The sequence below is a fragment of the Cricetulus griseus genome, chromosome 2, assembly GCF_003668045.3.
Source record: "Cricetulus griseus strain 17A/GY chromosome 2, alternate assembly CriGri-PICRH-1.0, whole genome shotgun sequence".
NCBI classification, from domain to species: domain Eukaryota; kingdom Metazoa; phylum Chordata; class Mammalia; order Rodentia; family Cricetidae; genus Cricetulus; species Cricetulus griseus.
Genome location: NC_048595.1, coordinates 412772076 through 412913983, shown reverse-complemented (window position 1 = coordinate 412913983; position 141908 = coordinate 412772076). Strand labels below are relative to the sequence as shown.

The 141908-nt window shown below is 41.4% G+C and overlaps 7 protein-coding genes across 20 annotated transcripts in view; 4 read left to right on the top strand and 3 right to left on the bottom strand.

The window, feature by feature from the left end:
• Fam126b (family with sequence similarity 126 member B) overlaps window positions 1–7101 on the top strand; it is a 62358-nt gene extending 55257 nt beyond the window's left edge. For all 6 annotated transcript variants that reach the window (XM_035440960.1, XM_027396955.2, XM_027396951.2 and 3 more), the window contains one exon: window positions 2762–7101. In XM_035440960.1, coding sequence (XP_035296851.1) covers window positions 2762–3360 — 599 coding nt within the window. In that variant the 3' untranslated portion in view covers window positions 3361–7101. The remainder of the gene's footprint in view (window positions 1–2761) is intronic.
• A 16098-nt stretch (window positions 7102–23199) lies between these two features.
• On the top strand, window positions 23200–61698 carry Orc2 (origin recognition complex subunit 2). Its single transcript, NM_001246766.1, has 17 exons — window positions 23200–23237; window positions 23898–24001; window positions 25010–25153; window positions 30427–30516; window positions 36175–36264; window positions 37121–37152; window positions 41127–41187; window positions 43255–43448; window positions 44245–44343; window positions 47224–47333; window positions 51211–51343; window positions 53425–53521; window positions 54589–54735; window positions 56011–56182; window positions 57725–57786; window positions 59062–59180; window positions 60600–61698. Exons 2-17 carry the CDS (start codon window positions 23908–23910, stop codon window positions 60684–60686), a joined length of 1731 nt encoding a protein of 576 aa, NP_001233695.1. The 5' UTR covers window positions 23200–23237; window positions 23898–23907; the 3' UTR covers window positions 60687–61698.
• A 2766-nt stretch (window positions 61699–64464) lies between these two features.
• Window positions 64465–78784, bottom strand: Nif3l1 (NGG1 interacting factor 3 like 1). Of its 3 annotated transcripts, XM_027396945.2 has the most exons (7): window positions 78745–78784; window positions 77989–78444; window positions 74578–74740; window positions 73965–74091; window positions 70977–71115; window positions 69458–69541; window positions 64465–64887 (listed from the first exon to the last, which is right to left on the bottom strand). In XM_027396945.2, the coding sequence occupies exons 2-7, from the start codon at window positions 78419–78421 to the stop codon at window positions 64703–64705; spliced, it is 1131 nt and encodes a 376-aa protein (XP_027252746.1). In that variant the 5' UTR covers window positions 78422–78444; window positions 78745–78784; the 3' UTR covers window positions 64465–64702. The 3 variants fall into 3 exon arrangements, with proteins under 3 accessions (XP_027252746.1, XP_027252745.1, XP_027252747.1); XM_027396944.2 differs by lacking the exon at window positions 78745–78784 and having other exon boundaries at window positions 77989–78729; XM_027396946.2 differs by lacking the exons at window positions 70977–71115; window positions 78745–78784 and having other exon boundaries at window positions 64840–64887; window positions 77989–78735.
• An 8-nt stretch (window positions 78785–78792) lies between these two features.
• On the top strand, window positions 78793–93461 carry Ppil3 (peptidylprolyl isomerase like 3). Of its 5 annotated transcripts, XR_003481495.2 has the most exons (8): window positions 78793–78886; window positions 79693–79721; window positions 81494–81568; window positions 83339–83432; window positions 85889–85956; window positions 90707–90825; window positions 91377–91511; window positions 93100–93231. XR_003481495.2 is itself a non-coding variant. In XM_027396947.1 (7 exons), exons 1-7 carry the CDS (start codon window positions 78808–78810, stop codon window positions 93224–93226), a joined length of 591 nt encoding a protein of 196 aa, XP_027252748.1. In that variant the 5' UTR covers window positions 78793–78807; the 3' UTR covers window positions 93227–93461. The 5 variants fall into 5 exon arrangements, 4 of the variants coding, with proteins under 4 accessions (XP_027252748.1, XP_027252750.1, XP_027252749.1 ...); XM_027396947.1 differs by lacking the exon at window positions 91377–91511 and having other exon boundaries at window positions 93100–93461; XM_027396949.1 differs by lacking the exon at window positions 91377–91511 and having other exon boundaries at window positions 78795–78886; window positions 79659–79721; window positions 93100–93461.
• Window positions 93462–96360: 2899 nt separating this feature from the next.
• LOC118238203 lies at window positions 96361–98952 on the bottom strand. The gene is made up of 3 exons (XM_035438833.1): window positions 98910–98952; window positions 98097–98789; window positions 96361–97153 (listed from the first exon to the last, which is right to left on the bottom strand). Exons 1-2 carry the CDS (start codon window positions 98950–98952, stop codon window positions 98221–98223), a joined length of 612 nt encoding a protein of 203 aa, XP_035294724.1. The 3' UTR covers window positions 96361–97153; window positions 98097–98220.
• Window positions 98314–109094, top strand: Clk1 (CDC like kinase 1). Of its 2 annotated transcripts, XM_027396942.2 has the most exons (13): window positions 98314–98442; window positions 100165–100326; window positions 100927–101155; window positions 102089–102179; window positions 102565–102631; window positions 104304–104420; window positions 104505–104671; window positions 106656–106750; window positions 106836–106965; window positions 107573–107655; window positions 107986–108065; window positions 108323–108413; window positions 108802–109094. In XM_027396942.2, the coding sequence occupies exons 2-13, from the start codon at window positions 100166–100168 to the stop codon at window positions 108946–108948; spliced, it is 1458 nt and encodes a 485-aa protein (XP_027252743.1). In that variant the 5' UTR covers window positions 98314–98442; window position 100165; the 3' UTR covers window positions 108949–109094. The 2 variants fall into 2 exon arrangements, with proteins under 2 accessions (XP_027252743.1, XP_027252744.1); XM_027396943.2 differs by lacking the exons at window positions 98314–98442; window positions 100165–100326; window positions 102089–102179 and having other exon boundaries at window positions 101016–101155.
• A 4756-nt stretch (window positions 109095–113850) lies between these two features.
• Window positions 113851–128792, bottom strand: Bzw1 (basic leucine zipper and W2 domains 1). 2 transcript variants are annotated; one of them, XM_027396940.2, is made up of 12 exons: window positions 128642–128792; window positions 127534–127607; window positions 124148–124324; window positions 122853–122947; window positions 121427–121492; window positions 120662–120797; window positions 119502–119611; window positions 119205–119375; window positions 118052–118198; window positions 117295–117433; window positions 116758–116880; window positions 113851–116127 (listed from the first exon to the last, which is right to left on the bottom strand). In XM_027396940.2, the coding sequence occupies exons 2-12, from the start codon at window positions 127595–127597 to the stop codon at window positions 116096–116098; spliced, it is 1260 nt and encodes a 419-aa protein (XP_027252741.1). In that variant the 5' UTR covers window positions 127598–127607; window positions 128642–128792; the 3' UTR covers window positions 113851–116095. The 2 variants fall into 2 exon arrangements, with proteins under 2 accessions (XP_027252741.1, XP_035296848.1); XM_035440957.1 differs by lacking the exons at window positions 122853–122947; window positions 127534–127607; window positions 128642–128792 and having other exon boundaries at window positions 124148–124225.
• Window positions 128793–141908: the final 13116 nt, after the last annotated feature.

Sequence of the window (141908 nt, the reverse complement as noted above, 5' to 3'; positions counted from 1 at the left end):
ATGATGTGATCATACCACTCGGGAGATCTCCTGTCAGTTTTTGTGAGCTCAAAGCCAGCCTGCTCTACATAGTGCATTCCAGACCAGCCAGAGAGACCTGTCTCAAAAAAAAGAGAAAGATAATCTTATCTCTTAACCTAGATTAATGTGGTTTTAAATAAGTATTGGTAGATAACATTTTTGGGAAACTTGCTATGAACAAAAAGGTCAGTGAAATACTTTTCAGTTGTGTATTCTTGGAGTCTTGGATGTTGTTACCTACAGAAAGACTACAAAGGGAAATTTGTTTTGAGACAATTGCATTTTTATTTCGTTAGGGTTTTCTGTTGTTGGTAGATTTTGGTTTTTTGAGACAGGACTTCACTATGTAGCTCTGGCTGTCCTGGGAACTCACTCTCTAGACCAGGCTGGCCTCCTCAGAGATCTACCTGCCACCACCTCCCGAGTGCTGGGATCAATGGTGTGTGCTACCACACCTGGCGTCCTTTGAGGGTTTTTAAGACAGAGAAAAGAAAATTGATTAAAATTTATGAGAAGTTTGGTAATTCCCTAGAACAATGAAGCTTTTATATCACATATATAATGTACTTTAAAATAAAACCTGTTTGTAGTAATAATGTTGTTACAATAAAAATGTGTTTATTAGGGCAGGCAAAACTGTTCAGGTGTTAAAGGTATTTGCTCTACAAGCCTAACAATCTGAGTGCTTTGTAGAATTCATGTAAAGGTGAATAGGGAAAACCAGCTCCACAGTTGTTCTCTGACCTACACACACACACACACACACACTCTCTCTCTCTCTCTCTCTCTCTCCCTCATACACAGCAGACACTGATATACACATAATACTAATATATTTTTTAAATTGGTTTATTATATGCTTAAACTTTAAGCTTTTAAGCTTGTGATTTATGTATAATCAACTTTCTATTAAATTGAAATAACAGTTCAGTATATAAATAGCAGTAGATTCTCTTGCATGGTGGCTTTTTATGTTATCATCTCTCTTATAGACATACTGCTTGGGCATCAGACCTGCATGTAGCAAGATTCAGAGCCAACACTAAGTCTCTCAGTCTCCTAACTGGTTAGATAAACCCAGTCCAGTTTTATATTAATATTTTTGATTTGGACTTCTTTATACTACTTATAAATCAATTACTAAAAGAGGTAATTGAATCTGATCTAAAATTTTCATTTTTGAGGTACAAGATGCTCAGTTCTTTTGAAGGGATTGAGAGAAGAAGTGTCAGTTGCTTTTTTTTTTTTTTTTAACCAAATGTATTTCCACATGGCTTTGCATGGTGATTAAACATGAAATTGCTATAGAAATTTATATTTGTACTTATATTTATACTTATACATATATGTAACAAATTGCCTTTTGCCTAATTTGATTCTTTTTTTAGAAGTAAAATTACTAATCCATGTGAAGAAATGTAGCTAAAAAATATTTTTATTTTTCCAGGTACTATGTTAAGTAAAATATTATTTGAATATGTACATTTTGCTTAGGTAACCTGTATGTGAAATTAGTATTTAGATTGTTCCCTAACATTTACCTTAACTATCATGTTAATATCTGTTTTATAGATTCATACTTTCTTTCAGTCTGGAAAAAATATTTTCAATTTTTGAAAGAAGAAAACATTAATTTTGAGACTGTTTGATCATACTTTTCAGTAAGAGAATTGGGCTGTCTGGAAACTACAACCTCATTATAGTATATATGATTATCATCTCACAAAACCTCAAGATGAAGATTCTTTTACTAAATGCAGTGACTGTGTGAGGTGTACTGCAGCATTGCAGTGCTCTGTGAGCACCGTGACAGCACTCAGTCTCCTGTCAAGAATGTAAACTGTGCCAGGCGTTGGTGGCGCACGCCTTTAATCCCAGCACTTGGGAGGCAGAGGCAGGCGGATCTCTGTGAGTGCAAGGTTAGCCTGGGCTACAGAACTAGTTCCAGGACATCCAAGGCTGTTTACAGTGAAACCCTGTCTCGAAAAACCAAAAAAAAAAAAAAAAAAAAAAAAAAACCAAAAAAGTAAACTGTTAGGAAATACGTAATATAGACAGTAGAAATAATCCTGCTAGTTCCCTTCGATACCTCACAATCAGTATATTCTTTATACTGATTAACCAAGGAAATTTGGAAATCAATGTACAGGGTGTGTCCATAAGACAAAAATGAGGTTGTGAAGTTACTACAGCAATGTAATTTTTTTGTTGGCAAATTTAGTAGATAATAAAAAGAAATCTATTAAAAAGCTACACAAATGCAATTAGCTGCCAAATAGATAATGTATTTTTATTATAATTTAAAAGGTTTGGCCTCTAGGCCTGACTAACTTGGTACAATTCTGGGTAACTGAAATTAGAAGAGAATTCCTTTTGTACAGCATGTGTTATATGGTGGGTTAAAGAAAAAATAAGGAAGAGTTTTGTTTAAAATGTGTAGGGACAGTGACTTCAAATGGATGGCAGTGTGTTTTGAAAGTGTTGTTTTAGTTTTCTATGCCTATATGTTAATAGTTTACTAGATAATGTTTGTGTATAATTTCACAAAATCAGGACAAATAAAGCCATGTGTGAACAATGAAGAGCGTGTTAAAATTCTGTGCAGAGGTTTGTTCCCTAAATTAAAATGCTAAGGTCATTACAAACCTATAGCAAACATTCATGAGATTAGGTCAGTGTTACTCACAGCTGCTTTTTACTTAATTTAGCTATTGCTGAATCTGTCTGATTTATTTTTTAGGTGCAGAGGGTCTAAATGGAGGAGAGGAGTCTCTAAACATGAATGATGCAGATGAAGGATTTTCATCAGGGGCTTCTCTCAGCAGCCAGCCACATGGGACCAAACCATCCTCCTCTTCTCAGAGGGGAAGCTTACGGAAAGTAGCAACTGGGCGTTCCGCCAAAGATAAAGAAACAGCATCTGCCATCAAATCCAGTGAGAGCCCTCGAGATTCAGTAGTTCGAAAGCAGTTTGTACAACCAGCTGATCTTAGCATAGATTCTGTTGAGCTGACACCGATGAAGAAACACCTGAGCCTGCCTGCTGGCCAGGTGGTGCCAAAAACCAATAGTTTAAGTCTAATTCGGACAGCCAGTGCTTCCTCAAGTAAATCATTTGACTATGTAAATGGCAGTCAAGCAAGTACCAGCATTGGGGTTGGCACTGAGGGAGTTACTAATCTAGCAGCTACAAATGCTAATCGATACTCAACTATCAGTCTACAAGAAGACCGGCTAGGTCATGCTGGTGAAGGAAAAGAGCTCCTCAGCCCAGGAGCCCCCTTAACCAAGCAGTCTCGATCCCCAAGTTTCAATATGCAGCTAATATCCCAGGTGTAGTTTTGATGTCCCCTTATTCTGCTTACCTTTTAAACTGAACATTTCATTGTGCAAGACAATTCATCCCACATTGTGAAAAAAAAAAAAGGTGTCGTTGTAATCAGATCTGATTTAGCTTAGGTATCTTCATACTGTATTTTGTATGGAAACAGCAATAAGGTTTTCTTTTCCCTTTAATCCCTCTCCACCTATTCCTTGTAATTGTGTTTGTGAAGCAGTGTAAAATGTTTGCCTTTTCCATGCCTTCCTTTTTCCTTGGGTAATGTGCAATCCATCGTAGGCTGATCGGTCCCATTTCAACACTGTGAGACTGAGGAGATGTTAGAGGAAATGGTGTGATCCCTATGAAGTGATTCTTTGGCTTTTGTTTAAAAACAAAACGGGTTTGTTCACATAATCTATGGAACTATGAAGATAACTGGATCATTTTTTTTTTTTTTCTTTCTTAACCAGGAGTGCCTCAGAGATTCTGCTATGACTTTGGACTTCTCTGAGTCTGTGCAATTTTATATTCTTGAGACGCATGGGGGAAGGTGGTAGACTCCTGCAATTGTTTATTAAAATGAGGCTAGCTGCCCCCTCCTTTATCCCAAGGACATAAATGTTTAATTATTGAGGCATTTAAATCAACTTGTGACCACTTCCATTGGAGGGTGGGGCTCAAGTTGATTGTGTAATTGATAATGCACTTTCTCAATGGCTCTCTAGTCATTAACAATATGTCTTCCCTCTTCCCACAAGGACTTAAGGACGTTTCTGCACTTAAAGTTTGAACTAACAAATCAGAAACTCCAAGGGGCATGTTCTATTTCCTAGGAATGATTGACACTTTGGTGCTGGGGTTTTGTGGGGGAAGGGTTTTCTTTGTTTAGTTTGTGTGAGATTGTATGTGAGGTGAAGTTGTAATTGTTTTCCTTTTTTTTCCTTTGTGAGTTGATGATGACTGAAGTAGAAACTGTACGTCTTCAGGTAAAGAGAGGGATTTCTCAATCCACTTTCTGTGATGTCAGACTATTGGAGAAACCCTTTCAGCTGCTTCCTAGATGTACCTAAATTCAGTCAGATATTGGATAAAGAAACCTAAGTCCTGAGGTCATATACTCCAAGGAAATACATCAGGGACAGATAATTGGTTGAAAACACTGATGCTTCAATGTGACACATTTTTATAGAACATTTCTACCAGAGGGTACTGACTTGATTTCTCCACAAGGACCACACTGCCTTTGTGTTTAATGCAATTTGTGTATCTTCTGATTATCTGCAAAGTTTCTCGTTTTTTATAAAACTTTGAAATCATGCCAGTAAGCTAGATGTTGAATGTATGTAAGTAGCATTTGGTAACTGCTAAGAGGCTACAAAAAATACGTTATTGGTTTAATTTTTTTTATTGTGATTTGATTGGATAAGACTTTCTTAAAATCTCTTCTGGGTCTCAGGCCTTGTTTGAAAAATAAGGGAATATATTAGGATTTTGAAAATCAGTATTGTGAGTGACTTCAACTGCTATCCATCTCAAAAACATCAGTTACCCGTGCCCTTGTACATGTAAACATTTATGTATTATTGTGAAAGAAAAATATACTGCCTTTATTGAAAGCAAGTAAGCAAGTGTTCTCTTAATTGACAAAGTTGTTTTATCTCTATTTACAGTAGAGTTTGATAAATTAACCAGGAAAATGCCTCTCATTTTTTTCACACATAAACCACCACCACTTTTGGAAGAGTTGTTTGTCTGTGTGTCTGTTTGCTTAGGGGGCTTTGTGTTAGACTTGTCATTGATTGGATTTGATGCTCTATAAAATTTTTTAGCTCACAGCAAAATGGAAAACTAGAACCTCAGCTATTATTCACATCATTGCCAAAATTTGGAGTAAAACTAAAAGCTGATTCATGATTTGATTTTTATAATATGTATATGCAATTATCACAGATACATTTTCGTCCTACTTCTTTCTATTAATTTAACTAAGTGATATAAAGTAAACAAAAATGTAAAACAGTGAAAACTAGTGAGGCAAAATGTTTTTCTCATATGCTAAACAGAACAGGTTTCTAGTGCATGAGGATGGTGTCAGTCACTGTGCAGCAGCAGATACACACCTATTAATGTAAGAGGCTAATGTGCTCAAGTTCACATAGATTGGCATCTAGATCAAGCATTTTAGTTAAAGCACAAAAGAATACCAAATAATTTGAAATTATAGCATAAACTGTAGTAAATACAGGAAAATGTCCCATAATTAAAAATGTTATAACTGTAAAGTTGGTTTTAAGCTATTTTTCAGAGTCAGGTATGGTGGCAAATACCTTTGATTCCAGCACTCTGGAAGGCAGAGGCAGGCAGATCTCTGAGTTCACAGTCAGCCTGGTCTACAGAGCAAGTTCCAGACAGCCAGGGCTACACAAAGAAACCCTGTCTTGAAAACTCAATCGGAAAAAAAAAAGTTATTTTCATCTTAAGAGGCTTTCATTTTTGGTACGTATAGATTTTATATATACATCCCAATTAATATTTCACAGCCCTGTAACATTTGAATCCTATTCTTCGGCCCGTGATTCAGTCTCAATAAAGAAATCCTTCATTTTACACTTTATAGCCATGGTGTTGGAAAAGTTTCCTTTATAAGACAGTAGTTCAAATGAAATGAGTTAAACTGTCCAGTTTTCTAAGGATCATTTTAACCACTGTGTTAAATGGTTTAAAATGTTTTTTGTTCAGTTATACAGCACCTGCTACAAATGCAAGCCCCAAATGTCCATTAATTATCCTTTAGTAACTTCCCTTTAACACTTCTCAGCTTTCATAAAACTTGATCCCGCTAGTAGAAAAAGACATTTACGGAAGAATATTTGTTTTATATAATTTTAAAAAATGATTGGTGCCAGCCGGGCGTTGGTGGTTCATGCCTTTAATCCCAGCACTGGGAAGGCAGATGCAGGTGGGTCTCTGTGAGTTTAAGACCAGCCTGCTCTACAAGAGCTAGTTCCAGGACAACCTCCAAAGCCACACAGAAACTCTGTCTCGAAAAACCAAAAAAAAAAGATTGATGCCATCATTGCCAGGTCCAATTAAGGAATAGAACATCTGAAGGTTTAGGAGTTCTTCTGGCTGACGTTGGATTTATGTTAGTAATAAGAAAGCTAGAATATAAAGTAAAAAGTCAAATTGCAAATATATTAAGAAGCCAGGGAGGTAATGGTTGTCTATTAAAATCTTGTTCCTTTACTAACAGCCTCACTTTTCCAAAACATTGTTGTGTGCCTGTCTATTGCAGATCAGAATTTCTGTGCTAGGAGAGACCTGAAAGATAATCTAGCTTCTCTTTCTGCCATACACACACATTCATCCTCAGGAAACTGAGGCTCAAAGAGGTTGTGAAATAAGGTCCATAATTAAAGCACAGCCATAATCAAACCTTGTCCCTAGTCAGATGCATAGCCATGCCCACTGCCTCTTGTTACTCATACTTTAGTAAATATGTATGTAACACTTCCATTTCTGCATTTTCTTTATGTTTCTGGTTTACTAGTTGGGTGAACACATAAAGTATTAATTCCAGAAAAATGTAAAATAATAAATAGAGATGGGGATGTGTCAAATGTAGGTATCTGTGTAGCACATTATTCTTTTCTAGTTTATGCCTTATGAATTCTCTGCCACATAACAGTTATATGCTGCCATGTTATTTGTATTTGTGGGGATTTAAATGTAAAATAAACCCAGTGAAATGACTTTGATCAGTGTTTCTAACTATTTGAAAGTGATTTTGAGTCAGCCAGTTTTCAATCACCAAAGGTACATTGTTAAGGATTGCCCAGTAAAAATAAATTCAGTTCCTTTCAGTTTTAAGCTAAAGGGAGACTGTTCCTTACTGTGCTTAGAGAAGATAAAAGCAATATTTTTATGTGTGATTGAAAAGGGTTTATAGTGAATATGAAGATTGTGAGTCCATGAACAGTAACCTCCCTCGTGTATAACATATGTACTGTATGAAAGCAGCTTAAAGTGGTAGTGTCAGCTATGCTCACTGTCTCCAACCTGTAGACTAAATTCCACTTAGGGCCTTTAAATTTGTTAGAATTATTTATAGACACCAGGATACTGAGAAGAACTTGTTCAAATTACTTTGTTTGCACTATTTGTGTGAGTACTTTAATGCAGTGGTGTTTTCCCCACCTCATTTTCTGGTGTTCTTGGTGTCCATTTTTGAGTATTTCGGTTGTTGACAATCGGCTGTCTCATTTAATTCACTGCATGTTTGCTTATAAATAAAAATACTATTTTCTGTCTTTATGGTAGGGTAGCATACTGTAAAACACTGGGAAAGAGGATCACTCCATTTGTGATCTTGGATTACATTATAAAGGTGGTTTTTTAAACCAAAAAAGCTTAGTATTTCAATTATATATTGTTTTTCAATTTAAAGAGAATATGTCATGTTGATGACCAGATAATCCTACTGGACTCTGAAAGCAGCTTTTCTGTGCTGTGACTGTATGATGCAGTTGGAGCAAGAGGCTTTCCTCTTTGAAGCAGAATGACTGTCATTGTTTCACCACCAAGTTGGGTGAGACTCATGCTGATTTGAAAACTAGCTTTTGACAGTTTAACCCCTTAAAGTAGAGTAATTGTCAAATTATATAAACATGAAATACAATGTAAAATAATACTAATAAAAACATGAGTTGTCAGATTGGTACAATTTTCCATGCTAATTCAGTGAGACAAATTTTGGTATTGTTTGTACTGTGTGAATCTAATGGATATATCACCCTGGTACTGAACTACACAACCCTGCCTCCTTGTCCATGTTGATGCATTTTCTCTAATCCTGACCATATAACCATAAAATTTTGCTTTTTTCTCCAGTATTTTTGTGATATTAAACATTCATCCCATTACAAATATATACAAGACCAAATAAATCAGTATACTGTTTCACAGAAATCTAGGGATGATGTGAAATAACTGGCAGCATAGTACAGAAATAAAGTTTCTGTGTTTTTCTTCTGAAGTTTCAGAAGATGGGTTCTTAATGTTTACAGAATAAGGCATATTCATATGTCTGATATTATACTACATTTAATATGGTTTTACCAAAAAAAAGTAGAATTAAGTGTATCTTAAGGTATGAGTCTTTTTATAAATTGTGTATCTGGAGGTAGGTCTATTAGCTCTTTTTATTTACAAAGAGAAATGAACCTGATTGGATGATCTGTCCCCATCTACAGAATTGGTGTGTGGCTTGCTGTATTTGAGTGTAACAGTTCAGTGTTAATCATATCAGGAGATAGTCTTACATCTTCATCAATTATAAAAATTACCAAAGAAAATGTTACTGACCAAATCATTTTTAAAGCATCTATTAAGGAATGTAGCCCCTTTAATGTAATGATTGCTTTCTAACCTAAGGGAAACAAATAATAAGACATTAATAAGACATTATTTGATCTGGAAAACACAAATACAGTAAATAGATATACAAGATTCTATTTTTTCTTGCATCAATAAGATGTCAATATTTTAATAAAAATACCAATTAAAGAATAAGTCTAAATTTTATTCCTTATGACATGTTTTCACTAAAATTAAGGATTTGGATTATCAGTGTTGAATGTAAAGGGGGAAAACTCCTTAAATTGGTATGTTATATATAATGGGTTGTTTAGACAAAATTACAGGGAAAATTATTGAAAAATACTCCAATGGGTAGTAGCATTTATTTCTAGTATAATATTAGCTAAACTGGTGTGGTTAGTTTACACTAATTTACTGCTTTTTGTCTTTGCATTAATAACATGATTGAGCTAAAGGAAGCTAAAATATGTACTTCTAAAATATGTAGGCCAAAAAGTTCTAAAGGGTTTAATCTGTTTAATGATTTCATAAATCATGACACATAGTTTTTTTTAACTGCTATTCCAAACAAGTACTTTTATTTTATTTAATATCACATTATAGTTAATAAATATTGGACTGGGAATGCTGGCACACACCTTTAATCTCAGCACTTGGGCAGGCAGATCTCTGTGGGTGCAAGACCAACCTGGTCTATATAATGAGTTCCAAAATATCCAGAACTACATAATGAGACCCTATCTTGAAAAACAAACAAGAATGTATTGCTTTTCACAAGAAAAGATTTGTTTTCAAATAGTGACTGGTAATGGTTTGGATTTTTTAAAGTTATATTATCGAAATAAAATGCAAAGATATGCTCCATGTGATGTTAAAAATATTTGTTTGGGGCTGGAGAGATGGCTCAGCGGCTAAGAGCACTGACTATTCGTCCAGAGGTCCTGAGTTCAATTCCCAGCAGCCACATGGTGGCTCATAACCACCTTGAATGAGATCTGGTGCCCTCTGCTGGCATGCAGGCAGAAGACTGTATAGACTGTATGCATAATAAATAAATTAAAAACAAAACAAAACAAAATATTTGTTTGAAGTCTATCCTGTGTTTAAAATTGGATCTTTTCGGTTGTTCTAAGAATTAGACAGACTTTATTAAATTCAGTTTAAAATTGGTTCAAAGAAACTGTTTTAGCAGTGCAAGAATTTTACTACCTTTGTTTTATGTAATGTGACTTCTGTAACAGGCAAATAGAATATCCCACTTTCATTATTTGTTTCATAAAAGGATGATCATCTTGTTGTTGTTTTTAACCAACATCAATTTATAGCTTGATATAAAATTCCCAGGTATTGAGGGGATTCTGTTGGTGAAAATTCTGGGCAGGCATGTAAAAAGTATGATCTTTATTGACAAAGATCCTTTCAACTTAGGACTAGTGAAAGAAAAAAATCTTTATTTTTTCCAGAGCTGAAAAAAAAAATAAACGCACATTTAAGATCATATGTATTGGTGCATGTGAGCCATTATCCTGTCTTATTGAATGGATTAATGCTGTTGATTGTTGAAATGTGAAATGTAGTCACTGTTGAACTTGTAAATATCTGCCAGAGATGAAAAATATTTTAAGTTATTGTAAATAAAGATGTATAAAATTCAGTATCCGTCTGCAATGCAGAAATATAACATCTCAGATGTTAAATATTGTGTCTCTTGAGGGATTTGTCATTTCTCCCTTGATGTATCTAGCTACATTAATAATGTAAATTTTCTTTTGTACAGTATAAAAATACAGCTTTATTTGGATTTTAACTGGATTTCCCCGAGTTGATTTTATCTTACTTTAGTTTTATAATTTGCCACAGTTCTTTCATTGTATTTAAAATGCCATTTTACTTATGTGTTTCTGAATTTGTTTTGTTTTATTTGAGACAGGGTTTCACTGTGTAGCCCTGGCTGGCCTATAACTCGATATGTGGACGAGGTTGGCATGTAACTCAGAGACCCTCCTGCCTCTGCCTCCCAAGTGCTGGGATTAAAGCCATACACCATCATACCTGCCTAGGTATATCTGAATTTTTATTATATATCTTGTTAAAGTAAGGCAATACATTAAATTATATGACACCAGGACAAAGACAAATATAACACAAAGACAAAAAAATTGTGGTGTAGTGGCACACACCTATAATCACACCACTTGTAGGCTAAGGCAGAAGGACTATGGTCAGGGTAGCCTGGGCTACAGAATGACAAAGTTTGTTTCTTGTATTTGGTAAAGATGTTTGCCCCTATGCCTGGTGACCTGAGTATAATAACCACTGGATTTGCATGGTGGCAGGTATTACTCTGACCTCCACACACATGCACACTATGAGTACCTGTAAATTTTTTTGTTTTTCAGGACTGGAGTTCTCTGTGTAACAGCCCTGGCTGTCCTTGAACTCATTCTGTAGACCAGGCTGGCCTCGAACTCACAGAGATCCACCTGCCTCTGCCTCCTAAATGCTGGGATTAAAGGCACAAGTAATTTTTTAATTGTAAAAGCAGAAATGAAATTAGTTCATAAAATATATAGGATAGCTATACATTTCTGTATGCCAATTAAGGACACAAATTTAATGCCAAAACAGCCAAATGTAAAGAGAACAGAGCTTTAAGATTGAACAAATTAGCTAGGCAGTGGTGGTGTACTCCCTTAATCCCAGCAGAGGCAGGTAAGATCTCTGAGAATTGGAGGCCAGCCTGGTCTACAGAGAAAGTTCCAGGACAGCCAGGGTGGTTATACAGAGGAACCCTGTCTCGAACAAACAAAAAAGATTAAACAAATTAGTTTCTTATTTAGAGTAGGAGCCAGCTGTATCAATGGCTCAGAATTCTCATGATATTTTCGAGGGCAAACATTGAGTTTCCCAAATTTAAGTACCAGTATGAATGTATCTTGTCCATAAGACCTACTTAATACTTGAAACACACAAACTGGTAATATTCTTGAATGTGATGTTTTTATGTCAGTTTTGCATAGTTTGGTGTATAACTTCTTCCAGGTTGTAAGTAGTACACTTGGTCCTGCTGTGTCTTTTTCAGAGCAACACTTTATTCAAAAGTTTGGTGATGACATGAATATAACTCAGTTTACAGAGTGCTTGTGATTTTCCTCTGTGTTTTGGTTTCTCAACCAAGTAGTACAGGAGCCTCTCAGGGCCTACCTGTTTCACATGTTAACTTATCTCCCAGTTCTCAAACTCATGTGACACTAGAGTAGTGGTTCTCAACCTGTGGGCCACAAACCCTTGGAAGGTTGAATATACCGCATATCATATGTTCACGTTACATTTACATCATAGTAGCAAAATTACAATTATGAAGTACCGATGAAGTAACTTTATGGTTGAGATCATCACAGCATGAGGAACTGTATTAAAGAGGTGCAGAATTAGGAAGGTTGAGAACCAGTGCTCTAGAGATTCCTGAGACTACTTGGAAGTCTGTAACAGATTTTCAGAAAAGTTTAATTTTATGTGGCAAATTTTTGCCATCAGGCATGTCTGTGTACCATGTGTGTGTGCGTGGAAATTGAAAGAAGGCATTGCAGCAGGTCCTCAGGAACTATAGTTACAGGTGGTTGTGAGCTATTATGTGGGTACTGGGAATGGAACCTGGGTCCTATAGAAGAGCAGCTAGTGCTCTTAACTCCTGAGCCATCTCTCCAGCCCCAGAAATAAGTTTTGTATTGCTTCTTCCTTTCAATCTTTTAAAATTTTGTCATCTCATGCCCTTTTATACGTTCATATACTTTTAAAAATATTTAGTGTGTATTGGGGTGGAGTATCCTTACAAATGTATCCTTGAGCATGACATAGTTCCTTTGTAGAGGTCAGAGGACAACTTGGTTCTATCCTTCTACCCTATGAGACCCAGAAATCAAACTAAGGTCATCAAGTTTGTGGCAGGTACTTTTACCTGCTTGAGTCAGTTTGCCTGCCCTCCTTACATACTTTTTGAAAAGTCTGGTAATTTAGAGACATTTCAAGAGGGCTCAATTTACCATTTTAAATCTGATTACATTGGAGATTTTTAAGGCAGCTTTTAAATTTCAAACTATAATTGAGTTAGCATTCCTGTCTTAAAATCTTTTAAGATACATGTGTCAAGGTCAGTGAAGCACTTGCTTAGCATACATGAAGTCTTGGTTGAGAACCACATACAAAATGACACTTAATTTGATCTTCCATTTTTCCCTTAGAACAATATAATGTCCTATCCAGAATTTCTGTGACAACAGGAGAGTTGCCATTTTATTGTCCCTTCTAACTTCAACTTCCTGCCACTCTTGGATCCTGTATTTCCATTCAGAATAGTATAGTATTGTTTCTATCTACCCTAGTATCAAACTAAATGTTAAATTAGTGTCTCCACTCTGTTTTCTACTACACACAGACACACACACACACCCTACAACAGCAATGCCTTGGTGTTTCAGATTTTACTGAAGATGAAGTATGTGAGAATAGTTTACATACAGAATACAACCCATTATTTGAGCTCATCTCTTCAATATTCCTGGATGTCCAAATTTTAAGCACCCTTCAGACATTCATGGTAACTGTTGGCCTGTGGTGCCTTTCCTTTATTCTCTGCTTACCACTCAAATTATTAGTCACAGAAAATTACTCTTTCTACATTGGGGATATAACTCGGGGCTTTGCACATGCCTAACATACATACTGTATGATGGAGCTGCATCCCCAGGCTAATTTTCTTCTTATTGTTGCATTCATGACCTGTGGATTGCCACCCCTTTGGCAAACCTCTATCTCCAAAAATATGTACGTTATAATCCGTAACTGTAGCAGAATTTATTTTTTTTCCCGAGACAGGGTTTGGTCTCGAACTCACAGAGATCCGCATGTCTCCCGAGTGGTGGGACTAAAGGCATGCACCATCACCGCCCCGCAACAGTAGCAGAATTAGTTACAAAGTAACAAAAGTATTTTACTGCTGGGCGTCACCACCATGTGAGGAAAGGTATTAAAGAGTCGCAGTGTAAGGAGGTTGAAAACCACTGTTCTAAACAACTTCCATATAGTCTGACTGAAGTAATTTTGTAAAGGTTTAAAAATTAGAAAAATAAAGCCACGAGATGGGGCCGGCGCTGGTGCCACAGAACATGAACAGTGGAGGGTACATTAAACAAAGTTTATTACAGGTGGGAGAAGAGACAAGCACAGAGAAGAGAGGAGAGAGGAAAGAGGAGTGAGTAGTCACCACCGGAAACAGAGATTGGGGAGATGTGGTCTCAGTAAAAGGGGGAGCTTGAGTATGGGCAGAGTAGCCCTGTAACGATTAATGCAGCCATGACCTGGCCACGCAACACAGGACCCACAAGGCCCTTTGAGCTGCCTAGGTATCTGCCTGAACCTTTCACTGACTCTGTTTGTTCCCTCCAAGTATTATATTCCATGGATAATCTTTCAATACAAATGTGACCAAATCGGGGCTGGAGAGACGGCTCAGAGGTTAAGAGCACTGACTGCTCTTCCAGAGGTCCTGAGTTCAATTCCCAGCAACCACATGGTGACTCACAACCATCCGTTATGAGAGCTGGTGCCCTCTTCTGATGTGCAGATATACATGGAAGCAGAATGTTGTATACATAATTGAAGGGACCAGCTCCCCATTTCGGCAGCCATGACAGTAACATGTGCTTGCCATGACCTTGTCCTAGTCACTTGCCTGCCTCGTGGTAAGGAACCAATCAGAAGTTAGCTGGTGGCGCTATGCTTTATGGACAAGTGCACAGCAATGACACACAAAGCATAGCAACCACCCTGGGAGGGCCTATGGGCCATAACAACCAATTGGCCAATCAACACAGGGCAAGCCCTCCAAACCTGGAGACACACCAATCCTGAGCCTGTGCGTACCCCTAGACACTCCCCTTACGCTGCCCTACAAGATCTCTCGGCAGCTGGTTTGAGCTGTCTTTGCTAGCCATCCGCCATGGCAGGTGGGTGAAAGACCCAAGCTAACATGGGGTTAGCTCGTCAAAAAAAAAAAAAAAAAAAAAAAAAAAAAAATGCAGTTTTGCCTCAAGTTTTCAAATCTGCTTGGTGATTGGGGTGACCTCGGTCCTGGGCTGGGACCCTGGAGGCCTGAGTTTTCCTGGGGTCTAACATAATAAATAAATAAAATCTTTAAAAAAAAAAAGTGGCCAAATCCCTAATTACCAACTTGTAATTCTTAATAACAGAGCCATTTTTTTTTTTTTTTTTTTTTTTTGAGACAGGGTTTCTCTGTATAGCTTTGGCACCTGTCCTGGAACTTGCTCTGTAGACCAGGCTAGCCATGAACTCACAGAGATCCTCCTGCCTCTGCCTCCCGAGTGCTGGGATCAAAGGTGTGTGGTGTGCACCACCACCTTGCTTAAATATTTTATGTATATGAGTGTTCTATCTGCATGTACGAATTTGTGCCAGAAGACGGCATCAGATCCCATGACCATGTGGTTGCTGGAAATTGAACTCAGGACCTCTGGAAGAGAAGCCAAAGCTCTTCACCACCAAGCCATTTCTCCAGTCCCCAGAGCCAAGTTTTGACACTGAATGAAAAAAGAAATAAAAAAGAGAGGACATGACTGCTCCTGGGTGTCCTGAAGGGGAAAGTTTATTGTAGATAGGAGGGAGAGCATAAGAAGAGACAGGGACATTTGGGAGAGTCCAGAGTGACCTTGACTAAGCTGGGCCATGTGGGGAAAAGGGAAAGGAGAGAGGAGAGAGGGGGACCAGGTACAGCAACCAAGAGAGCAAAGTTACAAAAGGGATGGGTAACCAAAATGACTGGATTTTATAGGGAAGAGCAGCCCAGCCACCTGGGCTAGAGAGTTCAGGGTAGGGGGTTGGAGTGTTCTGTGTTGCTTGAATTGATCAAAGAAAGAGATCCAAGATGAAATTTTAAGTCCTGTGTGGCAGCAGGAAGGTCCAGCCTCTGAACTGAACCCCAAACAGCTGTACAAAGGCGTATTTATTGATTGTTACACAGAGTTGTTTTTTGGGTAAAGTATTTCCTCATGCCAAGGTCCTATCTACTCTACATGTCTCTCTAAAGGAGAGTATCACATGCCTTCAAGACTTTAGTCCTTTACTGTGTATCTGCAATAATCCAAGAGCCTCAGGTGTGCCAGAGGTGTCTAGTGACCAACTGTCTAGACCAGATGTCTAGTGAAGGGCTGCAACTCCCCTTGAATAAAACAAATCTACAAATCACGGAAAACGTTCAGTATTTTCCACAAAGATTCTTTACTGTTTCCACAATTATTCAACAAGGTCAGAGCACCTCTAGAAAACAACTATTCACTCTAATGTTTACCCATTCTAACATTAATCCTAGATACAGTGACTGCTAAATTCCTGCAACAGTAGGGGGCAGGAGAACCCGGTAAAAGGTGGGGACTGAGGGATGCTCAGAGAACCTGACTTCCAGCCTCCACTTTGTTATGTTAAATAGGCACCTCAGCCGTTTGTCCCAGTGTTTGAGACTTAATGAACACTTTACTCTCCTATTTTCATTTGCCTTTCTTCCTGGAAAACGGCACCTCTCTCGTTTGACTTAAATCACTTCAGTCCCCCAGGTTTAAAGATGTTTTCTTTTATGCTGGGCTATGGTGGCACATGCTTTTAATCCCAGCACTCAGGAGGTAGAGGGAGGCAAGTCACTGAGTTCAAAGCCAGCCAGGTGGTCTACAGAGCGAGTTCCAGTACAACCAGGGATTCAGAGAGAAACCCTATCTAAGGGAGGGGGTTGTCTTCCTTTATGGAAAATTTCCTGATTCCTTTTGGTCTTTGTTGTTGTTTGTTGTTGTTGTTGTTGTTTGTTTGTTTGTTTTTCCACACAGGGTTTCTCTGTATTGCTTTGGAGCCTGTCCTGGAACTTGCTCTGTAGACTAGGCTGACCTTGAACTCACAGAGATCCATCTGCCTCTGCTGGAACTAAAGGCGTGTGCCACCAATGCCCGGCTCCTATTGGTCTTTTTGTTTTGTTTTTTCAAGACAAGGTTTGTCTGTATAACAGTCCTGGCTGTCCTAAAACTTACTTAGTAGACCAGGCTGGCCTGTAACTAGAGATCTGCCTATCTCTGCCTCCAGACTGCTGGGATTAAAGGTGAGCATCACCACCACCCAGCTTCTCTTGGTCTTATAATTACTCCTGTGCTCAAGTGTTAGACACACAAGTTAAATTTTATTCTGTGTAACTTAGAAACCATTTTGTGTGACTTGGAATAATGTAATGCATGTGAGTTGAAGTTTGCCACCTGGTTGCTCTGATAAGAGCTAGAAGCAGACCACCTGGCAGCCCAGCTACCAACCTAGCCAAGGACAGGCCTTAATATGCAAAAAACAAAACAAAACAAAGCAAAAACTAACCCTAAGGTGGTATTGATATGATAGGAGGGGGTCATCACGAGTTGTGGGCCCTGATGTCACAAAGCCCAGTAAAATGATACAAAAATTGAAACTTTGTAAACATTCGTTAGGACTGTGCTTCCATACTCCCTCGACTCAAGAGTTTCTAGCCTGTGTGTTGATGCCCATTGGAAAGAGGACTTGAGACTGTGTGTTCTGGCCTCAGAGATGGTTGAACTTATGGCACAATCTCTAGGTCCACACAGGCTTTCCTGTCAATGCTAGCCCTTGCCCTCTGCTCTCAAGGACCTCCTGAACTTCCACCAGTGTCATCTTCCCAGCCTGTAAGCATTCAGGACGTCCTTAACGAAGAAAATTTCCCAGTGGGAAGCCGGGCGGCGGTGGTGCACTCCTTTAATCCCAGCACTAGGGAGGCAGAGGCAAGCAGATCTCTGTGAGTTCGAGACTAGCCTGGTCTACAAGAGCTAGTTCCAGGACAGCCTCCAAAGCCACAGAGAAACCATGTCTCGAAAAAAACAAACAAAAAAAAAAAAAAAAAAAAAAGAAAGAAAATTTCCCAGGGGAACCTGTATCAGCATTTTTGTCCAAACTGTTCCCGACCTGGTGAGATGGCTAACTTTTACATTAGCATGATATTATAAGAAAGGCTTGCCGGGTGGTGGTGGCACACGCCTTTAGCCCCAGCACTTGGGAGGCAGATCTCTCTGAGTTAGAAACCAGCCTGGTCTACAAGAGCTAGTTCCAGGACAGCCTCAAAGACATAGAAACCCTGTCTCGAAAAACTAAAAAGAAAAAAAAAAAAAAAGAAATGCTTGTTTGGGTGGGCAGTGGTGGTACATGACTTTAATCTCAGCATAGGCCAGCAAAGGCACATGGATCTCTGAGTTCGAGGCCAGTCTGGTCTACAGAGTTCTGGGACAGCCAGGGCTATACTGTGAAGCTTTGTCTTGAACCCCCCTCCGCCTCCCCCCAAAAAGTTTGTGTGAATAAACCGAACATATTTGGCAGACATCCTGCTTACAGAAGCCAAAATAAGCAGTTAGCTAGTCATTTTGCAAAAGTTAAAACAGTCCCAGCAAAGGGGCTTTAGTGGTCAGCATTACCTGGACTCATTTAACAGGCTCAACTTCCTGGACTGTCTTAACAAACTCAAGTTGGTGACAGCCATGGTTGCTTTGGTCAAAATGGAGTCACTTTAGTTTCTACGATCCTAATTTAGTTGTTACTTCTAATAGCAATCTTACAGCTCATAGACCCGGTGCTCTCAGTAAGTACTCCAGCTGCCTTATTGTAGTACTCTTCTCAATATTGTCTGGTCAGTATCTATCTTATTGAATTATCTGATGACAAAGGGATCTTTTATCTACCTGATATTGTATCCTTACTGCTGTATACTAAGTGCGCTGCTTTGTTTGAAATGAATCCGAATGACGTAATCCTGTTAGTGAACAAATACTGTTATGTATCCCAGCTAGGTTGACTCCTTTTCCTCACTTTCTCTGTATAACGCCCCTTTCCACCTCGTCTCTTCATTTCATTATAAGTATGATCCTATCTTCATATTCATGCTCTGGCTCCTCCATCCCGCAAACCCTTGAGATTCCTTTGCATCAAATAAGAAAAAGTGTGTGTTCTTTAAGCGAATCCATTTTCATTATCTTCTCCCTCAGGGTGGCTGGGCTAACAACATTAAGATTGCCATAAAACAACAATGACACCCGGAACGTTGCCCTAAGCTACCAGAGATCTAGCACACACCTCTCTGGGGCAGCACGAGAGACTCGCGTTCTTTCCCAGGAAACGGAAACGGAAGAGAAGAGGAAAGGCCCGGAACCCAGTATTTGGGGCTCTGTTTTCCGGGTGAGCGAGGACCTCTGGCTCGCGTCAACGGGCCTGCGGGGCCGTCGCTCTTGCCGACTCGGCTCCTGATTGGTCTCCTAGGGCACCGCCCCCAGGCGGGGCTAGAGCTTCAGTGCGCTGCGCGCACCTCCCACCCCCTGCTGGGCTCCGGGTCCGGGTCCGGCTCGCGCCGCTCCGAGCTTTCCGGACAAGTCTTCCTCCCTCGGGGTTCGCGCGGCGGTCTCAGGCGGCAGGAGCCTTGACTGGCCGAGTGTGCGCTTCGCGGCCGTTCTCCTTCCCGCAGGCTTTGGACCGGTGAGGTGAGTCCCGGTGCATCTCCGCTGCAGCCTCGGCTCTCTGTGCGCTTCCCGGTCACCGGGCAGGGCCGCCGGCCTCGCTGCTCGCCCACCGGCGGCGGGACAACGTGAGGCTGCGGAGCGCAGGCTGGGCACAGCCCCTCGGGTGCCTCACCCCTAAGAGGCACTATCTGCGACAGGCGCGCGTCAGTCTGTCTGGTGGCGAGAGATCTGCACGCAGTGCGCCTGCTTCCCGGCTAACCCGCGGGGCTCTGTATTTGGAAGGAGAATTATCAGAACCTCTAACCAAAGTAGCAAAGCGCTCTGCCAGAGGAGAGGGAACTGTGAGGAATGTGGCCCCAAGGAGTCGTGGGATAGAACGACTGATTGCTGAAGTCTGTTCTGTCATCGCTGCCGGGTGCCCTACTGCCACAGTCGCCTTGGGACAGTGCTTAGCTTGTAAAATGTGTTTACTCCCAGAGGGAAGCGCGTTGCTACTAACTCTAGGTGCTGCTGCATTGCCTTGTTGACTATGGAGAGAGAACTGACCCTTTCACAACATAGATGCTCACTGTGGATATCGGTATTCATTGGTTGGTTGTGGGTGTGTGGTGTGTGCATGCGTGTGGATGTGGATGTTGGTGCGTATGTGCCGGCAGTAGGTGGAGGGAAGAGGTTAATTTTAGATGTCTTTTCCGATTCCCCTTTACGTAGTTTACTGAAGCTGGGTCTCTCACTGAAAACCAGCCTTGCTGGTTTGGCTAGCCCAGCTAGGTAGTTTGCCTCAGTGATCTCCTTTCCTCGCCTCCCCAGTTCTGAGCGCCCCTGAACTTTTAAATGACCACAAGGTCCTCAGTTCCCATTCTGACACTTGTGGGACAAGTGTTTATCTACTGAGCCATCTTCTCATACCCATATTCATAGTTTGTGTATTTGTTAATGTTTTTCTCAGGAATCGTTGGAAAGAGTTTTCTTATGAGAACTTGCTAGAAATTTCAGTTGGGGTGATTTTGCTTGTACTGCATAAAATATCTTAAAAACGAATATGTTATATAAATAAATGCATTTGGATGCAAACAAGTCAGGCCATTTAATGGCAGGCATATCCAGTCTTTTTGACATTTCGATACAATGTTGCTGTCATCCACAAAGTTACCCCCCAAAATTGCAGCTTTAATCCCAGTACTTGTACTTGGGAGGCAGAGGCTAGTGGATCTGTGTGAGTTCTAAGCCAGTCTTGTCTATAGAAGGAGTGCTAGGACAGGCTCCAAAGCTGCACAGAGAAACCCTCTGGGGGACAGGGACAAATTGACAAACTGAGTCATGTCACATTTATTTTTCAAAAATTACAAAAATGGGGGCTGGAGAGATGACTCTTCTTCCGGAGGTCCTGAGTTCAATTCCCAGCAACCACATGGTGCCTCACAACCATATGTAGTGAAATCTGGTGCCCTCTTCTGGCATGCACTGTATACATGATAAATAAATCTTTTAAAAAATTGCAAAAATGTTCAAATTTTCAATTTTGTGTTGGGCTGCATTCATGATTATCCTTGACTACATGGGGCAGCTCACCTAGTAGGTGATTAGAATACTAGCTCTGGGTTTGGGGGCTGTGATCCCACTATTTTTTTAAAAGATTTATTTATTATCTACACAGTGTTCTGTTTGCATGTATGACTGCAGGCCAGAAGAGGGCACCAGATTTCACTAGATGGTTGTGAGCCACCATGTGGTTGCTGGGAATTAAACTCAGGACCTTTGGAAGAGCAGGCAGTGCTCTTAACCACTGAGCCATCTTTCCAGCCCCAGATCCCACTACTTTTTGCTGAGACAGTCGAATCATGAGTTCAAAGCCAGCTTGTATTATAAAATGAGACCATCACAATAAGTAAATTAAGAGACTAGGGATGTAGCATGACTGATGGAGCCCCTAGCACTTGGGTGGTGGAAGGAGAATCAGAAGTTCAAGGTTCTCTTTGGTTGGAGGCCAGTCTGGAATTCATAAGATCCTCTCTCTCTCTCTCTCTCTCTCTCTCTCTCTCTCTCTCTCTCTCTCTCTCTCTCTCTCTCTCTCTCTCTCTCACACACACACACACACACACACACAATAAAAATAAAATGAAATAGGTATTAAAGATGCCTCAGTTGGTAAAGTGCTTGCCTTGTAAGCATGAGGATCTGAGTTCAATCCCTAGAACCTACAGTAACTGCAGCAACTAGAAAAAACCCAAAAGATTTGGTGGCCTGGAAGCTTGCAATCCTAGCAGTTGGGGAGGCAGAGACAGGTGGATTCCTGGGGCTTGCTGGTCAACCAGCCTACTTTACCAGCTCTAGGTTAGTGAGATCCTGTCTCAAAAAATAAGATGACTCCTGAGAAATATGACATCAGAAGTTGTCCTCTGGCCTCCACACTTATACATATACAATAAACTACCATAGAGAAAATTGCCTGTGATAATATTTAGTTACCTAAAATATTTTTATAAAAGTTTTTGAAAATTCACTCTCAAAAATTATTTAGCTTTGCTAATGAAAATTATGTACAAGTCTTCTTCTGTCATGTCCCCCTCCCCTTTCTCTCCTCTTCTTGCCCTGAAGTTCAGAGCCAAATGTTTTGTTTTATGACGACATGCTATAAATAGTTTTCAGAGAGCAGAACAAGCAATTAGGGCAGGATTTTTATTCAGTGGCATGAAATGTTTTGCAAGGTAGCAAGGTAAAGAGAAAGGAACAAGCTATATAATCAAGTGATCAGGAATTTAGCAATCAGTTAAAACTGATTTTTTTTTTTTTTTTTTTTTTTCGGGACAAGGTTTCTCTGTGGCTTTGGAGGCTGTCCTGGAACTAGCTCTTGTAGACCAGGATGGTCTTGAACTCACAGAGATCCACCTGCCTCTGCCTCCCGAGTGCTGGGATTAAAAGTGTGCGCCACCAACGCCCGGCTAAAACTGATTTCTAATTGTGTGAATTTTAATGATTCATTTAATATTTAGCTGACAGCTTATTTATAGAGTAATTACACACATACACAAATATGTTCTTGAGTCTTATTAATTTCTGGTGTATCTAAAGGTACCTGATACAGTATCTTACATATAGTTCCTACCAAAAATAAAACCCTTTTCTTTTTTTTTTTTTTTCTTTTCGAGACAGGGTTTCTCTGTGTAGCTTTGGAGCCTATCCTGGCATTCGCTCTGGAGACCAGGCTGGCCTCAAACTCACAGAGATCCGCCTGCCTCTATTTCCCTAGTGTTGGGATTAAAAGTGTGTGCCACCAATGCCCGGCTCAAAAATCCCTTTTCATTCAAGTATAAATTATTAGTTTCTTCATACAGGTCTATGTAGATGCATTACACATTTTCTTTAATGTACTTGGATTCTCCGGAACAGAAAGCATCGATATGGCTATAAAATGACCCAAGAAGGACATGCTTTACTGGATGTGGTTGTGACTCTGTGGATGACATATTTGTTTTTTTTGCTACAAAGTGTAACTTCTTGAAGCTCTGAAGGGTAAATTGGAATAATGTAAAGAGGTGGGCTTGGTGGCAATTGCTTATGTTTCTAGCACTTGAGAGGCAGAGCAGGAGAATTTTGAGTTCAAGGCTTGCCTTGGCTACATAACAAGACTATTTCACTACAACAGAACACAAAGTACTGAAAACTATATGTAGCTTATAGTAAGTGCTTAGCTTTCTCCTCTGGCCTACCTCTTGCCAGTCTAAATGCTTTTCTCAGTCTTGGTTTCTTTAGCCTGTTACTATTTTGTCCTCTTTGTGCCATCATAGTAGCTTTAGTTTCTTGGAGGACAGTTATCTACACATCATGTTGTTAAAATGCTTGACTTTGTGGGTGGGGTTACCCTGGTTGCTTTCCCATTACCTATTAGCTGATCTTGACTGACTTCTAGTTACAGGTGACTGAATTTGCAAGCTGCAGAATGCATAGCACCTTACAAGGTAAATGAAAAAGGCCACTTAATTGTACTGTTTTTTTTTTTTTAATTTTCCTTTATTTCAGCAGTTTTTCAGGTTTTTTTTTTTTTTAAAGATATTTATTTATTATGTATACAGTCTTCTGCCTGCATGCCAGCGGAGGACACCAGATGTCATCCAAAGTGGTTGTTAGCCACCATGTGGTTGCTGGGAATTGAACTCAGGACCTCTGGAAGAACATTCAGTGCTCTTAGCCTCTGAGCCATCTCTCCAGCCCCAATTGTACTGGTTATTAAACAAAAATTTGCAACATTTGTTATCTATAATTTTAACATTTGTTAGCTATCTGTAATAAGTAAGATAGTGAGAGATAGTCATTAGGTTTTTTTGTTGTTGTTGTTGCTAATTTGTTTTTTTTGCTAGAAGAAAAGGCAAAAATGGGATTTATGAATGCATGTCCTAGCTTGATTTCCTGTTGCTGTGGTAAAGAATGTGACCAAAAGCAATTTGAGAAGGAAAGAACTTGGCTTCCATGTCCCAGTTAGAAGCCATCATTGAAGGATATACTAATACATAGTGCATAGTATGATTCTACCTTTAAAAATATTAAGTAAATATCTGTATTTATTTCACAAATGTTTATTTGGTATGAATTCTTCATCACATTGACTTACTACTTTTTAGGTTGGCCATAATGAGCACACTGCAGTTAAAGGAAGCTAAGGTGCTGGATGTTCAATTTGTGGGAGATGATAATGTTCTCAATCACATTTTTGATAGAGAAGGAGGTATGTATGATTGTACAGTTGAAGAGATGCTTATGATCACATCTTTGTTGTTGTTGTTGTTTTCCCGAACCAGGGTTTCTCTGTGTGGCCCTGGCTGTCCTGGAACTCGCTCTGTAGACCAGACTGGCCACAAACTCACAGAGACCCACCTGCCTCTGCCTGTGAGTGCTGGGATGAAATGATTTGTGGTGGTAGAAAATGATTGCCCACTAACCCCAAAACCACAAATTAACACTTTCAAGGGGGTGTGTGTTTAACTTAATTGTTTATTTCTTCTTCTTCTTCCTCCTCTTCCTCCTCCTCCTCCTCCTCTTCCTCACCCCCCCCCCCCCCCCCGTATGTCTGTATACCACATATGTGCTTGGTGCCCAGAACAACACATTGGATACCCTACAGCTAGAATTACATACAGTTGTGAGCCACCATATGGGTGCTAGGGACTGAACCCAGATCCTCTATTAGAGCATCAAGTGCTCTTAGAGCACACCTTAGAGATGTTGAGTCATCTCTCCAGCCTCTGACTTAGTATCTTTAATGAAAGGAAAAACATTGGCTTCTCTCAGTTTTACGTACTAATCATGCATTTAGTGAGGTTTGTCTACTGACATATGTAACATGCACATGGTGGTCAGAGGAGAACTCTCTGGAAATGGTTCTCTTCTTCCCCTTGTATTCCGTCAGGCTGGTATGGCCCACAGTTTATCTGCCGAACCATCTGGATGGCTCTAATGAAATGTTTAGAAAGATTTCACAACAGTCAATGGTAGCGCATGCCTTTAATCCCAGCTTTCAAGAGGCAGAGGCAGATGGCTCTCTCTGTGAGTTCTAGACCATCCTGGTCTACAGAAAGAGTTTCAGGACAACCAGAACTGTGAACTCCTGCCTCAAAAAAAATATGTGTGTGTGTGTGTGTGTGTGTGTGTGTGTGTGTGTGTGTGTGTGTAGGTGTGTAATTAATAAAAAGATATTCATACCTTTAATTTTCATACCTTTTGTGTATTTTTATAGGAACTAAATTAAAGAAGGAGAAAGCTCAGCTTTTGGTTAATCCCCAGAAAATAATAAAGAAGCCAGAATGTGAATTGGAGAAGAGTGACCAAGAAGTCTTAAAGGATCAGAACTATGTGGAAGTTTTGGGAAGAAATATTCAAGGTATTCAATGAGGGTAACATACACTAAGCTTTTGGCTAGTAGCATGAACTGCTTGCTTTTCAGGATGTACAAAAATAACTTGGTAGCCTAGAAAGTGGTATACTATAATTGTGTGTCGAATCTAAAAGCATTCCCTTTGTTTGCTATTGTTGCATTTTTTAAAGTTTAGTTTTTTCATTTTGTTTGTATATGAGTGCAAGTGCCCTTGGAGCCAGAAGAGGGCATTAGCTGGGGTTACAAGTTCCCAAAGCAGCACTGGGAACTGAACTCAGGCTTCTATTGAACCATCTCTCCAGCCCCCAGCAGGTTTTTTTGTTTTTGTTTTTGTTTTGTTTTTTTTTTTTTAATAAAAGAGAAGTAACCAGTGCTTGAGTCCTTGGTCTGTGACCCAATGCAGCCTCCTGAATAGTTGGGATTATAGGCATGTCTCATCATGCCACATATAGGCATGTAATTGTATTTAGAGGAGAAAAGGTGTTAAGTTCCCTGATTCAGAGGCTTCAGTCCATGGTTGCTGGTCTGGTGTTCTTGGGCAGAACATCATGTGGGTTGGTAGCCTGTGCAGGAGAGCTGTTCATGGAGACAGGGAGCCGAGGATAGTCACATTACAGATTAGGTCTCTTTACTGTTACTTTGATCCTCTTTTTAAAATAGAAGGAAAATTCAAGGAGGTAGTGTTGCTCTCACCTAGGCATGCTCACAGTGTTGTTTTGGTTTGGTATGGTTGTTTTTTTTTGTTTGTTTGTTTTTGTTTTTGTTTTTTTGAGATGGGAGCCTTTTGACATAGCCCTACTGTCCTGGAACTCTCTCTGTAGACCAGGCTAGCCTCTAACTCACTGAGATCCTCCTGCCTCTGCCTCCTGAGTGCTGGGATCAATTTTAGCTTTTTGTTTGTTTGTTTTTTGGGACAGGGTTTCTCTCTGTAGCCCTGGCTGTCTTTGAAGCCAATGATACTCTGTAGACCAGACTGGCCTTGAACTCACAGAGATCCGCCTGCCTCTGCCTCCCAAGTGCTGGGACTAGAGGCGTGTGCCACCACCGTCCGGCTTGAAATGATAATGCTTATAGTGTTGTACCCAGTGTTAAATGACCTGGTGTTTTAGTTTCCCTAGTGTGAATTCTCTGTAGCCCAGGCAGTCCTTGAACTTGGAATCTCCCTGTCTCAGTCTTCTGAGTAGCTGGATTATAGGCCTGGAATACCAACTCTATTCTGGATTTTCAAAAATAAATCCAAATTTAGTTCAGCTCAACGAGACCCTGTCCCTCAGTGGGGTTAGTGAGGTGTCCTGTTCCCCCCCCCCCCCAGACAGGGTTTCTCTGGCTTTAGAGGCTGTCCTGGAACTAGCTCTTGTAGACCAGGATGGTCTCGAACTCACAGAGATCCGCCTGCCTCTGCCTCCGGAGTGCTGGGATTAAAGGTGTGCACCACCAACGCCCGGCTTAGTGAGTATTTTTAAAGACTCCTAAGTATTCCTGGTTAGGCACTGACACTTTCAGGATGTATTCTGTTAGCCTAAGAGGCTGAAAACAACACTCAGGGATGGAGAACAAGAACAAGGTATAATGAAATATATAGATATAATGACCCCATTATTTTATATGTGAACTCAAAAAAGAAGACAACACAACAAACTTGTTTTCTTTGTTTAATTAAAATTTTTTTCCTGTCAGAGTACTTCCAGCAGATAATGATATTGGTACATGTCTGATGATGTTTCAGACCAAGGGCAAGGCTTAGCCATGGGACCCTAATTTTCCCTGTCCTACACAGTCCGTGACTAGACTGGAGGATCAATACCCAGTATACATGTGACCCTGAATGTCATTTCTCTGTATTTTGGAGAAGCTTTTTCTTATTCTTTGGTCATTATCTCCTATATTTTTGTTTTTTTTTATTATCCACTATTGCCCTTTTTTTTTGTTTTCTCACAATTATCCATGAAAATTTTGCATTACATGTATACTATATATCTCGTTTTGTAATGTGATTCTTTCAAGGGCCATAGACTTTTGTAATCCCAGGTTTTTTTTTTTTTTTTTTTTTCCTCTTCCCTTGTTAAAACCTGCTTAGCTTGACAGGTGGCACAGAATTTTAATCCTAGCCACTGAGGAGCCTGAGCCAGGAGGACCACAAGGCCTGGCTTACACTGCATAGTGAGTTCAGGGCCAACCTGGATCAAGTAGGGAGACCTGTCTCAAAAAAGTAAAAAAGATTTGAGAGTCTAGACCAGTAATAGAGCACTTGTATGCTTGAGGTTCTAGGTTTAGTCTCTAGTACAAAAATAAAAATAAAATGCTCATTTCAGAGAATATGGAACTATTTCAGTGTGTGCCTTCTATTTGTCATGTGTACATATAAATTTACATTATTTTGTGTTTTGAATTTTTTTAAAGATTTAGTTTTTTGTTTTAATTTAGTGCTTGTATATGTACATGCACCTATGTGAGTGTAGGTGCCCATAGAAGCCAGAACCGTTGGTTCCCTCTGGAAACTGGAGTTATAGTATGTTGTAAGCAGCCCTACTTGGGTCCTTTGCAGAAGCAGTAATAACCATTGAGCTTCCTAATTTTTTAGTTATATCTATTCGTGTGTGTGTGTGTGTGTGTGTGTGTGTGTGTGTGTGTGTGTGTGTTGGGGTGCATGTGTGAAGGTCAGAGGACAGTGTTGGATATTTTCCACAACTACTGCCCATCAGATTTATTCATTTGTTCATTCATTCATTCATTTTTTGAGCCAGGGTGTCTTCTAGCCCATGGTGGCTTTGAATTCACTTCATAGCTGAAGATGACCTTGAACTTCTGATCCATTTTCCATCTGTGTTGCTACCATGCCTGGTTGTATGCAGTCCTCAGGACAAAACCCAGGGCTTTGTGCAGTCCAGGTAAATGGTCTATTAACTGAGCTGCATTCAAGCCATCCTCACTTTTCTTTTTTTAAGGCAAGGTCTCTCACTAAACCAGGAGCTTACTGACCATATGGCTATATGGCTAGAATGACTGACCAGCAAAGTTCCAGGGATCCCCCCTATAACCACCCCCCCCAGCACTGGGATTACAGGTGTGCATTTCAATAGCTGACTTTTGATATATGTGCTGGGAACCTGAATTCAGGTCCCACTCTTGCATAGCAGACACTTTACTGGCTGCACCATCTCACCAGCCCTTATTAACATTCTTTTTCTGACTACAGAGACTATGTCATCATCTGTCTTCAATAATTAACCCATTCCCTACTGTTGGACAAGTGGATATTCCAGTCTTTTGCTAAACATTTAGATACGTTGTTTCTTTAGGAAACTTGACTAAACAGGATAGTTTTCTAACAGACCCAGGTGGAATCAATATGTTTTTAAAATTTTGACATTGGTCTTGTATATGCCAGAGAGGTGCTTTTCCATTGACCCTAGCCACCTATTTTATCTTACTCTCTTCCTTGCACCCCGTACCAGACAGGGCCTCACTATATAGCCTCCTGGAACTGACCTGGAACTCAGAAAGATCCCCCTGCCTCTGGCTCCCAAGTTCTGAGATTAAAGGAGAGCACAACCACACCTGGCATGGCTGTTATCATCCTCCCCCTCTTCCTTTCCTTCTCTCTCTTCTCCTCTTCTCCCTTCTCCCCCATCTTTCTCGTTCTTTCTTCCCCCTCTTTCCCCTCCCTCCCTTCCTCCCTCCCTCCTCCTCCCCCACCAACACAGTTTAGAGGTAGGGAATAGTGTTCCAGGTAAGATGTAAGAGTTTTCTGACTTTGTCTTAGTCTTTTTGAAGTTTTGTTTTTTATGTGTGAACATGTGAGTGTGTGCACTCAGGTATGCCCATGCACAAGTGCAGGTAATAAATAGCTGGCTGCTTCTTGGTGATTGTGAGGGTCTGTGTGGCCTTGGCTGTCTTAGAATTTACTCTGGAGACCAGGCTGGCCTCAAACTCACAAAGATCCACCAGTCTCTGCCTCCCGAGTGCTGGGATTAAAGGTGTGCCCCACAATGACCCAGCTGACACCTGGCTTCTTACAAGATTGCTGGGATCTGAATTTCGATCCTCATGATTACATAGCAAGCATTCTTAACTATGGAACTTTTTCTCCAGCCCTCTTTTGTAATGACAGAAAACAATCTAGTGTTTTGAGCTTGGGTTTTTTTTGGGGGTGGGGTCTTTTGGGTTTTTATTTTTTTAGACAGGATTTCTCTGTTATAGCTCCAGCTGTCCTGGAACTCAAACTCACAGAGATCTACCTGTCTTGACCTCCCAAGTGCTGGCATTAAAGGCATTCACTACCACTGCCCAGGAAAACAGACAAACAAACAAACCTTTTTTTTTTTTTTTAAGATTTATTTATTGTGAATACAGTGTTCTGCTGGCATGTATCCTTGCAGGCCACAAGAGGGCACCAGACCTTATTACAGATGGTTGTGAGCCACCATGTGGTTGCTGGGAATTGAACTCAGGACCTCTGGAAGAGCAGCCAGTGCTCTTAACTGATGAGCCATCTCTCCAGCCCCACAAACAAACCTTTTAAAGTTACATTTTATGTAACATTTGTGTGTGTTCAGATGTGAAGGTCAGAGAACAAGTCGGAGGAATTGATTCTCTCCTTCCCACATGTGTGTTCCAGTGATAAAAGTCAGGATGTCATACTTTGAAGTAGATTGCCTTTGCCCACTGAACCATCTCACTGGCTTAAGTTTTAGAACAAGGGGCATTCATTCAAGGATCTTTTCTTATCTTCCATTGGCATTTTGAGATGTGGTATTATGTAGTATAGGCTGGCTTTGAACTACTGACCATCCTGTCTACTCCCAAGTGCTACAATTGCTGGCATATACTACCACATCTGGCTCTAACACCAAATCTTTAAGAAGAGTAGAAAAGAAAAAAGCCTGTCCAATACGAACATTTGCTGTGGTTTGTCCCCAGGGATTCATGCATTAGAAGTGTGATACCCAGTGCGGTGATGTGGGGAATAGGAGTTAAACCAGCTGAGTCATGCTACCTCAGGAAATGCACCGTTTTACCTATTGGTTTGATTTTCATGGTCTATTAATCTCTCCAGTCTGGAGAAAAATCATTGTATCTATAAATAGCATGTTTCTTGTGTTAATGTTTAACCATTTTTCCCTGTGTGTATGAAAATATTTGTATGTAAATATCTGCTGGTAAATTTTTATGACAGATAGTGAGGGGTGTAACTTTTACATTTTAGCTATTTAAAGTTTTAATCTTTCTTCTTAACCTTCTTGCTTTTCCTTCAATGTGTGTTACATTTTCTTTTTCAGATTCCTTGAATAATGGCTCTGCTGTAGATGGTGGGAATAAAGTTTATTCTTTTCAACATAGAAAACACTCTGAAGAGATGGCTAAATTAGGTATGGTATTTTTCTGTTTCCTATAGTCACTGTAGATTAACACCACATCCTCATGATTATTATATTCCCCAAAAGAATGATGAGATAAGCCTGGCAGTGGTGGCTCATGCTTTAATCCCAGCACTTAGGAGGCAGAGACAGGTGGATTTCTGTGAGTTTGAGGCCTGCCTGGTCTACAGAGTGAGCTCCAGGACAGGCTCCGAAGCTACAGAGAAACTCTGTCTTGAAAAAAACAAACAAACAAAAAACAAACAAAAGAATCAACTCTAACAGGTTGCCCCCTAACTTACACATACATGCTGTGGTACTCATGTGCCCCTATATGCACAGCCATAAACACACAAATAAATTAAGCCATTAAGAAGAAAAACCACCCATGCTTGCCCCAAGCACATCCTGACAGGGTTTCTTTGGAAGAACCTGTCTGGACTAGACTGAGCAGAGCTATGATGAAGGATTTAGAGCAAAAGATGAAACAGAGTTTGCTTACAAGAGACAGAGAAGAGAAAAAAGCGAGTTTTTTTCTCCAAACTCAATTTATGGGGACTGTAGGGTTGACTCACTTAGCCAAAGCAATTGTTGCTTTTGCAGAGGACCAGTTCTTGAATTCAGCTCTCTGCATGCCTGGGTGACTTCTCAAACATCTGTAACTGGAGACCCAGAGGATTGAAGTTCTCCTCTTGTGTCTATGGGTGTGTCCATCTCTATTAACCAAAGGCAATATAAAGTGACTAAAAATTTTACAATAAGAAGAAGAAGAAGAAGAAGAAGAAAAAGAAGAAGAAGAAGAAGAAGAAGAAGAAGAAGAAGAAGAAGAAGAAGAAGAAGAAGAAGAAGCAGCCAATGATTTTTCAGCTTATTCAAGAATGAAATATGTGCACCCATGTTTGATATACAGGCCCCTCCCCCTCCCCTAAGACATCTTCATAGATGCCATTCTCCAATTCATTTTTCTATCCATACTTGGTGATTTGCAGAAATGTGAATGGATCATTTTTAAATTCAGTGTCCTGTATCCTGGACAAATTTCTATTACTTCTTCAAAAATTGGCATTCCCCCCTTTCATGACTCAATCCCAAAGACTGCCTTTCTACTCTAAGCAACCACCGTAGCTTATACACAACTCTATGGAGACTGGCTAGGAACAAAACAGTACAAGCTTTGAAATCTAAACCTGGCTGTGTCACGTATCTGCGATTTTAATGCACATGATAGGCTCCTGTAAACAGACAGGCAGATAGATGTATGTATTGAGCACTGCAACAATCCTGGCATACACTACTTGGTCAATAATAACTCTGTCGTCATTATATAAATGACTTTAAGTAAGAGTAGCTCAGTGATACTCCTGTCTCTAAGTCCAGAGTGCTGGAATATAGGTGCATGTCATCATACCAGTTTATAAAGAAATGTCTCATTCTCTAGATTTTAAGGACCATTTATTTTATCAGGCTCCTTCTTCTGGAGTTAATTCTTTCCTGCAACATAGGTCCTATGAATCAACTCAAGGCATGAGGCTTGGTGACAAGTGCTTTATACACTGAGCATCTTGTAGGCCCAGTCATTGGATGCTTTTAAGGAAGGATGTTACCTGAGCAGATTGTAACTGAGAAAGTGCTTGTTGTAGTGTGAACTGAGTATTCTTGGAGCCAGAGTGAAAGTGACAGCTCTGGTGAACTAGAGTCAGAAAAGAATGGGTCATGGTGGGGAAGCTGGGTTCCAGAGTGGCTCAGTAGTTTATGGAGTTAACATTTTGATAGGCAGAAGTATTGTGGATTACAATGGAGAGTATAGAAAGAAGATGCAGGGGAAGGTAATTGTACTGGCTGTTGTGCTTGTAAAGGTTATTGTACATGTTGGAATTAAGTCACCCATGAGGAATTTGCCTCTCTCTTGTCGTATGCCAAGTGTAGTAGTGCATCCTTGAAGTCCTAGCACTGGTTACACCAATTCCTCTAGTAACTAGTAACACTAGTTAGAGGCAGGGCGATCAGAAGTCCTGGTTCTAAACAACAAAAATTATTTTACTTTCCTTTTCAGTGTTTCCTTTGCATTTAATAGTTACTTACTATTGGGTAGAAAGCTGGAAGTAGTGGCATATACCTGTAATTCCAGTTACTTGGGAGGCTGAGGCAGGAAGCCCAAGAGACTTGAAGCCTAACCTAAGCAGAGTAGTGAAAGACTACCTTCAAAAACTATTTTTTTTTAAAGAATTTATTTATTTATTATATATACAACATTCTGCTTCCATGTATATCTGCACACTAGAAGAGGGCACCAGATCTCATAATGGATGGTTGTGAGTCACCATGTGGTTGCTGGGAATTGAACTCAGGACCTCTGGAAGAGCAGTCAGTGCTCTTAACCTCTGAGCCATCTCTCCAGCCCTCAAAAACTTTTTTTTAGTTTCAATATAAAACCAAAATGATCTGAGATGATTGTGTGAACTTGTGTGACATTTTGTTGAGAGACAGTTTTCCTCCTTCTACCCACATCCTGTGGATCAGAGTCTTTTAATCCAGAAATCTAGAGAGGACCAGAGATTGAGCCATAGGCATGCCTAGAACACTGCAAAGGATGAGGGCAGTGAAGAAGATGGGATAGCACAAGAGCTGCAGGGATCCAGGAAAGACAGTGTCATTTTGTTTTTAAGTTTTTCTATTAGCATACATGATTATATATAATAATGGTTTTCATTATGACATTTTTTTTGCATTGTATATCATATTCCACCCATATTACCTTTTCCCACTCCTGCTGGTTCCCCTTCTTTTCCAGCTAGCCGCCCTTCTACTTCAATCAATCAATCAATCAATCAATCAATCAATCAATCAATCAATCTCTCTCTGCCTCTTTCCCACTAATAAGTGTAAGGTTATTTACATGGGTGAAGGGTTGTTTATAGAGACTGGGCAACTTACCAGTGGCTGCAGCACTGGAAAAAAAAGTGTCTTCCTCCCCTAGCAGTTCTCTGTAGATTCTCAAGACAGAAAGGACCTTATGAGCCCTCTACACTAACTCCCTTAACTGCCTATAAATCCGAGGGAAGAGTCAGGACTTGTGAGTCCCTAACTCCTTTGTGACAGCATACTGATGGGTTCCATTTTATGCTGGTCATGTGGAAGTAATCACAGCTGCTAAAAACTGGTGTCATGCATGAATGATGGCATTGCACTGCCCTCTGCTCCCTTCCTCCAGCTCTTGCCTTCTTTCTACTTCCTCTTCAGAAATGTTGTCTGGCCTTGGAGGTGCTGATACTTTTGTGGCTGAGCATTCAGCAGTCACTTACTCTTAGCACTCAGGCCACTTACATTCTCTGCAGTAACTGTTGTCTACTCAAAATTCTGATCAAAATCAAAGGATATCTTAAAAACAAGACTATGTAAAGCAAACAAACTATAATATCAGTAGCAAACATCCAATGATTTATATAGAGCAGGGAATTAAGAAAGGAAGTGCAGGGCTGGAGAGATGTCTCAGAGGTTAAGAGCCACTGCTCTTCCAGAGGTCCTAAGTTCAAGTCCCAGCAACCACATTGTGGCTCAAACCATGTAATGATATCTGGTGCCCTCTTCTGGTGTGCAGGCATACATGCAAGCAGAACACTGTACACATAAGAAATAAATAAATCTAAAAAAAATGAAAAAAACAAAAGGAAAGGAAATGCTTGTGGAGCTTGTGAGTATCTTAGCTAACTTTCAAGATCAGAAGATAAAATTTCTAAGTTAGGGTGTATGGGCCAGTAAGATGGCTTAAATTTATATACAGTTGTACTTTTCTCCATTTAAAGAATAAAAGAAATAGGCTGGAGAGGTGGCTCAGTAGTTAAAAGTGTATACTGTCTTTGCAGAGGACCCAGGTTTGGTTCCCAGCACCCTCAGGTGGCTCACAACCACTTGTAACTCCAAATGTGGGGTATCTGATGCCCCAGCCATTGTGGGCATCTGTATTCCAATACATACATACATATATAAATTAAATGATGAAGATAAATCTTAAAAGGAATAAAAGAAGTAAGACAATGGGATTAATATGCACCACTGTATGAGTCTTAAATTTGGGGGATATAAGTCTATTTTCTCATGTAGGCTCATTTTCCACATGCTTGTCATCATTGAAATAAAGATTAGATAGATGTTTTATTTAGAATGTCACCTAAAAGCCAACTATTTCATTTGGTGCTTCACCGAAGGAGCAGCCATTTGCTCCACACCATATTATATATATATTTTTTCACCATATTATATTTTATGAATCATTCGTATGTAAAGTTTTATACAAGAGGACCACACTTTATAGAAAATTTCAAATAAAATTTTAACTACATACAGTTTTCACTAGGGTTTTAGATCCCAGTTTCTTGCCCTTGCATCACTTCAGGAGGTTGTGGCTACAATATATATGAGAAAAGGAAGGAGAGTGAGGCATAGTGCACACCTTTAATCCCAGCTCTCAGGAGGCAGGGGTAGGTGGATCTCTGTGAGTTCCAGGACAACCGGGTCTACAGACCAAGTTCCAGAACAGCCAGAACTGTATAATGAGACCCCGTCTTAAAACAAGCAACCTAAAGAAATGGAGGGAGAACACAATAAATATGTCAAAGGGAAAAGAAGTAGAAGGAATATAAGCTTATATTCCTTGTTGGTAGAGATGCCAGCATTTATTTCTATTTTGCTGTTCCAGAAATATGTGTATATTTGGGAGATGTTAGGAAGGGGTAGGTGGTTCAGTTGGTAAAAGGCATTTGTCATGAAACATGACAAGCTGAATTTGATATCCAGGACCCTCATTGGGAGAGAGACTGACTTCTCTGACTTGCTTATGCACACTGACATGCATATATCCACACACATAAGCACATGAGTAAATAAAATTGTTTTAAAAGATAAAAGATTGGGGCTGGAGAGATGGCTCAGAGGTTAAGAGCACTGACTGCTCTTCCAGAGGACCTGAGTTCAATTCCCAGCAACCACATGGTGGCTCACAACCATCTATAATGAGATCTAGTGCCTTCTTCTGGTGTTCATGCATGCAGATAATTGTATACGTAATAAATAAATAAATAAATAAATAAATAAAATCTTTAAAAAAAGATAAAAAATTGTGTGGCATGTCCTTCTGTATGCTGCAAATATGTGTTTCTTTTATTGGTTGATGAATAAAGGTATTTTGGCCAGTGGCAAGTACATAGGCAGAATATAGCTAGGCAGGAAATATAAACCGAGTTACGGAGAGGAGTCCGGGAGACACCTTGTATTCGCTGGGGCAGCAAGATGTGATGTAACAAGCCACAAGCCTCGAGGTAAAATATAAAATGATAGAATTGGATTTCTTTCTTCTTTGATTATTATTTGTTTTTCTTTCTTTCTTTCTTTCTTTTTTTTTTTTTTTGAGACAGGGGTTCTCTGTGTTGCTTTGGAGCCTATCTTGGAACTCTCTCTGTAGACCAGGCTGGCGTTAAACTCAGAGACCCTCCAGTCTCTGCCTCCCAAGTGCTAAGATTAAAGGCGTGTCACCACTGTCCGGCTATCAGTTCTCTTTATTTATCTTTCTAATAAAAGTAATATGCAGAATTTTGTTTTAAAGAGTTCATATAAGTGAAAGCTACTTCCTTCTGTACCTGATGTTCAACAAAGGTGCTTTTCCCCTGATTACAGCTTTAGAACTAGCAAAAACATCAAGAAAAGTTCCGTTTGACTCAAAGGCTGATCCTGAAATTAAGAAAAATGTCACTCAGAAAAGCAAGGGTAAGATACCGTCACATTTCTTTGAAGAACTTTCATAGTTGCATCAACATTATCTGTGCTGTTGCTGCTTCTTCTCCCTTTTTTTTGGGGGGGGGGTGTGGAGTTTGAGACAGGGTTTCTCTGTGGCTGTGGAGATTGTCCTGGAACTAGCTCTTGTAGACAAGGCTGGTCTTGAACTCATAGAGATCCCCCTGCTTCTGCCTCCCGAATGCTGGGACTAAAGGCATGGGCCACCACTGCCTGGCTTTCTTCTTTTTTTTTTAATCTTAGTGAATTTTTATATATCCTTTTCTACTGTGAAAATTCATTAAACCGAATATAATTTAAAAATCCCATCTATTTTAATGTATCTATATATGTCAGTCAATAAAGAATCAATATTTGATGCAGAAAGTCATCTATGCATCTGACATTATGAGGAGTGACAGGCACACCTAAAAATAATCATGAAGTCCCATAATTTTTGGTCTGTGTTAGCCAATTTCTCATGGGAGATTGGGCTTTGGCACATATTGTGAAATGAGGCTTGTGGAGTTTAGGGGTTGAATGGCTTGTTGTAAATTATGAAGCATCTATTTTTGAATGACCTATTCCAGCTAACATAAACAGTATACTTTCTAATCAAAATGGAAAAGGCTAGAATTCCTGCACATCTAGAATGCTATAGATGTGCAGGAATGTTGTAAAATGTTGTCACTGGTCGAAATAGTCGTAAAATTCTTAGTGATCATTAGCCTGTATTAAATAAGAACACAGTAAAATATGCTGGCCTTCATATACAACTTTGCTGTCAACAAAACTAGGTCATGATCTAAAATGAAGTATTGGTAATAAATGTGAGCTTTGTTTCCTTTAGGGCATTCAACTTCAGAGAAAGTACAACTGGAGGTAAGCAATTTATATAACAAGCAAAACCAAGCAAGGCATGATAAACAATAGCTTTTTCTCTCTTAGTTTAAGTTGAACATTATAGTTTATGGGCATTTATCAGTTATATACCTGACTAATGAAGAATTTGAGTTTCAGAAAGATCAAATGACTTGCTGAGTTCACCTCACTTAGAGTAAAACTGGAAAAGTAACCCCAGGTTTGCCCATACATAGCTTTTGTGTGTTCTTTGTGCTCTGTCACAACTATTCTGGGTACTTTTATCTTAGTAGAACTGACCTAGGAATTTTATGAGTTTGCTTTTGTTTTGATATATAATGTGTTCTTATTTCTTGGAGGATTGGTCCATCATTTTATATTTTTATAATGTATATTTGAAATCTGTGTTGATTTAGGTAGATTCACTCCAGGATAGCTGAAAGGAATCCACAGTTTTTGTCTCCTTTGTGTTTTAGTGATCTTTCTTCTTTCTTTCTTTCTTTCTTTCTTTCTTTCTTTCTTTCTTTCTTTCTTTCTTTCTTTCTTCCTTTCTTTCTTCCTTTCCTTCCGTCCTTCCTTCCTTTCCTTCATTCTTTTTGTTTTTTTTCAAGATATGTTTTTTTTCTGTGTAGCCCTGGATGTCCTGGAACTCACCCTGTAGATCAGGCTGGCCTCAAACTCAAAGATCTGTCTGTCTCTGCCTCCCCAATGCTGGGATTAAAGGTGTGCACTACCACTGCCTAGCAATTTTGTTTTTTCACTATGTTTTATCAAGTGATTTGTGGGTAAACCTCAGTGGTTGTGGTATATCAGTGGTACTTGTATCTAGCCTATAATGATTATAGAATTAGATATGCCTGGACTTAGTTAGAGGGACTCATTCAGTAAGAAGTGAATATAGATGTCCAAGACCAGGGTTAGGGCCTGGACAGCATAGCCCTGTGTAGGCAAATGGTTAGATGTGTCAGAGCCAACAATGACTTTAATAATGCTTTTCTCAGTGTGTTACATCATTATAAAAGAAAAAAATTGGGACAGTGAGGACACTTGAGTAGTCACAATGTAGCAGGCAAAGGAGTTGCAGATAGAAAAGAGGAGATGGTGAGGGAAGTCCTTCTGTGTATATGTTTCTCTTATCTGTTAATGACTAAAACACTGATTGGCTGATTGGCAGACAGGAAGTGACATAGCTGGGCAGAATCAGAATATAAGCTGGGACAAACAGGAGTAACAGGTCTGGATCCTTTCTCTAAAAGTACATCAGTCATGGAGAGATGGCTCATCAGTGAAGAGCCCTGGCCATTCTTCCAGAGGGTTCCATTCCCAGCACCCATACAGCAAGCAGCTCACTCTAGTTCAGGGGACCTGACATCTTTTCTGCCTTCCACAGGCTCAGACACATTAAAAAAAAAAATTCTGTTAACTGAGGGGAGGGGATGAACAAGCTGTTTATCTTTTTGTTTTGTTTTGTTTTGGTTTTTCGTGACAGGGTTTCTCTGTGGCTTTGGAGGCTGTCCTGGAACTAGCTCTCATAGACCAGGCTGGTCTCAAACTCACAGAGATCCACCTGCCTCTGCCTCCCGAGTGCTGGGATTAAAGGCATGCACCACCAACGCCTAACTAAGCCTGTTTAATCTTAAGGAGTAATCTTTTGTCTTCATCAAGGAATGGTTTGTTTATCTCAGCAAACTTTCCTATAACCAACAGGGAATAATAGTAGTATTTTGAGGGGTGAGTTACAATATTTCGGAAGTTATTTTGATATGGATGTTGTCAGTTCTCACTCTTGGTAATTTAGCTATATAGATGTCAATTATTTCAGTTCTTAATCTTACAATAACTTTAGTAGGATGTACCTACTAAATTAAATAGAGATTAAAAGCACTTATTTACTCTTACTAACAACACAAGTTCAGTTCCCAGAACACACAAGATGGATGAATAACAATTGCTCCTAACTCAAGTTTCTGGATATCTGTTTGTTGACATCTTCTGACTTCTTCAGTCTCTTGCACATGTGTGGTACACATGCATATACCTAGACACACGTACACATAGAATACATGCATATATATTTTTTATAAATAAAGTAGAAGGGACACTACCAGAAACTTTGGAGTATCCTGTGGTGGGTGCCATGTTACTAAGGAAATTGGAGCATTCCTTTTTGGTTCTTAGTTTTGCTAATAAAAGAATTTGAAGGGCTGGCAATTTGACTCAGCAATTAAGAGCTCTTGTTGGTTTTGTAGAGTACCCCGGTTTGGTTTCCAGTACCCGAGTGGTAGTTTACCATCCATAATTCCAGTTCCAGGGGATCTAACACTCTTTTGTTTGTTTGTTTTGTTTTGTTTTGTTTTGGGGGGGGTTGAGATAGGGTTTCTCTGTGGCTTTGGAGGCTGTCCCGGAACTAGCTCTTGTAGACCAGGTTAGTCTGGAACTCACAGAGATCTACCTGCCTCTGCCTCCCTGAGTGCTGGGATTAAAGGTGCGTGCTACCACCACCCAGTTTATTTGTGTTTTATGACACTCTTTTCTAAACTCTTTGGTCACCAGGTGCATGGTGCATATACATACATATAAGCAAACCACTGTATACACACAAGATAGATCTAAACAAATTTTTTGTTTGTTTGTTTTTTCGTTTTTCGAGACAGGGTTTCTCTGTGTAGCTTTGGAGCTTATCCTGGCACTTGCTCTGAAGACCAGGCTGGCCTCAACTCACAGAGATCCGCCTGCCTCTGCCTCCTGAGTGCTGGGATTAAAGGTGTGTGCCAACAACTCCTGGCACAAAATTTAAATAAATAAAAGAAAGAATTTAGAAATGAATTCAGAGGGAAGCTCAAGGACAGTTCTTAGAATTTGTAAGGAAAACAACAGGAGCCTTGACTGCTCTTCCAGCACCCACATACCAGCTTAACCGTCTGTAACTCCATTAAGAGGGTATCTGGTGCACTAGGCACATATGTGGCACACAGACATCCATATACAAAATACAAACTACATCTGGTGACCTGAGTTCAATCCCTAGGACCTATATGGTAGAGGAGAGGTGATTCTGCAAGGTGCTTTCTGATTGCCACAAACACATCAAATAAATAATACATTTTTTAAGAAAGGAAAAGACAGACAAGTTGAAAATCTTGGCAGCTCTCAGGAGGAGGCAAAGAGGAAGAATCCTGTTCTTTTGAGTTAGAAGGTGAGATCACTTTTTATCTTTTAGTTTAAACTTAGGCCAAGCTCAAGTGTGAGAAAGTATCAGACTTTTTAAGGTCTGTTGGTCAAATGATGGATAGTTGTCCAACTATCAGACCAAAAAGAGATGTTAGAAAACAAAAGGAATTGTTAGAAGTCTTTGGTTTGCCCCTTATCTTTCCCCTCTTTCCCTCCCCTTATAATTGACTATGAGGGCAAAAAGGATCATGAGACTGGCCTCAAATACGGACATGATGGTTTTCCTTCATGTGTCCATTGTGGAAGACAAGGCCCTTTGAAGACAGACCGCCATTGTTGTTGTCTTTCCATCCCCTATGAACTTGACAAGTAGTTTTTGTGTTTTGTCTGGTTAAGTTTTATCTGCTAGCAATGAATCGAACATCTATAAAAAAAAATCCAAAAACTAAAGTTATGAATTTTGTGTGTCAGGGAAGTCCGCCAATTTCCTTCCTTTCTCTCTTTTTATGTTATTTTGGGTTTTGGTTCTTGTTTTTGTTTTGCTTTGTTTTTGAGTAGTCATTAAGACCCTGCAGAACCAGCCTTTCCAGTCTCCAGTCCCCTTGGCTTCCTGCCTTTGTGGCTTGTCCAGTCCTAGAACTTATATACTTCTTTTTTTATTTTAGCAAATTCATTTGTTACTGTCTTCTGTTGCTAGGAATCAGTGACTAATGTTATTTGAGAACAACATACTTTTCTTTTGTTTTTTACTTCTGGGATTTATTATTCATTATAATATCATTGATTATTCATATTACTTACTGTGCTTTTTAAATTTTAAACAGAACAATAACAAAACTGAATTTCTGTCAGCACCACCTCGTAGTCTAAGAAAAAGAATAATAGGTATGTATTTCTTTTTATGTGAAGTTTTGTTTGTTTGTTTGCTTTGTTTTTTGAGACCAGATCTAATGTGGCCCAGGCTAGCTTCACACTCACTATATGGACTTGGCTGGCCTTGAACTCATCATCATCCTACCTCTACCATCCAAATGTTGAGATTACAAGCATGCCTAACAACATGAAGTTTTTACAAAAGTTAACAACTAAATCAGTGAATAGTGGTAAAGTACACAAGTTCTACATATCAAGTGCTTGGTTTTTCAGTCTTTGGATGGCCACTTAACTGGTTCTTTTTTTTTTTTTTTTGTCTTCAGCTTCATTTATATACTAGGTATAATGTTGGTACCAGCCTTAGAAATGTTTTGAAAACTAACTGAGATAAGGGACATTAAACACACTCAAGTAGTATTTCATTTTGGTCCAAGCATAATCAGGGTTACTGGCCACCTGTTATATAACAGTTCCTACTGTAATTCCTACCACTTTTTATAAGAGAAAGGATACTCAATTTCCTAGACTTTAAGGCTGTATCTACTCCTGCAAAGTGTACGTGAATAAAAGTGCCTACAGAGGTCAGAGATGTGAGGAGTTGTAAGGAGTTGTAACAATAGGCAGTTTTAAGCCACCTGCTGTGGTGCTAGGAATCAAACACGGATCCTCAGGAAGAGCAGTGTGTGCTTTTAACCACTGAGCCATCTCTGTAGCCCTTAAACAAAATTCTGTATTTATTGTTGAATATAAAGCTAGTGATATCTTTATTTGGGAAGTATAAAATGAGCTCTTGTTCCTGGGAGGATGGTGGGAGTGATAGTGGTTTGTAATAGGGTATATAGTTTGCCAATCAGTTGTGGGATGGAACAGTGTGTTATAAACATTTCTACACTAATAATTGAAGACAAGTATCTCACGGCATAAAGTATCTACAGGAACAAGTTTTGTGATTGGTATAGCAACTCAGCAATATCATTAAGGTCTTGCTTCTTTCAGTCTTTGCTTCGCCACTAATTTTCATCTTTAAAATTGACTCTTCATAGTCATATTCTCTATTACATAAGTGGGAGATGTCCTCCCTATGGGAACAAAATCCTTCTCAGAAGTTTTCAGTAAATTCTCTCAGTCTGGTTGTCAAAGTGTTAAATAGTCAACGCAATTGCAAGGGTAGGAAGTAAGGCAAGTTTTTGGCAGAGGGAAAAGATGATTATCACAATTTTTAACTATATAGTGGGGCATATTACCACCCTGCTCAAAATATGGAGTTCTGTTAGCAAGAGAAAATGGCAGAGAATAATGTTAAGTATAACTGATATTATTAGTTGCTTTGGATACATTTTAGGTGCTGGAGAGATAACTCCCAAGATAAAGCACTTGCTTTATAAGCATGAGGATATGGGTTCTAATCCCAGTACCCATAAAGAAACAGGTGGATGTGGAACTCATCTGTTATTCTAGCATGCAAGGGTGGCTAAGACAGAATCCCCTGAGCAAGCTGGCAAGCTCCTGGTTCCTGCCCCATATATAAGGTGGGGAGTGATCAAGACATTTAAATCAACTGCAGGCCTCTATGTATACATGCATAGATGGGCACCTGCACAAATATATGCCACTCCCACATATAACACACAGGAGTATTCATTACATACACACAAATGATTAATTCTAGTGTAGTTTTCCAGCAGGTTAGTTAGATATGCTTACCCTCATCTCATAACTGAAGAAACTAGTACTTAGAGAATGAATATAACTAGCTGTGTATCATGAGCAAGTAATGACAAAACTGTAATTAAAAACCTCTTATTGGGGGGCAGGAGAGATGACTCATCAGTTAAGATCACTGACAGCTCTTCCAGAGGACCTGGGTTCAATTCCCAGCAACCACATAGCAGCTCACAACTGTCTGTAACTATAGTTCCAGGGAACTGAAACACCCATGGTAAAACACCAATGCACATAAAAAAAAATTAATTAATTAAGAAAAACATCTCTTACTTCAAAGCCCACATTCTTGATTCTCCTCCAATAGCTTTTCTTTCAAACCATCAAATTTTCCTGATTCTCTTTACTCTTCTACAGTGCCAACATCTCATTGTGACAGTGAAAGTGAATATTCTGCTTCCAACTCGGAGGATGATAAAGAGGTTGCAAGAGATGATGAAGACGACACTGAAGCAGTTGGGCTCTCTCAAAAGAGTCGAGTTCAGAGTAGAGTACTTCCGGCTTCTGTTTCCAAGCGGACACCGCTTAAGAAAATGAAAAGAGACAAAGCCGTGAGTGAAGGGGAACTTAGGCCTAAGGAGAACAATGTGTAATGCCTTCCTGGTAGGCTGCCTGAAGCAGACGGGTCTACAACAGAGATCAGCCCTCTTTTCTTTAGTTGTCTATATTTTCTTAGCTTTACACATGAATTCCCACACATCCATGTTATTCATCATCAGTACTGTAATAAGCACTGAAAGTAACATTCTAGTTCAGCTGTGTGAGAACTAACTTAAATAATACTGATCAGACTCTGGTGAGGAACTTCTCAGTTCTTCCTTTTCATAGTTTTTGTAGCAGGGATGCTTGGTGATGGGTATCTGACTGCTGATTCATGCTGAATGATTTACAAGAGTATTGTGAGCACAGGCTGACCTGGAATGCAGAGCAGTCTTCCTACCTCAGCAAATCCAAGTGCCACCTCTCTCAACTTCATGCCGTTTTTTACAAGGGGCTCATTGTCTTACTGTTGTCTGTGAAGATTCGCAGTGGGAACCATACTGTATCAGTAGTTGTCTACCTTTTTTGCCTACCCAGAGGTTAATCCTGCCTCAAATCAGAAAAATAAGTAGTGATTCATTTTACTGAAACAGATGACAAGTTTTTTTTTTTTAAACTTGATACTGGTTTCTTTTTTTTTTTTCATGATACTCCATCAGCACTAAATAGGTATGTTGATCCACACTTGCATTTCCCAGCTGTGGCATGAGGATTTCTTGAGCCCAATTTAAACTAATTACTATCGAGATTTTATGCACTGTAAATATCTGAAGTTACTTAGACATGATGTTACTTTGTCCATTTCAGAGTGACTTGGTGGAAGAATATTTTGAAGCCCATAGCAGTTCCAAAGTTTTGACATCTGATAGAACCCTGCAGAAGCTGAAGAGAGCCAAACTGGATCAGGTATGCCATGAGGGTGTTATCAGCGTTCTGTTAATCATGACCTCAAATACATTAGCAGTACACTAGGAAACATTAACAGGGGCAGAATAATTTCCCTCACAAAATAAAGCACAAGCCGGGCGTTGGTGGTGCACGCCTTTAATGCCAGTACTTGGGAGGCAGAGGCAGAGGCAGGTGGATCTCTGTGAGTCCAAGGCCAGCCTGGTCTACAGAGCAAGTTTCAGGACAGCCTCCAAAGCTACACAGAGAAATCCTGTCTCAAAAACAAACAAACAGGGCTGGAGAGATGGCTCAGAGGTTAAGAGCACCGGCTGTTCTTCCAGAGGTCCTGAGTTCAATTCCCAGCAACCACATGGTGGCTCACAACCATCCGTTATGAGATTTGTTGCCCTCTTCTGGTGTGCAGATATACATGGAAGCAGAATGTTGCACACATAACAAAATAAAAATAAAATCTTAAAAAAAAATGACTCTGGCTTTTCCTTACCTGAAGTCAGATAAAATCTTAAAAAAAAAAAAAAAAAAAAAAAAAACAAACAAAAACAACAACAAAATAAGGCACAAGTTAATGTGTTGTGGTCATTAAATACGAGTTGCATAAATTGTAAATAATTCGCTGATGAGAATTCTATTTGACATAATTTTTCTTTTGTTCCTTTTTTTCTCAGAATTTAAAGTAACTATTAGGGCCATAGCTTTTCTGATAGCTCTGTGCTCCTGTTGTGTTCTTCACTTCACTCACACATTCCTTGTTGACCTTTACATTGGTCTACATAACATCTGCAGCCTGACTGCCCCCTGATACCAACTCTGCACAAGTAAGGAGGGTGCCTTCCTCGATGTTTTGGAAAGTTGCAGAGTGCAGTGAGGTAGCACAGTGACCTTGCTCTATCTTCCCAATAGCTCCCGTTACAAACAGTCCAACACATCTGTCCTTGTTGGAACTTTGACCAATAGCCTCCTTTAACATAGGACATAGTCACTGAGTTAAAAAGTCTGTCAGTAGGGCTTAAGGGCTGGAAAGATGGCTCAGGAGTTCACAGTTATGTACTGTTCTTATAGAGGACCAAAGTTTGATTCCCAGCACCCTTTTGGACTCACCACTACCTGTAGTTCTAGCTCCAGGAGACCCAAGACTCTCTTCTAGCCTCCATGGGCTATACATCCTCCCATAATTAAAGAAAAACCAAAAATCTAAAAGGACAGTGGGGTTAATAATTGTAACCCAGAAGAGAATGTTACTGGCTTACTTCCACAGTGTGCCATGGTCCCATGTATCCGAATTCATGTGTACACATTATGTACACATTTAAAATAATAAAGTAAAATTAAAAAAAAAAAAAATGAAAGAATCCCTATCAGAAAATAAGGACAAGGAACTGGAGAGATGGTTCAATGGTCAGGAACACTGGTCTTACAGTGTACCCTGTTTCAGTTTGCAGTACCCATAGTTGCCTCACAACTACCTGTATTTCTAGACCAAGGGGATCTGATGTCCTAGTCTGGCCTCTTTGGACACCATAAGCACAGGTGGTACATAAATATACAAAGGTTGAGAGTGATTGAGGAAGATACCACTTCTGGATTCCACGTGCCTGTGGAAACATGTACCACCACTCATGCACACACAGGAACATATACATGCGATAAATAAATGAATAGAAAAAACTTTCCAAAATAGAAATGACACTAAATTTGCCATCTATGTTTATTTAAACAACGTGGGTAAAAAATGACTTTTGAGCAAATAATCTCTACAAGAATGCAAGACGTGCCTGTATTGATAAAGAAAGAAGAGCATTACAGGCATAGCATAGACATTTATTTCTCATGTCTGTGGGTTCACCGAGGGTTAGCAGGTCTAGGAGATGTGCTATGTCTGTCTTCCTTGTTGGACCACCCTGGTAGCTGACGATGATAGACTTATAAGTAGGAAAGCAGATAACCTCTTACAGCCTAGAGTTAAAACTGGCAGTCTTGCTGGACAGAGGTGGTGCGCGCCTTTAATCCCAGCACTTAGGAGGCAGAGGCAGGTGGATCTCTGGTCTACAGAGTGAGTTACAGGACAGCCAGGAATGTTATACAGAGAAACTCTGTGTTGAAAAAAGGAAAAGGAAAAAAAAAACCAAAAACCTGCAGTCTTACTTATGCCTCATTCTAATGGTAAATTATAAAGAAATTTGAATATTTTCCAAAACTTATTGAATTGCTACCTCAGTTTTTACAATTTTTCAGATCCGCAGGTTTGGTATTTCTTTGTGTTGTTACTGTTGTGCTGAGTTCAGCTCAGGGCCTCATACTTGCTAGACAAATGCTCTACTACTGATCAGCAGCCACGAACCCACAGGCTTGAGACGTGTTATTGGTTCTTTGTTTATCTTTGAATTGGTTTTTGTCTGTCTGAATTTGTTGTGAAAACTGGGAAGCAGATTTGAGCATCTTACAGTAGCTATATTTTTAGAAATTAAAGCTATATATTTGGAGTTTTGTTGTAATCATTTAAATGGTTCTAGGCAAACTTAGAAAAATTTTATATTGTTACTATACACTTATATAAAAAAGAACTTTAAGAGGGGCTGGAGACATGGTTCAGTCATTGAGAGCACTTCCTCTTGCAGAGGACTCAGGTTCAGTTCCCAGCATCTATGTTGTAGTTCACAAACATTTATAACTCCAGATCCAGGGGGTTTCATACCCTCTTCTGAGCTCCACAGACACTATTTATGTACAAAAACACTCATACACATAAAGCAGCTTTTAATTAAACAATTATTTATTTAAGTTATATTTAAGGAATTTCTTATATTCAGTTAATTTACTTATTTCCATACTTGATTTAAGTCAGTATATCCACTAATACCTTCCTCTCTCTTTTTAAAGAAAACGCTACGTAACTTATTGAGCAAAGTCTCACCTTCCTTTTCTGCTGAAATTGAACAATTAAATCAACAGCATGAGAAGTTGTTTCATAAATGGATGCTACAACTACAGTAAGTATTATCATTGTACACCCTGGTACAATGAAGAGTAATGTGTATATGTCTATGTTAAAACATAGTTTGCAACCAGTTGTGGTGGTACGTGCCTTTAATCCCAGCACTTGGGACAGGCAAAAGTAGGTGATCTCTGTGAATTCTGGGCCGGCTTGGTCATCATAGTGAATTCAGGATAGCCAGGAATACATAGAATGACTATGCCTCAAAAAACAAACCAAAAAACATATTTGATTTTCAGGTTGGGGATATAGCTTATTGGTAGAGCAATTGTATACCATACATATATGAGGCCTTAGATTTAATATTTAGTACTGACCCAAAAGTGTATTTCCCTTCATTTCCTTTTTTTGTTTGTTTGTTTTCCGTTTTTTTCAAGACAAGGTTTCACTGCTGTGCCCTTGATGTCCTGGAACTCTCTCTGTAGACCAGGCCGGCCTCGAACTCACAGGGATCCATCCACCTGCTTCTGCCCCCACAGCGCATGTGGGAGGTCAGAGAACAACTTGTAGGAGCAGGTTCTAAAGATATGACTTAGGTTATCAGGTGTGTGTGGTGCTGTTACTCACTGATACAGCTGGCCATCCCTCTGATTTTATAGTGAACTTGATACACGCACGCACACATGCACGTTATTGTGGTGGTTTGCTTTACTGTTGCTGTGATCAAACACCATGACCAAAGGATCCAGGTTCAAGTCCCAGCACCCACATGGCAGTTCACAACTGTCTGTAACTCCTGTTCCAGGGGATCTGACATCACCCCCACCCCCCACAAACATACATGTAGGCAAAACATCAATACATATAAAATAAAAATAATAATAAAAAGATCAATAAACATGTCAATTAGATTGTAGATTTAATCCCAGTACTTGAAAGCTGAAAGCAGAAAGATCACACATTGAAGGTCATCTCTGGCTACTTAACAAGTTCAAAGCCACCCCAGATTACATGTGTCTCAGTCTTCTATTGTGGTGAAGAGACACCATGACCAAGGCACTCTTATAAAGGAAAACATTTAATTTAATCTAGTGCTTACAGCTTCATAGTTTTAGTCCATTATCATGGTGGGGCCATGGTGGTATGCAGGCCAACAACATTCTGGAGAAGCTCAGAGTTCAACACCTGGGTCTGTAGACATCAGGAAGAGAAAGACATTGGACTTGGCTTGGGCCGTTGTCATTTCCTCCAACAAGGCTACACTTCTAATACTTTCAAATAGTGCCTCTCTCTGTTACCAAGCATTCAAATATATGAACCTATGGGGATTATTCTTACCCAAACTACCACAACATAAGACCCTGTTTGAAAAAGAAATAGAATATATTTTATTTTAATGTAATTCTATATACATGGACTTTTAGAGCATGGTGAGATTTGTTATGTGATCATTTACCTTTTAAAATTATTTCTTAAAATATTGCTTTAATTTTTCATATGCTTCAGTTATAATTTTCTTTCCATTAAAATGTTTAGAAGACTCAGGGTGGTGATAGCAAATGCTTTTAATCCCGGTATCTGGGAGGCAGAGGCAGACAGATCTCTGAATTTGAGGCCAGCCTGGTCTGCACAGAGAAACCCTGTCTTGAAAAACAAAAAAGAAAAAGGGGAAAAAATGTCTAGATGAGTACTTTAGTCAGATCTTTATAATTTTTAAAACTTGTATCAGGAGCATCTTAGCCTAGTGTGATGGCACACACCTGTAATCCTTGCACTTGATGTGTAGAGATGGTCGGATCAAGATATATTTCAAGGTCACCTTTTACTACCATAGTAAATTAATTCAAGGCCAGTTTGGGCCATGTGAGCCTATTCACAAATTCAAAAATAAATAGGTGTTCATTTTTAAACTGTATACTCATGAAAATGTACCTACATGCTAACAAATAGCAAAGATGCCGGGTGCTGGTGCCTCATGCCACTCAGGTGGCAGAGGCAGGTAGTTCTCTGTGAGTTTGAGGCCATCCTGGTCTACACAGAAAGTTCCAGGACAGGCTCCAAAACTACAGATAAATCCTGTCTTGAAAAACCAAACCAAACAAACAAAAAACCAAATAGCAAAGTCACTGAGGAAGATAAGTCAATGTAAAGTTAGTTCCGAGCGACTTTACAAGGCCTTGTTTCAGACAGGAAACAACAGCAAAGACTGGGCTGTGTCTTAGTGGAAGAGTGTACCCCTAGCATTTGTGAGGTTCAATTAGCATTGGGTTCAATTCATTGGGAGGGAGGAGAAGAGGACTTGGAGGAAATGTCATTGTGGGGGGGGCAAGGATGAAAGCAATCAGACACCATGCCAACGGGTGCAGCTGTGAGAACAGAACTTATCACTATCACCTCCCATCAATGGGGTTATTATTCTTTTCCTGCAAATATATTTGTACAGCAGCTCTTTGCTTTTTTATCCCATCTTTCAGCCTACCAGTTCTCCCTTTTTCCAGTATGTCAGCTCAAGCTTAGCTTTGCTTCCCAGTCTAGACCTGTAGTCCCTAATTGAATGGCATAACTAGCTCTGTGAATTTCCTTGGCTGTTCCTGCTACTTTGGCCTTGCCAGCATCTCCCAGGGAATATCTTTCCTGTTCTGTCCTAGCTGTCATGCATGTTGAGGGACCTTGTATAAATGTTGTTTGGTTTGATGGGCTTCTGTAGATAATTATGGATTTGGATTTGGTTTCCTTCTTTCTCTCACTCTGCTTCTGTTGTTCTTTTTACATGAATGACTCTTGGCGCTGTAATGTCCAACCCTGACATTACCCAGCAGCTGCAGTAGACATAACTATTGAATTATATGTTGAGCATCCCACTTGGCTGCTCTGTTAATAATTGAACATTCATAGCCTCATCTGAAGCCAGTCTCTCCACTTGCCTCCTTTCCAGCATGGATGTGTCAGTCATTCCTAGAGCAGAAAATTACATTTTCCTCCATCTTCTGAATTCAGCAGTCTCTAAATTCTGTTATTTTCACATATGTACAGTTTTCTTTCTTTCTTTCTTTCTTTCTTTCTTTCTTTTTTTTTTCTTTCTTTCTTTTTTTTTTCTTTCGAGACAGGCTTCCTCTGTGTAACTTTGGAGCCTATCCTGGCACTTCCTCTGGAGACTAGGCTGGCCTCGAACTTATCGAACTCACAGAGAGCCGCCTGCCTCTGCCTCCCGAGTGCTGGGAATTAAAGGCGTGCGCCACCAACGCCCGGCTATGGTACAGTTTTCTACATGACAGTTAATTCTTTGGCATTTTTGTTCCTATTCCCTACTTACTGCAAATATTATAGTTTTTCTAAAATGAAATGCTACTTTCCTGGAAAACCTTCTATTACTGTTACTAGATGTTCATTATTGTAATAAAGTTAATTAACATTATAGTATGATTCACTGTTCCAGTTTAATTTGTTAATTTCAACTTTTCCTTTAGCCTGTTTTAAATGTTACAGTATTGGCCATAGTCACTCTTACCTTCAGGTCTGCCGAGAAAGCTGCCAAACAATTTGGAACTGTGGGCTCACGTAGGTGGTGAAGGGTGCCTTGACTATGTTCTAGGGAACCAACAATTTAACTGTGTAGATACCTTAGTTCTTTCTATACTCTTTGTCCTTTTAATGTTATTCATTTGTTTATTTTTATGTTTATGAATCAGAGTGGCTGTGTAGCCCTGGTTAGCCTGGAACTTGCTTTGTAAACCATGCTGGCTCCAAGATAACAGCAATTCTCCTAACTCTGTCTCCCAAGTGCTGGCATTATTGATATATGCCAAGTATCGGGCTTTTATTTTTATCCTTTTATGCCTTTGTGCAATTCATAAAGCTTAGACTGATTGATAATGAAGCTGGCAGTCAGAAGTCTTAAGCTTTAATTTTATGGATGTTACCTTGCCTTATAGCCTTGGGTTCAACATTGTGCTCTATGGTTTGGGGTCCAAGAGAGATTTACTAGAAAAGTTTCGAGCCACCATGCTTGAAGATTCCATTCATGTTGTCATCAACGGCTTCTTTCCTGGAATCACGGTGAAATCAGTAAGTTTCAAAACTATTAAATGGAATGTATGTCCTTTATGTCCTTATGTCATGGTGGCCCCAGGGTACTGCGGATGGAATTTCTGCTCTGAACACTGAATATTAAGGATTTTATTTTGGGCTGTATAGATCATATGTTTGAATCCAAAGCAGTCTAGCTTTAAGTTTTTTATAATTGAACTTAATTACTGTGAAACTGACATGGGCCTGGGGAAATGGCTTAGTCTGTAAAGAAGATCTGAGTTCTATCCCCTGAACCTTTGCTTTTTTTTTTTGTTTTGTTTTTTTTAAAGAGCTAGGTATGGTGGCCTATGCTTATAGTCCTAGTGCTGGGAAGACAGAGGAAGGGGGTCCCTGATCACCAAGGCTAACTAGCCAACCAGCCTAACCTAGATGATTTCCATGCCAATGAGAGACCCTGTCTCAAAATAAATTAATAGGGCTATAGAGTTGGCTTAGTGGTTAAGAACGCTTGTTCTTTCACAGAACCCAGGCACTACTTGTAGACTCTACATGGCACAGATCACAACTGTCTATAACTCCAGTTCCGGGGATCTGATGCCCCTTTCCGGCCTCCTAGGACACTGCGTGCACATGATGAACATATCCACATGTAACTTTTTTTTTTAATAATTTATTTTTATTTTATGTGCGTTGGCATTTTCCCTTTTTGTATGTCTGTGTGAGGATGTCAGATCCCTGGAACTGGAGTTACAGACAGTTGTGAGCTGCTTGTGGGTGCTGGGAATTGAACCCGGGTACTCTGGAAGAGAAGTCAATGCTTTTACCCACTGAGCCATTTCTCCACCCTAGACAAACACTCTTAAGGCATAAAATAATGGAGAAAAATCTTTTAAGAATAATTAATAAATAAAACTTAGTGTAGACAGCACCTAAAAAATAACACCCAAGTTTGTTCCATGCCTCCACCTATACCCACACAGAAATGTTCACCCTTACAAGCATCTACATACATAATCACTTCCTAGTTAGGGTTGCTATTGTTGTAATGAAACACAATGACCAAAAGCAAATTGAGGAGGAAAGGATTTATTTGGATTACACTTCCACATCTTAGTTTATCATTAAAGGAAGCTGGGGCAGGAACTCAAACAGGAGCTAATGCAGAGGCCATAGCAGGGCACTGCTTACTGGCTTGCTCCTCATGGCTTCCTCAGCCTGGTTTCTTATAGAACCTAGGACCACCAGCCCAGAGATGGAACCACCTACCATGGGCTGGGCTCTCCCACATTGATCAGTAATTAAGAAAATGCCCTCCAGGCTTTCATACAGATGGATCTTAAGGAGGTATTTTTCTTAATTGAGGCTCACTGCTCTCAGGTGACTTTAGCATGTGTCAAGTTGGCATGAAACTAGCTAGCACACTCACAAAGAACCTGACTTGTCTAAACCTTTAGCAAATGTTGCCTTCATTTACTACACCAAGTTACTAGTGGAACAGCTAAGAATATTATTTTGGTATACAAATAATAAAAATATAAATAGTAGATACCTTTACAATACCTTTATCATAGACCATTTTTACTTCAACTGTGAATTATATCAAGGTTTTGGATATTGGATAGTAGCCAATGTAATATCCTGGTTTTAGTATTGTTTCTTTAGATTTGTTCATAGTTGGGCCTCCTTTGGTTATTTTGAGTCTCTGTATGTAGACCACGCTGTTCTGGAACTCCCTGTGTAGACCATGCTAGCTTTCAATTTACAGAGATCGCCTGCCTCTGCTTCCAGTGTGCTGGGATTAAAGGTGTGTACCACTGCTCCTGGCTCACATTCATAGTTTGATGAAGTTTTTTTTACTGGTTATTTTTTTTCCCTGCCCTCTTAACATTATTTTTTCACATTGTTATTCTTTCCTTTTTCTTTTAGCTCTAATGTATTTTTTTAAAGAATTAGATATACTTAAATACCCAGTGAAATTTTAAGTACTTTTTAAATTTTATGACGAACTCAAAATAATTTTTAATTTATGAAAAAAGATTAATTTGCTAATTGTATTTATCGTATGTGACAGAGTAAATTTCAGTTGATATGGTACCTCTTGCACTTGTATGATGTAGATCCTGAATTCTATAACTGAAGATGTCCTCAATCATATGGGCACTTTCCAGAGTGTTCTGGATCAGCGAGACTGGATAATAAACAAATTTAAAGAAGGTAACATAAAGGAAATCCTCTGTAGCATTTAGGGTGAAGTTACGCTCTGTGTCTCTTATTTATGGAGTCTTAGACAAAAAGATGAATATTATTTTAATGTGGATACTCTAGTCAATGTTGAGTTAGATTTCTTTAAAATAATTTGTCGGGGCTGGAAAGATGGCTCAGAGATTAAAAACACTGACTGCTCTTCCAGAGGTCCTGAGTTCAATTCCCAGCAACCACATGGTGGCTCATAGCCATCTGTAATGAGACCTGGTGCCCTCTTCTGACCAGCAGGCATACATGTAGGCAGAACACTGTATACATAATAAATAAATAAATCTTTAAATAAAATAAAATAAAATAATTTGTCTTTCCTGTTATACTAATTTGTTCTATGAATTTGTCCTAACTGACAAGAGTTACTCCTATTGTCTTCACTCTGTATGGTCTTTTATTTCAGAATAATTTTTACTTTTTGTTTTGTCAATATGAAGTATCTGTAACAGATTTCTACATCCTTGTCTGACATTTTTATGTTGTTTGATATTGTGTGTATGTGTGTGTATGCATGGGATCAGGAATGAACATGCATGACTGTACTTGGAGGTGGGTTGGCATGGGGTGTCTTCCTTAATCTGTGTGTGTGTGTGTGTGTGTGTGTGTGTGTGTGTGTGTGTGTGTGTGTGTGTCCATCTCTCTATAACCTTGAGCTAAGGATTCGGCTAGGCTGTCTGACCAGCAAGCCCCAAGGATCCACCTATATCAACCTCTGCTTCTCAACCCCTGGGATGACAAGTGCCAGCTGCTACCCCCAGGTGTTTGTGTTTATTTTTCTTTTCTTTTAATGGGTGCTGAGGGTTGAACTTAGGTTCTTATGCTCCTACAGCAAGCAATTTGCCATCTTCCCAGCTCCAAATATCGTTCAGTAATTTTTATAAAGCCTGTCTGTGCTTGTGGCTGCGTTTTGTGTTGTGTTTAGAGTGCTTGCCTAGCACCTTCTTTTGACATAGCCTAGGCATCGTATGTGGTAAGGACTTGACAATCCTTTCTGAAAATAATAATTGAATTCCCTTTCCTTCTAGATTCTTCTTTAGAACTCTTCCTTCTTATCCACAATTTGGATAGCCAGATGTTGAGAGGAGACAATAGCCAGCAAATCCTTGGACAGTTGTCGTCTTTGTGTAACGTGCACCTTCTAGCATCTATTGATCACCTCCATGCTCCTCTCAGTAAGTTGCTATTGGTCTCTTTTTCCTTGAGAGCATAAGTCTTACAAAATTTTCTTACTGCTTTTCAGTAAATTTTAGTTTGTCAAAAGGTGGTCTCAATTTATTAAAGAAATATGTTTATATCTGAAGTTAACAAGAGGAAGAGTATACCCATTATTCTGGTTTTATCTTATCCTTTGTGGTATTACAGTGTTGTTGGTTTATTTTGGTTTTGTTGTTTTTGTGTTTTGAGACAGGGTTTCTCTGTGTAACAGCTCTGGCTGTTGCCCTGTAACTTGCTCTGTAGATCAGGATGGCCTCAAACTCACTGAAATCACCTGCCTCTGCCTCCCAAGTGCTGGGATTTAAAGGAGTGCTCTACCACAGCCCATTGCAATGTGTATTTTGTAAATTCAAAGATTTTGTGATAATGATAGAAGGTTAATTGTTAAGTTTTTAAGATTTACTTATTTATTTTATTTATGTGTATTTTACCTGTGGGAGTTTATGTGCTGCATCACATGGTGGAAAGGGCTGTGGGCAGCTGATCACTGTCACTGAAATTATTGGTGATTGTGAACTGTGATGGGGGTTCTTGAACCCCACTACTCTGCAAGAGCAGTAAGTATTCGTAACTGCTGAGCCATCTCTTTAGCCTCCTTAGTAAGATGTATGTATGTATGTATTTTTAATTTTGGAGGCAGGGTCTTTTTATGTAGCTCTGGGTGTCCTGGATTTCTCTCTGTAGACCAGGCTGACTCAGACTCACAGGGATCCACCTGCCTCTGCCTCCCAAGTGCTGGGATTAAAGATGTGCATCACTACACCCGACTGCCTTACTACGGTTTTAAAAGAATTACTGATGGTGCTGAGATATTTTCATTTGTATTCAATGTAAAAATAAAGATTCAGATGTTACCAAGTTAAGGTAGCTCATAGTTGCCACACTAGCACTTGCGAAGCTGAGGCAAGAGACCAGCCTGGGCTACATAAGGAGACCTTGTCTCAAAACAACAAAAAGATTAAGATAGTGATTGACAGAGGAAGCAGATTGTGACCTACAGGCTCATATAAAAATGACAAAAATTAAATATTTTATGATTTTTTTAATGCAATACTAAGGTGTAAACCCAGAACCTTGTGTACTTTAAATAAGCACTCTACCAGTGAGGTACATTCCTAGCCTTTGGGTGCTTTTTATTTAAATGCTTCTTCATTCTTTACTGCAACAAAATCTCATGGAGCATAATGGCATGACAATAATTTGTAATTCTTTGCTTTGATCATCTTCTGTAGTGTGGGATCATGCAAAGCAGAGTCTTTATAATTGGCTTTGGTATGAAACTACTACATACAGTCCTTATACTGAAGAAACATCCTATGAGAATTCCCTTCTGGTTAAACAGTCTGGATCTCTCCCGCTTAGTTCCCTGATTCATGTCTTACGAAGCCTTACCCCCAATGCAAGGTAAGAATGAAAACTAAAATTAAATAGTTATATATAAAGGTATAAAGATATATGTACACACACATATACACACGTGTGGGGCTAGAGATGTAGCTCAATGGTCAAATACATGCCTCTCATGCTAAATCCCCTGAATTCGACTCCAGGCACCACTACAAAATAAATGCCCTGTACATTCGAGGACTAGGAGTGAAGATCGGTGGTGGAGCAAGCACTTGGCTCACGTGCACAAGGCCCTCAGTTCAATCCTAGCTCTTCAAAAAACAAAACAAATTCTGAGGATATACTACTAAGTTTACTGCTTTCCTTTGATTCTGCTGTTGTGCTAAACACCATAATCAAAAGCTACTTGGGGGAGAAAAGGATTTATTTGGCTTACACTTCCAAGTCACAGTTGATCATTGAGGGAAGTCAGGGAAAGATCTCAATCAGGAACTCAAGGCAGAAACCATGGAGGAATGCTGTTTGCTAACTTTCTCACAGGCCATGCTTAGGTATCTTACAGCCCAGTTCCACCTGCTTAAAGTTGCCTTGGCCCTGCTACATCAATTAACAATTCAGACATGGCCTATGCGCCAATGTTATCTGATAGTTTCCCCAATTAGGAGTCTCTTCTCAAGTTAACTCTGCTAGGCTGTGTCAGCTTGATAGTTTATAATGGTCAGAAACAAATCCTTTACTTGCTGTAAAGGATTAAGGAGGATAATAAAAACAGTGACCAGGACTGGATTACACAATAGGCAAAGTAGTCAATATTAGCCTGTGAAATTGACCAGTAAAGCTAAAATAGTTTTTCCTTAACAAATGTAAGGGGCTGGGGAGATGGTTCAGAGTTGAAGTAAAGCAATCTTGGACCCACATGGTGACTCATAGCTGTATGTAACCTCAGTTCTAAGGAAATCCAGCAAGTACATACATGATGCACATACATGCACGTAGGCAACTTTCTTGTATCTGAACAAAAATGTCTAAGTTGTGAATAAAGTGAAGACGTGAAACATTTGTTTTATTTTCTTTTGTGGATGTGAGATGGGTGTTTGCTGTTAGCTAGAGGTTTTTTGGGTTGTTTTGTTGCTTTTGAGATACGGTCTCACTGTGTATGTAGTCTTGGCTGCCCTCCTGAAACAAACTCAGAGATTGACTTGGTTATGCTTGGTGAGTTCTGAGATTAAAGGCCTATGCTACCACACCCAGCATAGGCTAGAGGTCTGGGACTGTGCCCGAGCAGTCCTGTCTTGGTATTCTGAGCACCCAAGACTACACAAGTGTCAGCAAACCTTCTCAGGTTTATTATACAAAGCGGTGTGTGTGTGTGTGTGTGTGTGTGTGTGTGTGTGTCTGTGTCTGTGTCCGTGTGCATTCGCACATACATGCTCCTAGATAAGAAAAGCTTTTTTTTTTTTCCTGTGAGGGTATGATTTTCTTTGAGAAAGAACAAAAGGCAATGAAGCCTAGCTAAGTATTTGACATTCTTACTTGCATTTACTACCACAGAGTATTTCTCTATTTGATTTTTTGTTTTGTTTTGTTTTGTTTTCATAGGGGGATTTTCAGGCTACTTATAAAATTCCAGCTGGATAACCAGGACAGCCCTTCCTACATTGGTATCTCATATTTGTGATATTTAATGTGTCTTTTTATATTCACTGTTCTAGAGTTCCTTGGGAGCCTCGAATTTCTCGCAGCAGAGATAAGTGACAGCTCTGTGGTGGGTGTGTCTGTCCAAACCAGTAGCCAACCTCAGCATCTTTGCAGATGTACTGCTCAGTATATTGCTGTGGGAATTGGGAGGCAGACCCACTTTTAGAATTCTGTGCACTACTGCAACTATGGATGTGTTTCTGGCAATTCCATCCTTTTCACACATGGGTATCTTATTTGTCATCCCCTTGGCAAAATTTGTTAATGTGTGCAAAATTTTAATGATCACAGTTTCTAAGTTAATACTTTCCTTAAAAGCATTTTTATTGGGGGCTGGAGGGATGGCTCAGCAGTTAAGAGCAATGAATACCCTTCCAAAGGACCCAGGTTTGATCCCCAGCACCCAAATGGCAGCTCACAACTGTGTGTAATTCCAGTTTCAGGGGATCCAACACTCTCCTACAGAGTTTTGCATGCAGGCAAAACACAAATTCACATAGAATAAAAGTAAATAAATCATTTTTAAAAAATTTATGCTGCGTAAAACTGCCCACAGTGTTGCACCCTATTTAGTCACGAGTGACTACTTTGATAAATTTATCCACTTTAAAATCAGTAACCCAAAATGTGCAACACTGAGGGATTATTTATATGGGTATCTGTATGGGGCCGTGTCTTCAGTGTTGATCGTGAAACTGGAGAGATGGCTCAGCAGCTGAGAGCCTGCCTTGTTGCCCTTGTAGAGTACCCAAGTTTTGTTCCCATTACCCAGTTGGGCAGCATTCAACCACCTGTAACTCCAGTTTCAAGGGATGCAGCACACACACACACACACACACACAAGTAAATCTTTTCTTAAGACTACTGATTATGCAGCCGGGCGTTGGTGGCGCACGCCTTTAATCCCAGCACTCGGGAGGCAGAGGCAGGTGGATCTCTGTGAGTTCGAGACCAGCCTGGTATACAAGAGCTAGTTCCAGGACAGCCTCCAAAACCACAGAGAAACCCTGTCTCAAAAAACCAAAAAAAAAAAAAAAAAAGAAAAAAAAAAAAAGAATACTGAGTATGTATGGCATGGTAGTCCATACCTTTCATCTCAACCCTCAGGAAACAGAGGCAAGTAGATATCTATGATTTCCAGGCTGGCCAGAGCTACATAGCAAGATCCTGTCTTCTTGGGGGATGAGGGAGGGAAAGCAAGCAAAATATTGATTACTTTAATCTTTTCGTCTCTCCAGGACTTTCTTTTCAAGATTTTTACCAGCAGTGTCGGGAGGCATTCCTTGTTAATAGTGATCTCACACTTCGAGCCCAGCTAACTGAATTTAGGGATCACAAACTCATAAAAACAAAGAAGGTAAGACTGCTATTGTAGCACTGGGTATAAGAGTTAGTGTCTATTATATTTTGAGGACAAGGGCAGGTGAAACAGCAAGAGAGAAAAAAAAAAAAAATGATGTCACAAAAACCAAGGGAAGAGAGAATGAATGATACTCTGTAGTGTCTGATGCTTCTGAGAGACCAGAAGCCACAGACTGAAAATACCTGGGGTTGTGGAAGATGAATGATGTGCTTGCTCTGGTGCTATAGATGAACTGCAACTCTAGGAAGGTGAAGTGGAGGGCAGTACTTAGAGAGGAATGAATCTAATACATTATTTCTAATTACTTTTTTATGTGTATGCATGTTTTGTATATATCTGCACCATGTGTGCAACCCTGGTACCTGTAGAAACTAGAAGAGGGATCCCCTGGAACTGGAGTTCCAGATGGTTGTGAGCTGCCATGTAGGTGCTGGAAATTCAACCAGATCCCCTGGAAGAACAGTCAGTGAGTGCTCTTACTGATGAGCCATTTTTCCAACCCTAAAAGATTCAAGATCAAGTGAAAGCTGGATGTGGTGGTGCACACCTTTGGTCCCAGCACTGGGGAGGAAGAGGCAGGTGGATCTCTATCAATCCAGGCCAGGCCTGGCTACATAGTGAGACCCTGTCTCAAACACAACAAAAGTCAGTAAGATGAAACTTTGAGATGGGGCAAGTAGGACAGAAAATCACTGCTGTATTAGAAAGGGCAAGGCTTGTCCAGCCACAGCCTGTGGATAACCAGTGAATGTCATCCAAGCTGTAAATCTATTAAATAGAGGAAATTTTGAGGGGATTTTTATATTTGTTTATATGAACTTTATGACAATGTCAAAAGGTTAGACATACCTGAAAGCACTGTGACGAAAACTAGACTGCTGTTATAACGTGCTTGGCTGTATCTCAGTGTTTAGACACATGGTCATGTTCTCTTTGCCTTAATTTTTCTACTTAGGTATTTAAATACTGATTTAAATACATAAAAAATAAAATCAAGCTGGGTGGTGGTAGCACACACCTTTAATCCCAGCACTCGGGAGGCTGAGGCAGGCAGATCTCTGTGAGTTCGAGACCAGCCTGGTCTGCAAGAGCTAGTTCCAGGACAGCCTCCAAAGCCACAGAGAAACCCTGTCTCAAACAAACAAACAAATAAAATCAAGCCAGGCGGTAGTAGTTTACTCCTTTAATCCCAGTACTCAGGAGACAGAGGCAGGTGAATCTCTGAGTTCAAGGCCAGCCTGGTGTAGAGAGTGAGTTCCAGGGCAGCCTGGGCTACACAGAGAAACCCTGTCTCAAAAAACCAAAATAATAATAATTTAAAAGCCCAGTTTTCTTGTTTGTTTAATCAGCAATAGAAAGTTCTAGAGCTCCCTTACTAAGGATTAACATATGGAGTATTTTTTTATCTTGTAGGGAACTGATGGTGTAGAATATTTATTAATTCCTGTTGACAGCGGAACATTGGCTGATTTCTTGGAGAAGGAAGAGGAGGAGGCTTAGACTGTCACTTTTTAGGTGGAAGAGTCATTGTTCCCCAGCTGCCGATCCTTAGTAAGAATGCTCTTTTACATCCAACATTAGATCATTCTGTCCAGCATACAAGTTTTACCATTGAAGGGGCATGTCATCAATTTGAACTTGGATTAGCCTGGCTGGTGTACTGTCTCTGTGGTCATTGAGCTGGGGGAAAAAATGTGCCTTTAATTTATTACCTCTCTGAGGACTTCTTGCTGGATGAAGAGTGTGCTCAGGGCTTATTTGGAACCGGATGTTTGGGGATTATTTTACACTGAATGCAATCCCTGATTGTTGAGGGCAGTTTAGCACTACCCAGGCTGAATTACTGCAGGTGCACTTGTTCACATCTTGAAAGTACAAAGAAAGATGGGGCACACAGAACTTATGAGGAAGGAGGCGGTTTATTTGCTTTTTCTGAAATGATAAAAGGTATTTAGTGGGTTAAGATGGTCCTGCTTTCTCCTTGTGGACTTAGGCTGCACATAATTGGGACAGTTAGTGCTATTCCACCAAAATAGTGGGAGAAGTATAAGGACTAGATAAGGCATGTGCCCAATCTAGAACGCATATTTAAAATAGTTAATATCTGTACCATGATCTTGATTTTTATGATAGAAATGAGAAGCCAGGCTAAAAAATAAAATCCCGATTTACATGTTAGTAATTGTTTTCATGACAATAGATAAAAAAAGCATTTCATTATTCTTGTACATGAACATTTTTTATTTTCATAAAAAACACATAAGTATAGATGGCACACCCCTTTAGTCTCACCATTCTGGAGTCAGAGGTAGGCAGATTGCTTCTCAATCCTTTCAAAACAACGGTAGCAAGACAGGAGCTCACATTTGTAATCCCAACACCAAGAAGGCTGAGGCAGGATGAAACATGAGATCAAGGCCTGGACTAGTTAAGGAGTTCTAGGTCAGTCTGAACTACAATGATGCCCTGTTTCAGAAAACAACAAACTAAATAAATACACAGTGATAACATGAAACTTGCTGGTTTGTACTTTGCTTTTTGTGGTGTGTGGTATGTGAGTGTATGCATCTGTGCAGAGGCCAGAGTAAGATGCTAACCACTTTATGCCTTAGGACCTTGAGAGAAGATCTCACTGAACCATAAGCTCCTATCAGGGTCAGCTTGTCACTTCTTACCAGTGCTGGTGTGAGGGCACCCTAGACAGGCCCAGCTGTTTCCATGGGTTCGGGATTCAAACTCAGGTCCTCATGTTCTCAGAGCACTCACTCATACTTGCTGAGCCATCTCCCCAATTCTGTATGCCTTACGTTTTTTTGTCTAATATATCTAGTTTATTGTAACTGCCACATTATAAACAAAACATCTTTGCATTTGCCCTATAATGTTCTATAGTTTTTTTGTTTTGTGTTTTTGATTGTTGAGACAGGGTTTTTCCATGTAACAGTCTTGGCTGACCTGTAACTCACTTTGTAGACTAGGCTGGCCTCCAACTCACAGAGACCCACCTGCCTCTGCCTGCTCAGTGCTGGGATTAAAGGTGTGCACCATCACTGCTGGCTTTATAGTTTTTTTTTTTTTTTAATAGATGTTACTAGTAATAAAAGACCGGTGTGTATAGTCTTTTTCTAGTACTAGTTGTTTTGTGGTGTTTGAAAAGGACTTTGAGTATATCTTACAACCCTAACGGGTACCATGGCATATTACTGTACACTCGCTCACTTCTTGAGCAGCATTGTTCCTTAATGTCTAGGAGTTATAGTGACTTGAAGCCATAATTCCTGGCTAATTTGCTTCTGGGCTGGAAGTGTTATTCACCAGGCAAGCTCTTTTATTGTTTTGGTTTTATTCTTTTAGATTTATTTATTTATTATGTATACAATGTTCTGCCTGTAGGCCAGAAGAGAGCACCAGATCTCATTACAGATGGTTGTGAGCCATCATGTGGTTGCTGGGAATTGAACTTGGGACCTCTGGAAGAGCAGCCAGTGTTCTTAAGCTCTGAGCTATCCCTCCAGCTCGTTGCTTTTAATTTTTAGGATAGTGTGCAAAGGTAATTAGTTCACTTATGGCTCAAATTATATATATATATATTTAGTCCTCTTCCATTCTTCTCCCCAATAGCCATGCCTCCCTCTCTCCCTCTTCTGCTTTGTTATTCCATTACCCTCCTTTTCCTTAAAAATCTCTTCATCTTGTCTCTTCCCCTTCTGGTTTTATGACCTGCATGCACCCACCCTCCACACGCACACACAAACATATTCTAGGTTCTTCATAAGAGAGTTCATGCAGAAGCACGTCGTCTTTCTGAGTTGGCTTGTAGAATACCTGCAGGAAATGGAGAACTCTTGGCCTTCCATTCACAGTGTTGAAACACGGTCCAAGATTAGAGTTGTACAGCACTTGGGAGGCTCTCAGTGAGTTTGAGGCCAGCCTGTTCTACAACGCAGGTTCCAGCATACCCAGGACTATTGTACAGAGAAACCCTGTCTCGAAAAACAAACAAAAAAATTGTACAAGAGGAAATTTGAGTGCTTGTGAGAAAACTCCAAGAAAAGGGGGTCTAGTGACTCTTGGTTTTTTCAAAAACACAAAATTGTTCTTGGAATGTGCTCATGTCCCTCCCAGGTGTAGCAAATAGGAGTGTGTTCACTTTAGATTATTCATCACAGCTGGCTATTGTTATTTGTTCATACACCTCCATAAAAAAACAAACAAAAAAAAACAACCCATGGTGGTAGTGCATGCCTTTGATCCCAGCACTCAGGAGGCAGAGACAGCAGGATCTCTGTGAGTTCCAGACCAGCCTGGTCTACAAGAGCTAGTTCCAGGGCAGCCTCCAAAGCCACAAAGAAACCCTGTCTCGAGAAACAAAAAAAACCATGTTTTTGCCACGTGCCATTTGTCCATGTGATCTACACTTCACTCAGGTGACTCTTCTTAACACTCAAGAGTATAAACTGTCTGATGTTCTGAATACAGTTGGCTATTTTATGAGACTTTAGTCTGCCTCATTTGTAGGCCCTGCTCTCCCAGGTTCATGCTGTCAACTTGAGCAGTTTGATCCCTACACCACCATAAAACAAAATTATAGGAATAAATTGAGATGTAATGATCATCTATGAATTTTTTAAAATCCCAATAAAAAATTGATATCTAACTTAAAAGCACATGGAATGACTTCATCACTCCAAAATGCTGTTTAGAAATAAATCTAAATCCATTTTTTGTTGCTGTTTTTCTTGTCTTTGCGAGGGTGGGTGCCCTAGAGCTGGAGTTACAGGTGGTTGTGAGCTATCATGTTAGTGCTTAGTGCTGGGAAGTGAATTCTGGTCCAATGCAAGAGCAGCAAGTATGTTTAACTGCTGAGCCATCTCTCCAGTTGCTTTTTTTTTTTTTTTTTCATTTTGAGATATAGGGTTCTAGGCAAGCTTGGACAGCATAAGCTGGGATTATACTTGTGCACTGCCACACCCAGCTCCAAATCTGTTTTTAAATGATGTTTAAGATTAACCAAAGGGGCCAGGCATTGGTGGTGCACGCCTTTAATCCCAGCACTCGGGAGGCAGAGAAAGGCGGATCTCTGTGAATTCGAGGCAAGCCTGGTCTGCAAAGCAAGGGCCAGGAGAGGCTCCAAAGCTACACAGAGAAACCCTGTCTCGAAAAACCAAAAAAAAAAAAAAAAAAAAAAAAGCCCAAGGCTAGCCTGAGCTAAATAGTGAGGTAGAGGCTATTCTGGGTTACGTGGGATTTTGTCACAAGTAAGCAACCTAACAAAAAATGCCTGATTATATACAAGTTTTAATCCCCTTTTCCAAGAATTTATAATGAATATTTGTCTTTATTGTACTCTACACATGGTTTTTTCCTTATGAGCTATAAAACTTGATGAAACAGACCGATGAACTGAAGATGATGTCGTTCAAATAAACTTGTGCAGAAGGACGACAACACCACTAACTCTTCCTATTTCAATCCAAATGAGGTGTAGCTTGTGTCACTATGATGTCCTGTGCATTTTAAACCACATGAAGAGGGTCCCTGTCTGTCTCAGACAGGATAATATTGATCTTATTCTCCAAGTGAACACCCAGCATTTGTTGAAGATCGGAAAGGAAACCTCGTTCAGTGTTGCTATGTTCACAAAGAATGACATTTATTCCTTTGGAAGCAGCATCCAGAACATCATGGTGGGACATTTCACCTGCCAAAAGAGGAAAGAGCAACTTCTTAAATATTAGACACAGAATCTATGCACCCTGAACCACTGCAGCAGAAAGCCCAGGTTTGTATTCTGAAGGAATGGATGCAATGCCACACTACTCCTGAGCATGGAAACCAAGGGAGGGTTTATGGAGCGATCAGACAGAATGTTTGCCTCTTGTGCACAAGGTCCTGCGTTTGCTGCCCATGTGACTTTATGGTGCAGAGTCATGTCCATGTTCAGGAGCAAGTATACAGGGATGGGACCGATGGCGTTGGGTGTGCTGCTTCATGCGTGTGTGCGCACATGGAGTGTAGGTCAGAAATCAGCTTTCAGAAGTCAGTTCTATCCTCCCCTTGTGGCAGCAGGAATTGAAGTCCAGTCATTAGGTTTGCAAAGCAAGTGTGTTTATCCCTTGAGCCCAAAATATGAATTTCATTTTATATTTCATCTATACTTTATTTTCATGGCCTGAATATAGTATCATATAGTATTTTGAATGTGCCAGCATTTTTTTGTTTTGTTTTTGAGACAGCTCTTCTCTATAGCTTTGGGAGGCTGGCTTGAACTACCTGACCAGCATTTTTACTATAACTTGTCACATGACTCCAAGTGTAGAATTTTCCTCTTATGCTTGTGTTATTTAAAACAGGGAGGCAGAGGCAGGTGTATCTCTGTGAGTTCCAGGTCAGCCTGGTCTACAAAGGTACACAGAGAAATTCTGTCTTGAAAAACAAAAACAAAACAGTTTTGTTTGTTTGTTTTTTTGAGATGGGGTTTCTCTGTGGTTTTGGAGGCTGTCCTGGAACTAGTTCTTGTAAACCAAGGGGGTCTTGAACTCACAGAGATCCGCCTGCCTCTGCCTCCCAAGTGCTGGGATCAAAGGCGTGCGCTACCACCACATGGCCAGTTTTGTAGCATTTTGGACATAAATATTTTTCTTTGACTATTGCAAAATGCTGCCAAGGATGACGTATATGTAGTCCTAGAACTTGGGAAGCCAAGGCAAGAGGATCAGGAGTCCAAAGCCAGCCTCAGCTAAATAGTTTGAGGCAATTCTGGGTTATAGGAGACCCTGTCAACAAATAAGCTACCAAAGAAAAAAGGCCTTGTTAGTTATTGTGGCTGGGCAGTGGTGGAACACGCCTTTAATCCCAGCACTCAGGAGGCAAAGGCAGATCACTGAGTTTGAGGCCAGCCTGGTCTACAGAGAGACTTCCAGGACAGCCAGAGGTGTTATATGGAGAAACACTGACTTGAACAACCAAAAAGAAAGAAGGAAAAAAAAAGGTACTGTGAAAAAGATAAAGGGAAAACTCAAATATGTTTTGAATTTTTAAAAACAAAAACATTGTGGGAGAGGAGAGAATAAATGATCAATCCGTATGAAACTTTTGAAATAATGTGTGTGCCTATGTATGTGTTACATACAATTTGGTTTGTTTATAGAAAATTAAACTTTAATCAGTGTTTACAGACATAAAGCCAATAAAAATAAAAATTTTAAGTGTTTGTTGTTGTTGTTGTTGTTGTTTGTTTTGTTTTGTTTTTTTTTTTAAGACAGGGTTTCTCTGTGTAGCCCTGGCTGTTCTGGAAATTGTTCTGTAGACCAGGCTGGCCTTGAACTCAAATAGACCCTCCTGCTTCTGAGTCATGGGATTTAAGGTGTGCACCATCAGATCCCACCTAATTTTTTAAATGTAAAAATAAAAGTGAGGGCTAGAGAGATGGCTCAACATTTAAGAGCACTGGCTGCTCTTCCAGAGGTCCCAAGTTCAATTCCCAGCAACCACATGGTGGCTCACAGCCATCTGTATTGAGATATGGCGCCCTCTTCTGGCCTACAGGTGTACATGGAGCTAGAGCACCATATATATAAAATAAACAAATAAAAAAAGAAAAAGAAAAGTGTTCTTATTGGGAAAGTGAACTATTTTCAACTCTACACAATAGTATCAGTTCACTGTTAGGAATGGTTTGGATGCAAGAACCCTCAAAATATCTTAACATTTTTGGAATTGCTTGAATTTATCTTGTGTACAATTACTGTGTAATTCCTAAGTACTACATTTGTTTGTTTTTTAAGCTATGCATTTGTGTGTTTGCAAGCATGTCATGCATGTATGGGTGCCCATGGAGGGCAGAAGAGGTGTGAGCAACTTTAATGAAAGTCACTGGATCATAAGTGAAAACAGGAACTCTTTGGGAAGGAAGAGGAGAGGGATCAGCAGGAGTGGAAGGACAAGAGTGTGTTCAAAGTATACATGCATGAACGGGTCATCATGTATAAGTAATGTGTACTTAAAAAAAAAGTTGTGCTGGATAATAAAACATAGATTCAGGAGAAGCAGCAATGGAAACAGTTAAAGGGTGACCCTAGAGCCTGTTCCTAGGTCTGTATCTTACTTATCTATCCCTAAGGAGCAGAGGTGGGATGTAGGTATAGATGCAGGTGTACAAGGGGGAAGGCCCGTTAAAATGCCTTTAGTCCTCTGGCTTTTTCTCATACCGTGACCAGGTAAAGGATTCCATCACCAAGGTCACCATAGTTCCTCAAACTGAAGCTCAAGATTTCTCTCCAAGGCAGTCCTGATAATTCATCCCACTGTGCTGTCAGCCTCCCCACAATTCTTTAATTAAGCTTCCTTTATCTCTGCTTGGTTTAAGGATGGAGTCATGACAAAGTCATGCCTTCCCTGTGTATGTAAAGGTTATGTGTACACACAGGTATTTCTTTACTCTGGAACCACTGGGGTGTGAAGTGCAGACATGCTGACACTTTACCACTCCATGGCTCCTTGTCGCATCTCAGAACTAGGACATTCCCCTATGTGAACGTGGGAAATTAAAATGTTTACTAATTTTTCTCTCCACCTTACATTTTTAGACAAAGTCTTATTGAACACGGAGCTCAGCAATCATTTAGACTGGCTGATGAGTAATCCCTAGAGGTCCTCCTTGACTTCTCCCTAGCACCGGGATCGAAGGCATGGGCTTTGGCATGTAACCTTTCTTCTAATGTGGGCATGGCAAGCACTTCACCAACTGGGCATCTCCCCAGCCCTCAAACATTTCTTTAAGTAAACATTAAACAGGACTGAGCTGGATGTACACTGAGGCAGGAGGATGACAAGTTTGAGGTTGGCCTGGCCTCACTGCAAGAAAAACAAGAAAAAGGCTGGGTGGTGGTGACACACGCCTTTTTATCCCAGGACTTGGGAGGCAGAGGCAGGTGATCTGTGAGTTCGAGGCCAGCCTGGTCTACAGAGCGAGTTCCAGGACAGGCTCCAAAAGCCACAGAGAAACTCTGTCTCAGAAAAACAAAACAAAACAAAACAAAAAAACAAGAAAAACAAGGGCATGGTGGTGCATGCCTTTAATCCCAGCACTTGAAGCAAAGGCAGGTGATCTCTCTAAGTTCCAGTCTAGCCACTACTACTCACTCCGTAGTGAGATCCCATCTCAAAAAAGCAATGTCCTTTAGATTATGTCTTCAAGGGCAGAGAGGGAAGCCTAAGAGTCAAAAAATAGCCATGTTCCATGTGCCAGAAATACATGGTGGAAGTCAGAACAAAGAAACAAGGATTAGGAGAGTTGGGGGAGGACGGAGGACCGTGGCAGAGAAATCTTAGGGTGGGTGTTTTGGGTTCTTTCTGTTTGTTTTTTGGTTTTTTTTTTTTTTGCTCATCACTAAAAGTACAAAAAGGGGACAGGAAAAAGGCACTGTACACAGAGAAAGCTCTTAAGCACAAGACTGCATGAGAGGGTGCTCCACTTAGGCTTCACCTGGACACATGGGAGAATCAACTAACTTGGTCTACCAGATGAGTTCTAGGCTTGCCAGGACTACCCAGTGAGACCTTGGCTGGTTGGTGAGATGGCTCAGTGGCTAAGCCATCTTGCCCTCAAGCTGACAAGTCAAGGTCAGTCTGAGGAACCCACATGGTGAGAACCAACTCCCAAAAGTTGTCTTCTGAGTTCTACATAAAAATAAAACCTCCAAAGAGAACAATAAAAACTAATTTGGGGGACCTTTGGAGGCACAATGCAATACTTCAGGTAGGATATATGCTTGAGTAGAGAGATAAGGGAAGGTTCTAGAAAGATTTCAGAACTTGACCTGATAGAACTGATACCTAGCTTTTGAGCCAAAAGGAACCTCCCTCCAGCCCAGGTAACAAGGTAGAAGCATCTCATTAGCTAACATGAAATCTAAGAAAAGTGGTTAAGGAAATACTAACTGAAATCATTTTGGAGGGGAAACTAATGGATTGTCCAGTAATTTCTCCCCTCTATAGACACAGTATATCTTCAATTTGATATGATTCCTGTTTCGTTCAAGTTCAAAAAATGTAGTAGGGGTTGGCAGTATAGCTTGGTAGAATAATATTTGCTGGCATGCAGGAGACTCTGGGATCAACATCCTGCACTGCAAAAACAAACATAGAAAAGAAAGGGGAAAAGCTATGATTACACTTCAACCTGTGCCAGGCACAGCCCTGGAATCTGCTAGTTTTGAATGTTTAAGAAATAAAGGAAGGTTGAGGGAGAGATCCAGAAATGGTCCTACCTGTGAGGTAAAGGTCAGCCTCCACTCCTTGTAGAACGCTGCCCCCAGAACCAGCACACAAGGCCACAACTTTGACTGGGGATTCTTCAAGACAAAAGCAAGAGGTGTTATTATAGAGAGACATAACCTCTTTCAGTTTAACACTACAACTTGTACTACAAATCCCAACCCTGTCTCTCCACCAGTATATGAATTATGCTGTCTTGATTTAAAAATGGGTATAATGGGGTACCCCTTTAATCCCAACACTTGGGAGGCAGAGGCAGGCCGATCTCTGTGCATTCGAGGCCAGCTTGGTCTACAGAGCAAGTTCTAGGACAGCCAGGGCTGTTTCTCAAAGAAACCCTGTCTCAAAAAACCTAAATAGAGATAGAGATGGGGGCGGGGGCAGTGGTAAGCGGGAGGAGCCTGGTGCTGGCACATGCCTATAATCCCAGGATGTGTGAGGATAACCCTAAATTCATGGCTAGCCAAAATTTGAACTTGAGCAAAACTAGTGATCCTTCCTGTCTCAGCTCCACAAATGCTCAAATTACAGGCATGTGCGCCAGCATGCCCAGCTCCAAATACAATGTTTAAATTGAGGCAAACAAATCCATCATTGGCACCACACAGAGAACACAAGACAAGGGCATTGTTCTTTGGATGCAGCTGCACAAACCCTAAGTCTTGAGTAATAGCAGTGTTTGTTGCACCCCCAGCTTTGCCTCAGTGCTAACAACAAACCTCAGCTGGGTCTGCAGACAGTGCAAGAGGGCATGTTAAAGAAAGGGAAATGCAGAGCAGATGAGATGGATGGTCAGTTTAAAAGCACTTGCTGCTCTTCCAGAGGACCCAAGTTTGGTTCCCAGCACCCATATCTGGTGGCTCACAACTACCTGTCATCAGCTCCAGGGGGTCTGACAACATACACACAAACACTTCAAGTTAAGGAAATCTTTAAAAAAAAATAGAAAAGCAGTATGTTACACATATATTAGGTACTCTTCCTTTCCTCCTTTTTAAAGACAGGAGTTCAGGGTGTAGTCTTAGCTGTAACTCACTTTTTTAGATCTAGCTCAAACACAGAGCTTTACCTGCTTCTGCCAGGTACTAGAAGGTGTGGACTGCATCCTAGTCTAGAATTTTTACCTAATGATTTAAAACACTCTATTCCCACTGCAACAATAACCAGTTTATAATTAACATACTTCTAGTGCTGACTGGAGATGAACAGATGAACCCAGAAAACTAAGAAATAAGTTTTATCATTTAGGCTCGGGAGATGTATTCCACATTACAGCCCAGCCCACCCTGGTTGACAAAGTAAACCAGTTATGTCCCTGAGCTGCTAACATGTTTTCTTACCACTTACATGAATAAAAGTAGGACACACCTGTAATCCCAGCACTTGAGAGAAAGAGAGAGGCAAAAGGAGTTTGAAGCCATTCTATGCTCTATGAGATCAGGTGTCAAAAGTAACCAAAACCAAAATCTGTCCAAAGTCACAGTAGATCTGCAGACGATGAAAGACACTTACCTAAGGTCTTCCCTACTCCAAGAGCTAAGCGAAGATGAGAAAGCTTTAAGTATCCTTTAACTCGCTCTATCATTGTTGCCAGGGAGACAGATTCATCCAGTGTGCACAACCGTCCCATTCCAGTATCCAGAAGCAAAGGCTGAAGAGAAACTCAAGTTAGGAACATTATCGATCCCCAGGCCTAAGAAATGTATACAACAACTGGAATCAGTAAGATTAATGTACATAAGCTGTGGTTGCTTAAACTAAAGTTTAGGATGCAAATCTAACAAAAGCATTCTAACTTCTGAGAGCTCACACACACCCTGCTAGATATTTTGTTTGTTTGATTTTGTTTTTCAAGACAGGGTTCCAGCTGTCCTGGAACTCACTCTGTAGACCAGGCTGGCCTTGAATCCAGAGATCCTCCTGTTTCTATCTCCATAGTGCTGGGATTAAAGGCATTCGACACCACAGCTTGGCCCTGCTAGATATTTAACACATAATCAAAAGTTAAGTTTTAAATTCAAGGTAGGTGCTACTGTTATGGAAAAATAAAGGAATGACAAATGGAACTGGAGAGAGGGCTTAGCAACTAAGTGCACTTGCTGCTCTTGCAGAAGACCCAGGTTTGGATCCCAGCACCCACATGGCATCTCACAACTACTTGTAACTCCAAGTGATCAAGCACCCTCTTCTGACTTCCATAGGCACTGTCTATACCAGGTACACACACATATGTGCAGACAAAACACTCCTACACATAAAATAAAAAATTATACATATAAATGAGCTGCGACTGGAATCTTTGGTTTTACTGGCACTTAGAACTTAAAGAAAACCAGAAACGAGATAAAAATAGAGTGATGTTAAGATGTGAGCAATGTGGACAGAGCAAGCCCAGCTCAGAAGATTTCAGAGGGACCTGTAGACCAGGCTGGCCTCCAACTCAATAGAGATCCACCTGCCTCTGCCTCCCTGGTGCTGGGATTAAAGGTGTGCACCACCACTGATTGGGGAGACTATTCTTGTGATATGTGGCAAAGAATGTGGCTGTTTTCTGCTCTTGTTCTAAAAATCTGCCTGAGACTAAATCAAACATTTTGCTAGAGGAGATTTCAATATAGTCTGTCAATTGGTTACTAGTTATTACTCTTATGCACATCCACAATGAAATCCAGCAAGCGGGCAAAAAGAAATACAAAATGTAGTTTGAAGAGTAAAAGAACACCAGGAAATTTACTGTTTGAGCCAAGAGATAGGGAGAAGCCTGATGTGAAAGGGAGGCAGAGTGCCCTCAGGGGAAGACCCCACCCAGCTAAACTTCCAACTTGTGAAAATGCCTTAGGGATTTTGTGTTCCTAAAAAGCAACAATCGCCAAAGTTTCTGTAGATATGATTCAAGGGCCCAAGCCCCACCTCGAGTGAGCAGCTGAACTTGGGTTTTCCACTTAGTTCCGATTTTAAGGTCATGAAGGATACACTAATATAGATGTCAAGGAATCTTCCTCCATGGTTATGGAGAGCCACTGAAGCCAAGTGTATGGAAAAGTCCCTACATGGAGGTACTGAGAAGTCATTTTGTGAACTTGTAAAAGTGAAGCCATGCTTCTCACGAGGATAATGGACTAAACCACTGAAACTATAAGCAAGCCTAACGTTTTTCTCCATATGAGTTGCTGTGATAATGGTGTCTCTTCACAGCTGTAAAATCCTAATTAAGACACTCAAAAAAGACATTGGACTTTGGGCTTTTAAAAAGTATTGAGACTGTGAAAGACTCTGGGGACTTTTGAAGTTGGATTAAATGCTTTTTTCCTGATGGCATGGCCATGAGCCTATGGGGACCAACAAAGTGGAATGTGATGGTCTGAGTGGAAATAGCTCTACCCCAAAGGCTCATATGTTTGAATACTTGGTCCTCAGTTGGTAGGAAAGATGTGGAGGTGTGTCCAGATTAGAGGGGGTCACGGGGGCAGGCTTTGAGGTTTCAAAAGACTCAACCCTGAATGGACCAGACCCTCACTCAGCCCCCTGCCTTTGCAGCCATGACAGGCTACAGAAAAGACATATAGGCCTCTGACTCACCACATGACAAAGAAACTCCAAATCTCCTGGCCTCCCGGAGCCTAGGGCCAAAACTGAACACAAAGAAACTCCAGACCCCCCAGCCTCCTAGATACTTGGTTCCTGAGAACTGTTTGGCCACAAAAGAAAATCCAGGGGAGACCAAAAATTCTCCTATAGTCTCCAGGATACAGTTCTGAAAACTATTGGTATCTATGAACAACAGGCCACATACAAGTAACAAGAGAAAGCCATAGAAACCACAGACTGTTCCCTCTCAGCACTGACCAATGAGAATAATTGGTACACAGGTATTTCATGCCAAAATATGACTTTGAGAAATTCTCTTAATTGTTCCCAAATGTCAACCAATCAGAAACCAACCCGTACCTACTGATGTAATACTGTAACTTTTGTCTTTAAAACCTAGCAGTAGACAGGGAACTTCACTCCCTCTGGAGGCTGCTTCGTCAGTTAGCCAGATGGGGTCCCTGTCATGGTTAGATGTACAATAAACCTTGCTTTTGCAGTTCAGTGGGTCTGTCTCCCTGGTGGTCTTTGGGGATCTTCGAGACTTGGGCACAACAAAGCCATTCCCATTGTTCCCTCTCTGCTTCCTATTTGTGGATCAAGATATGAGCTATCAGCTGTTCATGCTGCCATGCCTTTTCTATGCCATCTCTAACCCACTGAAATTGTAAAACCAATTACACACTTTTTTCTTTTTTTTTAAACCTATTTATTTATTTATTCATTTATTTATTAATTATACAGTATTCTGCCTGCATGTATGCCTGCAGGCCAGAAGAGGACAACAGATCTCATTATAGATGGTTGTGAGCCACCATGTTGTTGCTAGGAATTGAACTCAGGACCTCTGGAAGAACAGTCAGTGCTCTTAACCAATGAGCCATCTCTCCAGCCCCAGAAAGAAATTCTTACCTTCTCCAGTGAAAGAATTTCAGTTTTCTGATACAGTTGTCTGTTCTGGGAGAGAAAAGCTAGCACCTGCATCAAAGCTTTCTGAGTACAGTTCAGACTAATCCGTGTTTGTTCCTCATCATCACACCTAGAAAAAAAAAAATCACTGTTTGACTAGGATAAAGTATTTTAAATACCCAACAGCCTATAACCTGCTATAAAGATTTATATGATACCAAAGATGTGATGGACAGAACTTGCTTAATTCCATATATAGTGTTCTCAAATTGTAACTGCCAGCCGGGTCTTGGTGGCGCACGCCTTTAATGCCAGCACTTGGGAGGCAGAGGCAGGCGGATCTCTGTGAGTTCAAGACCACCCTGGTCTACAGAGCTAGTGCCAGGACAGGCTCCAAAGCTACACAGAGATGATTCAATGGGTAAGGAAAGGTTCTTACTGCCAAGTCTGCAAGACTTCAACCTTTTGTAACCCATGCAGTGGGAGGAGGGAACTACTTCCCCCAAATGTCTTCCTACCTCCACACAGCACTATGGTATGCACATGTCCATATAAATACATACGCTAAATAAATAACATGAAACAATTTTTCAAACCAGAGGAATATATAATATACCTAGCAGCAAAAGAAGTGACAGAAACATCTCCAATTCCTTTCACTGCAGACATGACTTTGTCCAGGTCTTGGGTGTGGTTCACACTGAATTCTAGCCGGTGAGCTCCCTCTGTGGGATAGTTAGGAGCTCTGGAAGGGTGGATGGGCCTGGTACTGCAAGTTCCTGAAGAAAAAGTTGTGGGGAAAACAAGGCTTTTGAAGTGTTTTAGAACTAAAGAGATAAACTACTGTAAGTAAAATCTATATGAAGAATTCACTTTCCTGTTTATATATGTGAACATCCATACATAACCATTAGATGCTCATTACCAGTCACTATAAAGATTTGGTCTGGACATATAAAATAAAATCTATTTTCACAATTATTTTCCAGAAGACTCATATTTCAGGAAATCTTGGACAAAAAAAGGACTGAATTCACTATTTGGTTAATCTACTCATTCAAACCAAAGTATATAGATCACAAATACTTTCATGTTGATCTCATTTATAAAGACCATTTTACCATCGAGGCTTCAGTCCAAGGCCAGGTGTGGTGGTGCATTCCTTTAATCCCAGAACTGGGGAGGCAGAGTTAGAGGCAGGTGCATTTCTATGACTTTGAGGCCAGCCTAGTCTACATAGCAAGTTCTAGGTCAGCCAAGGCTACATAGTGAAACCATCTTAAAAATAGAAAAACAAAAAACAAAAGATAACTATAACGTGAAGATTTAATGTGAAGTTACAGGTTAGGATATCTTTATTCAAGTAATACCGGCCAAGCACAAGCCAGAGCGTGCTCAGAAGCAGCAAGCTAGGGAGGCCAGAGAGAAGGGGCTCCCCACGTGTCTGCTGCCCCTTAAGAATTCCCCAGGTGTCATCCTGAACCTCCCCTGACTAAGCCGTCACGGGCATAGCCAGGCACACCTGTAGGGCTCCTAGGAGGCAGGGCTACAGTGTCTCCCTACAGACAACAAACCAAAAACCAAAAAACAAAACCCCCAAAACACCCAAGCAAACAAACATCAACAAAATGCTTTAGCCCAAAATGAGTTCTAAAATACTCATTTTGCTGGATGTAAGCACTCAGTGAGATTCCGATGCTGTGCTGGGTGTGGCTCTCATTGAAGCACTGGAAACTGAATCCGGAGGATCTCTGGCTTCAGGCCAGACTGAACTTCAAAGTAAGGCCCCTCTCCTTGTAGGGTGGGGGAGGCCAGTGAGATAGCCCATTGGGTAAAGGTACTAAGCCTAATGACCTGAGTTCAGTTACAGAAACCCATGATGGAAGGAGAGAACCCATCCTGAAAGTTGTCCTCTGACCTCCACAGATGTGTGCTCCCACAGTCACACAATAATAACAAAGATAAATAAATAAAAATAAACAAGAAACCAGACAGAAACCTTGGTGTCTCTGTAACTAACCTAGAAGGCATCTCCCGAAGGTTGAGTTTTGATTCACACAGCTCAGAGTGCCCGGGGTACTGACACCGTGTCATCTGAACAATCATGAAGCCACCTAGCAATGAAGACTCATGCTCTGTTTGCTCATCCCCCTGGTGCTGGCTAGCTTTTGTCAGCCTGTCACAAGTCAAGGTCAGCTGGGAAAAGGAAGCCTCAAATGAAAAAAACGCCTCAGTCAGAGTGCCACTTGGTAAGTATGTGGAGCATTTCTTGATTAAGGGCTGATGTGGGAAAACCCAGGACCCTGAGTAGGCTAATCCAGCCATAAGCGTTCAGTGGGTCTGTCTCCCTGGTGGTCTTTGGGGATCTTTGAGACTTGGGCACAACAAAGCCATTCCATAATCAAGCCAATAAGCAGTGTTCCTCTATGGCTTCTACTTCAGTTCCTGTCTGCAGGTTCCTGCCCTGGTTTACCTTCATGATGGACTGTTAGATGGAAGATGAAACAAACCCTTTCCTTCTCAAGGTGCTTTTGGTGTTTATCAGGGCAATAGAAACCTGATTAGGACAATACTTTACATAGAGTTCAAGGCCAGCCTGAGCAACAGGAGACCCATTAGTAAAACAAAAACAGGCTTTCTCTGTGGCTTTGGAGGCTGTCCTGGAACTAGCTCTTGTAGACCAGGCAAGTCTCAAATTCACAGAGATCCGCCTGCCTCTGCCTCCCAAGTGCTGGCATTAAAGGCACGCATCACCAACGCCCGGCTTTGTTTGGTTTTGGTGGGATGATATTCAATGTAGCCATTGTCTGACTGTATAGCTCAGGCTGGCCTTAAACTCATGCTCTCCTGACTCAGCTTCCTGGACTCTTAAAGTATAAGATTTTGGAGTACAGGCTTATACTACACCAAGCCTAATTTACATTGTTTCATTTTTCTTTCTTTTTTTAAAGAGTTTGTTTAGATTTATTTATTTCATTATTTTATGTGCCTGAGTGTTTTGCCTGTGTTATGTGTAAACATCATGTGTGTGTGTCCACAGAGGCCAGAAGAGGGCATCAGTTCTCCTAGGACTGAAGTTAACCTATGGTTGTGAGCCTCCATGTGGGTGCTGGGAACCCAGGTCCTCTGTGAGAGCAACAAAAACGTTTTCTTAACTGCTGAGCCAATTCTTCAGCCTCAATAAATAGTTCATTTATTTATCGAGCTGATTCAGTAGTGGAGAGCAGTCCTTGCTCATGCAGAGGACCTGCCTGTGTTTGATATTCCAACATCCACATAGCAATTCACAGCTGTAGGGAGAAGGCTGGCCCTGCTAGAGTCAGAACAGGACATAACTATACACCAAATTCTCAGCACAAAGGAGGGTTGGAGGTGGCGGGGTGGGTGCTGCAAAAGCAAAAAGCAGCAAGAGCAAGGCCAAGAGCAAGAGCAAGCACAAGCAAGCAAGAAAACAGGTGTTTTTTTTTTTTTTTTTTTTTTTGTAGGAGTGGGTTTTAAGGAGAAAAAGGGGGAGTCTGTGCTTGGGGGAGTTGGTAGATCCTGATTGAACATGTTAGCCAAATAATGAATTTTGGTTGTTGGACCTCGGTGTTTTGTCTCTGGAATGAGTCAGTGGCCAAATAAGGGAGTGGACTTCAGGGGCTAGCTTTAGGAATGTAATAGAACAGATTAGCAAGTGGGAGAGGGGTAAAAAGCAAAACCTGTTGGCACCATGTTTGCCATGCTGGAGCCTGCTGGAGCCCTTCATCAACTGACTGTAACTCCAACTCTAGAGGATCCAGAACCCACCGCACACATGTGGGGCACTTACATACAAGCAAGCAAAAACACTCAACAGATAGAAAAATAAATACATTTTTAAAGGAAACTCAATTATCAAATCTAAGCAACACATTATTTTTAGTACTATATAAAAATAGAAAAACCCATTTCCCCTAGAAAAAAAATGAATAATAAGAAGACATTTTAAAACTTCAAAGTATTTGTAGAGCTATCACTAAATATTGAAGGACACGAGATTTCTCACCAAGCCCTTTGGCCAGCCAGTTGTTGACTCCCTGGGGTGCAGCATCATAGGCCGTATGGGGAGAGTAGATGGCGACCCTGTTCTCCAGTGCCCGGATCACCAGGCGCTCCTTCCAGGTTTTCCAAGTTATGTGCTTCATGGCCCGGAAAATTGGTGGATGGTAGGAGAGAATGAGATCTGCCTTCTTTTGCAGAGCCTCCTCCATGACCTCCTCAGTCAAGTCGTTGGTCAGGAAGAGTGTATTTACAGTATGGGGAGGGCTTGGTTCCACCAGTAATCCCACATTGTCCCAACTCTCAGCAAATGAGAGCGATGCAAAGTCATTCAAGGAGGAAAGCAGAGCCTTCAGATCCATGAAGGAACGAGAAGACCGGCAGATCCAGGACGGGGCCAGTCGGACACTTGTAGGTAGCAGGTGTGCAGATGACAGCATACAGAAACCAGGTAAAACCGTGTCTGGAGTCAAAACACAGGAAATGGCATTTATGTAGAGTTCAGTTCTGCACTTTGAGGCATAAAGCATGTGAGTAAAAGAGCTGGTTCAAGGTCTTTTCCAGAACAAGCAAGGGCCATGTGGCACAGCTGTAGTCCTTGAGTCAGGACCCTCGCCCCTGCTGCAGCAAGGGAGTGTCCCGCCCCCATCTCCCGTGTTCTCATCCCCCGTGGCACCCTGTAATCGCTACAGGCCTCCCTGAAGTGCAACTTCAGCGAGAGGAACAGATAACCCCGCGAGCCTCTCACTCGCCCACTACTCACCGGTCCCAGAAACTCTTCTGTGCGTCACTTCCGCTCTGCCCTGAAGCTACCAGCAATGTAGGAATGAAGTTGGGCGGAAGTGGTCCTGTGCGTTTTGCTTCCGACTCCAGAGACCTGCATGAAGTTGCACGGACAGCAGCAGGTTGTTTCTTAGTGTGACTGTCTGGAGAACCTTCTCGCTGTTAGGTGGGGGGCCGAGAGGTGAGGTGCTGAGAGGGGAGACTGACGGGAAGCAGATGTTCTCTGCGAAGGGCCCCGCGCTCTGCTCCGGTGGGGCAAAAACACTCATTTGGAACCCGCAGACATGCGGGGACCTGAGGTTGAGTCTTTTCTGTTTCCGCAGCGGCGGTGACAGCGAAGTGGGCAAGTGTGGGGTAACGGCATTTCTCCTTTTGTGCGTGCACTCGATGCCTGCTGCACCCCACGTTGGCCCGTTTTGTTTCTTGGGGTTACTCGTGATGAACTCTTGGGCTGCAGATGGTCTTTCTGGGACTTTAGATTGAAGAATGTATGTTGCTAGTGACCACTACCACGGGGAAAGCACATAGAGCATATGGGAAAGGCGCTTTTAAATACGATTGTCAGGTTAGTAAGACCTGGGGTTAGAAAAAGACTGTGAAGAGTGAAATTTATTGTACAGACGTCTGGGTAAAGGGTGCGCCAGTGCCTAGCTCGACCAATAGACAGGAAGGTGGGAATATGTCTAGCCTACAGAAAGAGCCTTGAAGAAAGATGAGAAAAATAAGTAGAGTGTTGGGAGAGAGGGGTGCTTGTTGCGTTGGGTAGGATCTCAACACTTCTATGGTAGGATTTTTATTTAGAGGATGTTATAAGCTTTTCTTTGTAAATCTACCATAAAGATGAACAAGTGTGCTGGGAAAGATAGGGTTAAAATGAACTAATTCCTCTTTTAGGATTAAAAACTCATCTTCAGTTTTTCTCTGCAAGGCTTCCTGGAACCATCAAGAGGGAGGATGGTAAGTATTGTAGAATTCTTCTAACTGGGTGGTTGTTGGCTTGTTTTTAACCCCGTCGGATTCCCTGGAGCTGGAGCCACTAGCAGGTGTGGGTTCTGGGAACCGGACAGGTCCTCTTGTAAAAGCAGCAAGTGCTCCTTACTGCAAGCCATGTCTGCACCCTATTACATGTTTTAATTTTTTTGTTTTTGTTTTTGGTTTTTCGAGACCAGGCTGGCCTCGAACTCACAGAGATCCGCCTGCCTCTGCCTCCCTAGTGTTGGGATTAAAGGCCCACCAACTCTCAGCCATGTTTTAAAATTATGAATATTTTTTAGGAAGTCAGACAAGGTACTGAGTGTGTAGCTCTGTGGTGGAGTGCTTATCTAGGACGAGAGAGGAAAGGTGGATAGGGGAGGGAGATAGATGTGTGTACTAGTGTAGAGTGGTGTGGTGCCACAGGTCTGTTATCCCAGCACTCAGGAGGTTGACTTTTTTTTTTTCTTCTCAAGACAGGGTTTCTCTGTGGCTTTGGAGGCTGTCCTGGTGTCCTGGAACTAGCTCTGTAGACCAGGCTGTCCTCAAACTCACAGAGATCCTCCTGCCTCTGTCTCCCGAGTGCTGGGATTAAAGTCGTGTGCCACCAACGCCTGGCCAGGAGGTTGACTTATACCCACCTTGGTCTCCAGGATTTCCAGTTCCAGGCCATCCAGGTCTACATAATGAGACTCTGCCTCAAAAAGCAGGAAAATAAATAAATAAATAAGCAAACGAACAGATCATGTCCTTTCCCTGCAGATCTGAGCAGCTCAGGTAGAACCTGAGGTAGAATAGCAGGGAGAGTAGCTACTGTTCCTCTGCCAAAGCACTTCTCACCTTCAGCCTGGCACCAGCCTGCTAGATACTGTTGTAAGAAGGCGGCACAGGAGGCTGGCGCAGGAGAATTGCTACCACTGTAAGGCCAACCCAGGCTTCATAGCAAGACCTGATTCAATAAATAAATAAACAAAAAAGGAAACTTCCAGTAGATTTTTGTTTGTTTGTCTCTGAAATAAGAAATGGAAGTAAAGTTACCAAGCAACACACACCACAAGAAAAGAAGAGGCAAGTGAGAAAGCACTGTGGCCTGTTCCACCAACTAGGACTTGGATTCTCTGACAGCTTTTGGTTTGTTGTCTTTTGTAAATGAAGGAATTGCTTTTTAACTCTGTTTATCAAAATTAAACTACCAAAAGGAAATGGTGGGAACAGTTGTTTTTTGAGGGGGGGGCAGTTTTTGAAAAATCAATTCCTTAACATTTTATCAGTTAAATATTAATGGTGTGGAGACATAAAGATCAGTAATAAAAGCCAGGCAAGGGTGGTACATTCCTTTAATCATAGAGGTCTTTTGTGAGTTCAGGGCCATCCTGGTCTACTGAGTGAGTTCCAGAACAGCCATGGCTACACAGAGAAACCCTGTCTCACAACAAAAGAAAAAAAAAGTAGCCATTGTTTTTAATAAAGCATAAAAAATTCAAAGTAAAAATATTTTTGACTACAACGTCTGCATCCAAAATTTAGGAGAGATGTCACTTTTCAATCTATATGAATCTTCTACAGTTTTTTCCTTACTATTGATATAAATTTGGAGAAATGATTATGACTTATCTGTCAGAGCCTCTCTGTTCAAACAAGTCATCTTTAATGTCTTAAATCAGATTGCCATCATGAATATCCAGTCAGAGAAATAATACAGATCCTATAGTTACTGGGAGAAATATTATTTGTTCTCACATTCTCCTTTTTTCTAGTCTGTGACATTGCACACAGATGTGGGAGATATCAAAATAGAAGTCTTCTGTGAGAGGACACCCAAAACATGTGAGGTGAGTACCACTGTTTGCATGTTAAAAATCAGCTAATATGGTGGTGCACCCCTTTAGCCCCAGCACTCAGGAAGTAGAGGCTACTGGTCTCCTAGTTTGAGGTCCAGGCCAGGCAGAGCTATATAGTGAGACCCATCCTTAAACAAACAAAACCACTCTAATATAACAGGGCAGCCACTTTGAACTAAATTATTCAGCCTAGAAAGTAAGGAAACTTTCTTCCAGCCCACTATCTGGAATAGCCCAATCTGCAATAGTCATTGCAGGTCTAATCTCCACTTCCCATATGATAGTTAAATAAGCGAAAGGAGGGTGGGCTTGGGGGATGACTCAGCAGGGAAGAGTACTTGCTATGCAAGTATGAGGACCAGAGTCAAATTGCCAGAATTCACAGAAAACATGGGGTGATCACGATCACACTCACTAGCAACCCCAGTGGGCACACACACACACACACACACACACACACACACACACACACACACACAAAGAGGACTACAGGGTCTTCTACCCCAGTCAGCTCCAGGTTCAGTGAGAGACCTGTCTGAAAGGGAAAAGGCTGAGGGTGACAGATTGGGATATTCATCTTCTATTGCTTCTGCAAATGAACAGGGGCTCCCTTACCTGCACACACACACACACACACACACACACATGAATGTATGTACCGCATGCACACCATACATACTAAATATATATAACCTATTATATATATTTAGGTGCTTTTTCTATAACCATAACGAGTCCAATACCTTTTTTTCTTTTTCCTCATTCTTTTCAGGAATTGTAATTAAGATTTTTTGTTTTTGTTTTTGTTTTTTTGAGACAGGGTTTCTCTGTGTAGCTTTGGAGCCTATCCTGGCACTCGCTCCGGAGACCAGGCTGGCCTCTAACTCACAGAGATCCGCCTGCCTCTGCCTCCTGAGTACTGAGATTAAAGGCGTGTGCCACCAATGCCTGGCAAGATATTTTTTTAAAACTATTTATTTATTTATTTATTTATTTATTATATACAGTTCTACTTGCATGTATGCCTGCAAGCCAGAAGAGGGCACCAGATCTTGACGGATGGTTGAGAGCCACCCTTTGGTTGCTGGGAATTGAACTCAGGACCTCTGGTAGAGCAGACAGTGCTCTTAACCCCTGAGCCATCTCTCCAGCCCCTATAATTAAGATATAAGAGAGTTGTTCTGTAAATAGTTAGCCTATTGAAATGGCAATGATAAATGGAGGAAGAGTCAACTATTTTTCATTCATGCAATTATTTGTCAAAAGACTATGCAGCCATGTCTAGGATACAGTAATGAGCAGGAGATATTCCCTGCCCTCAGCGCCTAATACTCCAGCTGGGAAAGGCAAGGGGAGGAAATTAACTGCCAAAGATTACAAGGCCTTAAGATATGGAGCGTGCAGGACAGGTGCATGCAGGGATTCCCAGGACTTGCAGAAGACTATCTTATTCCCAGAGAAGAGAGTGGCTAAAGCCTAAAAGTCAGAGTTAAATACACTATGATAGCATTTTCAGAAACTTTGGACCTTTTTAAAAATTGTGTATTTTTATTTTATGTGCATTGGTGTTTTGCCTGCATGGATGTCTGTATGAAGTGTCAGATGCCATGAACAGCAGTTACAGACTGAGCTGCCATGTGGGTGCTGGGGATTGAACTCCAGCTCTCTGAAAGAGCAGCCAGTGCTCTTAACTGATGGACCTTTATCTGTAGTATGTTTCTGCCAAAACTATTTCTCAATCATTGTTTTTATTTTCTTCAGAATTTCTTGGCTCTTTGCGCCAGTAATTACTACAATGGCTGTGTATTTCATAGGAACATCAAGGGTTTCATGGTTCAAACGGGAGATCCAACAGGTGAGTTTTCCACTAACTTAAATTAGGAAGGTTGGACATGTCATATGAAAAAAATGTTTAAAATAACTGAAAATAAAACATAGAGTGTATAACAAGGCTTCTTTGACAATTGCAGAAAAGTTTAGGGATTTTGTTTCTTTAAAGATATATTTATTTTTAGGCTAGGCTATGGTGTCCTATGCCAGCACTTGGGAGGCAGAGGCAGGCAGATTCCTGTGAGTTTAAGGCCAGCCTGGTCTACAGAGTGAGTTTCAGGACAGCCAGGGCTGCACAGAGAAACCTTGTCTCAACCCACCCTCCCCCCCCCAAAAAAGCATATGTATTTATTTTAAAAGTATTTGTCTACATGTATGTAAGTGTACTGCATGCATACCTGGTGACTGCTTAGGTCAGTAGAGGGTATCAGATCTCCTAAAACTGGAATTTTGGATGGTTTTGAGTAACCATGTCCTGAACACGTCCTCTGTAAAAGCAGCAGTGTTCTTCTGGGGGTGGAATGGGGTGGAGGGGGGTGGGGGATGGGTTGTAATTTAATTACTACATTACTGCCTTTCCTTTCATCCCTCCAAAGTCCCCCTTGATCTCCTTCAAACTCATGGCCTCTCTTTCTGTCAGTTGTCATTGCATGCATCTATGTATTTGCAGGTACATATTGTCCTGGCTAGTTTTATGTCAGCTTGACACAAGCTAAAGCAGAGGTTCCCTTTCACAGGGGTCACCTAAGACCATCAGAAAACACAGATATTTCTATCATGATTCATAACAGTAGTAGAATTACAGTTATGAAGCAGCAATGAAATAATTTTATGGTTGGGGTCACCACAACATGAGGAACTGTATTAAAGGGCTGCAGCATTAGGAAGGTTGAGAACCACTGAGCTAGAGTCATCAGAGAGGAGGGAGCCCCACTTAAGGAAATGCCTCTATAACATCAGGTTGTAAGCAAACCTGTAGGGCATTTTCTTAATTAGTGATTGATGTGGGAGGGCCAAGTCCATTGTGGGATGTGGCCACCCTTGGGCTGGTGGTCCTGGGATCTCTATGAAAGCAGACTGAGCAAGCCACAAGGAACAGGTCAGTTAGTAGTACTCCTTCATGCCTTCCGCATGAGCTTCTGCCTTCAAGGTCCTGGCCTGCTTGAGTTCCTGCCCTCACTGCTTGTAATGATGAACTGTTCTATGGAACTGTGAGTGAAATAAGCCCTTTCCTCCCCAAGTTGTCTTTGGTCATGGTGTTTCATCACAGCAACAGTAACCCTAATTAATATAAATATGTATTACCAAATTTAACCTGTTGAGTCTATATAATGTTATCTGTATGTATGTCTTCAGGGCTGAGCACTTGGCACTGAACAACCAGTTCCTCCCTGGAGACCATCTCTCTGGCTCCCAGCATCACTCAGTTGCCTGCAGCTCTCTGGGTAGGGTTGAGCCCTCATGGGTTTCCCTCATGCAGTTTATGATGCTCATCAGTGTCCTCCTTGTTCAGCTCAGCAGGTGTTCTTGACAGCTGAGCCATCTCTCTAGTCCCTGTTTTTAGTTTTATTGTTTTTTTTTGTTTTTTGAGACAGGGTTTTCCTGTGGCTTTGGAGGCTGTCCTGGAACTAGCTCTTGTAGACCAGGCTGGCCTCGAACTCACAGAGATCCGCCTGCCTCTGCCTCCCAAGTGCTGGGACTAAAGGTGTTCGAGACCACTGCCTGGCGCTTTTAGTTTTTTTGAGATAGGGTTTCATCACATAGCCCAGATTTGCCTCGAATTCTCAATCCTCCTGCCTCTACCTTCTGGGTGCTGGGAATACAGTCAGGTACCATAATACATTATACATAATACATACATAATACATAATGTACCATAATACATTAATTATGAAATTAATGTACTTGGTTTTGGTTCAGCCAGCAGCAAGGTATTTTTTTTTTTAGAAGGAGTTATTAGCCCACAGCTATTCTCCTTGTTGGGAGGATTTTATTTTTCTGATCTGTATCTTTAATTTTTGGAGAAGTGCTAGAGGCTAGATGGTACATAGGTCTGTTATCTCAGATACTTAGAAGACTGAGACAGGAGGGTTATAAGTTCAAGGTCACCAGGACACTTTAAGGGAACCCTACCTCAAAATATTAATTAAAGAAAAAAAAAAGATGGGAATGCTGGAGATATATAACTCAGTGGTAGAATTTGTGTAGCATACATGAACTCCTGTGTTGAAACTTTAACAGATTCTCTCTCTCTCTCTCTCTCTCACATGTGCGCACGCGCACACACACACACACACACACTTGTTTTTAAAGAGTTCTGCTGGAACTCTTTTAAAGAGTTCTGCACTGCCCTGGGTTGAATCCCCACCACCATATAAATAAATAAATAAATGGTATAAAGCAGCCCTCCTGTTTTCAAAATGAAATCCCCATGGAAGTCTAATGAGATGCTTCTTTTGATTTGCTTGTCTTGCTATACAGGTACTGGAAGGGGAGGCAGCAGTATCTGGGGCAAGAAGTTTGAGGACGAATATAGTGAATATCTGAAGGTATATCCCTATGTTTCTGGTTATACTTGAACACTTTTTATGATAGTAACACATTAATATCATGGGCCAGGTGTGGCGGTGCACACCTTTAATCCCAACACTTGGGAGGCAACAGCAAGTGATCTCAATGAGTTCTAAGTGAGTCTGGTCTATATAGTGAGTTCCAGGCCAGCCAAGGCTACACAGTAAGAACATATCTCAACGATCAAATCATTATCCAATTGCTATAGTTTTTTGTGGTGTTTGCCTACTCAGTAAGTGATGTCAGAGTGAAAATAAGTGGCAATTCTAGCCTGGCATAGGCTCTGGAGTCTTGCGTCACCTGCATTGTGACATTAAAAGAACTTGTCCTTAGGTCCAACTTGAAGTATTTCCTATTATAGGAAAGGAGCTTAATGTCTTACTATGAAGTTTGAGTTAAATGACATGAGTCACTGGCCTTTCATCTTTGGTTCCTGTTGTTGTTCTGTTGTTTTGTGAAGATCTATGTAGCCTTGGCTGGCCTCAAGTGATGGAATTAAAGGCTGCAGCACTACACGTGGCTTCTCACTGGCCTTTCTGGATAAGGGAAGGGAAGACTTTTCAATTGCATTATTAGCCATTATCACTCTCCAACTTTATATTTTTTAAGACTTATTTTACTATTTTTAATTATTTGTAGGAGTATGTGCCAGTGAGTACAGGTGCCTGCAGAAACCAGAGGAGTCAGACTCCGTGAGGGAGCTGGAGTTACAGCTGATTGTGAGCTGTAAGGCATGGATGCTGGGAACCTAACTTGGGTCTTCTGGGAGAGCAGCAAGTGTTACTGATCACCAGACATCTACCCAGCCCAGTGTCCAACTTTCATCATTTTTTATTAGATATTTGGATATTCCTACATTCTCTTTTACTTAATACTTGTGTTAGCTTCCCCCCCCCCCAGAAGTGCATATAAAGAATCAGTTACTAAGGCCTGGCAAGATGGCTGAGTGGTTAGGAGTGCGGACTCCTCTTCCAGAGGACCTGGGTTCAGTTCCCAGTACTCACATAGCAGCTCACAACTGTCTGTAACTCCAGTTCCAGCAGACCCAGCTCCTTCTTCTGGCCTCTGTAGGCACTTCGCACACACGCGCACATACTTTCTCTCTTAAGCAAAACACTCATACACATAAAATTTTCACAATTAAAACATTTATTTATTTCATTTTATTTTATTTCTTTGTTTTTTCAAGACAGGGTTTCGCTGTATAGCTTTGGAGTCTATCCTGGCACTCACTCTGGAGACCAGGCTGGCCTCGAACTCACAGAGATCCGCCTGCCTCTGCCTCCCGAGTGCTGGGATTAAAGGCATGTGCCACCATCGCCTGGCTAAAACATTTATTATTATTATTATTATTATTATTATTATTATTATTATTACTGTTTTTTCTTTTTTTTTTTTTGAGAATGGGTACTTTACTATCAATATGACAGAAATGAAAAAGAAGAATCAATACTATGAACAACTGTATAAAGTAAATTAGACAACATAGAGGAAACTAGCAACATAAATCAAGAAAAAAACCAAATTATAAGAATTTTTGTCTATAATCCCTAATATCTAATATTCACAAAAATTAACATCATTCCTTCCAAAAATCTTCTAAACATATTACTGTTTTTTCAAAACAGTGTTTTTCTTAGTAGCCTTGGCTGTCCTGGAACTTGCTCTGTAGACTAGGCTGGACTCAGAGATCCGCCAGCTTCTGCCTCCCAAGTGCTGAAATTAAAGGTATAAAGCCACTATGCTTGGCTAAGTAAATATTTTTTATTAAAAAAAAATAGTGTAGTGCCAGTTGTGGTGACATATGCTATGTTGATAAGCAAATGCTGAAGAAAGGCAGGATTACTAACTTGAGACTAGCTGTTGTCATTATTTTTTTTTAATTCTTTACTCTTTGAGGGGCCTGCCACCCAGCTCCCAAATAAATGCATAAAGAGTCTTATTCTTACTTATGAATGCCCCGCCTTAGCTTGGCTTATTTCTCGCCAGCTTTCCTTAACTTAAATTCTCCCATCTACCTTTCCTCTGGGCTTGTATCTTTCTCCATCTCTGTCTTTCCTTTCTTTACTTCTTACTCCGTGGCTTGTTGTGTAGCTGGGTGGATGGCCCTTGGAGTCCTCCTCCTCTTGCTCCTCAGTCTACCCTTTCCAGATTTTTCCTGCCAGCCCCGCCTATCCTTTCCTGTGCCTTGCTATTATTGGCCATTCAGCTCTTTATTAGACCAATCAGGTGTTTTAAATTTTTGTTTTGTTTTGTTTGTTTTTCATGACAGGGTTTCACTGTAGCTTTGGAGCCTGTCCTGGAACTTACTCTGTAGACCAGGCTGGCCTGCATCTCAGAGAGATCTGCCTGTCTTTGTCTCCTGAATTCTGAGTACCACCACCACCAGGCTTAATTTTTAATTTTTTTTCTTTTTTTTTTTCTTTTCTTTCCTTTTGTTTTTTATTTATTTATTTATTTATTTATTTATTTAGTTTGGGCAATTAGGTGATTTAGACAGGCACAGTTACTAACACAGCTTCACAGAGTTAAAAAAGTGCAACAAAAAAGAATGCAGCACATCTTTGCATTGTTAAACAAATGTTCTACAGCATAAACAAATGTAACACAAATTAGTATTCCACAACAAAGCTACATCTTTTTCTTGATCTGGGGACATGGCGCTGTTGACAGAATGCTTGACTAGCAGGCAGAAAGCCTGGGGTTTGATCACCAGAGGTACATGAACAAGGAATGCTGTGCACACCTATAACCCTGGCATTAGAGAGGTCCCGGCAGGAGGATCAGGAGTCTTACGTTCAATCTTATCTGCATAATGAATTTGAGGCTATCCATGGCTACACAAGACCCTGTCAAAAAAAAAAAAAAAAAAAAAAAAAACAAACAAAAACCACTATCCTACACACCAGAGCTGAGGATGGGTATTCAAGGTTCATATCCTGTATGCCAGAGGAGCTCTTGTTCTTAAACTCCAAGAGACAGATGCCATTAAGTATCAAATGAAAACACTTTAGCATAGTCAGTAGTGAAAAGACTTACTGCAGTCTTTGTTTCTTTGTGTTTGTTTTGTTTTGTTTTTTGTTTTTTGAGACAGTGTTTCTCTGTGTAGCTTTGTAGACCAGGCTGGCCTCAAACTCACAGAGATCATTTGCCTCTGCCTACAGGCCACCACTGCCTGGCTCATATTGCAGTCTTTGTACTGTGTGGCTCAGGCTAGTCTCAAACTAGAACTCCTCCTCCCTCAGTTCCCTTGTGCTGAGGCATGTGCCAGCACACCTGACTAGAGATAATATCTTGCACAGAGATAATGATGTGTTGTTTTGATGTAGCTTTTCTAGTGAGTGTCACCTGGTGAACAGCTAATGCTAGAGTGACCAGTAGTTAGTTATGTGTTTTGCTGTTGTTTATTGGGTACCGTTCTATGGCACAACTCAGACTATCTTTATTTGTTTCAGTAAGATACTTTCAATGCTTATATACCATGTCTTGTAAACTAGTAGTATTGATAATATTAGAGCTAGGCGAGACCTTCTTCAGATCTTCCAGTCCTGGCATAATAAATTGACTGGCCATGGGAGAAAGATTCACTGATGCATTCTCTATGATCATTAAGAAAAAAGACCTTGAGCAAGAGATACACTGTTGACTTTACTAGACTCCAGTTGTCAGTTTTCGATTTGCTTGACTGACCTTTGTGAGCATCTGTATTTTTTTGGTGGTGTTTTTTTGTTTTTGTTTGTTTCTTTTGGTTTTTTTTTTTTGTTGTTTGTTTTTTGTTTGGTTTTGTTTTGTTTCTTTTTTGTTTTTTTGAGACAGGGTTTCTCTGTGTAGCTTTGGAGCCTATCCTGGCACTCGCTCTGGAGACCAGGCTGGCCTTGAACTCACAGAGATCCACCTGCCTCTGCCTCCGGGGTGCTGGGATTAAAGGTGTGTGCCACCAACGCCCAGCTTTTTTTTTTTTTTTCTAAGATAAGGTTTCTCTGTAGCTTTGGGGCCTATCCTGGAGCTCACTCTATAGACCAGGCTGGCCTCAAAATCCACTGCCTCTGCCTCCCAAGTGCTGGGACTTAAGGCATACACCACCACCTGGCACATCTGTGTTTTGAACAGACACTAGAACTAGTTCATTTTGTTCAACAGAGCAAGAAACTAGCATAGAGTCCAGTATGCAAGAAGAGATTTGGTGGACTTGGGTTTTGTTGCCTGATCATTTCTTCATTCAAGCACACTATTCTTTAATACAAATGTAAGGAACTTTTCTGTTATACATTAATAGAAATAAAAGTGTTTGTGACTACTTCCCCAAAGTGAAAATAAAATTGATTGGAAGATGTGTGATTATATAGGCATAATACATAACATTCACATTTGATTAATACTAGGAGAGAGAAGCCAGCTAAACCATTTCTTGGTCCCTGAATATTGGAAAGGTAGAGAATGTTTCAGTCTGCATTTGGAATTTGCAGTTGACAGCATAGTTAAAGTAATACCTTGGGGGCTGGAGAGATGGCTCAATGGTTAAGAGCACTGGCTGCTCTTCCAGAGGTCCTGGTTTAATTCCCAGCACCCACATGGTAGTGGGTGCTACCATCTATAATGAGACCTGGTGCCCTCTTCTGGTCTGCAGCCATACATACAGGCAGAACCAATATATATATATATTGTATGTATATAGCTTTTAGTAAATAAATCTTAAAAATAAGTAATACCTTGGTTTGTCTTTTTTAGCACAACGTTAGAGGTGTTGTATCTATGGCTAATAATGGGCCAAATACCAATGGATCTCAGTTCTTCATCACCTATGGCAAGCAGCCACATCTGGACATGAAATACACAGTATTTGGAAAGTGAGTGTTCTAGTCATCTCTTTCTTTGGCACATCAGTGTCCTGGCTGTGATCATAGCATAGCTAATACTGGAAAGACTGGTTGGACAACTAAAGTACCTGGACTTTAGACCCACCAGTTGTCAGCTTACCCTGAGGAAGTTATACACTACCTGAGCTTCATTTTCCTTATTTTAAGAGGAACCAAAGAATTGCTTAGGCATGTTGTACAAATTAATAGTGATATGTTTTAATAGTTAATATGTTTTCATTGAGAATAACATTTAACAGCAAGGAGTATATCTGAAAATAGTGACTTAAAGACAAAGGACTGGGCTGGAGAGATGGCTCAGCGGTTAAGAGCACTGACTCCTTTTCCAGAGTTCCTGAGTTCAATGTTGACTCACAACCACCTTGAATGAGATCTGGTGCCCTCTGCTGGCATGCAGGCAGAAGACTGTATACACAATAAATACATAAAATAAAAAAGAAAAGAAAATGGACTAGCATGATGACTGTCACCAGTGTTCCAGGTACCTTTTGCTTTTCAGCATCGTTGGTTTTCACTTTCAGGCTCACCTCATGGTTATCCAGGCAGCACAGCTAGTCAGAACATGTGTCAGGCAAAAGGAGGAGAAACTAAAGATTCTTGCTGACCAAGAGCCTTTTTAAACAACTTTACATTGAGCTGGTGAGGTGGTTGAACAGGTAAAGAAAGCACTTGTCTGTCATGTGTGAAAACCTGACAACCTGTGTCTAACCCCTGGAGCCCAGGTAAAGGAGAGAACCCACTCCACAGAAGTCCTCTGGCCTCTCCACACATCCATAATTGCACATGATAAATAAACACACTTTCTTCTTTTAAAAATAATTTATTTAACCTTTATTTTATGTGCCTTGGGGTGAAGGTATCAGATCACCTAGAACTAGAGTTACAGATAGTTGTGAGCTGCTACCTAGGTGCTGGGAATTGAACTCAGGACCTCTAGAAGAACAGTCAGTACTCTTAACCACTGAGCCATCTCTCCAGCTCCAAACACACTTTTTAAAGAGTTAAAAATAAAGAACTTTCCCAGAAGATCTAGAACTTGACTGTGTGGCCACACCTTACCTATAAGGGAGAGTAGGTGGTGTTTTCAGCTGGATGGATTGGGCCATCAATAAAGTGTGCCAGAGTAAAAACTCATCCTAGGGCCCGGCATTGGTGGCGCTCACCTTTAATCCCAGCACTCAGTGCTGGCTTTAAAGGTGTGATCATCAACACCTGACTTATCTTACTAAAAGTTAAACAAAACTATAAAGCTTAGCCTTAGGTTTATAGATTACTTGGTTTTTAGATATTTTTTTCAATTTTATTTGTATGATGTTTGAGTTTATGTCCACCATATGCATGCCTGGTGCCTGCAGGGGTCTGAGAGGGTTTTGGTTCTCTGGGAACTGGAGCTATTCACAGACAGCTGTGAGCTGCCAGGTGGGTGCTGGGAACCAAACCCTGGTCCTCTGCAAGAGCAGCCAGTGCTCTTCACCAATGAACCTCTCTCCAGGCCCCTTAAACTACTTGAAGTTGTATGTGTACACACATTTTTCTGGAAAGACAACATGTAAATCTTCTGTGATTTCCAAAGGACCTCATGTTCCAGATCCTTTTTGCTGGAGCTCAGAATTTCTCAAGTTCTCTGTTTTTCATGCAGACAAGAAGATCATTTATAGAACTTAATTGTCTTAATGTAGCAGTAAATCTAAAAAGTGCAGTCTTCATTATCCTTTCTGGAATTCTTCCCTGTGTGCTTTGCTTGTGTTTTTGTTTGCTTATTTGAGATAGGGGCTTTCTGTGGAGCCCCAGCTGACCTAGAACTCACTCTGTAGACCAGGATGGCCTTGAACTCAGAGATCTGCTTGCCTTTGCCACCTCTTCCTACAGGCTGGGATTAAAGGCATGTGCCACTAAACCTGACTGTTCCTGTATTCTTTTATATCTTAATGGAAATGCATGAACATGGCCTGAAACTTCTAAAATGTAGCTTAAAAAAAGTCTTTTCTTAAAACAAAATGTGTGGCTGAAATCTGAGCCTATGCATTTGCCAAAGGAAAATGCTTTTTTAGAGTACATCGCATTTTGGTGACTTCATGGATGGAACTGACCTAAGGCTTCCTTTTGCCACTTGTGTCCATGAGGCACAATCCAGCCAGGCCACATGACTAGGAGAGAAGGAGCACTCTCCTGGAGACTATACTTGCTATAGATACTTTATATTTCAAGCTGAGAAAATTTTCACATACATTGTTTCTCTTTCAGGGTAATAGATGGTCTGGAGACTTTGGATGAATTGGAGAAGTTACCAGTAAATGAGAAGACATACAGACCTCTTAATGATGTACATATTAAGGATATAACTATCCATGCCAATCCATTTGCTCAGTAGCTATAATAGGCCTGGAAAGATCCTTGGCAAACTCTTCACTGGAACACACCCATTGTGGTTTGTCCAGTTCTGATTATGTCAGAGACTGTGGTCCTTCTGGTGTTTACAGTGATGAAGTCCATCTGGGAGACCTGTGACGTTCTCCCCCACTGCCCCCCCAGTCTTGAGCATATTCTGTACTACTGTTGTTCAATATGTTTAATTTAAATACAAAGCACTGCCTTGTTTTATTACATGTGAGTATCCATTTTTAAATGTTGATCTCAGATGCAGGGATTTTTTTTGAGCACCCAAATTACATACTGCAGTCATTCTAATCTATATCCTACAAGTACTGTTTTCCCTTTAGTGTTCACTTCCTGCAGATAGGAGGAAAGCTGGTCTGTCAAGGTAGCCAGCCCATGCCTATAATCCCAGCACTTGTGAGGCTGAGGCAGGATCATGGATTTGAGGCCTGGCTGTGCTACAAAGCAAATGCTAACTGAAGAAAAGAAAAAGAGGACCCTGCTAAGGATATGGTTAGAAAGCCATCCAGTCTGCCCTTTCTGCTCAGGCCGAGGTTGGGTGTTTTTTGTTTTTTTTTTTTTTTTTTTGTGGTGTTTTGGGTGGTGAGTGTTTCTGAAATGATGTTGGTACCTTGCCCAGGTTGGCTTCCTCCTCTCAATCTTTTGTCTCCCTAATGCTGTGATTGTACATTTAGTTACCAACTTTTAAAAATACATTGACTTTTTGGTTCTTAAGAGCTTATTCTGGGGCGGTTTCACACACCTTTAATCCCAGTATTCTGGAAACAGAGTGAGTTCAGGGCCAGACTGGCTTATATAGAGAGTGAAAGACCCCCGAAGAGGTACTTTCGTAGAAGGAGACCCACACCCAGGAATCAGCGAGACCACGAACTTGGATGCAAAACCGCAAGAGGCTTTATTGGAGATACGGGTACCCGGGCGACTTAGCTTCTGTGAGGCCAAGCGCGCCGAGCCAAGGGAAAGGGGTCCTTATATAGGGAAAAAGGCGCAAGCTAGGAGCAGGGATTCTATTGGATAATTCTAATGAGGCATTGTACAGAGCTATTCCCATTGGTCAATGTAAATGAGGCACTATACAGGGTTATTCAAATGAGGCGAAGTACAGAGTTATTCAAATGAGGTGAAACACAGAGTCTTTCAAATGAGGCCAAATACAGAATTTTCTATTGGATGGTTTAAATGAGACACAGAGCCATTCCAGATCAGCATATTCTCAAGGTCTGGTGTCTGGTGTCTGGTACAACAGACTCAATTCCCCCCCCTCCGCGTCCAGATGGCTGACCTTGGGGGCGGAGACCTTGGGACGGAGTGTTTCTCATCGGGCGGGGGCTCAGGGGCAGGGCTCCAGGCCGGCTCACTTGGTGTTCGTTCTCGTGCCGGCCCACCTGGTGCTCGCCCTCGTGCCGGCCCACCTGGTGCTCGTTCTCGGGCCGGGCGTGCGGCGGGTGGCAGGGGAAGTGGAGGCCGCTGGGGGTGGGGATCGGGGAAGCCGCCGACAGGAGGAGGAGGAGACAAACTTGAGAAAGAAAGGGCTAAGGGGCAGGGGTCTTTCAGAGAGTTGTAGTCCAACCAAGGCTACATAGTGAACTTTGTCTAAAAGAAACTGGGAAAAGGTTTATTCTAACGATGGTTGTCCAATTACAGCTGAAAAGATAATAGAGATCAGGAGGTATACTGGTGCCCACTATGGGTCTAATATAGGTACTGTGTGATAATCAAGATTCAGAATATGAATTCCTTTTTTTTTTACACCGAGGTGATGCATACCTGTAATCCAATACACGAGAAGCAGAGCCAGTAGGATCTCCACAAATTTGAGGGACAACCTGATCTAGATAGATGGTTCAGGTCAATGTGGGCTACAAGAGTGAGACCTTGTCACACACACAAAAAAATTCCAAATTGTACAGATTGTGGTAACAAAGGTGATGAAGTGAACCCAATATTTACATTACTAGGATAAAATAACACAGTTACATTTCTGGGTACTGTGACACCAGATAAGCAGCTCACAGAGGGAGCTCATTTGGTGCATTGTTCAAGGGCTCAATCAAGGCAACAGGAATCCCAGGCAGCTGGTTGTGAAGGGACCAGCTCCCCATTTCAGTAGCCATAACAGCCTAACATGTGCTTGCCTGACCTTGCCTTGGTCAGTAGGAGGTCAGATGCCTGCCTCGTGGCAAGGAACCGATCAGAAGTTAGCTGGTGGTGCTATGCTTTACGGCTCTGGGTGTGCTTTACAGACAAGTGCACACCAATGACATGCAGAGCATAGCAACCGCTCTGGGAGGACCTATAGGCCATAACAACCAGTTGACCAATCAACACAGGGCAAGTCCCCCAAGCCTGGAGGCACACCAATCCTGAGCCTGTGCTTACCCCTAGACACTCCCCTTGTAAAACCTTCGGGAAGGTCAGGCTTCCAGGATCTTATAGCCCAGGACCTCGGCCACCCCAATCACCAGGCAGAGTCGAAAGCTTGATGCAAACTGCATGAGGCTTTATTATTTAACGAGCTAACCCCATGTTAGCTCGGGTCTTTCATCCATCCACCAAGGCGGATGGCTACAAAAGATAGTTCGAAGCGGCTGCATACAGATCTTATAGGGCAGCGTAAGGGGAGTGTCTAGGGGCACGCACAGGTTCAGGATTGGTGTGCCTCCAGGCATGGAGGGCTTGCCCTGTGTTGATTGGTCAACTGGTTGTTATGGCCCATAGGCCCTCCCAGGGTGGTTGCTATGCTCTGCGTGTCATTACTGTGCGCTTGTCTGTAAAGCACACCCAGAGCCATAAAGCATAGCGCCACCAGCTAACTTCTGATTGGTTCCTTGCCATGATGCAGGCATCTGACTTTTTAGTGACTAGGACAAGGTCAGACAAGCATGTGTTCAGCTGTTACGGCTGCCGAAATCGGGATGCTGGCCCCTTCACCGTTACGCTGCCCTATAAGATCTCGGTCCCATGGCTTCTCAGAGTCTTTCCCTAGCCTCCACCATGGTGGATGGATGAAAGGCCCGAGCTAACATGGGGTTAGCTTGTTAAACTGCAATAAAACCTCTTGCTGTTTGCATCAAGCTTTTGCCTCCACCTGGTGATTGGGGTTGCTGAGATCCTGGGGGCCTGAGCCTCTGGGGTCTTTCATTTGAATGAAAAGAAGAAATAAAAACTGAAAGGAGAGGACATGACTGCTCCTAAGTGTGGTGGAGGAGAAAGTTTATCATACATAGAAGGGAGAACATAGGTAGAGGTCGGGACATCTGGGAGAGTCCAGAGTGGACATGCCAGACTGACCTGTGCCATGTGGAGAGGGAAAAAGAGAGGGGAACCAGGTGCAGCAGCCAGGAGGCCACAGGTACAAAGGACAGGTAACCAAAATGGCTGGATTATATAGGGAGCCTCTGGGGGAGGAGCAGCCCAGCTCCTAGGCTGGAGAGTTAAGGGTAGAGGGTGGAGTAGGTGAATCACCCTGTAGCAGACAGGAACTGAGGAACCCTGGGAGAACCTGGAGGCCAGGTTCACCTGGATATGTTAAATAAGCACCTCAGCCATTTGTCCTGGGTTTGAAACTTAACACCCCAGCCTTTTTGTTGATAATAAATGAGTGATAAGGGATGATTTAATCATCTATGACTACTTCCTACTGACATTGGGGCATCATTGTTGGGGACCCAAAAAGCTGGAATGTTGGCCAAGGCTGGGAGGAGCAGGTTGTTTTATTCACTGTCCAGGCTCTGTGGGACGTGCAGGTAGCAGTTGGAGCAGTTAGCAGTCTTTAATTGATTGCACATTTGAAACTTTTAGATCCAAGGTCCTGGGGGATTGCCAAGAAAGACCAGGGAGATCCCACCCTCAATAATACGAAGGGGGGGAACAAGCTGTTGATTGACAGAGTCCATTCAACCTGTGAGAAGTAGATCCAAATCATAACTCCCTGAAGCTTACAACAATTTTTAAAAAATTTATAAAAAGAGGTAATCAAAACAAAACAAAAGTCCAGGCGTTGGTGGCACACACCTTTAATCCCAGAATTTGGGAGGCAGAGGCAGGCTGATCTCTGTGAGTTCCACAAACCAGTGCCAGGATAGGCTCCAAAGCTAAACAGAAACTCCTGAGTACTGGAATTAAAGGCGATCACTGCCCAGCCTTTTTTTTTTTTTTTTTTTAAATCCAGTCCAAGACCCTGTCCAAGGAATTAACCCATTTATGGTAGATCTTCTCAAACCAATCAAGAAACTTACAGATATGCCCAGAGTTTTGTTTCCATGTAGTGATAATTATTTCTGGACAGTGGTGGCCCACACCTTTAATCCCAGCCCTCAGGAGGGAGAGGCAGGAGTCTACAAAGCAAGTTCCAGGACAGGGCTGTACAGAGAAGCCAGGGCTACACAAAGAACCCTGCCTCAAAACAAAACAAAACAACCCTAAAAAACAAAACCAAAAAACCCAAAACAACAAGAACCAAACAACAACCAAATCAAAAAAGCTTTTGGAAATATATTTCATTTCAGTGCATGTTATACCCAACTACTAAAAACTAGTTTTAAATAGGCCACAGAACCTTGGTCAAATTGCAAACCAAGCTAGTTACTAACTAGAGCTGCTTTGTTGGTGTAGTTTTTCCTTTCTTTCTTTTTGTTTGTTTTTTTGAGACAAGGTTTCTCTGTGGCTTTGGAGGTTGTCCTGGAACTAGCTCTTGTAGACCAGGCTGGTCTCAAACTCTCAGAGATCCACCTGCCTCTGCCTCCCAAGTGCTGGGATTAAAGGCGTGAGCCACCAACGCCCGGCTGTTGGGGTAGTTCTAAAACATTTAAAAAGTTGCAATCAGGGCAGGTGCTACTTTTCACCTTGCTTCCCTCGTCTTCCTTGTTTCCGGTGTTCGCAGAGTCAGATTGGGTTTTTCGTGAGCAGGAGACTGTTAACCGTAGCAGGCAGTGTGTTAAGAATTCTCAAGAAACCGCACCAATAGAGTCACCACCTACACCGTCCTGCCCCGCCCGCTCGGGGCGGACCCGCGCCTGCGCACTCAGGGCAGGGCAGGCCCCGCCCCGCTTGCGTCATCAGTGTTTTCGAGAAGAATCTTGCGCTGCGCCTGTCAGCTCCATTTTGTTCCTGGAGCTCGCCGCGGTCGCTGCACACTTCCACCGTTGCCTTGCGAGCTTTTGACCCCGAGGTCGGAGTCTCTGCGGACAGGTAGGACTCGGTGTGCGTCGGGCCTCCCCTCGTGTCGTGGCGCTGTCCCGCCGCCGTCTGCTCCTCTGACTGCCGTGGGTGTCGCGCGCCGACCCGCCGCGGCCCTTCGGGGCAGAGCCATACGCAGCGGCCTCTGCTCAGCCCTGAGGAGCTCTCGCCCCCAGTTTCTGGCTGGTGGTGAGGACGGTGTCCGCCGCCGGGGCGTCCTGAGGTGGGGCGGCCCGGCTGCCAGCGCCTTGCGACGGCGGCCACACCTAAGATGGCGGTGGCGAAGGCCGCGCTCGCCCTGCGGAATGGCGCCGCAGGGGCGCGGCCTGCGCCCCGATTCTCGCGGTAGTGGTTCTGGGCTCCGTGGTGGCGAAGAAAGCAGATTTAGGAGCCCGAGGAAAGAAGTGGACGACACAGTTTTTGGTGCTGTTTTTCTTTTTCTTTTTTTTTTTTATTTGAGGCGTGAGGTCTTTTGTTACCCAGGTGGGACCCACAAGCTGCGATCCGGTCGGCGGTGGGCATTATGGGGACAGTTTAGAGACTTCCACCCAGGCAAAACCCAGCTTCGACAAAGAAAAGGATTTCAGAAAAGGCAGCCAGTATGAAGCAGAGTTGAGCTTATTAAATAAACAGAAAGATATCCCAAAGCGTAAAGCACAGGGACAGGTGCGTGTCAGAATAAGAATTGCTTTTACAAAAATGGGTTTAGGTGGATCCGGAGATTGTGGAATTTATTTTTTGTTTTTGACTTTTTGAGACAGGGTTTCTCTGTATATTTGGAGCCTGTCCTGGGAACTCTCTTTGAAGACCAGGCTGGCCTTGAACTCAGAGATCCGCCTGCCTCTGCCTCCCGAGTGCTGGGATTGAAGACCTGAGCCACCAACGCCGGGCTTCCTTTTTGTATTAAACAGGCTCGGAGGGTGTACTTTGTAACAATTTTTTTTCCTTTGTAAACAAAAGTTGTACAATGTACTCTTTAAGGGACATAGTTTACCTTTAGGGAAGGAGAGGGGTGCGCCTTACAAGTATGAATCATCTCCCCTCTATGTAAAAAAACAGTTTTATTGCTTTCATCATCATGGACTGTCCTGTAAGTTAATTGGCTTTGTAAGGGAGGCCTGAAGTCTGCTGACTCGGCATAAAAGGCAGACCAATTACGCATACACTCATAATGAACCTTTTTCCTTCTCGGGCTTTCCCTCCCATATTTTTTTCCTGTCTCACTTTTTTAGCAGTCAAGATACTGGCAGGTACCATAGACATTTGCTTGAAGGAGCATTGGGAAATGAGGTTATCTGCCAAACAGCATTTTTACTGAGTTTGTAACTTATGGTAACATCTAAACAGATAAAAAATTAATTAGGGTTAGTTGCTGTTGTATTGAGGAAGACTTGGTCCTGGTAGGAATTGAATCATATGTGAACCTGTAATTTGTACTTCTGGAAGGGTGACGGTAAAAATTTTCCCTGAGCTATATAGCAACCTCATTTTTCCACTTCCATAAATTTGGTTATGGTGAGAACAAGGTAGAAAATCTGAATAAAATTCAGATTCCAGAGGTCAAAGCCAGCTTGGTCTCTATATATGTGTTTCCAGGACTACTAGAACTACATAGTGAGACCTTAGGGGAAGAAACAAACAAAAAAAATCAAAACTAGTGTGCATTTGTAAAGAAAGCTTTTACTACTGAACACATAAATCCAATTAACTAGGGAAAAATTGTCTTTTTTGTAGAATGAGGCATTTAAAGAGAACTTACTGTCCTGACTGGGATGAAAGAGATTGGGATTATGGAACGTGGAGGAACAGCAGCAGTCATAAAAGAAAGAAGAGATCACATAGCAGTATTCGAGAACATAAGCGATGCAAATATAATCACTCCAAAACGACTGATAGGTAAGAAGGGCAGTTATGGGCTGGGAATGGTTCAACATGTTAGAGGTTTTGCAGGGGACAGTTTGGTCTCAGCAGGCACACTACCACTATAACTTGTAACTCCAGCTCTTGGGCACCTGGTGCCCTCTCCTGCATTCATGGGTACTGCCCATACAGAGAGGCAATACACATAATTAAAAATACATCTTTACAAGGCATGGAAAATAAACTCTACAAATTCCCTACATGCCTTTTAATACCAGAGGCAGGTGGATCTCTTGAGTTCAAGGTCAGCCTGGCCTACAGTGTGAGTCCCAAGATAGCCAGGACTATATACAGAAAACCCTGTCTTGAAAAACAACTATGAAAAAATACACTTTTGGCCTGGAACTGTGTAGCTCAGATGTAAAATGCCTGTCATGCATGCAGCCCTGGGGGCCATTTAACCTGTTTATTCACTAACGAATAATCAAGGGATTACAGAAGGACTGTAGTTTAATGGTATAATATTTAACTTGGGCAAAGGCCTCAAGTTCAGTCCCTACACTGCAAAGAGAATTTGGGAATTCAGGGTTGGGTTTTTTGTTTGTTGTTTTTATATAAAATAAACTTCTCTTCTAGCTATTATCTGGGAAGCAGATCCATACATGAGAGAGAGTATCATAGTCGACGCTACATTGACGAATACAGGAATGATGACATGGGATATGAGCCAGGCTATTATTACTATGGAGAACATGAAAGCAGATATCAGAACCATAGTAGCAAGTCCTCTGGTAGAAGTGGAAGAAGTAGCTACAAAAGTAACCACAGGACTCACCACCGCACTTCACATCATCGTTCACTTGGGGTATGAGCACTTTTTAAACATTCTCAAAGTTTTTATTTCCCATGGAGAACAGGAAGCAAATTTGTGTTTAAGAAAAATTAAGGTTAATTACACACCACAGCTCCAGCTTGCAGGAATATTCTTTCAGTATTTGTGCATTGCATAGAAAATCATGAAAACAACGTATGTTTAGTTCTGTAATAGATTAATGACTGTTAGCTACTGTTTGCCATTACATTAGTGGAGGGGGGTAATAATAATCGATTTTAAGATTTTCTTAATGCTATTTTAAGAAATCTTATAAGTTCAGTTATTATCATGAAGAATTAGGTGTTTTTTGTGAGAGTTAGTTATGACATACTTTAACCTGTTCTATTATCTTTTTCTCATTAAGCAAACTACAGGTTTGAACTTAATGGTTTTGTGTATTAATTTGGAAATCAGATGACATTTTAAATGCCGTAATGTTGTTATATACCAAATCTTTTTTCCTCCCAAAATTAGGACTATGGTTTTACTGTTTTAATACTTGATTTCTTAGTAAGGGAATCTTTAATGTGGCCACGGTGTACTACAAATCAATAATATATTCTACAGTTTTGTAGCATTAAAGTAGGACACTAGAAACTTAAAATATGTTTCAGTGAATGCTACAGATAAGCATTTTTTTTTAAAGAAAAAACAGTTGTGTTTATGTTTTGTTGCATTACCATTTTGAGCATCTTATCTGAAAATCTGTTCCTTGCCATGTTTTTCTCCTGTTAACATAAACTATGTGCCCTGTGAATTTCTGGGGACTGAATTTGAAATTGCTCCTGCCAACCGTTTGTGGCCTGGCGTGTATCTGAATGCCTGAATATCTCCCCGCTGAATGAATTTCGTATTCTGCCCTGAATTCACTCGGGTATATTGATTGGCTGGATGATCTTGGTGCCGCCCACTTGACGTTTCCAGAAGAGTCACCGAAGGAAAAGAACCAGGAGTGTAGAGGATGATGAGGAGGGTCACCTGATCTGTCAGAGTGGAGACGTACTAAGTGCAAGATGTATAGAATATTTTTCAACACTTATTAACTTTTCAGATAGCATAATCTATATGTATATATAGATTAAGATTTCAGGGATTTGGAAATCTTTGTTCTTTCTGTTCTTTTGTTTTCATTTCTTTTGGTGGGAGGGGATTGTGTCTTTGCTTTCTTTAGAGTTTTAATATATGTTGTACAGAAATTCCAGAGCAGTAAATCAAGTAGATGAAATTAGCCAGAGAATGAAATCAGTTTTAAGAATAGTTGTATGTTTTTGGATGGTGTTGGCTGATAAGTAATTAGTGATAGGAAATTTGTAGCATCACCTAGAATAATCTGCATTGATAGCATTTAAGTACATTGTTCCCTCTTCTTGATCTGAGTGAAATTTGTTTCTCTTTTTTAGATGAAATTGTTAATACTTTAGGTGAAGGTGCTTTTGGAAAAGTAGTAGAGTGCATCGATCATAAAATGTAAGTTTCAAGAAGATTGGGTTTGAGTTCTTTGTAGAGAATTGGTTTTGCTGATGGCCATTTAACCTTTTGACTTAGTGAATAAGAAATTCATAGGTAAAGGTGCTTTCCCTTTTTTTGGTAGTTCTGAGATTAGGGTCTTACTGTGTAGGCCTGGAACTCAAATCCTAATTCCTCTTGAGTGCTGGCTGGGGTCAAAGCAGTATTCCATAACACCTGGCCTCTAGTACTTTTTAAACAAAACCAACTAAATATTTGCAGCTTCCTGACTGGGGAGGGGGACAGAAATCTGAGTTTAATTCCCAGCAGCAACAAAGGGTATAAGGAGACTTGGTTTTGCTTTAAAGAAGTCATAATGAGTTCTGGTGACAGTTAGGGCTGGTGGTGACTCTTTGTTCTAGATGGATGTCAAAGGTGTAGGTATTTATGTCCATCAAACCCTCAACCCATGCACATGTTGGTAGTCAGACCCGCAGGGGTTTAACGTGCTGGTAATGTTTTCAGATTTTTTTTAAAAAATTTTATTATGTATACAACATTCTGCTTCCATGCATATATGCAGACCAGTAGAGGGCACCAGATCTCATTATGGATGGTTGTGAGCTACCATGTGGTTGCTGGGAATTGAACTCAGGACCTCTGGAAGAGCAGCCAGAGCTCTTAACCTCTGAGCCATCTCTCCAGCCCCTGTTTTCAGACTTTTAATTGTGTGTGTGCACACATGCTTGCATATCATATGAGTTAGAGGCTGGAAGAGGGCGTCCCTATAGGTGGTTGTGAGCTGCCCATTGTGGGGTACTGGAAATTGAACTCTGGACTTCTGTAAGCTGGAACCGCTGAGCAATCCTTCCAGCCCCCAAGTAATGTTTCTGGTAGTAGATTTTGTTTGTTTGTTTGTTTTTTCCCCATCTTGAATAAATGAAACATTTGTGTGTTTCGTCCTGGGATAAGAGATGGCTCAGCCGTTAAAGGCTAGGCTCACAACCAAAACATACAAGATATGGGGCCTTGTTTATACGAAACCATTTTTATTAGCTATGGATGTCCTGTCCTGGGAATAGCAGAAACTTTTCTAAATGAGTTGAGTTGGAAGAGGCTGTAAGATTCTGAGACCTAGCACCAACTTTTCTGACAACCTGGAGGAGTATTTGAGATAGTACTTAACTGTGGGTGGGCACCATGAGGGAACAAAGGGTAACTCATGAGTTGTTATACGGTTAAAGTCTTCGTTATATGGTAAATGGTAGAATAACTGACAGTGAAAGGTTATTTGTGTTGCTTAAGTTAAAAAGTTAAAAAATTGCAGTCTTGAGCCAGGGGTTGATGGCTCACCCTTTAATCCCAGCCCTTGGGAGGCAGAGAGAGGCAGGCGGATCTCTGAGTTGGCGACCGGCCTGGTCTACAAGAGCTAGTTCCAGGACAGCCTCCAAAGCTACAGAGAAACCCTATCTCGAAAAAACAAAAAGTTGAAGTATTTTTTTTTTCTTTTTTTTTTGAGACTGGGCCTCTATATATCTCTGGCTATTTTAGAATTCTGTATAGACCAGGCTGGCCTCAAACTTTGATCCTACTGCCTCTGACTCCAGAGTGCTTGGGATTAAAGGCATATGCCACTACACCTAACTTGAATTACCACCTTTTTAATTTTAGATTTTTTTATTCTCTCTAACAGGGGTGGTAGACATGTAGCAGTAAAAATAGTTAAAAATGTGGATAGATATTGTGAAGCTGCTCGATCTGAAATTCAAGTTCTGGAGCACTTGAATACAACGGATCCCCACAGTACTTTGTAAGTATCAAATTAAAACATGGGAAATCATTTCAGATAAGATTTGAATTGTAAGCTCATTGGAGTTATTTTTCATGTTTATAGCCGCTGTGTCCAGATGTTGGAGTGGTTTGAACATCGTGGTCACATTTGCATTGTGTTTGAGCTTCTGGGTCTTAGTACTTATGACTTCATTAAGGAAAATGGTTTTCTGCCATTTCGACTGGATCATATTAGAAAGATGGCATATCAAATCTGCAGATCTGTAAATTGTAAGTTCTTGACACGCTTTGTGAGACTAATGTCAGACTAATTTGAATCTTTAAAAAAGAGAACCTAGGCTGGGCGTTGTTGGTGCATGCCTTTAATCCCAGCACTTGGGAGGCAGAGGCAGGGGGATCTCTGTGAGTTCAAGGCCAGCCTGGTCTCGAGCGAGTGAGTGCCAGGATAGGCTCCAAAGCAATACAGAGAAACCCAGTCTTGAGAGAGAGAGAGAGAGAGAGAGAGAGAGAGAGAGAGAGAGAGAGAGAGAGAGAATGTGTTCAAAAAAGCCCAATGGTGGTGGTGGTGGTGCCTTTAATTCCACCACTCAAGCAGAAGAATCTCTTGAATTTGAGGCCAGCCTGGTTTACAGTGAGTTCAGGATAATCCAGGCCTATATCGAGAAACCCTGTCTTGGGGGGGAAAGTTCAAAAGATTTGAGGTACAGTGTGACTTACCACGTACACCCTTAGGTTCAATCTCCAGAGGAGAGAAATGATTAAGTATGAAATAAGATTTCGTTGATAACAGGCTGTTAGTCTTTGACATAGAAAGCTAGGAATGTCATAAGTGGTAGAGTGCTTACTTCATATGTACAAAGCATATGTACAAAGCGTTTGCTCTCTAATTTACCATATAAACTGGGCATGGTCGTGCATGCTTGTAATTTTAGCCTTTAATAGATGGCAAAAAGATAAGAGTTATAAGGACTTTATGGCTTTGTATCTGATTCAAGGCCAGCCTGGACTACTACATTAGACCCTGTCGAAATAAAAAGGTGTATGCTTACAGCTTGATTTATCCTGGGCTGTGGAGATTTTAAATGCCACAAATCTTGGCTTCATACCCTCCCCTGCTCCAATCATATTTATCACACTGGAATACATCTGTTTGTAGATAAGAGTTTCTCACTACATAGCCCTGGCTGGCCCGGAACAGGATTTGTAAACCATTGTCCTTCTGGCAACCCTCTGACCTTTTTCTCCCAAGTGCTGAGATTACAGATGGTGGACATACTCTCAGCTGACTTGTTACTGAGAGTCATGGTCTCACTGCAGTCCATGCTAGCCTTGCACTCTGTCCTAGTGCTAAGATTGTGGGAATATGTTGCCACCACATCCAGCATTGTTGTGGTTGGGGAATGAATGGTTTATTTCAGTCCCTGGTGATAAGAGACAGTCTTCATTGTATAACCTCAGACTGGCCTTCAGATTTCAGTATGAACTACCTGAGTGCTGTGGATAGATAGAGGGCTGTATGGCTGGAATAGTCTAGGATCAGGCATGTGTTCCCACACTCCCACACCTTCTTGAGTGGTTTTTATTTTTCTTCTAGACTGAGATTGAATTTTTTCTAGACTGGGGATTGAATTTTTTCTGTTTTTCTTTTGCTATTTTCATGTATGTACAATACACACAACTACAGCTAATCACAGTCCTAGGGTGTCAGATCCCCCAGGAGTTAAAGTTACAGATGGTTGTGGTCCACTTGATGTGGGTGCTGGGAATTGAACCCAGCTTCAAGACCAGCCTGGTCTACAAGAGATTGTTCCAGGACAAGCTCCAAAGCTACACAGAGAAGCCCTATCTTGAAAAAAAAAAAAAAAAAAAAAAAAAAAAAAAAAACCAAAAAAACAAAGTTGAGCAGTGCAAGTACATGCATTTGACTGCTGAATAATCTCACTGTATGGCCTTGTTTTCTACTATAGTTTTAGCCAGGTAGGGTGGTGCATACTTTTAATCACATCACTCAAGAAACAGGCAGGCACATCTCGAGATCAAGGCCAGCCAGACTGGTCTATCTACAAAGTGAGTGTTAGAAAAGCAGTCATGGCTGTATACATACAGAAACCCTGTCACAAACAAAAATGACAACGTCTCATTTAGACCTACGTAGGCTGGTCTAACTTGGATTTTCATGTTTTGCTTCCAGCTCAGATTATGTGTTTTTATTTTGACTTTTGAGACTATAGTAACTCATTGTGCTTCTTTCCAGTTTTGCACAGTAATAAATTGACTCACACTGACTTAAAGCCTGAAAACATCTTGTTTGTTCAGTCTGACTACACAGAGGCTTATAATCCCAAGATGGTAAGTCCTTATAACATCGTCATGGTGCTAGTGAATACTTTGTTTTGACAGTTTGCCTTCATAACTTGTAACTTACGATTTTCAGAAACGTGATGAACGTACAGTAATAAATCCAGATGTTAAAGTTGTTGACTTTGGAAGTGCAACATACGATGATGAACATCACAGTACACTGGTATCTACAAGACATTATAGAGCACCTGAAGTTATTTTAGGTTAGTGCTTGTTATGTTTTAACAACCACATTGCTTTATTGTAGGCAACATTAATGCCCAGAATTATCAAAAAAAAAAAAAAAAAAGGAAAAAGTGTTAGAAATTATATTCAGTATCTTCAAATTGCTAGGCATGGTAGATCTCTTGAGTTAGAAGCCAGCCTGGGCCACATACTGAGATTCTCTTTCAAAAACAAAAACCTTGAAATCTCAACTAAACATCTGTGGACCCAGGAAGTATCTTTAAAAATGAGATTGTTACGTGTTGTAACTATCCAGACTAACCCAGATGTGATGTGTCTATGATACCGGCACCTCCCGGCTGCGTCAGGAAGTCCTTCTGCTCTACTATCCAGAGTCTGACTTGAAAAAATGTATTGTCTACCATGCACCTAATTGTGTCTGGGAGGCTGGTGTTGTCTAATGTGCCTGGGGTGTTGTGAACAAAAGTCAGAGTGTAAGATTAAATCAAGCATCTTACACATTGAAGGCAGGGCATCTCACAAAGTTCAGAACTTGACAGTTTTGCTAGTGTGAATTTTATGCTAAAATGTCTTGAAGAAATATTGAAGTTTCTCCCCTGACATTCATTGTGCTTTGCTTTCCAGCCCTGGGGTGGTCTCAACCATGTGATGTCTGGAGTATAGGTTGTATTCTTATTGAGTACTACCTTGGATTTACAGTTTTTCCGGTAAGTGACAATGATGCATTCTATTGGCTTTGCATTTTAAAAAGTGCCTGTTTGTGTAAATAACTACTTGATTTCAAAGAATACATTTACACAAGTATAGGTTTTTTTCTTACTAGTTATAAGTAATTTAGGTAGTTTTACAGATATTGTAAGCAGTTGTCATAAACCATTTAAGGAAGATCACCGGCAAGCTTCAGGCTTTGATGTTGTTTTGCTGTCTGCCATCTTGATTACTACATTTTGGGACTAGAAAACTTGTACTGGGTAATAGAATGGGGCATGGTTTATAAATATCATTGGTTAACAACTGGTTTTTTGTTTTTATTTTAGACTCATGATAGCAGGGAACATTTGGCAATGATGGAAAGGATTCTTGGACCACTACCAAAGCACATGATACAGAAAACCAGGTATGTTTTAATTTTTTTTACTTGAGTCGGGTCTCTTAGTGCCACTGGATTCTGATCAGAACTATAAACAAAACTGAAACTAATTATTTTTCAGTTAAACTGCATATTAAATTATTTATTGATGGTGAATAAATCCTGCTGCTTGGCTATTTCTTAGAACTCTCGAAAAAGATTTAACCTGGAAAATTACAGTAGTTGATCCATCATCTTTGCTCTGGAAGGTCAACATGGTAAATGTGAATGTTTAACTGTTTTAGGAAACGTAAATATTTCCATCACGATAGATTAGATTGGGATGAACACAGTTCTGCTGGCAGATATGTTTCACGGCGCTGTAAACCTTTAAAGGTAAGTTTGCGTGGTCTTGATAACCCGAACTTTCATGTTCCCACTTTGCCCACTTTTGGAGTGTAGAGATGAAACCCAGGTCCTTATAGTCTACTGTTAACCTTCACCCAGGTCTCCTCCTAGTTTTGAGTTTTGCTGGTTGAGACAGTCTTGCTGTTATTAACAAGCAGTCCAGGTTAGCCTCAGAATTCCCATTAGCATCCCAGTGCTTGGATTACAAATGCACTGTTTTACCTGGCTTATTCCCTACCCTAGCCTCTTCCCTCTAGAAATGTTTTAATGATGGCTTAGAAAAGGAGGCCCAGTAACCTGGCACCCCATGATTCTGAAGAGTTTCTTCCTGTTTTTTATTTATAGCAGATGGTAAGAACATTTTTCTCTGTTTCAGGAGTTTATGCTATCTCAGGATACCGAACATGAGCTGCTTTTTGACCTCATTGGGAAAATGTTGGCGTATGATCCAGCTGAAAGGATTACTCTCAGAGAAGCCTTAAAGCATCCTTTCTTTAACCCACTTAAAAAACATAGTTTATAAATATTTACAGTGCTCTGAAAGAGGTCTTACAGACTGCATCAGTCTAGTTTTAAATATTAAGTTATTTTGTATAGCTTTGTACATTTCTTATGTTTTTTTATTGATTATATGATTTATTAAATAATGGCCAAGCCAAATAACAAGCATCTTTCAGTAATTTTCAAATGATTTATTTGGAATAAACTGTGCTTATGAATTTATAAAAGTCTATATAGTTTGGTGCTTTCTGCAGTCATTTTGTTTCGGGGTGGTTACCCCAACCTCCTTAGACCGGGTTTCTCTGTGTGTCCCATTACTCTTTAGACCAAGCTGGGATTAAGGGCATGTGGCACTACTGCCCAGGTGGCTTTTTTAAGTCTGGAAGTGCCTACATCATGTGTGCAAGCCAGAAAAAGGTGTTGCAGATTAACTTGTTTTGTGGGTACTGGAAATCAAACCTGGGTTCTCTAGAAGAGCCACTCTTGAACCATCTCTCCAGCCCCAACTTTCTTACATTCTTAAGTAATGTGAGTAGTGTGGCACCATCTTTCTCTGCGTTAACTCTATGTGAAGCCTCAACTAAAGGTTAGCCAAGATTGTTTTCCTTCATTGTTCAGAGCTTAGTGTTGCTGTGTCCTGGCCAATCTGTAGATGTGGTATATTCTGCTTGTTACTAAACTATTCCTTCAGGCTAAGAATAAACATCTAGCCATGTTTCTGAACCAAGGTTCGTGTAGTGAGGCAGGTTTTCTTTTGGAGGGGGGGGTCCAGACAGGGTTTCTCTGGCTTTGGAGGCCGCCCTGGAACTAGATCTTGTAGACCAGGTTGGTCTTGAACTCACAGAGATCTGCCTGCCTCCCCAGTGCTGGGATTAAAGGGGTGCGCCAACACTGCCCGGCTTGAGGCAGGATTTTTTTTTTTGTCTATTTGCTCACACATGTAGCCACATGTGGAAGTGCCTGTGGAGACTGGAGGTTGATCCTCAATGGTTCTCTGCTTATACATCAAGACTGGGATGAGAGCCTGGTGCTTTGCTTTATCTGGACTTCATGCATGTTGGATACAGCCTCAGTTTTCTGTGGTCATTTAATTTTTGGTTTGGGTTTGACTTTAAAAAACCTTGAAAATTGAGCTAGGCTCAGTACATGAAGATGTTTACCATTAGGTTGGACAACCTAAGTTTGCTTGATTTCTGGAAACAGTGGAAGGAAGGAGAGAACCAACTCTGGAAAGTTATTTAACTTCTACATGGATACACATGGAACAAATTACTTTTAAGAGTTGCTGATTTTATAAATCCTCTCCTGCTACCAAGAGGATTACAACCCCAGAGTTCGCTCCCTAAAGGTAAACCTAGGTCCTAGCTCCTTAAGAAGTTTGTGGAGATCCTGCCTTAAGGCAGTAAGGCAGAGCCAGATAGAGCAAGACACCCCATAGCCTGCTTTGACCTCAACATGGGTGCATGGGTGTGCACAAAAACCCTTGTTTCCTAGGCACATCACTGCTGTGGTTTATAATACTGATAAATCAAGATCATGATATGTATTTATTTTTTTAAAAGTTTATTTTTTATTTAAATTTCTTAATTACTACTTGTATTTACATATCCATCCTCCCCAACCCATCCCCCAACTCCTCCCACCCCCAATGCCCCCAATGCCCTACACCAGGGACCTTCAAAGTCTGTCATATCATTTGGTGGAGGGCCTAGGCCCTTCTTGCTGTAAGTTTTATTTTTTAAATTACACTGGCACTCAGAGGTTAAGAGACCGGCTGCTCTTCCAGAGGTCTTGAATTCAATTCCCAGCAACCAGTTGGTGGCTCACAACCATCTATAATGAGATCTGGTGCCATCTTCTGACAGCTACATACATCAGCAGGATACTGTATGCATAGTAATCTTTAAAAAAGGGGCTGAAGAGATGGCTCAGTGGGTAAGAGTACTGCAACTGTCTTTGACTCCAGCACTTGAGAGGCAAGGGCATTTGGATTTCATGATCAAGGCCAACCTTGTCTACATGGGCAGTGGCAGGCCAGCAAGGGCTGAAGAGTGATACCCTGTCTCAAAAAAGTTCAGCCTACAGGACCAACATGGGAGGAAAGAATTGGCTTTCACATGTACACTAATGGGGCACACAAGCATGTACATGAGTGCAGGCATGTAACATGTGCACAAGCTCACAATGTAAAAAGCCATAGACCCAGCCTTGGAATTGCCATCAAGTGGGGAAACAGTCTTCTAGAGACTGAGCCCTTAAATCTATGGATTTCATGGTAATTTCCAGGTGTAGTAAATCACCATTACTATGACATTGAGTAGAACTGTGAGAAACCCCTACATTTTACCCTGTGTGGGTATGCTAGACAAGTGCTCTGCCACTTGGTGTGCTCTCCAGCCAACTTATTTTTAAATGGGTAATGACATGGATTTTTCTTAGGACACCTCAATATACAACTGGAATCCACTACACAACCATGAACATTCATAAGTCTCATAAACTTTTACTTCCTTGTGATAATCCAAGGAATTCTGAAGCTTTTTCCTTGCACCTTTCCTAGATGCAGCACTCATACCTAACAGACAAGGCTCCCTTGCTAGGCTACAGCCTGCCAATTACACCAAGATGGCCAATGATGGGGGATGTCCTGCATGCTGTTAATGTTTCTCTTATTGGTCGATGAATAAATTCTGATTGGCTGGTAGACAGGCAGGAAGCATAGGCAGGGCTACCAGACTAGTAAAAGGCTGGGAAGAGGAAGGCAACGAGGAACTGCCAAAGGAATAACATTCTGGAGCACTATGAGTAAACCACAGACTCATGGCAATATATAGTTTAATCGAAATGGATTAATAATTAAGAGAGCCAATTAAGAAGCCTGTGCCATCAGCCAAATGGTTTATAATATTTGGGACTAAATGGCTGCTGGACCAGACAGGAAACTCCATTCATAGGCCAAGAGTTAATAATCCATTATAGTTCACATTTTCTCAAGAAAAAGCCAATTCTGTACTAAGATGTTTCCAGTCAAAAGCACAAGATTTTTCCAGGTTGTTTAAACCACACCCACTGAAAATCTTTATTCCTCCCCACCTCCACCCCTTTTAGACAAACCATGTAGGCCTGGCTGGCCTGGACTCAGATACACCTGCCACTTTCTCCTGAGTGCTTGGTTAATAGCATGTGTCTCCATGCTCATGGTATTTCTAGTATTTTAAATCTTAAGTTTAAATAAAAAAACAATCTTATTTTGCATACCGATCCCAGTTCCCTCTCCCTCCTGTCCTATGTTCCCCACCAACTCCCCATCCCACTCTCCACTCCCCAGGGAGGGTGAGGCCTCCCACAGGGGATCATCGAAGTCTATCGTATCCTTAGTATTTTAAAACTTAAGGCCTCAGGTTGAATAGAAAAAGCATTTCAGATTGATAAGACTAACACTGAACACATATGCTTGCACACACACACACAAATCCTAACAAAGCAATTGAAGACTTTTCATGATTGCTTACTTTACATAGCACCTGAGGAAGAAATAATTCAGTAACATATACTCAAACTTTGGCTTGTTCAACTCAACCAACCAAATTTCTGGCCTCCAGTTGGGAGAAGTGTTTTAGAAGGACTTAAGGTGTGCACCTGGAGGTAGGTAGGCTCTGAGGTTTCAAAAGCCCATGCCATTTCCAGTGTGTCTACCTCCTGGTTGTCTCAACATGTAAGCTCTCAGCTGTTCCAGTGTCATGCATGCATGCATACCTGTCTACCAGCCATACGACAGCCTCAATGGTCTCAGATTCTAAACCTCTGCAACTGTGAGCTGATGGGGGAATGTCTTTCTGTATGCTTCTCTTATTGGTTGATGAATAAAACACTGTTGGTCAATAGAGGCAGGAACATACGTAGGACTAGAGTAGAATTCTGGGAAATGTAGGCAGAGAGGCACCGCAATGCAATGTCATGTAGAGACTGAGAAGATGTGCCAGGCGTTCATTCTCTGGTAAGATAAGGTCATGTAGGAATACATAGTAGTTATGGGTTAATAATTAAGAGAGCCAGCCAATCAAAGCCCTAGCCAACAGTTTTATAATTAATATAGTCTGTGTTCATTTGGGGCAAGGCAGCTATGGGACCAGGCTGGAAAGAAAAACCAGCAACAGGGAGCCCCCAGATCAAATGCTTATATATAGATATAAATCCATTGCCCTGGACATAGTGTTTTGTCACAGCAATAGAGTAAGACAGCTAGTAAAATTCAAAAGCTGCTTTTCTGGCACTGTTCACAATTTGAAATTTTTACACATTAGAAGGAACTTAGGTGATTCAATGATAAATCTACCATCAGGTTTTAGGCCTGTTTGATGCTGGGTGTGGTAAATGCATGTTTGATCCCAGCACTAGGGAGGAAGAGGCAGAGTTCAGGCCAGCCAGGACTAGCCTCAAACTTGCCTCAAACAAGTCTTTTTCTCCAATCTACAAAGCCCCGAGGCCAAGGGGGAAAAGGTATAGATTACAGTTGGGAGGGGATTCATAGATCATGAATTGCCCCTTACAGGCCTAGAACAACTACACAGGTGGCTAAGGCAGGAGGATTGAAAGTGCACATACAGCTAGGTGTTGGTGGCGCACGCCTTTAATCCCAGCACTCGGGAGGCAGAGTCAAGCGGAACTCTGTGAGTTTGAGGTCTCCAGAGCGAGTGCCAGGACAGGCTCCAAAGCTACCTGTTTCAGGAAAAGAAACTGTTTCGGGAAAAGAAAAAGAAAAAAAGAAAGTGCACATACAGCCTGCCTGACAGGAGTTCAAAGCTAACCTGAGTATCTTAATGAAACCATCGCACAAACACTTTATCAATGGTTAAGTTCATTCTTTGAGGATATATAAAAAACACTCTTACTCATTTCATGTATAAAGCACAGACACAGTATATAGTGTATCTATATTAAAATTTATTGGGGTGCTATTGGGGAAAAGGGTTCTGGGAAGTTCTGATAATGGAAAAGCTTGTACACTGCTATAAGTTAACCTCTTGGTCACATGCATTTCCCGTCACCACCATCAATATGCCAAATAAAATATGTGGCATTTTGGTATGTAGAGATTTTATAAGAACAGTATTTCTAGGACAATAAAATCCTAGTAAGGTGACACTTATCAGTTCTAAATACACAGTATAGTATCCGGGAGACTAAAAGCCTTAGAAACGGACACCAAGTTAGGAAGTCAACCAACAGTTGCCTATCATGATTAAAAGCACAGTTTTAACATCTCTAGTAGGAATTACATATTGGAGGCCATAGTTTGGCATTTAAATTCAAAATGAGAATAATTTTATAAATTGCTCCCTTTCTTTACATTATATTCACAGGTGCCTTACCCATTTTACTATTATAATAATTAAACACTACTGTGTACGAAGGGAAATATCTATGATCAAAGATCATTTGTAGTTCTGGAAGACGCCACACTCTTTCACTATACACAGTATATATTAAACAGGGTGGGTTTTGAATGGCGGTAACATGCAAGGATCTGGTTGTAGAAATGGCAATGTAGTTTCAGCTACATTGGGATCTGTGAGGAGGTGGAAGCATGGATTGTTAATGCTTACACAGTAGACACCCGAAAGCACAACATACAGCACACCACTAGGAGCAATGGCATTTATGGGGGGTGAGAGTGGGGATAAAAAAAAGACTGATCTATAAAACCTAAATGTAAGGATGGACTTTATTTAAAAAAAATTTCTTTTTAGGACCACAAATTACAAAGGAAAAGCAGATCACTACACAGAATCTAATGAGTACATTTGCCTGTGCATAAAACTTTATCAAAGTCATTCATTTTACAAATTCACCCCACCCATCAATGTTTTTGCTATAATGCTCTCAAGGCTACTAAACGTTTATTTCAAATTATATTACATGTTATTCTCTCAAGATAAGCTTTAAATACCAAATCATTGGCTTCTAAGAATGGCACCTTCAAAATGGGCAATTTCCACTCAGTCTCTGGTGGCATTATTCTAGACTATTTTCTTTTATCAATTAAGAAACTCTTAAAATGTTCACTTTTAGCCTTTCCAAAAAGGTGGCTACATTTTCCTCCTACCAACTACAAATGGATAGCAAAAAGAAAAGCAATGAAAAGGGCAGCTATTAAAATAAATGGATTAATCATTTAAAGGAAGTATTTGGCTCATGGCAATTAACAAAAAAGGAAAATAATGGCAACTAGGGTATGTTACTAGGTGTTTGAATATAGTAAAACGAAGCCAGGCCTATATAACAAGTGAGAGACGGCTATAACTGCTCGTGACCTGCACAACAGGAAATGGAGTTGTGTTTAGATCCTGTTAGAACATGCTCACCCGAAACACTCCCAACAATCTCACGGGTTAGTGACTCACAGTCCTCTGGGAACCCTTTCCTCACAGTCTAGCTGTGTCCTGAGTAGAATGTTTGTATGAAGAGTATCTACTTTATCCACCTGGAAAGATAAAAATGAACACACAACTTTCTAGGAATAAGCTCAGTTTTCTTCTTCCTACCTCTGCCATGTGTGAGTTCTCAACTCAAGTTTGCTCTCCAGAGAGCAAACAACATCTGGGGTTAAAAATACAATAAAATGCACACATATAACCAATGGTCCAAACACTCCAGATTCATGTTATAGATTCAATTGTCTACAGGATTTTCACTTATGAACAGGGCTCTGGACATACTAAATTATCACACAAATCATTGCCTTTTGAGATTTTGGATACTTTTACAGTTTAATTTGCAAACAGAATTTTTTGTAACAAATTATTTTTAACCAAATCATATCTTGAAAACTGTTTATATAGAAAACCCAGGGAATAAAGTTAACTGCTCATTGCGGAAGGCCTTACATCACATTATTACAGTAGAAAATCCAGGAGGTAGAAGGTAACTGACAAACCAATGCGACATCAGATTCAGTTCTACAGCCCCTGCAGCTTCTTACACATGGCTTCAGAAACCACACCCACAGTTTCCAGGAACCATAAAAACAGTTAAAATAAAAATTGCCATGAAAGCCCTTATATCATGCTTGATATAGGGAGGTAGGAAGATGTAAGAACCAGGACACATGAGACATGACATTTTATCTACAACTCCTGTTTGCTTTACTGAGGATGTTGTTTCAAAATTCAGTCACCTTCTTCACCTTCAGACTCCGATTCTAGGAAAGATTTTGAGAAACAGTCAAAGGTCATTTCAAGCTTTATACTAATATCAACTAAAAACAACTACACATTTGCCAATCTCAAAAAATTTCAATTTCCCTACTGTTTAGTGTAAGACCCTACCCATGATGGGGTCAGAAAGCTCATGGGAAGCCCACGGCAAGTCCAATAAGATCATGGTAGCCCATGGTAAGAGCACAATAAGCCCATGGTAAGATCTAACCCCTGCTTGATCTCTGCTAAAAGTTGTTCCAACATGTGGAGATCACACCCATACATTAAATAAAACACAATAAAACCCTAAAAATATTATAATGATTCAAGTCTAATTTCCCTTCTTGGCTTAAAAAGAGATGACCATGGGTAACACAATGAACAGAAAATCTCCCCAGATATGGAATGGCAACAAGATGGAAGAAACTTGTGTGGAGATTTATCAGTGTCACATTAAAACCAATTTCCAGTAGGTGAACTATACCTGCAATCCTAGCAGAGGCAAGGGAACAGTTACCAGTTATAAGTACAAAGCCATTTAGGGCTAGACCATCAAGTCTTGTCTAAAACATCAACAAAAACCAAATGCTACAACCCCAACTTCCACGAAATCCACACAGAGGAAGACTTACCCTCTTCAGCATTTTTGAGCCATTCTACAAACTTCTTCATCTGCTCAAGGAAGACACTTTTCCCTTTTGCAACATGTGCATCTTTATACCACTTCAGAATGGGCTCTTCACTCAGGACTTCAGCTACAAACAATGTCATTTATATTAGAAATTTGAACATAATCTTTCTACCACATAAGGTACAAATGCCTACTTGGCACTTGAGTAGTTGTTCTGTGGGGATAAGATGGGAGTGGGGAGAGATAGATTCTTACTTGTGGATTTATTTAATTTGTAAACAAGCTTCACAGATGTACTAAGTAAAAATACACAATTCTGCTGGGTGTAAGGAATCACACCTTTGATCCCAGCACTATACTTGGGAGGCAGAGGCAAGTGGATCTTTCTCTAAGTTCCAGGCCAGTCAACACAAAGGTGAGAGCCTGTCTCAAACACAAACAGAACCACAACCCTCAATTTAAGCACAGATGGTTTTACTTTGTGACTATGGGGTGCTCACGTCCAGACACTCCTTACTTCACAAGACTGAAGATTTACCTTTATAAAAAAGCACCACTATTTTCTGGAAGGCTTTCATGAAGTGAATGTTGTCATAGCAGTACTCCTGAATCTTCAGTAACAGGGTCAGCTCAGACTGACCCTGGGTAGTAAAGGCAGCGAGCAGAGGGCTGTATTGCTTTTAAAAGAACAAATGGCTTACTAATTACAATGGTCATCCTTTACAAAATTCCCACAATACAGAACATAGCTCATTGTTACCACAGTGAATTATAATCAGTTCATTGAAAATCAGGAATACAAAATAGTAAAGCAGAAAAATCTACTAAGCTCCATTCAGGTAAGTATACTTCAGTGGGGGTAAGAAAAAACCTCCCATTTTCCCTCAGCAGTACCAAGTCCCAGGCTTAAATTACTTTTAAACATTATTATTTTTAATATATGAACCAGATAAAGCCAACTCAGTCTTAAAAGCATTATCAACACTAATTTCTGCTTACTGGTAGATTATTCCCAGCATCACAAATGTGGTAAATCCTTTAGACCAGTGGTTCTCAATTCTCCTAATGCTGTGACCCTTTAATACAGTTCCCCCATGTTGTGGTGACCCCAACCATAAAACTATGTGTTACTACTTCATAACTGTAATTTTGCTACTGTTATGATCATCTTAGGTGACCTCTGTGAAAGGGTCATGACCCACAGGTTGAGAACTGTCTTAGACAAACACCCACTGACAGTCCCCACGTCCCACCTGAGTGTGACAGTTTGCTCTACCAAGGAACAACCCCACTACCTTCAAGTGCTTGATGGCTTGTTCTGCTACAAGCTCCTCTTTTTTGTTCCATTCCACGGTGCTCATCACACTTGACCAGACTATCCCAATGACAACTGGTTCTGGGATATTATTTTTTTTCATTTCTTCCTTGACATACAAAATTATCTGCAAAATAATGCAAACTTAGTAACAGAAGCTATTTTTATTATAAACATACTTTACACATCAAACTAGACATTTTATAAAAAGTAAACATCAAATTTACACATATTACAAAAGCATAAAAAAGCCTATTAAGGGGCAGGAGAAATGGCTCAGTGGTTAAAAGCACAGGTTGTTCTTCCAGAGGACCCAGGTTCAATTCCCAGCACCTACACGGCAGCTCACAACTGTCTGTAACTCCAGTTCCAAGGGACTTGACACCCACCACAAAACACCAATGCACATAAAAGTAAGTAAGATTAAAAAATAAAAAATTTAAAAGCCTTTCCAGCCAGGCACCATGGTGCATGCCTTTAACCCCAGCAACTCCCTGAGGCAGAGGGAGGTGGATCTCTGAATTTGAGGTCAACGTGGCCTATAATTCCAGGCTAGTCAGGTATGTATGGTGAGCCCATGCCTAAATAAGCAAGCAAGCAAAGTTTTTCCATGAAACTGGCAACAAATTCCATCAGTACCACATGCAAGCAGAAAACCACTGCCACAGGACAGAACCTTGAGATTTAATATACAAGCTGGCTCGGGCAGGTAAAATGGCTCAGCAAATACATAAGGTACCTGCAACCAAGCCTGACAACACAAGATTGATTCCCTGGCCCCAAAGGGTAGGAGATCTGTGTACAAATGCACATTCTCCATCTCTAAATAAATGTAAAAATGATACCACCACCACCACCACCACCACCACCACCACCACCACCACCACCACCACCACCACCAAACTGGCTCCGAATGAAAAATGTCTGCCCCTGGCCTGTACGCTACAAAATCTTCAAACTTATTATACCTGGGCAATGAGTAATACAAATTCTAACTCCAGTTCCAAGGACAATGAGCCCTCCTCTTTTGACCACTCGAGCACCAGGCACTCACACATGCGGCACACAGCCATGTATGCAAGTGAAACAGACACATGCATTAAAGAAAAAATGGTTTACACAGAGCAGCTTACATCCTTGAAGGGATCCCCACGGGACATCTGCTCCTGAAGCTCCTTCTGGAGTTCTTTCCGCGCCCCGATGGTCTGCTGGTTGCGGACGTATTCCGAAAGCTCTTTCAAGCCTGCCTCAGTGAAATACTTGGTGAAGTGCTCCACACTTTGCTTATTGGCAGGGAACAGCTCCTGAAAGAACAATTGGTTAGGTGGTCTTCCCACCAAATGAAAGAAGGGTTTTCAGACTAAAAGCCAGGAAGCTTTTATCACCACAGAATGGAATGGGTTGGGAGGAATGGGAGGAAAGGTACGAACCATCAGTCTGTTGTCCATGCTGACTTTCCGGAGACTTGCAGCCACTGCATTGATGTCTTTTTCATTTATCCATGATTTAAAGAGCTTTACAGCAAATGCTGCTGAAACCCCTGTAAAGGAAAGAAGCTTATCTAATAGAAGTACCTACTCAAGTCCATCCAAACCCTCTACTTCCCTGTGCCAATGTGACCATTTCACAGCAAGCCCTATATAGTCTGCCACTTGCTAATCTTAAATTACTGATCCAATCACAGTTGAGAATGTATGTGCTAACCAGTGCTATTCTAAGTATTAAAGGGACCACACATTCCCAGCAAGGTAGGCATTTAAGAAAAGGACAGCAGGGGTTGGGGTCTAAGGCTCAGTTGGTAGAGCACTTGCCTTAACTCCTGGGTTCCCTCAATTGACAGAAGTCTCTGGGTTCCTTTGGATTTCTCATTTTAGTACATATAATCCTAGGTGCTTCAACCTGGATATGTGTGTACTCTAAAGACATACCCCAAACTTGAACACTAAAGATATGAATCAAGTGCCCACTAAATTGAAATGCTTAAAAATTTTTTTAAAGGGGCTGGATAGACAGCAGGTTGGTTCAATGGTTAAGAGGACTTGAGTTCAGATCCCAGCACCTGCTTATTTTATAGTCTCCTGTAACTCTAGTTCCTGGAAACCCAACTTTCTCTTCTGGCTATCCAAGATTCCTACATGCATGTGCTGTACATAAACTCTAAAACAAATCCTAAAAAAAAATTTGAGATAAGTTTTGTTATGTTGTTTATTCTGATACCAAATTCCCAATCTTCCCACCTCAGCCTCCAAAATGATGGAATTCAGGTTTGCACAACCATGCCTGGTTCTGAGAACTCTCTAGAGGCTCATAGGTGCCTGGGAGATACTTAAGTTGGTAAGACATGCACTTTGCAAACATGAGGACAGGAGTTAACTTCCAGAACTCCTGTTGAAGGAGGAAGAAAGGCCAAGCTTGATAGTGTCACATGTAATCCCAGCACTAGGGACATGGAAACAGTGACTCCCTCCGGTCCAGTGACCAGCCAGCCTAACCTACTTAGTGAGTTGCAGCATGCAGAATGTCCACAGACACCCAGCACATACACACACAAACAGTAAACCATGCTTTTATATCAGTTCAAGCTAATTACCTTCTTTAACCAAATTCTCATTATAAAGGCTGTTAAGAATGGATGCATTAAGTGTTCCATTAGCCAGAAGAACCCCAGTCAACATAGCGAGCTTGTTCCTCTCCGACTCTGAAAATCCCTTTAGGAAGAGCAATAACTGTAAAAGTAAAAAATTAGGGTTAAAAAGAGCACTTGCATTACTGCTAAAAGCATAAAACAAACCATAAGCAGCTCTGAGGTCCAAACATTAATGTTTTTATCTCCATTCTAAGACTCATTAACCTAGTGGTCTTGGGCAAATTACTTCATATCTGTATCTTGGTTTCATTACATATTAAATATGAACAATAAAACTCACCCTACAAGGTTTTTTTATTAGTACTAAAGAGTTAGAACAGAGCCCGATATTCAACATTTAATTTTGTCAGTTTTTTGCTGCTGCATCCATTTATGAAGATTTGGCATCAGAACTCAAATACACGTAATCTCTCACGCATCTTATGCTCTGGCCCTTTCTCTTTCCAAATAATCCCTAGATTTTTAACTGCCATTTGTTTTAACACAACACTGACAATGTGTGAGTTTCAAGTATTTCAGCAAACTAAGTGATATACACTCCCCAAACTATACTTCAATAGTAGCCTCCTAACATCTAAAACAAGAAGTGGTTGAATTGGAACTTAACACTTCCATATCTGCTCCTTTCCCTTTCTAATCTGGGGCTACAGACTGAATGCTTGGTCTTGCATATGCTAAGTACATACCATACCCAACTCCTTCTCATACCTTTTTAACTTCATCTTCAAAACCTTTCTCCAGGTACTTGTAGCGCCTTATTAACTTGTTAAAAACCTAGAAGATCAAAGTCAGTTTTAGAACTGAAAAAGAGGACTCTCCATTGGATAATCTCACCACATATTGAAAATATAAACATTTAATAGCCACTTCTTAATAACTTTATCACTTTATGTTAAATAAAGACTAGTTAGTTATTGCTCAAGATCCTAAAACACAGCTCTATTTTTCCTAGACATAGACACCAAATCCCAGGTTAGGTACATTAAATTCTTTGCTTACAAAAAGTAAAAATTTAACTATGAAGCTAAATATGGTGACAGAGCTTTCAGCCCTGGGAAAGCTAAGGCATGAGGGTTACAAAGTGGAGTCCCAGCCTGAATCAATAAACTCATTTTTTATTTCAAAATGAAAAGAATGTCTACAGAATGGCTCAATATAGCAATCATAATAGAAAACTAACTTTTCTTAGCTTTTTTTGGTCACAGTCTCCCTGTAGGTAGCATAAGTCAGTCTGCCTCAACTCTTGAGATTTTTTTAGGGTCAGTTTCCTGAGTATGGGATTACAGGCATGGATTACTACATCCAGCTTAGTATCTTCTTTGTGTGGAGGTGGGATAGGGAACTCAGACAGACATTCATGTAGTCTAGGCTGGCAGTGAACATACGGTACCCACGGATGACCTTGAATTCCCCATCTTCCTATCTCAATTTCTCAAGTGCTGGGGTTATAGAGATGTGATACCCAACATAGCTTATTGCCCCCCTTTTTTGGGGGGTCTTTTTTGAGACGGGGTTTCTCTGTGTAGCCCTGGCTGTCCTGGAACTTGCTCTGTAGACCAGGCTGGCCTCGAACTCAGAGATTTACCTGTCTTTGCCTCCAGAGTGTTGGAATTAAAGGTGTGTGCCACCACTGCCCATCTGCGTACTGCCTTTGTTAAAGAGAATAATTCCAGAGATACAAATCTAGGGGCTGGAGAGTTAACTTGGTGATTAAGAGTATTCACTGCTGTTTCAGAAATTTGGTTCCCAGAACAATGGACAAGCTCACAACTGCCTGTTACTATGGATTCAGAAGATCTGAAGGCGCTGGTCTTCAAGGACACCTGCAGTCGGGGGCACACCCACAGTAATTGTTTTTTCTCCCCAAAAGACCGAAAAGAGCAAAAGCTGGGCTTGCTGAGGAAGAGAGATCTCTTAGTTTTATGGTAGCGAAGGCTACATACTGAGACATTGTCTCGAAGAAAAAAACAAAAGAACAAAAAGAACCCCCCCCCAAAAAAACAAAATCAAACAAACAAAACCCCCAAACCACAGCAGATTAATTTTTTTATATTATTCTGAAGTTTATATTATTCTGAATATCCCTTGGACACTCCCCAGATGGTTGGTAGGTATGATGGACAGTTTCGCTTACCTGAGCAAATGCTTGCATGGTCTCTAGGTCTTCTTGTGCTGCAAACACACAGACACGTGTGCGCATCACGTCATCTGCCAGTGTACCCCCTGGGGCTAAGAAATATTTACCAGTAAATTTGCAGTCACTGTTATCTTAAATGAGTGACCATTTCAGCTACCTACTAATAAGGATTTCCAATGTAAAATAAAATAGTAACACTCTAAGATGAATTAAAATCCAAATGGTCAGATGGCTCAGTATGTACAAATGAGTAATTTGCACAGCAATCAAGAACCCCCACCCAAAGAGATTCAGTGAGTAAAGGTGTTTGCTACCAAGTCTTCGGGAACCTAATATTTACTATGTATGCCTACATACACACACGCATATACAAAATAAACATAAACATGTCTAGTGAAATAAACTCAATGAATCAACCATTTAGTAGTGCCCAACAGGTCAAGTAGAAGTGTTCAGATCTGGTTTTGATTATATTTAACTTTCTACACAGAAAGTAACTCCTTTTAAATTTCCAAGGAGGCTGCATTGTACCTTTAAGGAAGGATCTTGCCACTTAGCCCAGGCTGGCCTGGAACTCATAATTCTACTGAATACTTATAATGCCACCACAACTGGTTCAAAAATCCCATTTTTCATATTATAACTATGAAGAAGGCAAGTTAAGAGATATTCCCTATTCAAGGCTAGCCTGAGCTATATCCAAGTGAAACCTTATCTTAAAAAAGAGAAGTAGTTGGGTATCTGAAATTTGCAGGGTATAGACCAAGTAGGACTGTGTTAAAAATAAGCATTAAAGTTGTACAATAGATCAGATATTCATTATACTATTCTCTTTACTTTTGAAAGTTTTTTGCCTTCTGCGGTGGCCCAAGCCTCTAATCCTAGTACTTAGAAGCCACAAGAATCCTTAGCAATGTATCAAGTTCAGGGCCAGTCAGGGTTACATAAATGAGAACATGTCTCCAAAACAAAGGGAAAAAAACAGAAAAAGTTTGGCCAACCCAATCTATATGGTGACCTCCATGCCAGCCAGGGTTATATAGGGAAACCATCCCTATGCTGGAGTTTGCTCGATGGCTAAGTGCACCAGCTCCATCCCTAGTACCCACATGGCAGTCCAGGGAAAGACATGCAAGCAAAATACTAATGTACACAAATAAAAATAAAAACAAAACACAATATAACCAAAACACATCCCTCTTGTTGAGCTTGTCAAAAGCTCACATTCTGGCTTTTCAATTATCTCTATATTTCACTTCTCTTAATTACACCCACAAAACCCAGATACTTACCCAGCATTCCACCAGCCACCAGAATGTCAAAGAGTGTTTCTGCATAGCGGCGGTAGTCAAGTTTTGCTCCAGAAGCATCAAGAAACTTAGCTACTGCTTCCAAATCAGCACCAGTTTCAGTTAAGCCTTGAACAATACAGTCTTGAAACTGAGTAGGGTCAAACCTCTCTTTTTCATCTGGAGGGAGGAAAACAAAAAAGTTATTGAAGATGGTACAACCAGCACCTTATAAAGTAAGACCATCTACTGAGTTTTGTTTAATTTAATAGCTGGAAAAAGGCAAGTACCCAAGACTTGGAACAAGTAGGCTTGACAGGAGAAACATTAGTTTAGACACCTCAGTGTCCCTCCTGCAAGTTCAAGGCAGGATGACCTACCTGGTCAATACCATGTGGCTACTCCAATTCTGTAAGCTGAAGTGCTGGGCTTCCTGCTCCCACTGTCACCAAACTGCTCTAATGAACACTAATCTATACCAGCCATTGGTGGTACAAGCCTTTTATTCCAGCACTAGGAAGGTAGAGGCAGGTGGACCTGAGTTCCAGGCCAGCCTGTTCTATCTAGTGAGATCCCGTCTGAAAAACAAATAAAAACAAAACCCCTTAAACCTTTCTCTGAAAATTTGCACTCAAGTTCCCCGTCCCCAGGGTTATAGTTATCTGCCTAAACTTGCACTTCCATGTGCTACAGAACTGAGTACAGAGCTTTATTAGGTTGATACAGTGTCTTCCTAACTGGTATCCATTTTATTAAGACATTCTCTCACTGGATCTAGAGCTCACTGATTTGGCTAGACTGGCTGGGATCCACTGGCCTCTGCCTCTCCACGCTGAATCACAAACATGAGCTGCTATGCCTGGCTTTTATGTGGCTAACAGGGATCAAATGCAAGTCTTCATGCTTGTGAGGCAAGCACTATACTCAGCTCTTCAGTCCCTTTTTTGTTTGTTTTTGAGACAGGGTCTCATTTGCCTCAGGGTAGCCTATAACTCACTATGACTTTCAATTTATGATCCTTCAGCTTCCATATCAGCTCTGGAACAGATCCTAGGGCTCTATACATGCTAGACAAGCACTCTAACAAACTACATCTTTTTCTTTTGTTTTTTCCTGAGACAGGGTCTCTACTAGCCCTGGATGTCCTAGAACCCACTATGTAGACCAGCCTGGCCTTGAACTCAGAGACCTGCCTGTCTGTACCTTCAGAGTACTAGGATTAAAGGTGTGTGTCACCATTGCCTGGCTGTTTTGTGTTTTTTTTTTTTTTTTTTTTTTTTTTTTTTGAGACAAGGTTTTACTATGTAGCTGTATGTATGACCATATCACTCTTATCCAGAAGGGAAATCAGAGAATTATATAACTGGAAGACTATATTGTCTAGTAGCTCAGAGCATGTGCCCTTAAGTCAAAACACCTGATTGTTGGGCTGGGCATGGTGACACACACCTTTAATCCCAGCACTTGAGAGGCAAAGGCAGGATATATGAGCTTGAGGCTAGCCTGGTCTACACAGTGAGTTCCAGAGGTCCTACCTCAACAAACAAAACCCACAGTAATGAAACCCTAGTTCCCCCTATATCCTGTGCATCTATGCAACTAGTCACTTTCCTCTTTTAAATAGTAAATGCCTACGAGGATGTATGTTTACCACGTGTGTGCCTGGACTCTGAGGAGGCCAGAAGTGGGTACTGTATCCCTGATATTGGAGATACAGGCAGATGTGAGCTGCCTGGTGTGGATGCTGGGACTCAAACCCAGATACTCTGCAAGAACATCAACTGCTCTTAATTGCTGAAGCATCTCTTCCAGGAACAAACAAGCCATTTTCAGTACCTATAAATCTTACAAAGTAACATGTACCTCATAGTTTCTGTGGTTACTAAATACAAGGCAGCAGCACACAGCCTTTACTGAATTATCTAATCCTCACATTCTCTAGGGCTTCACATGATAGGCAAGTGCTCTGCCACTGATGGGCACCCCAGCCCTTTGTCTTGCTTTGTCAATTTATGTTACATGATGATATTTGAATTTTCACTTTTGTCAGCTGAAGCCAGACAATACTTGATTTCTTTACACACAACTAGAGAGAAATTATTTTTTCAAAGATTTAATTTTACTAAAAGTCCTGTTTTCAAAACTCCCTTAAGTCAAAGCAAACACATATTTATACCCTGAACCAGGAGGCCAGGAGATTCTTTTTTTGGTTTGTTTTTACTTTTGGGGGGGGGGGGCTTAAAGACACTCCATTATGCCACACTATACCAAGCATAAAAGACCTTTACCTGGATTTAAGGAAGTGACACTTCCCAGATGCTAATGATAAAAGTTACTTGTTACTATAATTATATCAAGATGATGCCAGGAATCCACGGAACACACAGAATACATACTTTTCTTCTTCTTCTTCATTATTATTATTGTTTGTTTTTTCCAGACAGGGTTTCTCTGTGGCTTTGGAGGCTGTCCTGGAACTTGCTCTGGTAGACCAGGCTGGTCTCGGACTCACAAAGATCCGCCTGCCTCCCGAGTGCTGGGATTAAAGACGTGTGCCACCACCACCCCACTGTTTTAGTTTTTTGAGACAGGGTTTTCTGTGTAGCGCTGGCAGTCATGGAACTCGATTTGTAGACCAGGTGTCCTTGAACTCAAGAGATCTGCCTGCCTCTGCCTCCCAAATGCTGGGATTAAAGACAATAGTTCTAGGTTCAATCCCCAAGTTGGATTGCCAGTAGAAGCTCAGGCCTTTAATCCCAGCACTTGGAGGGCACTGGAGGCCAGACTGAGCTACAATCTGAGAACCTTAAAGAAAGAAAATTACAACGTGAACTGTATTCTACAATTTCATAAAATCTGATTTTTCTCCCACACATCTTTTCCAAGACCTAGAGTATGTTAGACAATCTATCAATGAGCTCCCCTTTCATAGATCTCCATAAAATCTTGGTGAAACTACCGATTTAAGGAGTGCCCCCCTTTGTTTTAGCCTTCTTGGTTCAAACAAACTCTGGTACATGCCTTTCATCCCAGGAGGCAGAAGTAGGCAGATCTCTGTGAGTTCAAGGCCAGTTTAGTCTACAAAATGGGTTCCAGGACAGTAGTCAGAGCTGTTACAGAGAAACCATGTCTTAAACAAAGAACCCTATCATCTTAAAAGCACAGCTTTTTCCTTAGCCACTACTTTTCACATTAAAAGGAATACTGATACTTAAAAAGTGAAGACTTAAGAAAACAGTAGAAACAAGTTGTGTCATCTGAAATAGCAATCAACTAGAAACCCAAGTTTCTGTTATTTTCTCTCTTGAAGGTTTAGTAACATGCAGCTGACTGTGAGAGCAACCAAGATACAAAACGTCTGAAAAGTTAAGGGAGATACAAATAATTACCTCTTTTTCTGGTTTTAAAACGCTGGCCTGATAGCGTTGGTTTTTGCTGCTTTTGATTATTCATAAAAGACACCCTAGGGGAAAAAAAAACAAAACAGAAACAGGGTCTTAAAAGCCATCTGTGACAGTAACGTTAAATTCTAAAACAAAGTATCAAACCTTAAGTCAAAATCACAACTCATCAAACCCAAAACACTTTCCGTTCACAGGCAGCAGAGGCAATGCAGGTTAAGTGTCCCTCTACAAGAGCCCCTTAAACGAAATAAGTCCTGGAACTACACCTCGCTATGACATTACACTGTCACCCTGTCTGGTGGCAAATCGCCTACACAAGCCTAACTGCTCAGTCTCTTCTACCCTGCCCTTTGCATCGCCCACTTCTTCTAAGTAGCCAGAACTCAGCGGACTGTCACGGACCGCCACGAGCTAGCTACCTATCCATCCAAGGGAGTCCCTCCTGAACAGGAGCACCGCCCTCACTCCAAAGTGGCGCCTGAGCTTGCACCCTTCCAAGCTGCAAAACCCAGAGCTGGCCGCAAACGCTACAGCCCAAGCCGCCGCCGCAGCCGCCGCCTCCTCCTCCCCGGGGCACGCGTCTCCGCATCCACACCCTTTCCCGTGCCTCCCGCCTCGGAGGGTCCGACTGACGGGCCCCAGCGCGCCGTGGGTCCTTCTCCACTGACCCTGTCGCCTGCGGTGGTGGCCGCCGCGCCGAGCGGACCACAGGCGCCGAGGCGCTGCGCGCCGGGGCCCCCGCCGCCCCGTACATCCGCCCGCCCTCCGCGAAAGCAGCGGCGGAGGCGGCGGCCGGGCGGTGGTGGCGGCGGCTGCGCCCCGCCCGCCGAACCCCCCACGCGTACATCACCCAACAGAGGCCGCGGCGGCTTTGTTACCCAGGCCGGCGGGGCGCACACGGGGCGCGCCGCCACCCCGGCGCCCCGCGGGCCTCGCGCCCGCCCGCCCGCCTGCCCGCCCGCCACAGCGGCGGCCCCGGCCACGAATCCAGGCCCCGGGCTCCGCCGGCCCCACCGAACCGCGCCGCCACCCTCGCTCTCCGCCGGGCCCCGGAGCGCCGCCAACCCCCGGCCCTGCGCCGCACTCGCCTCACCGAATTTAAGGCGAAGAGAAAAGAGCCAGAAATCCCCGAGCTGGCGGCAACTGCGGCGCTGTCTCCTCTGCGACCGGAACTAACGCGAGCAGAAGAGGAGGAAGAGGCGCCACCCCCGCCCGGCGGCCTGCTATCGCGAGATTTCTCCTCTGCGCCAGTTCGCACCCGGCCTGCCGGGGACGCGGGGTGGCAGCCGGGGTACCGACGACCTCGGCGGGGGTAGGACTCTTTAAGCCGCTTTGAAGCCCTAGGCTGCCCGGATTCTCGTACCCGGGAAGCTCATCTGTCTCTCCTCCCCCGCCGCATCCTCCGGCCTCTCCGCCCGGGGCGGGGGTGAAAGGCTGGAGCCGCCCCTCGACCTGGCGCGAGTTGGACCCGTCCGCCCCGTCCCGGGGGTGGGGGGAGCTGGGCGGCGAGCGTAAAGGCCGGGGCCGCGGGAGGGCTCTGTTGGGCCCCGGCAGGTCCCCCACTCTGTCTGCCTGGCCGGGGTCCTCTGCAGCTGGCTGGGCCTCTATGCTCTGCGGGGCCGAGGGCAAGTGTGACCCCTGCCTGCCCCCAAGCCTTACAAGCGGTGCCTGTCCCCAGACTGTGGTGGACTGCGGACTTGTTAAAACAGATTGCGAGGCCCCCCTCCCCGCAGAGTTTGTAATTGGTCCTGCTGCAGGACCCAAGAATGAGCCTTTATCACAGAGTCTCCGAGACGCAGGTATTGCCAGTGGAGAGGGGCCACACTCTGAGGACCTGCAGAAGGTGTATATTCTTGGGGACATCACATAAAACTGCGCCGGCACCCTGTTTGTGCCCTTTTCGTCTGCTTCCTCGATCTCCTACCAGAGAAACCCTGACATCGGGATTTGTCCTTAAAATCACCTTCCCGTCCCAACCTCCCTTTCTTAACCATACATATCGGTAAAAAACCAGTGTGTATTTGTTAATCACCTTCCTAACGCTCTGACCGCTGCCTTCGCCTACAGACTTACACGGAAAATTACTTATTAGAGTTGTTTCCTGAAGTTATAGGAAAATCCTGGCATTCTTAGTCTTTGCCCTCCTTGCCTTGTAATGTTTAGTGTGTTCCAGGTCTTCTTAGAACCTTGCTCTGGGTATTCGGGTCACTCAGTAGCCGACCCCCGTTTCTGTGCCTACACCTTCAATCTTCCTTACTCATACATACAAAGTGCCTGTGTTCTTGGGGACTTAACGTTTACTACATTTAAAGGGGTTTTAGATTCACCTCTAAGTCATTAAGCTGCACTTTCTTGGATCTAGGCACTATCCCTTTCCAAACTGAAGGAATAGGAAGAACCTGACCTCTTGGAGATACTACTGCAGGTAGCCAGTGGGACTGAACTTTGGTGGCACCTGGGAAGTCTGTGGAGCATAGGTGGAAAGTGATGGGAGTCAGGGCATTTCTTTTGAAGTCTTATTTTTCATAGTCTGTGTCATAGACTACCATTTCCCCATATTATTTTTGTTTCTGATTTGTTAAGAGTACAATATTTAACTAAAGAGCTGTGTTTGTATTGTGTGTGAGAGACATTCTCCTAAGCACTTTATTCAGTGTATTGAATTCTTGAGACTGCCTTACGACCTTGACACTATTGTTAGTTTTCTCTTGTTGGGAAAAGAAGGCACCAAGGTCAGTTAACTTGTCCAAGGTCATATAGAACTGTTAGTGGAAGAGCTAGCTCAGTTGGAACCCGGCAGTCTGGCTCCACCAGTATAATGAACTGCCTGGTTAAACGAGAGCTAGAGCCAGAGATGACAAGTTAGGGAGGCCCATAAAACTTGATCTGCATTTGTCAGATCATATCCTGTCTTTGTCTTTTTTTTTAAATTTATTTTTATTTTGTGAGCATTGGTATTTTGCCTACATGTTTGTCTGGAGTTACAGGCAGTTGTGAACTGCCATGTAGGTGCTGGGAATTGAACCCAGGTCCACTGGAAGAGCAGCCAGTGCTCTTAACTGCTCAGCCATCTCTCCAATTGTCCTTACTTTGTATTTTTAAGACATAGTCTTGATATGTTGCCAAGGCTGGCCTTGAACTGGCAATATTCCTACATCAGCTTTTCAGGTGCTAGGCACCAGTCACCAAGCCTAGTTGATTTATGTTTCTGTTCCCCCTAACTCAATGGGGCTTCCTCATAGTACTCTTTCTTTCTTCACACTTCCAGGTGATCTTCCTTAATGTAGCCCACTTTCTTTCTCATTAGTGTTTACATTCCTTCATGCAAGGCCACAGGAATACCATTTTTCCACCTTTACTTCCTATACCATTGATAGCTTTTTATTGAGTCCTTACTCCATCTCAAGCAGTGAACAATCCTTGATACTAAACTAAACTCATACTAAAGTTAAAAGGTTATGTTCATTAAAAACTGAAACATGACTTGGGGGATAACTGTGTGGGTAAAATGTTTTCCACATACTATGAGGACTAAAATTCAAACTTTCAGAGACCACATAGAAGTCGGGTGTTCATGGCAGTCCACCAGTGCAGGGCAAATGGAGGAAGGGAGTCCCTGGAGCAGGGTGGCCAGCCAGCCAAACCACATATTCAAGTTCCATGTTCAATTGAGAGATTCTGCTTTGCCAAGTGTGGTAATACACTCCTTTAATCCCAGTGTTCAGGAGGCACAGGCGGGGTGGTAGCCTATGAGATCCAGGACAACCTGATCTACATAATGAGTTTCAGTCAGCCAGAATTACACAATGAGACCCTGTGACCTTTCAGGAGTAAGAGAGATTGAGATATCTCAGAAAATGAGGTAGAAAATCCAGCCATCCACACCCATGTACATACATACACTCAGGAACATGTACGTATGCAAAACACTAAAACATACTCAAACATTCCCTATTACAGAAACAATCTCGTTTCCTGATTCATATTCTTGGGTGGGAGGGAATATGGTAGGCTAGTGTGGGGAATATTGTTTATAACTATATTCTGGTAGAAAACCTTCCTAGACAACTCAACTCCACCGGTCAGCCAGGATACATTGTGTCTTCCCTTCTCTTGATCGATAGGTTCTTCGGATTCTGTCAAAAATTCTACCTACTATGTCTAGCTTACCTTAGCTGCTGCTTTCCCCAAACCTTCCTGAGTGGTGTTTCGAATGTGAATACATTCCTTGTCAAAATCCTGCCCACTATGTCTAGCTTACCTTAGCTACTACTTTCCCCAGACTTTCCTGAGTAGTGCATCAAATGTGAATGCACTTCTTGTTTTTTTAAGACTTCATTTTAAGTTGTACTTTGTTTCTGCTATTTCAGCTATGTGTGTAATGGGCTTCTCTCTTAAACCAACAGTCTTGATGGTAATGGCTGAGTCTTAACTCATTTTAGTGCTGCCTCAGTCGACAGCAGGCAGCACCTCTGGGGACACAGCAAATGTGTAACACTAGTACCTTTATTACAACTGCAGACTTTACCCTGGGGAGAAAGAAAGTCACAAAGAAGAAGTTTAAGGGGGAGCTAATTTCCTCATAGCGGAGCTTGAAAATTGACATTTAAAGAAAGCTCTGAAGTTGCTGAGGTAGCCCATCTGGTAAAGGCACTGCCACCAAGCCTGACCTGAATTCCACTCCAAGAACCCATGTTGGAAAGAAAGAGCATCGAAGTTTTCTGACCTCCACACACACACTGCACCAAATTACAAAAACAGCAAGGTACCAAAAAAAAATAACATTTAACTTTGCCTACTCCAGCATGAAAATGCAGTTTCTGGTAAAATATTAGCCACATTCATAACTGTATCTTACAGTGTTACTGGAGATTTTAGGGAGTCCCACTTTGGGTGCCATATGTTACCAGGAAAACGGATGCCCTCTTTGGGTTCTTAGTCTCTGTAATAAAAGAATTGAAAAATGAAGCTTGGGGACAGTTTTATTAAAGATTGAGAGAAAACAACAGTCAGCCTCAGGCAGGAGAAAGATGAGGCAGAGAGAAACCCAGGCCTTTTGATTAGGCCATCGTGTTCAGCAGTAGAGACTGGCATGGCAAAGGGATCAGGCTAGCTTAGAGCTACACAGTAGTGTGTTCTCTCTAAGTGGGGCTCCTGGGAAGGAAAAGACACTATCTCACTAAAATGATAACTGTTTCTCCCATCTCCTTAGTATGGCTACCTTCCTGAGGGATAGTCTGGGTGATTGACTAGCCCAGCTGGGTTAACTCTTTGTTTACTTATTTTTCTTTTTTTGGGGGGGGTGGTTCTCTGTGTAGCTTTGGAGCCTGTCCTGGAACTCCCTCTGTATACCAAGCTGTCTTTGAACTCACAGAGATCTACTTGTCTCTGCCTCCTGAGTGTTGGGATTAAAGGCATGTGCCACTACCACCCAATGCTTTTTTTTTTTTTTTTTTTTTCTGGACAAGATCTCCCTGTGTAGCCCTGGCTGTCCTGGAACTGACTCTGTAGATCAGGCTGGCCTGGAACTCACAGAGATCTGCCTGCCTCTGTGCTGGGATCAAAGGTGTATACCACCATCACCTAGCACTCTGGATTAATTTTTAAAATAAGAGACAATGGTTTGTTTTGTTCACACTAAGGACCAGAAGTAGATTATATTCTTTTGATCAGGAGGAAGTAGCTTTCTTTCAGAGATGGGGAAGTAGATATAACTGATTTTCTTTTTTCCTTACTCCTTTTTCTTTGCCTCCTCCTCATTTCTTTTGGGATAGGGTCTCACTGTGTCGCTCTAGCTGACCTGGAATTCTCCATTTAGTAGTGACTAGGTTGTAAGGATAAATCTTTCTGCCAGCCTCCTGAGTTCCGCCCTCGGCCACATTAGGGCTCTAGGTAACACACAGAGACTTATATTAGTTACAGTGCTGCTGGCCAATGACTAGGATTTCTTAATCTATATATTTTATAAAGACTTATGGAGGACGCTGGCGGATAGGGTCCTCTTTCCAGGATCACGTGGCGGCTCCCCAGAGAAGAGAGGAGGAGGAGGAAGCGAGTGATTTCCTGCTTGTCCCTGCTTATATTCTGAGTCTGCCTGCTATGTCACTTCCTGCCTGGATTACAAGACTTCTCTTTACTACATTCCCCAGAATCCTCCTTGATTCCTAGTCCCACCTAACTGGCTTCCCTATTGGCCAACAGTACTTTATTTATCAACTAATAAGACAAACATATACACAGAAGACCTTCCCCCATCACCAGGCTGCTTTTGAACTCACAGAGCTCCACATGCCTCTGCCTCCCCAAGTATTGGGATTAAAGGTGAGTGCCATCATATCCAGCATTTTTTTTATGATTCATTTTCACAATGAAAAAACTATAGAAGGGAGGTGAGTGGACTGCAGTTTTGGTCGCTTGGTTGTATTCCCTTTAAATGGAGATAAGAAACCAGAGCTTCCTTGTGTGTTCTTGGCCAAGGATAAGAAGGGAATTGTTTAGTGTCAGGGTTCCTTCCTCTGTCCTGCCCAGCCAATTGCTATGCCCTGTACTTAGCGGCAACATGAGTGTGCTTGAACTCTTCTTCATTGGTAGTCAGATTGGCTCCCCTGCTTAAAATAAGACTTTATGATTGAGAATACTTCATTAACTAGTCTTGGAACAGTCTTAATAAAAATTTTAAGAATTAAGATACTTATTAAGCTGGGCAGTGGTGGCACACACCTTTAATCTCAGCACTTGGGAGGCAGAGGCAGGTGGATCTCTGTGAGTTCCAGACTAGCCTGGTCTACAAAAGCTAGTTCCAGGACAGGCTCCAAAGCTACACATAGAAGCCCTGTCTTGAAAAAACAATACTTATTACTTTTTTAAATTTTGTGTCTGTATATCTGTAAATATGCATGAGGGCCTGCATAGCACAGCATATGTGTGGAGTTCAAGAGAGCAGCCTGCAGGAACTGGTTCTCTTCTTCCACTAAGTGTGTCTTGGAGATGCAGCTCAGGTTCTTAGGCTCAATAGCAAGCATCTTTACCCACTGAACCATCTTACCATCCAATTGACAGCATTTTTGTACAGGATTAACATTACTGTTTTTTGAAACATTTGATAAGAGTTTACCAGTAAATCAGTCTGCCAGGGTGTGGTGTTTCTTTTGTGAGTGGATTTTAATTACCAGTTGAGTTCTTTTTACTTGCTCTTGACCTATTCAAACCTTTCTATTTCTTTCTGAGCCAGCTTTGATAATTTACAACTTTTCAGGAATTTTTTATTTCATCTAAGTTTAACTAGTGGTTAGTTCAGATTTTTATAATTTATCCATTTTTTCTTTCTTTTTAAAAATAAATTTACTTTTATTTTTGTCAGACAGGATCTTGTGTATTCTCAGTTAGTGTGGAACTTCTCTTAACCTTGAACTTTTGGTCCTCCTGCCTCAACTTCCCAAGTACTGAGTGAGAGGCATGTGTCATCCCCACCCTGCCTTTTTGCTGTTTGATTTTTTAAAGTGTATGGCATGTGTTCTTGTGGGGGCACTCTTAGAGGCCAGAGAGGGTGTCAGATCCCCAGTGGCTGGAGTGACAGGTGGTTGTTAGCCGCCTGCTGTAGAGGTTGGGAACCGAGCTCTGTTCTTCCGGAAAAGCAGTGTGCACTTTTAACTGCTGAGTTCTCTTTCTAGTCACACCACACTCAGTTTTATGTGGCACTGGGGCTTGAACTCAGGGTCTTGTACATGCTAGCCCAGCACTCTACCAACTGAGTTGCATCCCAGCTAGTTAAAAGTTTATCAGTTTTGTTGTTGTTTTCAAAGAAGCAAAAGTCTGGTTTCATTATTCTCTCTCTCTCTCTCTCTCTCTCTCTCTCTCTCTCTCTCTCTCTCTCTCTTTATTGCATCAAAATCTTAGCTGGGCAGTGGTGGCCCATGCCTTTAATCCAGCACTAGGGAAGTAGATGCAGGTGAATTTCTGTGAGTTTGAGGCCGTCCTGGTCTATAAATGGAGTTCCAGGACAGTTAGAGCTGTTATATGGAGAAACCCTGTTTTCTCCCTCTCAGAAAGAAAGGAAAGACTATAGAGTCTTTTATTTATTTCTGGACAAAAGAAAGACTATAGAGTCTTTTATTTATTTCTGGACAAAAGAACTACAGATCCATTGTTCTTACATTTAGTTTAGTAGCTTTTTTTTCTTTAAATAAACACTTCTCAATTTGTTGTTTGTCTTTGGTTGATTTAATCCTTTTTCTTTGCAGTATCAGGCCTCAAACTCAGGACTGTCACTGCTCTACACTGAGCTAATCCTCAGTCCCTAGTGTTGAAGTGGTGTGTTGGAAGCTTCTGCTCATACTGCTAGTTTTGGAGAGAGGATTTGTCAGGCTTTCTGTGCGGTTGTTGCAGTCTCCATAGTACTTTTGGGCTAAAAGCTTTGAGCTACTTAAATAAGAGGTGCTAAATACAGCCTGTGAGCTTGATGTGGCTTCTTCACTGTGCTGGTGGAAATGGATACATAAGTGATTCTTTTTGAAACATAAGTAACAGTTGGTGTTGATTGCTTCAAGAACTTGTTTGGGAAAACACATTGTTTCTTCACTGTGATCTGGGAAATGGATATGACTTATGCTTTAGACTTTGTAGCAGACTGTAGTGTTTCTTATAACCCTGGTTTTAAAACTATCATTGTCTATCTGTGCACACTTATATGTAAATTTATGCAAATATATTCAGCAGTACCCCCCAAAAGTTTTTAAGATAAATTCTCAAGAAGACCAGGCTGCTCTTAAATGTGTTATATAGTGGAGGATGACTGTGAATTTCTGATCCTCATGCCTCTAGCTCCCAAGGTCTGGGATTACAAACATGCACTACCAGGTTTTGTTCCATGTTTGAGATTGAAGACAGGATTTAGTGCATGCTAAACTAGTGCTCTACCAATTGAGTCACAGTCCAGTCTACCTCCACAAAATGTTTATAATGAAAAAAACCTTTGAAATACAACAAGCTTTTAATTTTATTTAAATGAAAAATGTTTTAAATATAATTTTTCCTCTTGCCATATAGGATTCTAATAGTTATACTATAATTATTAAGATTTGGCATAAGATAACAAAAAACAAGCTAGGCAGTAGTGAAGCATGCCTTTAATCCCAGCATTTGGGAGGCAGAGACAGGTGGATCTCGGAGTTGGAGGCCAGCTGGTCTACAGAGCTAGTTCCAGGACAGCTAGGGCTGTTACACAGAGAAACCCTGTCTTGAAAAACAAAACAAAACAACAACAACCAAAAAAAAACCCCAAAACAAACATTTCTTACTTGAACATTTTAGCAAAACTTAATACCCTCTTTTTAAAGGATTTGTCTTTATTTTATATGTATGAATGTATTTGCCTACATGTATGTATGTGTACCATGTGCATGCTTGCTTCTAGTAGAGTCCAGGAGAGGACATCATATACTGTGGAACCAGAGTTACAGATAGTTATAAACATCTACATGGGTTCTGGAACTGAACCAAGGCCTTCTGTAAGAGCAGCAAGAGCTCTTAACTTGGAACCATCTCTCCAACCACAATTAATAGAGTCTTTTAAATAAAAGCACACTTTTATTTAGAATGTAAATAGGCTGAAATAATTGGAGGGGGCTTAGTAATTCAGGAAACCTACACACACACTCTGTCTTTCTCCAGTGACCATGAAATGAACTTCATTGTAGCTCCTGCATGATTCTTTGCCTTATCATTGTTTCAACTAACTATGCACTGAAACCTTCACAATTAGTGGGGTGTAGTGAGCGAGAGGCAGGTGGGTATCTGTGAGTTTGAGGTCAGCTTGGTCTACATAGTGCCTTCCAGGACAGCAAGAGCTAAATAATGAGACCCTGTTTCAAAACAAAACAAAACAAAACAAAAAAGAAATCTTCACAATCTTGGACTAAAATAACCCTTTCTTCTGGGCTTGGTATTTGTTACAGTAACAGAAAACTAACACACAACAGAAAACCAATACACAACAGTAATAGTACTGTTACTTATAGTGTATATCAGTGTTACCACTTGGCCCTATAATCAGGGAATCACAATAGATCTTATATCTATAGAGGAAGCAATCACTTCTGAATTAGTTTCAATATGTTGTATACTTTTTAATGCAACTTTGCGTGTAGAGCTGTCTTTCTCTGAATGAAGTAACAATGTTCTTGATCATCACTGTTCCAAAAGAAGCTTGATTCACATTAAGTAGATGTAATGCCAATTTGCCTGATGAGAAAGAGCAGAAAGATTTGAGGGTCTGCTAGTTTACACAGTCTCACTGTATAGCCCAGGCAGGCCTCAAACTCAACAGTGACTCCCTGCTTCAGCCTCCGGAGTTGGGGTGACAGGCTGGATTCACACACATTTAAATCGCTCACTACACCCCACTAATTGTGAAGGTTTCAGTGCATAGTTAGTTGAAACAATGATAAGGCAAAGAATCATTCCAGGACAGTCAGGGTTGCACAAAGAAACCCTTTCCCAACTAAAATAAAATAATAATAATGATAATAAATATGTAGTGTGGCTTTCTGGTGGTTGAGAACTCCTTATGAAAACTTGCCTCGGGGCTGGAGAGATGGCTTAGAGGTTAAGAGCACTGACTGCTCTTCCAGAGGTCCTGAGTTCAATTCCCAGCAACCACATGGTGGCTCACAACCATCCGATATGAGATCTGGTGCTGTCTTCTGATGTGCAGATATACATGGAAGCAGAATGTTGTATACATAATAAATAAATAAATAAAATCTCTTTTAAAAAAAAGAAAAGAAACTTGCCTCTTGGAAAAGCTATCCTTCACTCTTCTCCAGAGGGAGGACAGGAAACATGGGAAATGCCAGATGCAAGGCCCTGCTTCCTGCTTCATGGCTGTGAAATGCCATATGGTCTATAAAATCCCCCTGTATGAGCCGGACATTGGTGGCACATGCCTTTACCGAGCACTTGGAAAGCAGAGGCAGGCGGATCTCTGTGAGTTCAAGGCCAGCCTGGTCTCCAGAGTGAGTGCCAGGAAAGGCTCCAAAGCTACACAGAGAAACCCTGTCTCAAAAAACCAAAAACAACAACAACAACAACAAAAAACCCCAAAACCAAAACCAAAACCAAAACCAAAACCAAACCAAACAAACAAAAAACCCTGTATACACAAACGGTAGTTTTATGTGGGGGCTTCTCCAGGATCTTCTGCCAGCCTAAAGAGGGAAAAGCAAGGCTTACAAAGGAATGAGAAGACATATCAATAAACATTTTGGATAATAAGATATGTATGTGTGAGCCTGTGTGCACGCAAGCTTGCTATGACATGTTTATGGAGGTCAGAGGATGATTTTCAGGAGCTGCTTCTCTTTTCCCACCATGGGTCCTGGGAGTCATTCAGGTATAGCAAGGGCTTTCTTTTTTCCCCCTTTAAGACAGGGTTTCTCTGTGTAACAGTCCTGGCCTTCCTGGAACTCTCTCTGAGACCAAGCTGACCTCAAACTCACAGAGATCCACCTGCCTCTGCCTTCCAAGTGCTGAGATTAAAGTTGTACACCACCACTGCCTGGCTGCATGCATCAAGGGCTTTTACTGGATGAACCATCTCTGATTCTGAGGTCTGACTTAAAAAATGCAGTATTAAAACTATCTTTCAGGGCTAGGGATGTAGGTTGGTTGATAGAGTGCTTGCCCAGCATGTACATGGGCCTAGGTTTAATGTCCAATGACACACACACACACACACACACACACACACACACACACACACACATACCACACGGAAATGAAGTCCTGTCAGGAAGGGTTTCCCAGATCTTCTGGGACTTTGTGTCCTTGGAGGAACAGTGCTTTGAGAGCATGAGCAGGACAGAAAGCTGTGGCATTCGGAGGACATTACACAGTAAGTCTCATCCAGAACAGCACCAAGTGACTAATTAGTGCTAAAGTGAAATCCACCATTAGTTTTCTATGCCCATTACTCTGAATTCCAGTCACATGTCTTCTGTAAGAGACATAATGCTCATGTTTGTGGAGTATGGCACAATAATTAAGCATGTAATTCCAATACAATTTAACACATGAGTTCCATGAAGAGCTCACAGTTCTCTGTTACTGGATGAAGAACCCTGGGGTTTTATGACTTCAGAGTGTTTGAGAAGCCTAGGAAGAGCAACATTAAACAGTTGAACAGAACAGATTTAGAATTGCACTGGTTAACTTCTCTGGAAGGGTCTGTGCCTGCCCCTCCTAGGTGAAGAAGTTAACAGTGACATGCTCTAGGACCTTCACTTTCCTTCCTTTTCTTTTCCTTTTAGAGACAGTCTCTTTATGTATCCCTGACTGTCCTGGAACTCACTATGTAGAGTAAGCTGCTGGCCTCTGACTCACAGGGATCCCTACCTCTGCCTCCCAAGTTCCACACTCGGCTTGGACCCAACATTTTTGTGTCATAGTAGAATACTTCAGCTGGCCTTCCTTAATCAAACATGGTGAAAATTTCATTGTGGTGAAGATTGAGCACACACAGTCCACAGTCCCTGCATTAGTGGGAACACTCTAAGTACCAAATGCCATGAGGTCAAAGGAGGTTCACTTCACCTCAGCATTGTCTTTGTATTGGTTAGTCTCAGCAGGGTTTATACATTGTATAGAAGTGTCCCACCCCACCCTGTATCACAAAATAAATAAATAAATAAAAAACCCAGAGACTCATATTGGGGTTCAAGCTGAAGATCAGAAAAGCAAAGCAACCAAGCCACTAGCTCTTACCTCTACTCAGCTCAGACCAAAGGGGCAACTTTGCTCCCAACTTCACTGCTCTTCAGATTCACTCAGACTGCTATGCTCTCAACATGGCTAGAGACTAACTCTCAGACTGAATGTCTCCACCTTTCATACCTCTCAAATCCTGCAATTAAAGGTGTGAGCTCTGATTCACTGTCCAGTAGCCCAAGGTGGTCTTGGACTCAGAGATCCATCTGCCTTTCTCCTGAGTCCTGGGATTAAAGGTGTGTGCCACCACCACCTGATCTCTATAGCTTGAGGCTGGTTTTGCTTTATGAATCCTCAGGAAATCTTTAATAAATCATAAATAATATATCACCACACCACCCCCAAACTCATGACTACCCAGAATCTTAGAATGTGACTTTATTCAGAAATCAGGTCTTTGCAGACATAGTCAAGATGAGGTCTAAGTGACAAGGATGGGCCTTAAATCCAATGACTGCCTTTTTTATATGAGAAAGGGGAAGGAAAATTGCACACAGACACATTGGGAAAGCTGTGTAGCAATGGGGACAGAGACTGGTGATGCAACCTCAAGATAGGAATGCCAAGGAGCCACCAGAAGAGGCTGGTAAAGAGACTCCTTGGAAACCCATGGTCTGACAGTATGGGATCAGCCTTCCAGTCTCTAGAGCTGTGGAGGAATGGAGGCTTAGGCCACCCCTCACATGGTCATTGGTGGCAGCAGGTAGCTGTGGGGATGAGTGCAGGCCCACAGGATGTCTGGCAGGGAAGAAGCGAGTCACAGCAGCCTGGCAGCAGCAAGGTTAACAAGAACTGTAAAGTCTCCTTTGAACCACTGCCCTTTAGCCTTGTGAACCTTACTCAAGAGCCAGACTGCCATGAGAGAGTCCCTGGCCAGCTTACTCCATCCTTTCCCAACAGCCTGACTGGAACATGTAGGGTGAAGGAAGCATGGGTGACTTCACTTGTCTCCTCTGAGGGGAAAAGGACTCACTTTTGGATGGCTATTCCCTCTGCGTTGGTGACCACCACAGATGACAGGACAGCTCCTTATGACAAAGTCACCCCCACCCATTCTCTTTTACCCAGTGGCAATAGTTGTGCTGGCTACAGGTGTTGAGAAAGGCTATCCCAGGCAGCTACATGAAGAATGTTTTGAGGCAAGGCCAGCTAGCTAGAAAATGGCATCAAAAATGAAGTGACAGAATAGGAGAGACAAGCTGTGGTGACCTTGTAATGGAAAGAGACTACTGTTTTGTATTCAGAGAGTTTGGCATTGACTGTTCAGGTTGTATGAGGAGAACTTTATTTTCTGTCTCCAACTATTTCTGCCAAGTATCTTTGACTTTTTTTTTTGGCATCTTAAGAATTGGAAACCATATCTTTTGTGCTATTTACCCAATTATGTAACACAGATCAAGTATTAATTCTTGCTCTTCTGCAATGGAGCTGGGAGCAGGCTATTTTCTTTTTGTCAGAGAAAACCCTCTAAGCAAACCTAAGCTCAGAAAGGCAAGAGTGTAAATGTCCCCTGTGCCTCCAGGTCTTGGGAAGCAAAGAAATAGGACGATCCATAGAGCACAAGATGAGTTACAGCTCCAGGCTGCAGAGATGGCTCA

Excerpts from the sequence above, each read along its gene's own strand:
- Orc2 (NM_001246766.1), top strand. The coding sequence starts at position 23,908 with ATGAGCACACTGCAGTTAAAGGAAGCTAAGGTGCTGGATGTTCAATTT. Across the intron at positions 37,153-41,126 it reads CAGAGAAAGTACAACTGGAG|AACAATAACAAAACTGAATT; the intron begins GTAAGCAATTTA and ends AATTTTAAACAG. Across the intron at positions 41,188-43,254 it reads TCTAAGAAAAAGAATAATAG|TGCCAACATCTCATTGTGAC; the intron begins GTATGTATTTCT and ends ACTCTTCTACAG.
- Nif3l1 (XM_027396944.2), bottom strand. The coding sequence starts at position 78,511 with ATGCTTTATGCCTCAAAGTGCAGAACTGAACTCTACATAAATGCCATT. Across the intron at positions 74,741-77,988 it reads CTGGCTGGCCAAAGGGCTTG|GAACTTGCAGTACCAGGCCC; the intron begins GTGAGAAATCTC and ends CTTTTTCTTCAG. Across the intron at positions 64,888-69,457 it reads GGCTGACCTTTACCTCACAG|GTGAAATGTCCCACCATGAT; the intron begins GTAGGACCATTT and ends CTCTTTTGGCAG.
- Ppil3 (XM_027396947.1), top strand. The coding sequence starts at position 78,808 with ATGAAGTTGGGCGGAAGTGGTCCTGTGCGTTTTGCTTCCGACTCCAGA. Across the intron at positions 79,722-81,493 it reads AACCATCAAGAGGGAGGATG|TCTGTGACATTGCACACAGA; the intron begins GTAAGTATTGTA and ends CCTTTTTTCTAG. Across the intron at positions 83,433-85,888 it reads TCAAACGGGAGATCCAACAG|GTACTGGAAGGGGAGGCAGC; the intron begins GTGAGTTTTCCA and ends CTTGCTATACAG.
- LOC118238203 (XM_035438833.1), bottom strand. The coding sequence starts at position 98,952 with ATGCCCACCGCCGACCGGATCGCAGCTTGTGGGTCCCACCTGG. Across the intron at positions 98,790-98,909 it reads AGCTTGTGGGTCCCACCTGG|CCCAGAACCACTACCGCGAG; the intron begins GTAACAAAAGAC and ends GCCACCACGGAG.
- Clk1 (XM_027396942.2), top strand. The coding sequence starts at position 100,166 with ATGAGGCATTTAAAGAGAACTTACTGTCCTGACTGGGATGAAAGAGAT. Across the intron at positions 106,751-106,835 it reads AGGCTTATAATCCCAAGATG|AAACGTGATGAACGTACAGT; the intron begins GTAAGTCCTTAT and ends TACGATTTTCAG. Across the intron at positions 107,656-107,985 it reads TTGGATTTACAGTTTTTCCG|ACTCATGATAGCAGGGAACA; the intron begins GTAAGTGACAAT and ends TTTTTATTTTAG.
- Bzw1 (XM_027396940.2), bottom strand. The coding sequence starts at position 127,597 with ATGAATAATCAAAAGCAGCAAAAACCAACGCTATCAGGCCAGCGTTTT. Across the intron at positions 122,948-124,147 it reads GGTGGCTGGTGGAATGCTGG|CCCCAGGGGGTACACTGGCA; the intron begins GTAAGTATCTGG and ends AATATTTCTTAG. Across the intron at positions 119,612-120,661 it reads TGAGAATTTGGTTAAAGAAG|GGGTTTCAGCAGCATTTGCT; the intron begins GTAATTAGCTTG and ends TTTCCTTTACAG.